The sequence below is a fragment of the Nicotiana tabacum genome, chromosome 13, assembly GCF_000715075.1.
Source record: "Nicotiana tabacum cultivar K326 chromosome 13, ASM71507v2, whole genome shotgun sequence".
NCBI classification, from domain to species: Eukaryota; Viridiplantae; Streptophyta; class Magnoliopsida; order Solanales; family Solanaceae; genus Nicotiana; species Nicotiana tabacum.
This window is the reverse complement of record NC_134092.1, coordinates 117404977-117549155: the sequence shown is the minus strand read 5'-3', so window position 1 is coordinate 117549155 and position 144179 is coordinate 117404977. Positions and strand designations below refer to the sequence as shown.

General features: G+C 37.0%; 8 protein-coding genes across 10 annotated transcripts; 5 read left to right on the top strand and 3 right to left on the bottom strand.

The window, feature by feature from the left end:
* Positions 1-1860: 1860 nt before the first annotated feature.
* LOC107799864 (protein SMAX1-LIKE 3-like) lies at positions 1861-5506 on the bottom strand. The gene is made up of 3 exons (XM_016623003.2): positions 3986-5506; positions 3466-3709; positions 1861-3199 (listed from the first exon to the last, which is right to left on the bottom strand). Exons 1-3 carry the CDS (start codon positions 5167-5169, stop codon positions 2114-2116), a joined length of 2514 nt encoding a protein of 837 aa, XP_016478489.1. The 5' UTR covers positions 5170-5506; the 3' UTR covers positions 1861-2113.
* Positions 5507-54594: 49088 nt separating this feature from the next.
* On the top strand, positions 54595-77856 carry LOC107806949 (nudix hydrolase 26, chloroplastic). The gene is made up of 7 exons (XM_075228388.1): positions 54595-54972; positions 55085-55135; positions 66716-66808; positions 66946-67040; positions 68099-68213; positions 68308-68409; positions 77645-77856. The coding sequence occupies exons 1-6, from the start codon at positions 54721-54723 to the stop codon at positions 68371-68373; spliced, it is 672 nt and encodes a 223-aa protein (XP_075084489.1). The 5' UTR covers positions 54595-54720; the 3' UTR covers positions 68374-68409; positions 77645-77856.
* Positions 77857-80287: 2431 nt separating this feature from the next.
* Positions 80288-84137, top strand: LOC107813777 (inositol oxygenase 2-like). The gene is made up of 11 exons (XM_016639081.2): positions 80288-80408; positions 80823-80958; positions 81057-81138; positions 81239-81443; positions 81881-81940; positions 82040-82092; positions 82208-82330; positions 82422-82491; positions 83542-83620; positions 83743-83824; positions 83924-84137. Exons 1-11 carry the CDS (start codon positions 80378-80380, stop codon positions 83948-83950), a joined length of 948 nt encoding a protein of 315 aa, XP_016494567.1. The 5' UTR covers positions 80288-80377; the 3' UTR covers positions 83951-84137.
* Positions 84138-86052: 1915 nt separating this feature from the next.
* On the bottom strand, positions 86053-88436 carry LOC107813778 (uncharacterized). The gene has a single exon (XM_016639082.2). The coding sequence runs from the start codon at positions 88344-88346 to the stop codon at positions 86835-86837; it is 1512 nt and encodes a 503-aa protein (XP_016494568.2). The 5' UTR covers positions 88347-88436; the 3' UTR covers positions 86053-86834.
* Positions 88437-90742: 2306 nt separating this feature from the next.
* Positions 90743-96682, top strand: LOC107813779 (uricase-2 isozyme 1-like). Of its 2 annotated transcripts, NM_001325912.1 has the most exon segments (8): positions 90772-91030; positions 91664-91756; positions 92118-92193; positions 93644-93753; positions 94443-94534; positions 94692-94865; positions 95015-95108; positions 96339-96482. In NM_001325912.1, coding segments are annotated over 8 exon segments (924 nt in total). In that variant the 5' UTR covers positions 90772-90829; the 3' UTR covers positions 96423-96482.
* An 8218-nt stretch (positions 96683-104900) lies between these two features.
* LOC107813780 (uncharacterized) lies at positions 104901-108441 on the top strand. Its single transcript, XM_016639085.2, has 4 exons — positions 104901-105543; positions 105921-106177; positions 106894-107339; positions 108053-108441. The coding sequence occupies exons 1-4, from the start codon at positions 105428-105430 to the stop codon at positions 108320-108322; spliced, it is 1089 nt and encodes a 362-aa protein (XP_016494571.1). The 5' UTR covers positions 104901-105427; the 3' UTR covers positions 108323-108441.
* Positions 108442-110495: 2054 nt separating this feature from the next.
* LOC107813782 (vacuolar protein sorting-associated protein 60.1-like) lies at positions 110496-114999 on the top strand. The gene is made up of 7 exons (XM_016639088.2): positions 110496-110791; positions 112158-112309; positions 113007-113100; positions 113891-113962; positions 114074-114185; positions 114270-114418; positions 114735-114999. The coding sequence occupies exons 1-7, from the start codon at positions 110723-110725 to the stop codon at positions 114786-114788; spliced, it is 702 nt and encodes a 233-aa protein (XP_016494574.1). The 5' UTR covers positions 110496-110722; the 3' UTR covers positions 114789-114999.
* A 503-nt stretch (positions 115000-115502) lies between these two features.
* On the bottom strand, positions 115503-121052 carry LOC107813781 (basic leucine zipper 2). Of its 2 annotated transcripts, none has more exons than XM_016639087.2 (5): positions 120916-121052; positions 119507-120184; positions 117624-117699; positions 116491-116617; positions 115503-115934 (listed from the first exon to the last, which is right to left on the bottom strand). In XM_016639087.2, exons 2-5 carry the CDS (start codon positions 120058-120060, stop codon positions 115774-115776), a joined length of 918 nt encoding a protein of 305 aa, XP_016494573.2. In that variant the 5' UTR covers positions 120061-120184; positions 120916-121052; the 3' UTR covers positions 115503-115773. The 2 variants fall into 2 exon arrangements, with proteins under 2 accessions (XP_016494573.2, XP_016494572.2); XM_016639086.2 differs by having other exon boundaries at positions 115567-115934; positions 120875-121013.
* Positions 121053-144179: the final 23127 nt, after the last annotated feature.

The window sequence follows — 144179 nt, the reverse complement described above, 5'->3', positions numbered from 1 at the left end:
CTTTCTGCTTTATTTCTCTGTTGGACACTTCAACTTGTCCACTTGTTTGCGGATGGTATGTCGTGGCAACTCTGTGGTGGCCCCATATTTGACTAGAAGGTTATTCAACAACCAGGGGCGGCTCTAAAGGCTAGGTCACTTAGGCCATTGCCTTAGGCCCCCAAAATTTGAAGGCCCCAATTTACCTTAAACTTTTATTATTATATATTATATAATTTATATAAATAATTATTATAAAGAAAAGTGTTACGGTATATATTTTTGCTATTTGATTGAAGTTATTTTATACCAATAAGTTCATAAACTATGATAATTTTCTTACTCATTAATTAGTATATTTGTTTCACTATTCAATTTTAATTTAATCTTTTTTTTATATAGGAATTAAGTTATACATTCCGACAACATACTAAATTTCTTTTACAATCTTCTCTAAAACTGCATGAATACAAAAGCGTTCGTGCACCGATTTTCTTTTAGTGTAATTCAATATATTATATTAGGTTATTTATAATTTATTTTAGATATTCACCAATAAGTACTACTAATTAATAGAATGAACTACAATTATTATTTAAATTGATTAGGAATAAATATTTTTGACACCGTCAATACTCAAAATTTAAGCTATTACGTTATGTACGTTTATTTCTTTTTCTTGATTGTGATGATAGCCAAATCAAAATTTTTACTTTGAGTTCTAGACCTCAACAACCAATAATCCACTTTATTCTTTGTGTTCTTTTTCCAATTTTTTTTTGTTGTTTGAAATTCGCTATTTTTTTAATCTTAAATGATTAATTTGTTATTTCGAAAGAAAATTTTGTTGTTAGTGTAAATTTTTAATAAAATAAATTTAAGGGTCTCTCAATAAGGTTTCGCCTTAGACCACAAGATCCGTTGAGCCGTCCCGTATATGTTATCCCAAAAGAACAAATATTGCATGAAAATTTTATATATACGACCTTACCAAATATTCAAAAGTAATATTATGCCCTCCTTTCCTCAGTATTTTGAAGTTCTTTCCTCTATATGAGAAAGTCACTTTAATTTGGCATAGCCGCGCCCTTACGTTATGAATCACATACTTCAATTTTAAGCTTAGGTGCTTTCTATCATATAATCTGCCTATAGATAAAGAAAGATAAGAGATGTCCGATTAAAAAATAAATTAAATAAATAAATAAATATACCAAGGTTTTGGAATGAAAAGGAAAGTTAAATCATATGCTTAAAGATTGGGTAGATAACTCCTTTCCAAAGAAAATAGTTTAAATGAAAGTCGTAAACAGAAGTATTCTATCGACGTGCATGGAATTGCTGATCCTTTGGTTTTCATTTTTGTCTCTTTTGCATGGCATTCTTATCCTCTAACACTTGCTTCTATTTTTACTTAAACCCAGCTACTCTCCCAGATAAAAGTATCAAATTATTCTTGGTTTGTCCATTGAAAAAATATCTACAAACATTTCTTCCTTATTTTATGTTTTCATCGAGTTATGATAAGATTTCTATGACAATATTCTTGAAGCCATGCAAGAAGAGATATGCGTAATATGAAAAAAAAAATCTCTTGCATTTTAATTGGCTTTAACTTATATATTCTGATAAAATAATTTTAACACAATTAGTGTAATATGATAACCTATTGTAGTTGCTAAGTTCTGTGGCTTATTTTCTAGATAACTAGTTCCATTATGTTGAACAACTACCTACAATTATCTTTTAGGTAATATGATACTGCAAAAACTCGCAACTGTAATGCAGGAAGAGGAAATATGGTTACTAAGCGTAATTGAATTAAAATATATGGTGGCAAAATATGATGAAGACAGAGATAATTAATATGATCGAAGTATATGGAAGCAAATTAAAGTTCAGCATTAATATTATATAGTATTACAAAGATCAAAGAGGTGTTAATGTACAAGAAATCCTACATCAAACTCTCCATATCTAATCTAAGGGACCTATTTCTTCATCAGTTAATCTCAGTTTAATTATACCCTCCCCGTATTTGTAGATCACTGAAATAAAAGCTATTACTAAAACATAAAAAAAAACTAAGAAAAGAAAAATTACAACAGCTGAGTTTCTAACTTCACTGATCCTTTCACAAGACTTGAATCTTGAAAATGACTTGTTTGTCCACTGCTTCCCAAATGCCAATATCACGAGACACCAAATTATTTTCATCTCCATTTTCCTCAGTTGCAATATTCAAATCTAATACTGAAGGAACAATTTCATCTCCATTTTCTTGACCTTTGATCTCCTTAAGTTGATCATCATCACATTTCCTTAGAGGAGAACAAGCTCTAGAAACTGAACTAAAACTCTCAGAACTGAAAATGACAATAGCATCCTTAAATGACACTAAATCACCATCAGCAAGTGTAAAACTTCCAGTTTCTATAGCTTTCTTGATACCCTTTTGACAAAAAGAACCAACTTGCTCAATATCTTCCATTAAAAAAACTCTACTTGGATTTTCTTGAATTGATTCTACAAATCTCTCAAGATAACTCTTCCCATGTTCATTTCTTGATCTTTTGTTACTCACTTCTTCAGTTGAATCTGATCTTGTTGATGATGAAAAACTGCTAATTCCAATGGAAATAAAGCTATCTTCTGAACCAAAAACAAGTTTTGCTAACTCCCTTGAAATTTTCTCTTTGCCTTCAGAATCAGCACCTAAAAAGAATAGCCAAGATTCTTCCTTTTTGGACCTACAATCAAGAATTGTAGTAACTATCTCAGGAATTATGTCTTTTTGCCATGGGACTTTCTTCTCCAATGCCTTGCAAAGGATTTTCATGTTGTCTGAATTAAGCTCAATGAATCTATCAATATTCTCCATGTATCCACTTGCTTCACTAGAGGAAGCTGAGTTAGGACTTGAATTGGGATTAGATAAAAGCTCTGGCTTGGTTTCAGCCTCATTTTCAGATGTGAAGAATTGGTGTTCTTTTGGTGATTGATTTGATTCAAATATCACAGGCCAATTCAAAAGGCTCTTATGCAACTTGCTGGAGCTTTTCATGTGATGGTCATTTGAAGAGGATATTGAATTAGATGAACAGGGAGATGGTGAAGATAGTGGACTAAAGCCTTTCTCAAGGAAATGAGGTTGTCGTTTATGAACTGAATTGCAAATAGAGTTCCACTTCTTGCAGAGATTTACCATCATCTCATATTCCTGTTAAACAAGCAGAACCAAGAAAAAAAAATTAGTCTTTTTTCTTAAAAAGTTTAACTTTTATCCACTTACAGTATAAAGACCATACCATTAAAAGATAACTACAAGTAAGCATCGATAAAAAGTAAGATTGGTAAGTGGGAAAATAAGATATATTACCTACTACAACATATTAAAATACATAGTAAAAACACAATGTATATAAGTTAAATCTGTATATTATCCATGCTTAATTAATATTAGGATGATGGGCTATGAATAAGGACCTGATCATTGTTAACTTGTCTGTGTTCATCCTTGTACTTTTGGAGCCAAGAAGGCAAACTTGAGCTGAAGTAAGTAGTTGTTGACTCAGTTTTAACTTGTATACTTGTGATTGTCTTAGCTTCTCTGTTAAAATTGGCTAAACAATCAGCACAGCAATTCAGTTGCTTCTCAACTCCAACTTTACCAAGTGACCAGCTTGAACCATCCATTGCTGCCTTGCTTCTCAAGTGACCATGCAAATCACTGGGGGTAAAAAAGCAAGAAAGTGTAAAGAGAGAAAATAAATATCCTTTTTTGCTATCTTTATTTTTTTCGGGTGTAGACTTGGCGTAACTGATAAAGTTCAAGCCGTGAAAACAGTTTCTTGCATAAATGCAGAGTAAGACTGCGTATAATAGACCTTGTGGTCCGGCCCTTTCACGAACTTCGCATATAATGGAAGCTTAGTGCACCGGGCTGTCTTTTTTTAAAATTCTTTTGGAAGAAATAATGCAAAAATGGTAAGTTTTGAGAAAGTACCTCTCAAGGTTGAGACTAAGAGCCAAACTTCCAGCAGGAATAGTAAGAGGATAAAGATCCCAAAGTGTCTGCAATGAAGGATGACCACTTTTACATTTTATGTAAGTTTGAAAACTGGCAATTCCAATAATCCACAGCCTTCCATTTTCCCCTATTGCACCACTCAACAATCTACTAAGTTCCATTATCATATGCTCCACAGGAGAATAGTAGCTCATATTCCTTTGTTGTTCACCATATTTTGTCCAAAACTCAGACACCCACCTAAGATCACCTAAATACAAAACAACCCCTCTATTCATATAGTTTTTCACTAAAGTCCTTAGCTCTCTAAGTTTGATCTCAAACTCTTCTCTTGAAATATTTCTTAAAGTAAAAAGTGGGACACTTATAAACTGCACATGTTTCATATCTCCTGAAACTTCTCCTTTATCAAACTTATCTATAACTCCTTTAACAACTCCCTCAGCTGTTGCTAAACACTCTCCAATAATAACTGTATTTTTCCTTTTCATCATTGTTTCCACAACACTCATCACATCATCATTCTTTACTTGATATCCTGTTTTACTAAGTGACAAATTTAGAACACTAGCTGATGATGCTATTTGTGACATGTTGGTATTTCCTAGGACTAGTACTGGCTTTGTGGTAATTTCCTTAGAGCAAATCTCCAAACTAGAAACAACTTGCTCTACATTATTTTTCACTTGAGGACTAGAAAAACCAGCTTCCCGCATAACTCTACTAATACTTGGATCATCAAGAATTGAAATAACAAGCTGTTCTATTTCTACTTTAAGGGCTAAAATAGGCTGTTGTTGATTCTCTATCGATCCGCGACGTTGATGAGCTTGAGCCCTTTTGAAAGCAGCAACTAAGGCATTAGAAAGAGAAGGGAGATGAGAATGAGGACCTAAAATGGGAGATGAAACTGAGGTAGGAAGTCTATTGAGTGCAACATTGAAGCAAAGTTCAAGTGCTTTGCATTGGAGTGGATGAGAATGGGATTGAAGACAAGCTCTTTTGAGAAGTCCAGAGGAAGATGAAAGCATAGCACTTGCTACATGAAGAGGAGTAACTTGTGCATGTCCTCTTCTTCTAGCTAAGTTTACAGCTTGTTTTACTATACTTGCTGATTCAGGAGTTAATGACTGTTGAAAAGTATAACCACCTGTCCTCATGCCGTTAAACTGTCAATTTATGATGAATCCTTACGGTACAGAAAACTGTAATCTTGAAACTAGTAGGATATTTTTGAAGAAAAAATCAAAGATGGAGAAGTGGAGATTTTGGATTCTTGGATTTCATTAGGGTGGCAAGAAGTTATTTTTGGTTATGCCTCGTACCGCTAAACTGTCAATTTATAATAAATCCTTACAGTATAGAAAACTGTAATCTTGAAAACTAGTAGGGTATTTTGAAGAAGAAATCAAAGATAGAGTAGTGGAGATTTTGGATTCTTGGATTTAGAGTGATAAGAAGAACGAGTTTTGTTTTTGGTTGTGTGTGTGTTATGTAGTAAGGGAAGAAGTGAAGGGAATTAATAGGAGTTAAAAAGGAAGAGGCGTTGTTCTTTTCTTGTAGTTGTTGGTTTAGTATTGAGAAAGTGGAAAGCATGTGAGGCAAAGCTAAATTGTCTCTCTCTTCTTTTCGGCTATCATATAAAGGGATAAAGGCATCAGATGGGATAATTGGAAGTTGGACTGGTTATCTTTTCTAGAAAAGAATTAACTAGATACTGCAATCAAAACAATAAGAATGATAAAGATTGATTCAAATTAATCTTTATCATGTGGGCTAAAACATGTGGGCTTTATCTTTCATAGATTTGTATTAAGGCAACTTACACTAGAAGTGTTACTTTGTCACAAAATACTGGTAACGTATTTAAAGGTGTGACCTAGTTGTTACTGAAGTAGGTTAAAATTAAAATAAATAAGGATTCAAATTCTGATACATGTACTTATAGAAAGTAATAGTATCTAATACTCCTTCCGGTCGATATTATTGTCGTGGTTACTAGATATATCTGGTCCAAAATAATTAGTACTATTATTTTAGAAAATCAAGGTGTACTTTATTTTATTTTTTTCATTTTGCCCTTAAACATCATTGAATAATAGAGAGAATATTTATTAAAGAAAGATTAATTTACTGAAAGATAAATAAGGGTATTGGAGTAACAAAATTCTTCTTATTAATTAATTTTTAAAATATGTGTAAAAGAGAAATACGACAAATAAAATAGATAGTACAATTACCATTATCATAAAAGCATACAGTACAATTAGGAACACCATCATAGTATAATTTAGTGAGTATGATATGAGTAATAGGTTTCTGAATCAGAACTTTGGTAAAAAGAGAAAAGGTAGGAAAAGAGAAAGGGAGAGAGGGAGAGAGAGAGAGAGCTGAAAAGAGAAATGAGGACTGCCTGTCGGTTTGAAGGAATTGGGAACTGTGTTTTTTGAGCTTCAAGCTTCCTACTTACTATGTAGTATTCATCTCTTTCTCTTAAAGACTCTCAAAGTGTAAGGAATAAAGCTTTCTTTGGATGATTAGTTGCAAAAAGTATTCTTTAAAAAGATGATGATTGGGATTTTGTGTGATGTAAAATTAATTTTTTTTATTTACATGGAATTTGTGAAAAGAAGATCATTATTTGCTTGGCAGAAAACTTAACGAACTTCGATGAAAATCTCTTCACATCTCTCATATAATTAGTGTAACTTTTCTTCTTCCCTAGTATATTTTTCTATTCTTTTTGGTGTATATCTTCATTAGATTTTCTAATTATGTATTTAATTGTTCTTATTTTCGAGAATAAAGTTATCATAACGGCCCACACAAAGCCCTTTAAACCCCCCCCCCCCCCTCCCCCCTCTCCCAAAACCAAAAAAATCCGTCAAACAGACTATATTTTGTGCATTATCAGTGTAAATATATTATCGTTAAGTTAATTTGACATACAACAACATTGAGTTGAGGAGTTTTGATAAAACACTACAATTCAGAACCTAAATATCATATATAAATATAGTTTGTATAATTACCTTTTATAGCTATTGTTCAATTGTTAGTAACTTGTATAATTTGTATTCATTCGCTCTAAATCGTTGTATTAATGTATGGCAATACACTATACATTGTATAGACTATATTTACCGCTAGAATTTTGTACAAAATACAAATAGTAGCTACGAGTTATAATTATTTTAAAGTATATTTATGTATGATAAATACAGTATATAAGTTAGTTACACCATGTAATTTGATATGGAAATTTGAAATATAAAGTGATAACCCAGTAATGTAAAATCTGAACATTATACATAACCAAACCATAAATAAGAGAGGGTTCTCAGCCCATCACACCTCTGGACGGATACAATAGTAGTCCATTCCGTACTTCCCATTATGGGCTTGTTATTGGGCTACTAAGTCAAGATAACTGAAATTGTCATGGACAAAACATACAGTTTCGCTATGAAATTGGGTTTGGGTCCTTTGGGGGAAAGGGATTTTTACCTAAGAATCTTACATAAATGTCCCAAATAAGTCATAACTTACCATCATCTAACCATTAATCATAGACTTACCAAAACTAGGCAAGCACATATAAAAATTGAAAATCCAAATAAACAAGGTTCTTTCTCTCCAAGAATCACACGCAAAGATCTCATTTCATATTTTTAAGCATGATCAGCAACATTAGATGCAAAACGGAAAGAAAATTTTATGGATGACGTAACAAACAAGGTGATGAAATACAAAAAAAAAATATATATATATATATATATATATACAAGATTCTAAAAATCTAAGCAAAAAAGGGACCTTTTTCAATAGGTATAGTTGAAATTCATTAAAAACATATAGATAAGTCAATAAACAAAATTTGAGGAAGATTGGAGGTGATTTGGACTGATTTTGTATCAGTTAAGTATAGTTGAAATTCATTAAAAACATATAGATAAGTCAATATATAAAATTTGAGGAAGATTGGAGGTGATTTGGATTGGTTTTGTATCAAAATTCGCAGTTAAAATCGAATTCAAAAAAATCTTCTAGGTCACATGTATCAAACATGTATCATGCATATATCACACACACATGTATACTTGAATATACATGTGATACACATTTGATACAAATATGATACATATGTGATATACACTGTGATACATATATCATTTTTTTCATGTTCATCTTCTACTTCGAATTTTCAATTCAAACATCAAAACTTCACCAAATCATCCCAAAAATGAGATTCAAACATCTTAAGATGTACCCAATTTATTCTAATAGCATCCACTCAAAAGAAAATAAAAATTTGACCTTTTTTTTTTGCTACAAAAAGCTAATTGGTAACACTTGGCTAATATTAGTAATATTTTATGAATTGACCAATTTTTGTAGTAAGCTACTTATAAATGAACATAGCTGGTAGTTTTCCTTTTACCTATAGATACTACATATGAAACTTATTTACCCTCTCTAATCAAGTTAACTTAATTACATGATCATATGTAATTTACCAATTATATACAAAATAGTTTTACATGAGTCTCCCTTGATTGTAGCCCATTAATTTAGTAAATTCCTCAATCACAATACTTTTTTCCTCTTTCTCTCTTTGAAATCAACCCTTTTTCTACACTGATTCTACAAGGTTTTTTCTTCAAAAACTTATAATTTTCTCTAATAATGGTGAAGAAAAGGTTATTGATCTGAACTTTGCCATGACTGGAGTTTCGATCTTTTCTGGGCTTCCCCTTTTTTTGTTGGCGTTCTAATGGCGGGCTAGCATCAGACTCTGTTTTAAAAGGCATTTCTGGGGTAAGCTCCGGGGTGAGGCGTATCAAAAACGCCCTGGAGCGATGGTGTGGGGCGATAGTCTCAAGAGGCGTACGCCCCGCAATTTGGGACGTACGCCCGGGCGTTCGGGGCGCATTTTTTTAGTAAAAAGTAAGCCCCGGAGACTTTTTCAAATTAAAACAAAATTTGTTGAATTAGTCCTTCATATAATACCCAAATTCTCAAAAGTCAGTTTGATAAGTACTCAAAAGGTTTAAAAAGGAACTCAAAAGTATTAAATTTAAAAGTAAAGATCTTTTTTATTGATTTAAGCCCTAATTCATGGGTTTTCCAATTTTTTATCTTGTCCGCTAGTCTGCTAATATCTCCCAAAAGCAATGAATATTTAATTTTTTTTACAAATACAAATAGAACTACATTCTTCTTCATAGCAGCAAATTCAAAGTTCAAATTGCAGGTTAATCATCCTTTTTGTTCCTCCATATAGAAAACTTTATTCTTTGACTCAAATTACTTGTGCTTGTAAGTAACATATAATAGACTATTTTAATTAGTTTTTTGTGGAGATGGAGCACACATATATATAGTTTTCTTCAATATTTATGTAATTTTACCTGTTTATAAATATTTACTGTCATTATATTATTTTATAAAATATTAAAAACTAAATACCTATGGGGCTTATGCCCCGCTGAGGCATATGTAAAACGCCTCGCCTTACGCCCACGCCTTTTAAAACACTGGCAGCAGATTGATATTAATTATTTGGCTCGATTGTTCGAATTGAGATTGTCAATCAATAAATTTTGAACGTGTTTGACTCTCGACCATTGACATCCATTAAAAAAGCTTCGAAGCTTTGTATTCGAATTCGAATTTTTTTAGAAAATATTATTTGTTTGGATTGGGTGTTATTGTAAATGATTGAATATTCTATGGAATTTATATCTCGATTTTGAGGGTATTTGGTGAAGATTAGATTTGATTTTGGCTGGATTTTCAGATTGAAATTCAAAGAATAAGAATGCATGACATACAATATACATATAAAATCATATTAAAGTTGTATAATAGTTGTATAAAATTTGTATGAAAACTGTATTTGGTTGTATTTTATTTGTAGTTATATATATTTTTTTGACTGATGTATGAACATTGAAAATTTATTGTATATTTGTCACGATCCAAAATCCCACCACAGGCGTCGTGATGGCACTTAGTCTCTAAGACTAGGTAAGCCGATTAATCATTTTCTTTTTTGAAATATATAATTTAATACAAGTGTCGAAACCAATAGCGAAAATAATTGTAACAACCTACCAAGAATGGTAATACAGAGTCACGAACTCTAACTGAATACATGAGATGATCTCAAAGATCGAATATACAATACTGTTCGAATAAGAGTTGGCGGTACAATATAATAGAAAGACTCCAAGGGACTGCGGTCTTACCTTGAAGCCTTGCGATCACACTATAATCTATGTCCGAATCTGATGTCTCCAATACCTGGCTCTGCACAAAAATGTGCAGAAGTGTAGTATGAGTATACCACAATCGGTACCCAATAAGTATCAAGACTAACCTCGGTGGAGTAGTGACGAGGTACAACAAGACACTCACTAGTCAAATAACTTGTGCAATATAGCATACAAAAAATAATAGAAAATAAATAGCAATGATGACAATAATAATCAACTTGTGACATAAACAGCAAGGCAACAAGAACGCCATAAATATTTCTCAAATGAATAATAAACACAAGTAAAGCCAATTAATCAAGTCCTTCAAAATATACATCTTTTATCTATAAGTTTTTCAAATAAAAATCTTTAGAATGTAATCCGTACAATTAAATATATACCGAATATACTTCCTTCAAATAAATGTCTTACGAATATAATTCTTTCAAATATATATCTTTCAAATATAATTCTTTCAAGTAAATATCTTTCGAATATAATTCTTTTAAGTAAATACCTTTCGAATATAATTCTTTCAAGTAAAAGTCACCATGTGACACCTCATTTAACTTTCCTAGTGTGATAAATATATTCAACATATCACATCGAATAGCATGGTAATACCTTTGTGCACTTGTCTCATTTTCAGCATATCACATCAAATGGCACAGAAATATCTTCGTGCACTCGTCTCATTCTCACCCAATGTATATATGTAGATCAAATCAATTGGCACGGCAACACCCTTCGTGCATTTATCTCTTTCTCACCGAGCATACATATAACATTACTAACTAGGTGGGAGAAATACCAATAACAATAAAAGAAATAAAGTGGGAGGCACACAGGAAGCAACAACGACTACAAGTCATATAGAAAACATAGGTGCACAATAACAGCTCAAGATAATGGCATGAATGTATACACAACGAAAAAATATCACAATATAATGTATGTCTCTTGTCCTTGCCTGCACGGAAACACCCTTCGTGCCATGAACATATGATAATATAAAAATAATGGCACGACATCACCCTTTATGCTTTTACTCTCATCCTCACATGGTAATGTATATGAAATGGCACGGCATTATCCTTCGTGCATATTAATGTATATGAATGGCACGGCATCACCCTTCGTGCTTTATACCTTTTCTCACATGATAATATAACTGAAATGGAATAGCATCACCCTTCGTGCTTTATACTCTTCCTCACATGATAATGTCTATGAAATGGCACGACATCACCCTTCGTGCTTTACACTCTTCCTTACCAAGCACATGTATATCATTAACAAGCAAGGCAGGAAGCATAAAGAACATCAAGGAGAGTGTTTGAACGACAGCATAATAAAACAATTCATTTCACAATTTTTCCAAAAGCCACAACCAACTCCAAAGATATAACAAAATCAATTAATTTCACAGCAAATAGCCCAAGGCTCCACACAACATATATAAAACCTCAAAAACAACAACACAGATGGAAAAGTAACTCAGCATAGGACAACGCCTTCTTTAATCTAAATTTTTGATAAATATATATTAACGTCTCATTTTAAACTTATTTAATAATTATTTACAGATAAGGAATCCATAATGAAATTATTTCCAAGAAATGTCAACCCAACTAACCACGGTATTTCACATAAAAATCAAAGTGGCAATTATACCAAATTATCATATAAAAACAACCTCGGCAAACAAAGAATGAGGGATGACAAATAAAGGATTTAATAAGTGCCAATAATTTTTAATTTAATACATAAAGGCGTCTACGAATTTTAACCAATATAATTTGCACATATAAACCAAGTACGTACTCGTTACCTTGCGTACATGGTTTTCAATTACACAATTTTCACATATGACTCAATGCCTAAGAGGTAATTTTTTCCACTCAAGGTTAGGCAAGATACTTACCTTTTTGAAGTTAGGCCGATATTCCAAAATAGCCTTCTTTCTTGAATTGACCTCTGGACAACTCAAATCTATCCAAATTAATTGTATAACTTTATTAAAATTCATCGAAAATAATTCCAGATAATAAAACGTCGACTTAAAATTTTATTCTAAAAGGTTAATGCGGGGCCCGCCTCTCAGAACACGACAGAATTTTTATGAAATCCGAACACCCATTCCGATACGAGTTCAACCATATCAATTTTATCAAATTCCGATAACGAATCGACCTCCATATCCTCAATTTAAGGTATAGCAAATTTCTACCATTTTCAACCCAATTCACTAATTTTATGATATAAACAACAATAGATTCATGTACTTTATCCAAAATCGAGTTAGGAATTCTTACCCCAATATTTTCCTTGAAAAACTCTCGAACAATCGCCTCACCCGAGCTTTCTTCATCCAAAAATGGAAGAATGAGACGAAGTCTTATTTTTTGACTTTATTCTGCTGCTGGGGGTTTGTTCTTTGCATTCATGACCCTCCTCTCGCGTTCGCGATGAACAAATTCCTCAACAGCCATTTCCAAACTCTTCCCAAATAGCCTCTAAAATCAGCCCTGTGCAGCGGAAATTTCTTCTTCGCGATTTTCAAACTCTTCCCAAATAGTCTTTAGTGTATCAACTACAACTTTTTGTACACAACTACAAATGCCAAATAGTTTACTTTTCTGAAAACTATACACAAAGGGCTACAACTTTCATTTTTGGGTTATCTCCAAATTCCTTATAGATTGCAAGATATAAGCTTCCAAAGTTGGGTGACGGACAACAAGAATTCCTTCTTCGCGAACGCGAAGAACAAAATCCCAGAAGCCAAATCCTTCTTCGCAAACACGAGAGGCTCCTCGCGAACGCGAAGAACGAAATCAGATATCAGAAAATCAGCATCCAAAGTAGCTCAAAATGATCCGATAACACCCGAAACACACCCGAAGCCCCCTGTCATGACCCCAATTTCGCTCCGTAGGACGTCGTGATGGCACCTAGTCTGTAAGACTAGGTAAGCCTAACAATTTGCAGAATAACTAAATAATAAACTGAACTCCAATCTCAACGCATGATATATAAATGGAATTTATGATTTAAATTATTACAACTCTCAAAACCCGGTAGAAATAAGTCACAAGCTTCTAAGAGAAAATACTAATTATCTTTATACATAAAAGTCTAAAGAGAATAAGGGGAAACAACATAATAAGGATAGAGGGGGACTCTGAGGTCTGCGGATGCTGGCAAATATACCTATAAGTCTCCATGCACGGTCCAACTCACTGATATCTGGGCTAGTAGGAAGAACCCGAATCTGCACAAAAAGATCTGTAGAAGTATAGTATGAGTACACCACAACGGTACCCAGTAAGTGCCAAGCCTAATCTCGGTAGAGTAGTGACGAGGTCAAGTCAGGGCCCTACTGGTTTAAAAGGAAAGTAAGGCAGAAGATATAATAATATTTTGAAATGACTGAGAATTTAAGCAATAAGAAGTTTCAGAAAATATTAGCACAGTAAATAGAGGTAAACAACTGGGGCACTCCCGAGGTACCACCTAATAATCCCAAATATAAATATGCACGACAGGAGAGGGGGATCTCCCGAGTAAACACCTCGTAGTCCCAAAGTAAATATGTAGTACATGGGGATCACCCGAGGAACCTCTTCGTAGTCCCAAAGTAAATATGTAGTACAGGGGGATATCCCGAGTAAATGCCTCGTAGTCCAAAAGTAAATATGCAGTACAAGGGGATCTCCTGAGGAACCACCTCGTAGTCCCAAAGTATATATGCACTACCGGGGATCTCCCGAGGAACCGCCTCATAGTCCCAAAGTAAATATGCAGCCGATAATCGAAGGAAACACAAATTTACAACAAGAAATCTTACAGTTAAAGATTTAATTCAAATAAAGGGAAGGAGGTAATTCAACTAAGCATGTTGCAAAAATTACAAATATCAGTTAAGGCACGTAGGCATGCGATACTAGGCTAAACATGATCACTACATATGCTAAGGCAACTCAGTTAAGGAATTTAAAAGAAGACAACTTGACAAGAACCAAAACTTTCCACAATTAGCCAGTGTACGCACTCGTCACCTCGTATACACAGTGCTCACATATCACATATTATTACAACAGTACCAAATCCTAAAGGGATTTCCCCCGCACAAGGTTAAATAAGTCACTTACCTCAAATCTCGCTCAATCAATCGGTAAGAATATCTTTCCCTCGACTTTCCGACTCCGAATGGCCCAAATCTAGCCAAAAACAATTACATAACATGAATACAACTACAAGAAACTAATTTAAATCATAAATCTATGACTTTAGCAAAGAATCAAAAAATCGCCCCAAAAAGTTAACCCGGGCCCACATCTCGAAATTGGGTAAAAGTCACAAAATATGAACACCCATTCGATATCGATTTCACCCATACCAAAATTACCAAAATACGACACCAAGTTGCCACTCAAATCCCCAAATTTAACTCTCCAAATCCCTAGCCACAAACTCCCAAATTACACCTTAAACACACACAATCTAGGTGGAAAAATCAATGGGAAACAAAGTTATTGATCAAAAATAAGTACAAGAGACTTACCTCAAGAAATCCCTTGAAAATGCTCTAAGAAATCGTCAAGACCCGAGCTCAAAATGTTAAAAATGAGAAAAAATCGTGAATCATTGCATTTAAATGCTATGTCCAACATTTCCGCTTCTGCGGACACTTAGCCGCATCTGCGGCGTCGCAAAAATGACAACTTATCCGCTTCTGCGGTTCCCTCGCTCCTGCGGTCGCTCTTTCACACCTACAGAACTTATGCTTCTGCGGTCCTAAATCCGCTTCTGCGGGTGCACATCTGCGCAAACTCGACCGCTTCTGCGGACAAGCTTCCCAAGCACTCGTCTGCTTCTGCGATCCCTCTTCCGCAGAAGCGAGTCCGCTTCTGTGGACTTTACATCGCATCTGCGACCACTTGCCACTTCCCCCCAGCTTCGCATCTGCGCCCACTTGCTCGCTTCTGCGGGCTCGCACCTGCAGTCAATCTTGCGCAGGTGCGATTACACCAGAGCTGGTGCCTTCGGCCATTCCCACAAGTCCAAATTTGATCCGTTAACCATCCGGAATCCATCTGAGCCTATCAAATAAAGTTCGGTTGACTTTAGTTCACATAAAACAACGCTAAAAATACGAATTACACATCGATTCAAGCCTAACAAACTTTAAAACTTCAAACTTCTACATCTGATACCGAAACCTATCAAATGAAGTCCGGTTGACCTCAAATTTTGCACACAAGTCACAATTGACATTACAGAACTACTCCAGTTTCCGGAATCAAAATATGACCCTGATATCAAAAAGTCCACTCCCGGTCAAACTTTCCAAAAATCATCAAATTTCCAACTTTCGCCAATTGACGTTAAAATGACCTACGAACACGCTCCTAAGACCAAAATTACCCTACGGAGCTATAGGAACTGACGAAACTCCATTCCGGAGCTGACTTCACACAATTCAAACTACAGTCAATTCCTACGACTTAAACTTCTATTTTAGGGATTATGTTTTCCATTTCACTCCGAAACCAAAAACAAAACTTCTTGGCAAGCCACAAAACCCAAAAATGAAATAGAGGAGCAATAATTAGGGGTTCGGGGCTAATCCTCTCAAAACGATCGGCCAGGTCGTTACATCTTCCCCCTCTTAAAACAAACATTCGTCCTCGAACGAGTATATACACATACCTGGAGTGGTGAAAAGATGAGGATAATGGCTGCGCATATCATGCTCTGTCTCCCAAGTCACCTCCTCAACCGGGTGACCTCTCCACTGAACTTTCACTGAAGCAATGCTCTTTGACCTCAACCTTCGAACTTGCTTGTCTAAAATGGCCACCAGCTCTTCAACATAAGATAGATCCTTGTCCAACTTGACTGTGCTGAAGTCTAACACATGAGACAGATCGCCATGATACTTCCGGAGCATGGATACATGGAATACTGGATGAACTGCAGAAAGACTAGGTGGTAGTGCAAGTCTGTAAGCCACCTCTCCAACACTCTCAAGAATCTCAAAAGGCCCTATATACCTAGGGCTCAACTTGTCCTTTTTTCGTATCTCATAACACCCTTCATGGGCGAAACCCGGAGCAAGACCCGCTCCCAAACCATGAATGAAACGTCGCGAACCTTCCGATTCGCATAACTCTTCTGTCTGGAATGGGTTGTACGAAGTCGATCCTGAATCAATTTAACTTTCTCCAAGGCATCATGAACCAAATATGTACCCAATAGTCTAGCCTCACCCAGCTCGAACCAAACTACTAGAGACCGGCACCGTCAACCATACAAAGCCTCATACGGCTCCATCTGAATGCTCGACTGATAATTGTTATTATAGGCAAACTCCGCAAGTGGCAAGAACTGATCCCAAGCACCCCCCCCCCCAAAATCAATCACACACGCACGAAGCATATCCTCTAATATCTGAATAGTGCGCTCGGACTGCCCATCCGTCTGAGGGTGAAATGTTGTACTCAACCCCACACGAGTACCCAACTCATGTTGTATGGCTCTCCAGAACCGTGATGTAAACTGTGTCCCTCGGTCAGAGATGATAGATACTGGTACGCCATGAAATCTGACAATCTCGCGGATGTAAACCTAAGCCAGCTGCTCCGACGGGTAAGTAGTAACCACATGAATGTAATGAGCTGACTTGGTCAATCTATCAACAATCACCCAAACTACGTCGAACTTCCTCTGAGTCCGTGGGAGCCCAACAACGAAATCCATAGTGATTCGCTCCCATTTCCACTCCGGAATCTCTAACTTCTGAAGCAATCCACCCGGTCGTTGATTCTCATACTTCACCTGCTGACAATTTAGGCAACGAGCTACATATTCCACTATGTCCTTCTTCATCTGCCTCCACTAATAGTGCTGCCTCCAATCCTAATACATCTTCACGGCACTTGGGTGAATGGAATACCGTAAACTGTGATCCTCCTGGAGAATCAACTCACGCAAACCATCTATATTAGGCATACATAGCCTGCCCTGCATCCGTAATACACCGTCATCTCTAATAGTGACTTCCTTGGCATCACCGTGCTGAACTGTGTCCTTAAAGACAAGCAGATGGGGTTATCATACTGACGCTCCCTGATACGATCATAAAGAGAAGGCTGAGAAACCACACAAGCCAAAACTCTGCTCGGCTCAGAAACATCTAATCAGACAAACTGGTTGGCCAAGGCCTAAACATCCGAGGCTAAAGGCCTCTCTACTACTGGTAGATATGCTAAACTACCCAACCTCTCCGCCTTGCGACTCAAGGCATCGACCGCCACATTGGCCTTCCCGGGATGATAAAGAATGGTGATATCATAATCTTTAAGCAACTACAACCATATTTATTGCCGCAAGTTAAGATCCTTCTGTTTAAACAGATGATGCAGACTCCGGTGATCGGTGAAAATCTCACAAGGAACAGCACACAAATAGTGCCGCCAGATCTTCAATGCATGAACAATAGCTACTAACTCAAGGTCGTGGACAGAATAATTCTTCTCATGCACCTTGATTTGTCTAGACGCGTAGGCAATCACCCTACCATCCTACATCAACACCGCACCGAGACCAATGCGTGATGCATCACAATACACCGTATAGGATCCCAATCCGGTAGGCAACACTAATATCAGGGCTGTAGTCAAAACGGTCTTGAGCTTTTGGAAGCTCTCCTTACAATCCTCGGTCCATCTGAACGGAGCACCCTTCTGGTCAATCTAGTCATAGGTGATGCAATAGATGAGAAACCCTATACAAATCGACGGTAATACCCCGCCAAGCCAAGAAAACTCCGGATCTCTGTAGCTGAGGACGGTCTAGGCCAACTCTGCACTACTTCAATCTTCTTTGGATCAACCTTGATCCCCTCACTCGATACTACATGACCCAAAAATGCCACTGAATCTAGCCAGAATTCACATTTCAAAATTTTTGCATATAACTTCTTCTCCCTCAAGTTTTGAAGCACAGTTCTCAGGTGCTGCTCATGATCCTCCCGACTCCGGAAGTACACCAGAATGTCACCAATAAACACAATGATGAAGGACTCAAGATAGGGATGAAATACATTGTTCATCAAGTGCATGAATGATGTTGGGGCTTTGGTCAGCCCAAAAGACATCACAAGGAACTCGTAGTGACCATGCCGAGTCCTGAAAGCAGTCTTTGGGATATATGGCTCCCGAATCTTCAACTGATGATAGCCTGAACGCAAGTCGATCTTAGAGAACACTCTGGCACCCTGAATCTGATCGAATAGGTCATCAATACGTGGCAATGGATACCTGTTCTTCACTGTAACCTTGTTCAACTAGTGATAAACGATACACATTCGCATAGAACCATGCTTCTTCTTCACAAACAAGACAGGAGCACCCCAAGGCGACACACTGGGTCGAATGAAGCCCTAATCGAGCAACTCTTGAAACTGTTCCTTTAACTCCTTCAACTCTGCTGGGGCCATACAATAAGGTGGGATAGAAATGGGCTGAGTGCCCGGTAACAAATCAATGCCAAAGTTAATATCTCTGTCGGGCGGCATTCCCGGAAGATCTGTTGGAAATACGTCTACAAAGTCCCTCACTATCGGAACTAACTCAACTGTAGGATTATCAATACTAACATCTCTCACATAGGACAGATATGCATCACACCCCTTCTTAACCATTCAATGAGCCTTAAGAAATGAGACAACCCTGCTAGGAACATGATCCAAGGTACCTCTTCACTCTAGCCGCGGTAGACCTGGCATATACAACGTCACTGTCTTGGAATGACAATCAAGGATAGCGTGATAGGGCGACAACCAATCCATGCCCAAAATAACATCGAAATCCACCATACTGAGCAATAATAAATCGACCCTGGTCTCAAAACCACTAATAACAATCAAACACGACCGATACAGACGGTCAACAACAATAGAATCACCCACGGGTGTTGATACATAAATAGGTGAAATAAGAGAATCACGGGATATACCCAAATACGAAGCAAAATAAGATGACATATAGGAATAAGTGGAGCCTGGATCAAATAAGACTGCTGCATCTCTATGATAGACTGGAATGGTACCTGTGATGATATCATCAGATGTAACTGCCTCCATCCTAGTAGGAAGGGCATAATATCTGGCCTGCCCCCCTCTAGGGCGACCTATACCTGTCTGACCTCCACCTTTAACTGGTTGTACAGGTGGGGTAGTAGCTGGTGCTGTAACCATAGCTTGAGGACCTGGTGGAGCACGCAGTGCAAATGACGATTGTCGCCACACTCAAAACAAGCTCTCGGAGGATGTGGCTGCTGCGACTGGCTCGGTCCTGATCGACTGGAATAACTACTAAAAGCACCCCGTACAAGAGGCACACTAGCTACTAGCAGTGCATAATAAGGATCCTGGGGCCTAGTAGTAGCCGGAGCACCGTTGGCAAATGGAAGTGCTGAATGAACATGGCGACCCATATAACCCCTGCCCTGACGAGCTGTCGCTGGGGCACGTGTACCACTGTAAGTGCCAGACTCTTGAGATATCTTGGCCTCTCTCTCCTCTCTATCCCGAGTCAACAAACCCTTTAACCTCCTAGCAATTCCTATTACCTACTTGTATGCAATATCCATCTCCAACTCTCGGGCCATGCTCAATCTGATGCTGGGGTTGAGCCCCTCAATAAACCGACGAACCCGCTCTCGAACTGTAGCAACCAAGGCTGGTACATGCCTGGCTAGATCACTAAATCGGATCGCATACTCTGACACGGTCATAGCACCCTGGCGCAAATGCTCAAACTTTGCATGCCAAGCATCCCTGAGACTCTGGGGAACATACTCCCTCAAAAACATATCTGAGAACTGAGTCCAAGTGAATGAAGTTGCCTTAGCCAGACTATCCAACTCGTATGCCCGCTGCTCTGGGGTACCGGCGATGGGAATCTATGCTCCTACCCTGGCCTGAGATATGGCAGGAGCAAGGGGTATCAATCATGTCTGAGCCAAGGTGCTGAACATGCTCAGAAACTGGGCTAGAGTCTTTTGGAGGGCTGGTCCAATAACAGGCTATCACGACCCAAAATCCCACCTCAGGCGTCGTGATGACACTTAGTCTCTAAGACTAAGTAAGCCGATTTTAATTACAATTCAAGCCTTTTTTTAAAATAGAAACTAACAGCGGAACAAATATGAATATAACAACCTCCCAAGACTAGTAGTACTGAGTCACGAACTCTAACTGAATACATGAAGTTATCTCGAGGATCGAATATACAGTACTGATCAAATAAGAAATCAACAGTATAATAAAATGGAAAGACTCCAAGGGACTGCGATGACTAAGCAGCTCTACCTTGAATCAAGGTCGTGGACAGAATAATTCTTCTCATGCACCTTGAGTTGTCTAGACGCGTAGGCAATCACCCTACCATCCTACATCAACACCGCACCGAGACCAATGCGTGATGCATCACAATACACCGTATAGGATCCCAATCCGGTAGGCAACACTAATATCAGGGCTGTAGTCAAAACGGTCTTGAGCTTTTGGAAGCTCTCCTTACAATCCTCGGTCCATCTGAACGGAGCACCCTTCTGGTCAATCTAGTCATAGGTGATGCAATAGATGAGAAACCCTATACAAATCGACGGTAATACCCCGCCAAGCCAAGAAAACTCCGGATCTCTGTAGCTGAGGACGGTCTAGGCCAACTCTGCACTACTTCAATCTTCTTTGGATCAACCTTGATCCCCTCACTCGATACTACATGACCCAAAAATGCCACTGAATCTAGCCAGAATTCACATTTCAAAATTTTTGCATATAACTTCTTCTCCCTCAAGTTTTGAAGCACAGTTCTCAGGTGCTGCTCATGATCCTCCCGACTCCGGAAGTACACCAGAATGTCACCAATAAACACAATGATGAAGGACTCAAGATAGGGATGAAATACATTGTTCATCAAGTGCATGAATGATGTTGGGGCTTTGGTCAGCCCAAAAGACATCACAAGGAACTCGTAGTGACCATGCCGAGTCCTGAAAGCAGTCTTTGGGATATATGGCTCCCGAATCTTCAACTGATGATAGCCTGAACGCAAGTCGATCTTAGAGAACACTCTGGCACCCTGACTCTGATCGAATAGGTCATCAATACGTGGCAATGGATACCTGTTCTTCACTGTAACCTTGTTCAACTAGTGATAAACGATACACATTCGCATAGAACCATGCTTCTTCTTCACAAACAAGACAGGAGCACCCCAAGGCGACACACTGGGTCGAATGAAGCCCTAATCGAGCAACTCTTGCAACTGTTCCTTTAACTCCTTCAACTCTGCTGGGGCCATACAATAAGGTGGGATAGAAATGGGCTGAGTGCCCGGTAACAAATCAATGCCAAAGTTAATATCTCTATCGGGCGACATTCCCGGAAGATCTGTTGGAAATACGTCTACAAAGTCCCTCACTATCGGAACTAACTCAAATGTAGGAGTATCAATACTAACATCTCTCACATAGGACAGATATGCATCACACCCCTTCTTAACCATTCGATGAGCCTTAAGAAATGAGACAACCCTGCTAGGAACATGATCCAAGGTACCTCTTCACTCTAGCCGCGGTAGACCTGGCATATACAATGTCACTGTCTTGGAATGACAATCAAGGATAGCGTGATAGGGCGACAACCAATCCATGCCCAAAATAACATCGAAATCCACCATACTGAGCAATAATAAATCGACCCTGGTCTCAAAACCACTAATAACAATCAAACACGACCGATACAGACGGTCAACAACAATAGAATCACCCATGGGTGTTGATACATAAATAGGTGAAATAAGAGAATCACGGGATATACCCAAATACGAAGCAAAATAAGATGACATATAGGAATAAGTGGAGCCTGGATCAAATAAGACCGATGCATCTCTATGATAGATTGGAACGGTACCTGTGATGATAGCATCAGATGTAACTGCCTCCGTCCTGGTAGGATGGGCATAATATCTGGCCTGCCCCCCTAGGGTGACCTATACCTATCTGACCTCCACCTTTAACTGGTTGTACAGGTGGGGTGGTAGCTGGTGCTGTAACCATAGCTTAAGGACCTGGTGGAGCACGTAGTGCAAATGACGATTGTCGCCACACTCAAAACAAGCTCTCGGAGGATGTGGCTGCTGCGACTGGCTCGGTCCTGATCGACTAGAATAAACACTAAAAGCACCCCGTACAAGAGGCACACTAGCTACTAGCAGTGCATAATAAGGATCCTGGGGCCTAGTAGTAGCCGGAGCACCGTTGGCAAATGGAAGTGCTGAATGAACATGGCGACCCATATAACCCCTGCCCTGACGAGCTGTCGCTGGGGCACGTGTACCACTGTAAGTGCCAGACTCTTGAGATATCTTGGCCTCTCTCTCCTCTCTATCCCGAGTCAACAAACCCTTTAACCTCCTAGCAATTCCTATTACCTACTTGTATGCAATATCTATCTCCAACTCTCGGGCCATGCTCAATCTGATGCTGGGGTTGAGCCCCTCAATAAACCGACGAACCCGCTCTCGAACTGTAGCAACCAAGGCTGGTGCATGCCTGGCTAGATCACTAAATCGGATCGCATACTCTGACACGGTCATAGCACCCTGGCGCAAATGCTCAAACTTTGCATGCCAAGCATCCCTGAGACTCTGGGGAACATACTCCCTCAAAAACATATCTGAGAACTGAGTCCAAGTGAATGAAGTTGCCTTAGCCAGACTATCCAACTCGTATGCCCGCTGCTCTGGGGTACCGGCGACGGGAATCTATGCTCCTACCCCGGCCTGAGATATGGCAGGAGCAAGGGGTATCGATCATGTCTGAGCCAAGAAAAACAGACTTATTTAAAAGTCCATATTGGAGGATCGGGTTGCACGCCGCAACATACTTATTAAAAGTCCATATTGGAGGATCGGGTTGCACGCCGCAGTAGACTTATTAAAAGTTCATATAGGAGGATCGGGTTGCACGCCGCAACAGACTTATTAAAAGTCCATATTGGAGGATCGGGTTACACGCCGCAACAGACTTATTAAAAGTCCATATTGGAGTATCGGGTTGCACACCGCAACAGACTTGATTAAAATGAATATATTGGAGGAGCGGGTTGCACGCCGCAATAGAATTGAATGTGAATATATTGTGATAGTGGGTTGCACGCTGCAACGAAAATTGATGGAAATGATAATTGGTTATGACTGCTGAGTTGGCTTCAATTATTATAAATGAGTTACCTGATTATTTCTATTATTTGTTGTTGTTACTAATATTGCGTACAAGTTAATGTAAGTGACCCGCCTTAGCCTCGTCACTGCTTCGTCGAGGTTAGGCTCAGCACTTACCAGTACATGGGGTCGGTTGTACTGATACTACACTCTGGACTTCTTGTGCAGATTTCGGAGTTGGTCCGAGCGGTGTACCATAGGCTTGCTAGGATTTCAGCTACTTAGAGGAGACTTGAGGTATAACTGCACGGCGTTTGCAGTTATGAAGTCCCCGTCTACTTTACTTTAGCTGTATGTTTGTTTCCAGACAGCTTTATTTTATTCAGACCTTTATTTGTATTATTTTAGAAGCTCGTACACTTATGATACCAATTATGGGATGGTATTTAGACACCGTTTTTATGGATTATTCACTACATTTCAGACTTTACTTTCACATTTGTTTCTTTGTTATTAATAAATTTAAAAATTATTTTAAAATAGATAATATTATTCTAACATTAACTTGTCTAACAAGTGAAATGTTAGGCGCCATCACAGTCCAAAGGTGGAAATTTCGGGTCGTGACAGTTGGTATCAGAGCACTAGGTTACATAGGTCACACGAGTCACGAGCAAGCTTAGTAGAGTCTAAAGGATCGGTACAGAGATGTATGTACTTATCTTTCAGAGGCTACATAGTTTAGGAATAATTCCACTTCTTTCATTCCTTATCGTGTGACATTGATTTAGCTTGAAAAATATATCTCATATTCCTTTGTATCCATTAATGTATGACATTGCGCACTCGGTATCAGTTGTGCGTCGACGGTTTGTGATGCCGTAGATGGACTACGAGGGAGCCACAGATGCTCAAACATTGCCTCAACGTGTGGTTCCGACTTAAGATGCGGGCGTATTGAGAGATCACCCAGTGAATCACGTGGGAAGTGCAACCGACCTTAGCATCTAATTGATTTATACAAGCTGTGAAGGTTATTATTGTGGATCATCGGACGTGGTGAACTATGACTTCGTGTCGAGTGGGGGGAGTCCACTAACAATGGATGGATTGCGGGGTCATATGTTATATCAGTTTTGGCCTGAAATGTATATATGTGGTACTGAAAGGTTCCCAAAATATTTACACATGTTTAAGGCCAGAAATTTTGTAGAGGATAAGGTTGGGACTTGCGGTATATCTGCCTACTTAATAATCCTATACTTCAGTATCAAAGGAGTTAGAGAAACAACTTTAATTTACATAATGTCTACTCAGTGTGGACGTCATGGTTGCAGATTTTGGGGTGCTTCGGAGGAAGTACAATGGTTGATGAGATTCTGGACTATGTGGTTCGTTCCAAGATTTGCATGTATGGAGCTCTACTTTTATGATCGTTGTTTATAAATTGGGGTAAGGGTTGACTCAAAGAAGATTCGAAGAGTATGTTAAGAAATTGGTCAACTCAACAGTGCTGTCAGCATAACAAAAGAAGAAATTATCCTTGGGAGAGATAATTCTCCACAGGTGTCCGTGGCAAGCCTATGAAGAGGGTAGACCAGCCAATGCAACATCGCCTACTTGGCTTAGTTCTCATAACGCGTTTGAAAGATTTTTTTTCCCGAACTCTCCGTAATGCGTGGCGCATAGGTTTTGAATGGTTGTGTCAAGTCACCATGACGGTGTCATAATATGCCATCTGATTTAATAAGTTTGCCCGTCATATTCCTACTTTGCTTCCTACATCTAGAGAGCGAGTTCACTAACTCATTGAAGGACTCAATTATGATCGTAAAATTTTGTATGACTCGGGAGCTACAGGCCGATACTTCATTTCCACTAGTGGTAGAAATTGCCAAGATATTAGAACGTGTTCGGGGTGAGGAAAAAAGGAAACTAAGGAGACCAAGACATCTCGAGGTTCTAGGGGATTCAGTGGATTCTACTCTGCGAGTATAAATCATTATGAAGGGGGCTCGGGCAGTCGGCAAACCCAGTTCGCACATCAAATTAATCGAGGTGCTCCAGTAAGTTTTAATGCACCACTAACATAAGTGTCCTACAATGGTTATTTCAGTTATCTGGCACAGACTCAGTATGAGCAGCCAAACCCGCAAATGGGTTATTATGTATGCGGTGATACTAGGCACATCATGAGGAAATTGTCCCAGACTTGGGAGAGACATATTTCATCAAAGCACTCAGGTTACGTGCCCCATTGCAGTTACTAGACCACCTACACGACCAGTTAGGGGTGGAGGACAGGCGGGTAGAAGGCGTCCTAGAGGTGGAGGCCCAGCTGTTGATATATTTATTTTATGATATGGCGTAGGTCGCTACATCAGATGGTGTTGTTACAGGTACGATCTCGATTTAATATAAAGGAATAATTTCCCTAACTTGATTCGGTTCTGAGTATCGAGACGAGTCCTCCTATTGTGCTCCACTTACGAGTGAGCTTGGTAATTCTATAATCTACTTATGTGTTTACTCATGTTGGGAGATTCTATAGAGATAACTACGCCTATCATTCTATGTTGGTCACTAATAAGAGTTGTGAGGCTAAAGGTGGCTTTCTATTATTCATATCGAAAAGTTTTGATGTAATTTCCGGGAATTAATTACAAATTGTGAATTATATGCCCTACCGGTGTGGGGTTCATTATGTGTTGTGATTTTGTGTAACCAAAATTATTTAAAAGGAGAAATGGAAATTTTCGATTGGCACGATGTGCATATTACTTGTGATTCAAAACTGAGGACGAGATCCTCGCATTTTGATATAAAATGATATGTTTAAACTGGGCTACGAGCTGCGGTGGAAGCTATATAAGGACGAGATCATTGTGAGGAAAATTCTTGTGTTTAAGTTCTCCCTTGTGAAATTAAATTTTTACTATAGCAATAATAGGGAGTCATGCCTGTTAGGCTTATTTGAAAATTCTTGTATGAAATTCTCTGTGCATACTTACCAAATTCGTGTTGTAATTATTGAGTTTTAACCTACGAGGTAGGTGCCCACCCAGGTGGCGTTAAATGCGACTCTTTAATTCGGGTAAATAATTATGAGGTCTGGTTACCATCAATCGAAGATTAGGGCATCTGATGTCCTTAAGATAGCTTTTCGGACTCGGTATGGGCATTACGAATTCCTAGTAAAATCATTTGGGCTTACCACACCCCAGCAACACTTATGGATTTGATGAATCGCGAGATCAAGCCCTATTGAGATTCTTTTGGTGTCTGTATTCATTGATGATATCTTGATTTACTCCAGCAGTCGAGAGGAGCATGAGACATAAAAGTGGATCCTAAGAAGACATAAAAATGGATCCTAAGAAGATTGAGGCTATTCGGAATTGTCCTAGACCTACTTCAATTACGTAGATCCAGAGTTTTCTGGGTTTGGCAGGTTATTATCACCGGTTCATAAAAGGGTTTTCATCTATAGCAAACTCATTGACCATATTGACCCAGAAGGATGCCCCATCTAGATGGTCATACGAGTGTGAGTTGAGCTTTCAGAAGCTCAAGACTGCTTTGACTACGACGCCAGTGTTGGTATTACCCACAGGTTCAGGATCTTATACGGTGTATTTTGATGCATCTCGCGTTGGGCTTGGTGCAGTATTGATGTAGGATGGTAAGGTGATTGCATATACGTCGCGGCAGTTGAACGTTCACGAGAAGAATTATCAAGTTCATGAATTAGAATTAGCAGACATTGTTCATGCGATAAAGATTTGGAGGAATTACCTTTACGGTATCTCGTGTGATGTATTTACTGATCAGCGTAATCTACAGTATCTATTCAAACAAAAAGATCTCAATTTAAGGCAGAGAAGATGGTTGGAGCTGTTGAAGGACTATGATATCACCATTTTGTATCACCCGGAAAGGCCAATGTGGTGGCCGATGCTTTGAGTAGAAAGGTTGTGAGTATGGGCAGCCTTGCGTATATTCCGGTTGGTGAGAGGTCCTTAGTTGCGGATGTTCAGACTTTGGCCAATCAGTTAGTGAGGTTAGATGTTTTAGAATCCAGTTGGGTTCTAGCCTGCACAGTCGCTTGGTCTTCTTTATATGAGCGCATCAGAGGGCGACAACATGATGATCCTCATTTGCTTGTCCTTAAGGACACGATGTGGCACGGTGGTGCCAAGTAGGTTGATTGTTACACCCCATATTTTCATACGTGGAAGTACGCCTTAAGTAAATCGATATAAGATCGAAAATGAGATGTTACGTCCCGCATTTTCGTACATTGAAGTTTTGTCGTAAGTTAATCAACGGAAGCTCGGGAATGAGATTATTTTGAGGTTATAAGCATTATGCTATTTCAAACAAGGGATAAGTAAATTCGTGAAGGTGAGAGGGTAAGCAAATCAAAGGAAATGAATTTCGTCAAAGTTTGACATTTTAGGATAAAATACGGTCCGAGCTAAAAATACCCGATATTTATGGACTAGTGCCATACAAGGTACCACATGACCATGATAGTAGGGTACATAGAGTGTATTAAAAGTGAGTAGTATTTTAAGTAATTTAAGGTAATTGATTAATTATTAGGTAATGAAAGATTGTTTAGTTAATTAAAATTAGTGGGTAATTAATTAATAAGTTTGGGATAAGACTTACCCCTCCCCAACGTGGCAAGCATTCTTTATCTACCTAATGACTAATTAAATAAGGTGGAAAGGTGGAAAAGTGTCACACTTTGACCAAGAAAAGTGACACCAAGCTTGGAATGTGGGCCCCACCCAAATATTAAAGATAATATTCATAATTAAACAATATTTTTCTAGTCTCTTAAGCACAATTTCAGCCAAGCTTTTCATTTCTTATAACGTCAATTTCAATCTCTTAAGAAGAGTTTTTGGTAAGCTTTCCATTCCATAACGTAAATTCTAAATCCCTTGAGAAAGAGTTTCAACAAAGAAGGAATTACATAAGTTTGCTAAGAGAGCTTACGGAGGAAGCTCTAAAATTCCAAGAAAATCTCTAAGACTTCTAATTCACAAAGTAACGTGAATTAGAATTAGGCAAGGTAACGGATTTTGGGCAAAATTCTCATACAAAGTTACGCTGCGTAATAACAACGGGATTTGCAATTCTAAGAGAGTACGGTACAATCTTTCTCAAGAATATCATACGAATTTTTGCCTACTCCAGGTATGTTAAGGCTATCCCTTCTTTCTTTTTGGCATGACCCAAATGATACTGAAAATAACGAGCAAACGCACAGTTTCCATAAACGACTCTATTCATAGAAATATTAGGGGTGTCTATATTCTTGATTCCCCATGTGAATTATTATTATATCTTATGTTCATGGGTCTCAAAAAAATACGTATTTGATAAAATTTATCCGACATGCATATTATTTTTATGACATTCCAAGAAAATCTTATTAACGTATTTCTTAAGGCATATTATTTTTATGACCTTCCGAGAAAATATTATTAATGTATTTCTTATGCATTTCATGCATTTATACATATACATTGACCCATTACCAGATGGCGTTATATACGTGTATATATGTATATTATATGTTTATGGGATATGGAAAAAGGTTATGGCATTATATACGCACCACCACCTGATCAGCTGGTATACGTTGATGAATTTCCCACAGTAGCTGAAATGATATGATGGGATGCCCTCAGAGGCTTGATGATGTTATGAACACATATACCTATGCATTGTATGACATTTATACGCATATGCATGACATTATAAAGATGAAATGATTCACAGAGCTATGCAGACGTACATGTCGAGTCTTTTACTCCATGTTTCTCTCATGTCTATTATTTACTGATTTTCATTCCTTACATACTCGGTACATTATTTGTACTGACGTCCCTTTTTCCTGGGGACGCTGCGTTTCATGCCCGCAGGTCTCGATAGACAGGTCGAGAGTCCTCCAAGTAAGCGATCAGCTCAGCAGAAGATATTGGTGCACTCCATTTGCTCCGGAGTTGCTTGTTTGGTCAGTATGATTTAGATGTGTATTGTTTGGTATGGCGAGGATCTGTCCCAACCTTTATAACATTTATGTACTCTTAGGGGCTTGTAGATATATGCCGTGTACGTGAAAGATTGTACGACCTTGTCGGCCTATGTTTTGAGTTTATAAATGATCGTGTTGGCCTATTAGGCCCGTATATCACATGTATATGATGATGTAATAAGAAAGATACGTTACGTTGGTACTCGGTTGAGTAAGGTATCGGGTGCCCGTCACGGCCCATCGGTTTGGGTCGTGACAAAAGTGGTATCATAGCAGTTCTGTCCTAGGGAGTCTACAAGTCGTGTCTAGTAGAGTCTTATTTATGAGTGTGTCGTACACCACACTTATAAGCAGGAGGCTACAGGGCATTTAGGATTGTCACTCTTTCTTCTTACTCTAGATCGTGTGGTAGAGCCCAGTTGTAAGAACTCAATTTTCTAAACTCTATCTTATTCATAATACGACGATGCCTACATCTAGAAAGACGATTGGTAAGGGATATAGCTGTGGAAGAGTTGAGTCAGAGGAACTCAATTTTTGCATCATACTTATGATGGATAAAGATGAGGTATTCAGCATATCATGTGTATACTAAGATGTGTAAGCTTCTTGATAAGGATCCCTAAGGCAAGAATGCCTATCCACTCTTATGGTAAAAAGCAATGAAAGAATCAGAAGGTATAAGTTTCAAGAAGTAAAAGAAGCAAGATGAAAAAGGGTACGAGGTATCCAGTTAATAAAGATTATCATTATTTACCATTCAGGAAGGGAGATATAAGCATTTTGATTTACTTTCAACAGTGACAGATGTATGTACAATCGGCCACACCGATCTCAGTTATGTCCTATGGGAGCTAACAAACATAGTTTCAGAGAAGGACGAGTTATCAGGATCTGGCTGGGGATAGAGTAACCCAAAATAGTGGATGAATTGGTAGAGTTAGTTGACGTTTCCGAAGGATAGAGCAAACGTGGTAATGGATCTCCTTGTGAGACACCTCGATGGTGCACCCTAAAATAGTATAGCTAGATATGAGTACTACAAAGATAAGCACCAGAAGCCCGGAAGGGATAAATATTATCTTAGTGTGGCTCCCGTCCCTAGTAGAGAGAGAATGTCAGGCAACCCGAAGGGCCGGTGGATGGAGCAAGGGGAGCTAAAAGTAAAAGAATGTCTTGTTGGAGTTTTCACAATAAAGTGATAGACATAAATATTAGCAGGGGAATAAGAAGAGAATTAATGAAGCATTATGAGTAAGATGTGATACATGGATGATAACGGTAGATAAAAAAGATGACAGTATTACAGAGTCTATTGTCAAGTGAAGGAAAAGACGAGAGGTGACAGGCTTTGAGACAACAAAAGAGTATAGGCCATAAAGCCATATCCTCATTCGAGAATTAAGTTCATGACTCTAACGCGACTACCAGAAGAAAAAGTTAGGCCCCAGAATAACAGAAATCAGTATGGGTTGATGAACAAGGTAAACTAAATATGAATTAGGGACTGAGTGATTGGATAATAGTCAGTATCATGAGAATTTCAGATTTTGTTTCGGCGATAATAAAGTGGAGAACAGAAGAAGATTCATGAAAAATTCAGAGAATGGTCATTCAGGAAGACGCTTCCCTAAAGCAAGCGAGGTGAGTAAAGTTAAGCCTAAGGGACTGTATGTGCCAGTTACACTAAGTGTCACCCTCGCGAATGAGGAATTTTGTTATCCTTGGTACTGAAGGATTACCGCGAAGCAAGTAAGGATCATCGATGATATGAAAAGATGCCAAAGATGAGAGGGTAAAATATCTATATGTAGATCATCGTAGCACTAAATCTTAGTGCTCCTCTAAAGGAGGAAATATGGTGTGATGTGGCATTAAATTGGAATTAAGTGGTTCTAGTGACTATGGAATGGTAAAGGAAGAATGCGATAAAAATAAAAGAGGAATGAGATGGCGCTTATCCAAATCCTACAGATATGCTACGATTCCAGAATATTGTGCAAGCACGATGTCAAGGAGAAGAAGTAAGGGTTCCTGCCCGAGCTGTTATTAATAAATAAGGAGCCAGTACGAGACGTAAGTTAAGGCAAGGAAATAACCCAAGAAAGATTACACGGAATATTGAGATGAGAATGGGCCAACAAGTAGTTAGTAATTGATCAGGAAAAGCCTAGTTATGGCTAGACAGGAGGTTAAAGATGAATCACCAGATCGTGCAAGATAAGCATAGTAAAACCCAATACAGTGAATTCAGCCTCGCAGTAATGTCATTGTAATACTTGAGATATATTCAGATAGGAGTCGGGGTAGTTAAAGGTACCGTATGAATGTTACGGGAATAAAAGAGAGTGCCCCTGGGAAGACAGTCAAAATATTAGTTCAGAGGCAACCCTGCAAGTACAAGGGCGTGGAGATAAGTAACTACGAATAATTATAGGCAAGGAAGGACATCAAAAGGTCTGTAATAAGCCCACAGCTTTACAAGAGTGAGAAGGTCCTCCCTAAATACTACAATGAAAGACTAGCTGAGAAAGTAAGGAAGAAGGCTTCAACCTAAGCTCAGTGACCTAAGGAGGGAATGGTCTTATAACAAAATCTCACAACAACATTGTATGCACTCCATAAGAAAGTGGCACCTACCATGGCTAATGAGCGGGGAGTAAAACCAAAATTAATATTCGAGACCATATGAGTTGCACAAAAATCTCAGCATATGTGAGAACTCAGATAAGCTAAGTATGCACGCAACAAGAGGCAAAGACCGAGAAAAGCAATTGCTTACGTTTGAAGGAAACTGAGATGGAATGAAAGGAATTATTCGATTAATGATCAGCCGTAGAAGACTCCGGTATAAGTTAAAAGAAGGAATTGGGTCCAGGTCATAGACAAAGGATCGAATCATTACAAGATTGTATCATGGTTTTCCATAGCATCCATGAAAGGCTAAAGTAATAACTAAATTCCATGAGCCGTAGATCGGAAGATAGCTTAATCCTACATAAAGGCTGATAAGAAGGAAGAGGAAATCAAAGAGTTACGTCAACCAAGTAAATAAGAAGTCTGATTATTGGGCTCAGAACATTATAGAAATCATGATTGAGAACCTTGCAGAATCACTCTTAATATAAGAGGTATAAAAGAGATAGTACAAGAGCCATATTCTATAATGACTCTATGATAAAGCCAGTTAGAAGAGTACCAACCTCATAAGAAGTCAGTATGAAGCTTCCATTGGATTGTGTATGCACCATAGGTGCAAGTATTATAATAGAGCTTCAAGTTGTGGATGTGAATTGTACCTATGTGGAAGGTAGGTCATTAAAGATATAGAAGATATGATGCGAGATTTTAAGGCAAAGGTAAACAACATACGAGATACTCAAATACAGAAGGTTGTGAACAGTTCTTACTTCGGATAAAAGGCTAGAAGCGCGGGGATTCAAAGTGAGTAGTATTTTAAGTAATTTGAGGTAATTGATTAATTATTGGGTAATGAAAGATTGTTTAGTTAATTAAAATTAGTGGGTAATTAATTAATAAATTTGGGATAAGACTTACCCCTCCCCAACGTGGCAAGCATTCTTTATCTACCTAATGACTAATTAAATAAGGTGGAAAGGTGAAAAAGTGTCACACTTTGACCAAGAAAAGTGACACCAAGCTTGGAATGTGGGCCCCACCCTAATATTAAAGATAATATTCATAATTAAACAATATTTTTCTAGTCTCTTAAGCACAATTTCAGCCAAGCTTTTCATTTCTTGTAACGTCAATTTCAATCTCTTAAGAAGAGTTTTCAGTAAGCTTTCCATTCCATAACGTAAATTCTAAATCCCTTGAGAAAGAGTTTCAACAAAGAAGGAATTACATAAGTTTGCTAAGAGAGCTTACAGAGGAAGCTCTAAAATTCCAAGAAAATCTCTAAGACTTCTAATTCACAAAGTAACGTGAATTAGAATTAGGCAAGGTAACGGATTTTGGGCAAAATTCTCATACAAAGTTACGCTGCATAATAACAACGGGATTTGCAATTCTAAGAGAGCACGGTACAATCTTTCTCAAAAATATCATACGAATTTTTGCCTACTCCAGGTATATTAAGGCTATCCCTTCTTTCTTTTTGGCATGACCCAAATGATACTGAAAGAAACGAGCAAACGTACAGTTTCCATAAATGACTCTATTCATAGAAATATTAGGGGTGTCTATATTCTTGATTCCCCATGTGAATTATTATTATATCTTATGTTCATGGGTCTCAGAAAAATACGTATTTGATAAAATTTATCCGACATGCATATTATTTTTATGACATTCCAAGAAAATCTTATTAACGTATTTCTTAAGGCATATTAGTTTTATGACATTCCGAGAAAATATTATTAATGTATTTCTTATGCATTTCATGCATTTATACATATACATTGACCCATGACCAGATAGCATTATATACGCGTATATATGTATATTATATGTATATGGGATATGGGAAAAGGTTATGGCGTTATATACGCACCACCACTTGATCAGCTGGTATACGTTGATGAATTTCCCACAGTAGCCGAAATGATATGATGGGATGCCCTCAGAGGCTTGATGATGTTATGAACACATATACCTATGCATGGTATGACATTTATACGCATATGTATGACATTATAAAGATGAAATGATTCACAGAGCTATGCAGACGTACATGTCGAGTCTTTTACTCCATGTTTCTCCCATGTCTATTATTTACTGATTTTCATTCCTTACATACTCGGTACATTATTTGTATTGACGTCCCTTTTTCCTGGGGACGCTGCGTTTCATGCCCGCAGGTCTCGATAGACAGGTCGAGAGTCCTCCAAGTAAGCGATCAGCTCAGCAGAAGATATTGGTGCACTCCATTTGCTCCGGAGTTGCTTGTTTGGTCAGTATGATTTAGATGTGTATTGTTTGGTATGGAGAGGCTTTGTCCCAACCTTTATAACATTTATGTACTTTTAGAGGCTTGTAGACATATGCCGTGTACGTGAAAGATTGTACGACCTTGTCGGCCTATGTTTTGAGTTTATAAATGATTATGTTGGCCTATTAGGCTCGTATATCACGTGTATATGATGATGTAATAAGAAAGATACGTTACGTTGGTACTCGATTGAGTAAGGTATCGGGTACCCATCGCGGTCCATCGATTTGGGTCGTGACATTGATGTGGGAGATGATGGAATTCTACGGATGCAGGGTCGTATTTGTGTTCCCAAGGTGGATGGGCTTCATGAATTAATTCTTGAAGAGGCCCACAGTTCCCGGTATTCTATTCATCCGGGTGACGCCAAAATGTATCAAGATTTGCGACAACATTATTGGTGGAGGAGAATGAAAAAGGTTATAGTTGCATATGTAGCTTAGTGTCTGAATTGTCAGCAAGTTAAGTACGAGCATCAGATACCTGGTGGTTTGCTTCAGAAGTTAGAAATTCCTGAGTGGAAGCGGAAGCGTATCACTATGGATTTTGTTGTTGGGCTTGCACGGACTCAGAGAAAGTTCGACGCAGTATGGGTCATTGTGGACAGGATGACCAAGTCGGCACATTTCATTCCGGTAGCAGTTACCTATTCTTCAGAGCGGTTAGCAGAGATTTACATCTGCGAGATTGTCCGCCTTCACAGTGTGCCCGTGTCTATCATTTCTGATCGAGGTACACAGTTCACCTCGCACTTCTAGAGGGCTGCACAGCATGAGTTAGGCACGCAGGTTGAGTTGAGTACAACATTTCATCCACAGACAGACGGACAGTCAGAACGCACTATTCAGATATTGGAAGATATGCTTCACGCTTGTGTTATAGACTTTGGAGGTTCTTGGGATCATTTCTTGCCACTTGCGGAGTTTGCCTATAATAATAAGAGCTACTAGTCGAGCATTCAGATGGCTCCATATGAAGCATTATATGGGAGACGGTGTCGTACTCCAGTTGGCTGTTTTGAACCAGGAGAGGCTCGGTTGTTAAGTACTGATTTGGTACAGGATGTCTTGGACAAGGTCAAGATTATTCAGGGTCGACTTCACACAACTCAGTCTAGGCAAAAGAGTTATACTGACCGTAAGGTTCATGGTATTGCGTTCATGGTTGGAGAAAGAATATTGCTCTGGGTTTCACCTATGAAAGGTGTAATGAGGTTCGGAAAGAAGGGCAAGTTGAGCCCTAGGTATATCGGACCCTTTGAAATTCTTGAAAGTGTGGGTGAAGTAGCCTGCATGCTGGCATTACCACCTAGTTTATCAGCGGTTCATCCGATGTTCCATGTGTCTATGCTCCAGAAATATCATGGTGATCCGTCCCATGTGTTAGACTTCAGCTCAGTTCAATTGGACAAAGATTTGACTTACGAGGAGGAGCCGGTGGCTATTCTAGCCCGGCAGGTCCGTCAGTTGAGGTCTAAGAGTTATCTTTCAGTTCGGGTACAATGGAGAGGTCAGCCAATTGAGGCAGCTATCTGGGAGTCTAAGTCGTACATGCGGAGTAAATATCCACACTTATTCACCAGCTCAGGTACTTTTTCTAACTTCGTTCGAGGACGAACGTTTGTTTTAGAGGTGGAGAATGTGATGACCCAAAATATCATCTTTAAATATAAAAATTAATTCTATGTTATAAGACCTCAAAAATTACTATTTGTCACTCCTCGACTTTCGTGCAAAGTCTGTAAAATTTTTCAGAATGTTTTTATGTGAAAAATGGATTAAAATATGAACTAAAGCCTTAAAACTCAACTGAGTTGACTTTGGTCAACATTTTGAGCAAACGGACCCAGATTAGTGTTTTGAAAGTTTTGGTAGGTCCGTATGGTGATTTGGGACTTGTTCGTGTGCCCGGAATTTAATTTGAAGGTCCCTAGCTCAAGTTATGACCATTTAACGGAAACTAGTAATTTAAAGGCTAAAGATTTCCAAGTTTGATCACGGGGTTGACTTTTTGATATCGGAGTCAAAATCCAGTTCCGAAAATTTTTATAGCTCTGTTATATCATTTATGACTTGTGTGCAAAATTGGAGGTCAATCAGACTTGATTCGATAGGTTTCGGCATCGAATGTAGAAGTTGGAAATTTCATAATAGACTAAGGTTTCAAGTGAGTTCGCACAAGACCTAATTTCAAATGAGTATACCTATCTTGATATGAAGATTTATATGGTGTATTAAATATCAAAATAAAGTTCTATGTTTCTAGTTTCCAACACTTCAAACCGTTCATCATTTGGACATTCCTACAAGAAGTTGTGATCAAATTACCAAAGGCTGTTAGAATGCGATTCTGCGACCAATTATGCGACCACTATGCGATCGCAAAATGGTTATGCGACCGCAAACTGGTCGCAAAATGGTCCATAACAGCCCAGTTCTGGGCACCGATTTGTGCGATCATTGTGCGACCCACACACCAATTGTGCGGTCCATTGTGCGACCGCATAACTGAGTTCGGAGGGTTAATTTTTCTATTTTTATAACTCGACCCCATTTTGATAAATAGGCTTTGGGATTTATTTTGGAGCAATTATCTAAGGTTTTTTAGAGAGAATTAAGAGTATTCTAGAGAGAGGATGTGGATGAAGTATTTTGTTCATCGAATTCTTATTCAAGTCTTGAAATCCAACAAGAAATCCCTCATGTTCTTCATCAAAGAGGTAAGGTTCTAACCCCTAATCTTCAATTTCGTGTTTGGGTAATGATGGGTGATTAAGAGTATGATTCTTGGGGTAAGTGTTCTTTATCCTATATTGATTATATTTCATGATTCCATACTCATTTACATCATGAATCCGTGAATTTAGGGAAGAAAAATCAGATTTTTATAAAATCTTTCAAAAACGAAAATTTAAGATTTGAAGGTCCATTTGATATCGGAATTGGATAATTTTTATATGGTTAAACTCGTAGCGGAACGGGTGTTCGGATTTTGTGAGTTTTTTCAGGATTTGAGACGTGGGTCCCACTATCGAATATTTAAATAAATTTCAAATTTTAATCCGAAAAAATTAGTAAATTCATATGGAATTAATTCCTATGATTCGTATTGAGTATATCAAATTGTTTGTGAATAGATTTGAAGTTTTTGGAGACAAATTTAAAAGGAAAGGTTGTGGTCTAGTAATTGACTGGAATTTGCAAAGCGAGGTAAGTGTCGTGGTTAACCTTGACTTGAGGGAATAGAACCCTTAAACTATTTGTTATGTGAAATGCATGTAAACGACGTATAGGCGAGGTGACGAGTATTTATACGTCGTCAAATTAATTATTTGCATAATTACTTGAAAAATCATAAATTATTTTAAATCATTAATTAATTATTATAATAATTATTTCTCTCATATTCTTTGTCAAATATTAATTCTTGAATTCCTGCATTAATTGTTACATGATATTTCACTTACGTGTCTTAATTGTTATTTTACATTTAGCATATTAAATATTAAATTGCCTATTTTCTCCCTGATTTCCATAATAATTTGCTATTTATCATTGTTTGTTTCATAATTAAATCATAATTATTGTATGCTTGTTATCTTATAATTTTATATTAATTGTTGCATTTATTGGGGAAATTTCTTCTATAAGAATTGGTAAATGAAAACGTTGGAGGAGCGGGTTGCACGCTGCAACAGACTTATTCAAAAGTTCATATTGGAGAATCGGGTTACATGCAACAACATACTTATTAAAAGTCCATATTGGAGGATCAGGTTGCACGCCGCAACAGACTTATTAAAAGTCCATATTGGAGGATCAGGTTGCACGCCGCAACAGACTTATTAAAAGTCCATATAGGAGGATCAGGTTCCACGCCGTAACAGACTTATTAAAAGTCCATATTGGAGGATCGGGTTGCACGCCGCAATAGACTTGATTAAAATGAATATATTGGAGGATCGGGTTGCATGCCATAATAGAATTGAATGTGAATATATTATGAGAGCGGTTTGCACACTACAACGGAAATTGATGGAAATGATAATTGGTTATGACTGCTGAGTTGGCTTCAATTATTATAAATGAGTTACCTGATTATTTCTATTATTTGTTGTTGTTACTAATATTGCGTACAGGTTAATATAAGTGACCCGCCTTAGCCTCGTCACTACTTCATCGAGGTTAAGCTCAGCACTTACCAGTACATGGGGTCGGTTGTACTAATACTACACTCTATATTTTTTGTGCAGATTTCGGAGTTGGTCCCAGCAGCGTACCATAGACTTGCTCGGATTTTAGCTACTCAGAGGAGACTTGAGGTATAATTGCACGACATTTGCAGTTCTGAAGTTTCCGTCTAATTTACTTTAGCTGTGTGTTTGTTTCCAGAGAGCTTTATTTTATTCAGACCTTTATTAGTATTATTCTAGAAGCTCGTGCACTTGTGAAACCAATTCTGGGATGGTATTTAGACACCATTTTTTTATGGATTATTCACTACATTTCAAACTTTACTTCCGTATTTATTTCTTTGTTATTAATAAATTTAAAAAATATTTTAAAATGGGTAACGTTGGCTTGCCTAGCAAGTGAAATGTTAGGCGTCATCACGGTCCGAAGTTGAAAATCTCGGGTCGTGACACATTTACTACTTGACAGTAAGACACATTTTCCTGATTCCCTCTTTACATATTTGACAATCCTTAGAGCAGTCTCCATGTGTGATTTCTTTGGCTGGTGTAAGTACTGACTTAGTGTTTGAACATTGTATGAAATGTCAAGTCTGGACATAGTTAAATATAGCAGTTTTTCAATCAATCTCTGGTAGGCATTTTGATCAGTAGGAGGATAAGTAGTTGTGTTAGTTCATGTTCTTGCTAGATGATCATCATATTCTTTGGTGGTCAATTTGATATTGATGTCCACAGGTGAAGATACTGGTTTAGCATCACTTAATCCTAACTCGAAAATAAGCTCCAAAGTATAATTTCTTTGATGCATCAACATACATTGAGTTGTTCTTGCAAACTCAATACCTGGGAAGAGCTTCAATTCACCAAGATCCTTCATTTTAAAGGCTTGTGCAAGTTTGTCCTTTGTGTCTTGAATCAGAGTTAGAGCATCTCCAGTGATGAGCATATCATCAACATATACTAATACTAGTACTACACCTTGCTGACTATGTTTCAAGTAGAGACTGTGATCATACTGGCTTTGTTTGAACTGCATTTTCAGCAGTGTTTCAGACAGTTTTGCATTCCACTATATGGGAGCTTGCTTTAATCCATAAAGGGATTTAAGGAGTCTACATACTGATTTATTCTCCCTCTGAGTCCTAAAACCTTTTCCCATATTCCATATATATATATATATATATATATATATATATATCATCATTAAGATCACCTTGTAGAAATGCATTATATACATCTATTTGGTAAATGAACTATTTCTTCTGTGCAGCAAGAGTTAAGATTATTCTAACCGTCTTCATCTTTACAACTGGGAAAAATATTTCATGATAATATATCCCCTCTTGTTGACTATATCCTTTGGCAACTAGTCGTGCCTTGAATCTTTCAATTTCTCTTGTACACTTGTATTTTACTTTATAGATCCACTTACACCCTATAGGTGTTTTGCCATTTTGCCAGTTGGTAGTGAAGTAATCTCCCATGTATGATTTTTCCGTAAGCTTCAATCTCATCTTTCATAGCATCCACTCATCTTGGATCGTTTAAGGATTTTGAGTAGTTCTTTGGTTCTGTAACAGTTGAAATTTTGGCAATGTAAGCTTGATTATATGAATTTAGTTTGTCATAGGTTATGTAGCTGGATATGGCACATGGAGTGTCTTTGTGAATGTTAAGTGATACAAAGTTTTTCATACATATAGGTGGTTGTCTTTCTCTTTCTGATCTTCTTTGATTGACCTGTGATTCTATAGGATTTTGAGGGAGTTGCTCTATTTGATCATCTTGAGTGTGGATCTGTTTGGGATCTTCATGAGGTGCAAGAATTGGTGAGGGAGGTGTATCAACTATATCAGCTTCTGGCTCTGTATTTTGCTCAACGTTTTGTGTAGTGATTTCCTGTTCTTCAGTTTGATGACTGTTAGGAACAACATTATTTAAGTGTTGTCTAACTTTTGTAGTATGGAGCTCTGTATAAATATATGGTTGATTTTGTGTAGTATCCATGAAAATGGACGGATTTTGTTGTTTGTTTGTGCTGATAAGAAATGGGAAGACAGTCTCTTTGAATATTACATCTCTATTGACAAAGAACTCATTTTTCTCATTATCATATAATATATATCCTTTTTGATTTTCTGCATATCCCATATGCACTGCAACTCTTGTTCTAGACAATATTTTGTCAGTTTATTGCACATGCTTAGCATAACATATGCATCATATGACCCTCAGGTGTTGAATGGATGGTTTTCTTCTATACAATTTTTCAAATGGATACATGTGCTATAATATTGAGCTAGGCATTCTATTTATGATATGAAGAGTTGCACAAACATTCTCCATAATCTAATTGGTATGGAGCCTTGGAATCTGACGACTCTAGTGATTTCCAAAATATGTATATGCTTTCTTTCTGCAACCCTATTATGTTGTGGGGGTATAAACACATGTTTTTTGATGAATGATTCCAAGTTTGCTGAAAAATTCACTACATACAGTTGACAAAATCTGAACCATTATCTGTTGTGATGACTTTAATAGTTCTATCAAATTGTGTTTTAATAAGCTGAACAAACTGTTGGATGAGAACACACACATCAAACTTTAAGGCAAACATATAAAGCCAAGTCATTCTTGAATAATCATCTACTATAGTCAAGAAGTATCTATATCCATCAAAGGTAAGAAACTTGTAGGGTGCCATACATCCATATGAACTAATTCAAAACAGTTGGTAGTTTTAATACTGTTGGTAGGAAATGGAAGTCTAGTCTATTTTGCACATGGACAGCCTTTGCAGTTAGCTAACCTATCAGCTATAACTTCTTGAGAAACATGTAGGATTTTCTTCATTATAGAAATAGAAGCATGTCCTAGTCGACTATGCCATAGTTGTATATCAGCTTCCTTATTGTTGATTATGCAGTCTAGATCTTGAACTGTTAAAACTGTAATTTTATTGTCTTCCATTGCATCAATCACAAACAGATGTAGTCCATCATTTTCTCTACCAACTCCTTTCACCATCCCACTCAAGAGATCCTGAAAAACACAAAATTCAGGGAAGAAAACAACCATCCATTTTAGCTATTTAGTCAGTTTTGACACAGATAAAAGATTATACTTAAACTATGGTAGATGAAATACATTTGTGATAGTATCATTGTTAAATAGTTTACTTGTTCCCGCATGTGTGACTAGAGACACATCACCATTAGATAGAAACACCTTTTTAGGTATTTCAGACCTGATCACAGTATCATTATTTAAATAGCTCAAACTTGACACCATATGGTTGGTTGCACCTGTGTCAATGATCCATTCCTGAAGGCTCTTGTTAGCAATACAATCATTATGCTTACCTGTTGTATTAGCTGAGTAGGTTGAAGCTTCTTTTTCTTTGTTAATCATTTGAAGGAGTTGATTGTATTGTTCTTTAGGGAACAAAGTAGGAACAATGTTGGCATTCTGTCCATTGAAAGAGTCTGACTTCTGCTGCACATCAAAGTAGTCCACTGTTGGCTTGGCTGGTTGAAAGCTGGCTTATGTAAACTCACCGTAGCCACCACTATGATTGGTCTGAGAAGTGCAACTATCCATCTGCACATTATAAGCAGTTGGTTGCCCAAACTTCCTTTTCTTAAATTTAGGAGGGTATCCTACCACCCTATAGCATGTTTCTTTAGTATCTCCCTTGAGTTTGCACACTTCACATTCTAAATTGTAGTTCTTCTTGAACTTGTAATTTTGATTACCATGACCATTTCTGGTGAACATAGCAACCTCATAGTTTCCTGGCATAACTGCAGGATTAGCACCTAAGAATACAGTCATATTCTTGACTGATTTTTGGCTTTCATCACTTATAACCATAGAGTAGGCTTGGTTTACAGAAGGCATAGGGCTCGTGACTAGGATTTGACTTCTAGCCTGGGCATATGAATCATTAAGCCCCATTAAAAACTTAAGCAACTTTAGCTTCTGTAGATGCAATCTAAAATCTTTGGATTTTTCACACTTACAACTAGGGGCAGGAACTAATGCCTCAAATTATTCCCATAGATCTTTCAATTTTTGAAAAATAACTAGACACAAAAGCAGTTCCTTGAGTTAAAGTAGCAATTTCTTTATGAACATTGAAGGTTCTTGAACCATCAATTTTGTTAAATCGTTCATGTAACTCTTCCCAAAGTGTTTATGCATTAGTAGCATACATAATGCCTCCTAAAAGTCCTTTTGCTACTGAGCTCATTATCCAAGAAAGGACTATAACATAAACCCTTTTCCCAGTGGTTCCCCATAGCTTCAGGAAAATCCTCTTTTTTACAAGAACCATCAACAAGTCCTAGCTTGTTTCTTCCTAACAAAGAAAGCCTAATTGATAGAAACCAGATAGAGCAGTTGTCGATACCTGTAAGTTGAATTATGATAATCTGAATACCACTAACATCTAATGGATGAAGAAATAGAGGATGACTATATTCGATTCCAAGAGAATCTTGACTACTTCCTCCACCAGACACATGACGAGCGCAAAACACAACACAAAATTAATGCTCGCTAGCCAATGATAATATAGTTTAATGATCGTCTCCACATGGATTGGATTTAAATAATGCTCAAGTAATTTATAGCTCAACACTATTTAGGATGATCAAAACTTGATTTGTAATGGTTATAAACTACGATTAACTACTAAAGTAAAGCAATTGACGATTGACTTCAACAAACCAGAGATTAGCAAGGTCGGTTTCTTATCAATATGAAGAACACGATTTTTGACGTGATAGGTACAAGGTTTTGATTCTGGATATGATACTGTTATATTTCACTCTTGGGTTCTATCGATTCTCACGAATTCAATAGGTGATTAGCTTATGCTTCCGATTCACACTCCTCTCTCGATTAAATCTAAATCTTACAAATAAACTAATGTGATGTGCGGTGAAACTTGCAAGAAATCTATTGGTAAGAATGGTCTAAGAGAAACTTCTCTCGGATATTTCTCAATCTTAATTTAATAGGTATATCACAAAGCTCTTTCGATTACTTTAAAAAGTACCAAAATAAATTAAGGCATGTGTTGCAACAATATTCAATATTATGCTACTCTTCCGATTAAAAAAGATAATGAATAAAATCACAACAGGAGTTAAAGCTCTTTCAATAAATTCAAGCAATTAAGCAGTAATCAAATCCATAAACAAACCACGTCACCAAATCACGTCAAAACCCTAAGGTAAACTACTCCATAATTATGGAGGAAGTCATCACAAAAAGAGTTAAAGAATAAGAAAGCATCAATCTAACGTTACAATCTAAACTCCCATATTGAATTGATGGAAAGATTATGAAGTCTCGTGTCTTGTAGCCTCCAATGCTCTCCCAAAGCTTCCAAGGTCAAAAGTCCCTTCAAAAATGACTTTTTGGTGTATTTATACCATGTAGGAGTGGTTCCGGACGAAACTATCATTTTTCAAGCCGAAGTAGGAGAAATACTCTGTAAAAATTATACAGGTCTTGCGCTTCCCCATGCGGGGCATTAGTGGGAAAGTTCAAAGAGCAAGTTCTGACGAGCAGCAGAAAAATTACACTACTGCTGCCACACAAGGCAACGTACCATGCGTCACATTAATAGATATTTTCAGAATCCCTAAACATTTCTCAGTTGTCGTTTCCTCTTGTTGTGTCACACCATGCGACGCGCAATGCGTCGCAATAACATTGCATCTACTGTCTTGCTTCTTCCTCGCTAGAATTCCACTCTAATCTAAGAAAAAAGGTGATGTATATTAATAATTATTTCTTTTGGTGGATCATTGCTGAACATCCAAATATTTTCACAATTTAATGTATTGGTGGCCTTTCTTTGATGTCAGATTATGAAGTTTGCTTGTCACAAAGTTAGGGCAGGCACTATGTGATATGGTAATTTCATGCCTCAAATATTTTTCTTCTATTTTTCACACGCGTACTCGGTCCTTGATCCCTGAATTCGAACTCAGTTTAATTTCTTGGGCTTTTACTCAGACTTCAAAGCTCCAACTTATTTAATTTAGCTCCCAATTATACTCTTAACTCGAAATCATTTCCTGCAATGCATAAAACACGTAATACGTGTAAATCACTATCTTTTAAGCTCAAACACAAGTAAAATACAGTAATTAGAGTGTAAACTATGACTAAAATACGTGATTCTAGCCTACCATCAACACCCCACATTTAAACCATTGCTCGTCCTCAAGCAATCAAACTGCACTTCACATAGAGACGACCTTCTTAGCAGACAACTTCCCTAACGCATCATGCCAAGAATATTTTAAACAAACTAAGCACCCTATCACAACATCCTAGCATCAAGACTCGACTCACGAGCACCACACATTTTTCATAACATGTTCACTTACTCTAACACAGAGGTTAAAGACTTACCTTTCCTTCGCAAATCATGTGCCCTCACACAAACAATAGAGAGTAGTTCCACACACGATAATTTTTACGAACAATTAGAAACTCAAAATAGAAAGAATTCACTCACTCTCATAATTAAGATTCATATGCCACAGAAGACGTACCATAGGCTTGTCCGTAGTGTAATACTCTACTGATTGAGCTTATTCAGTCAAGGATAAAATATGACTTAATTTGGTTGTAATGTAGGCTGTGCGATGGGTAGGATAGATTTGGATATAATGACTACACCCCCCTAAGCACTTTAATACATATACATTAATAATTCAAACCCCACACTTATGTTGAATCAAACCCCAACCTCCACAACATTAAGCTCCCCATATCTTTAAGCACAAAAAATACGAGAACTACCACTAGCAAGGGATCATTTTTTCTCTTTTCTACCATATACACACTCTCTTTTTCCTTCCAATTCCTTATATGTGGCTCTCAAAATTTTTCAAACAATGCATCTTTATCCTTTTCAATAGTTCCACTCAAAATCCGACCATACCTCACTTAGCTTTTACAAACTCATAACAAACTCAAGTGCTCACAAGAGGTAAAAGGTTCAAACAGATAGATAATTCAAACAAAGGGGTCAAGTTTGTAGTGTGGTTTCCAAAGAAATAGGATTACATGCTCAAATGGGCTAACTAAGATACACATTTATTAGGTGGGTAAAACATATATCCGGCTCAATAAAGAAATGCATATATCACTTCTTAGACTGAACAAGACTACTATTTCGCTTTGCAAACACACATGTCAAATTTTAGATATCAACCGACATGCACAGAATATCATAAAACCTAACACACATTGGCATATAACTCACTTAGGATCGGATCTATCCCGTCTCTCTAGTCAAAGCAGTCAAGCAGAGTTACAATAAAATAATTTAAGGTACCTATCCATGAGTCAAGAACTGAGCCTAGGCGTCACAACTAAGGCATTCATTACTCTCAAGGCACAACAATGTCAAGAAAAGTTATCTCCATTTATTATCATAGCACAAGACTTCAAATTTTCTAATAAAAGAAAAACTAACTACACCCGGTTCAAGTAAAATCCTTGGAAAAGAACCGCGGCACAAAGAAAAATCAAGGGAAAATATTACACTACCTAGAAAGAAAAAAATTTCTTCTTTGATCCCTCAAGAAGACAGTCGAGGAAATCCATCGCCGGAAAAGGTCAAAAAAAAATTCAATCAAAAGAAACAATTACAAACACATATATACATATTTACATTCCCCGCCCCATACTTTAAATTGTGGCATGTCCCCGTGACACGTAAATAAAAAGCAAGAGGTAAAAGAAACTTCCCTAATTGTTTTCCGCTTTCGAGAATTTATGAACTCCATCCCTAATTCTGAATTTATTCCTCGTTTTTACTCCTTGGGATTCTTTATGTAGCTCATCATGCCAGAGTCCTCTAAGGATATCTGCAAGTCCCGCTCTTTTTTTTCTTTCTTGGCCTTATTTTGAGTGGTGAATTGTTCTTGTAGGATCATCCTCAACTTGTTTCTGCATTCTTGCACAAGATCAATCCATACATATTCTTGTAAATCCCCAAAAATAAAATCCACATGATCAATGTTAGAATAAGAAAACCAAGAAGAAAGGTCATGTGAATATTCATGTGGTATGTCCAAGAGTATTTGTTTCTCATTCTCTTCTACTAAAGATTGTAAACTCGGGAAGGTGGATGGGGGTTTGAACTCTTCTTTTATTGCTTCCCAATCAACCAAAGCCTCATTTCAATCATCTCAGTTGAATCAGATTCCTCTTGCAGAGTGGTCAGTTCTCTCTATGGATGCTCATCCTCTTGAGTAGGCTCATTCTCACAGGGTATCTCCTCCATATATTCACCATTACAATGCACTGAGCTTTCTGAAAGTATATTTACTAGTTTACTCCTTTGCGTGTTAGGTTCTTAATGGCTTCATCATTTTGTATAAATCTTTCTTCAACACTATTCAAGAACTTATACATAAGCTCTTCTAAACTACCATTCTCCTTTTGAGGTGGTTATTTCACTTTGCTTTCATTCCAGTCATAATAAGGGTATTCGTTCCATCCATAGTTAAAATTGTGCCCATATGAAACCTCATACATGTACGATCTAGAAATAGAGTGAGACTCTTCAAAAGATGAATCATAAGAGGAATACTTACCTGCTTGACAATCAACCTATAGATGATTTCCATTACATTTAGACCAAATAATAGACTTGTGATAATGTTCAACTGCTAACTCTTCAACCGTTTTCTTAGGCTGGTTGTGCTCCATCTTTAACAGCAGCAATTAGAGTTCAATACTAGGAATAATTCTTCAAGTTTTTTTTCCTAGCACTTGTCATGTACTGCAAAAGAAATCTCGAAGACAAGTTAGCTAAAAAAAAGGTTAATTCCTAAATTAGCACCAAAAATTATTTTGAACACTATTGATTGCCAATCCCCGACAACTACACCAAAATTTGACGAGCACAAAACACAATACAAAATTAATGTTCGCTAGCCAAAGATAGTATAGTTTAATGATCGTCTCCACAACAATTGGATTTAAAAAATTCTCAAGTAATTTCTAGCTTAACGCTATCCAAGATGATCAAAACTTGATTTGTAATAGTTAAACTGTGATTAACTACTAAAGTAAAGCAATTGACAATTGACTTCAACAAACCAGAGATTAGCAAGCGTTGTTTCTTATCAATGTGGGGAACAAGGGTTTTGACGTGATAGGTGCAAGGTTTTGATTCTGGATATGATACTGTTATATTTCACTCTTGGGGTTCTATCGATTCTCACGAATTCAATAGGTGATTAGCTTATGCTTCCGATTCAGAAACATCTCTCGATTAAATCTAAATCTTTCAAATAAACTAATGTGAAGTGCGGTGAAACTTGAAAGAATCTATTGGTAAGAATGGTATAAGAGAAACTTCTCTCGAATATTTCTCAATCTTAATTTAAGAGGTAGATCACAAAACTCTTTCGATTACTTTAAAAAAGTACCAAAATAAATGAAGGCATGCGTTGCAAGAATATTCAATATTATGCTACTCTTCCGATTAAAAAAGATAATGGATAAAATCACAACTAGAGTTAAAGCTCTTCCAATAAATTCAAATAATTAAGCAGTAATCAAATCCATAAACAATAACCAAGTCACCAAATCACATCAAATCCTAAGGCAAACTACTCCATAATTACGGAGGAAGTCATCACAAAAAGAGTTAAAGAATAAGAAAGCATCAATCTAACGTTACAATCTAAACTCCCATATTGAATTGATGGAAAGATGATAAAATCCCGTGTCTTGTAGCCTCCAATGCTCTCCCAAAGCCTCCAAGGTCAAAAGTCCCTTAAAAATGCCTTTTTGGTGTATTTATACCATGTAGGAGTGGGCCCGGACGAAACTATCCCTTCCAAGCCAAAGTAGGAGAAATACTCTGTAAAAATTACACAGGCGCACCGCGCCTTGCGCTGCCTCATGCGGGGCAGTAGTGGGGAAGTTCAAAGAGCAAGTTCTGACGGGCAGCAGAAAAGTTACACTGCTACGCCGCACTGGGCGACGCACCATGCGTCGCTTTAATGGATATTTTCAGAATCCTTGAAAGCTTCTCATGTGCCGTTTTCTCTTGCTGCATCGCACGATGCGACGCGCAATGCGTCGCAATATCATTGCATCTACTGTCTTGCTTCTGTCTCGCTAGAATTCCTCTCTAAACTAAGAATAAGGTGAGGTATATTAATTATCATTTCTTTTGGTGGACCATTATTGAACATCCAAATATTTTCACAATTTAATGTATTGGTGGCCTTTCTTTGATGTCAGATTATGAAGTTTGCTAGTCACAACATTAGGGCAGACACTATGTGATATTGTAATTCCATGCCTCAAATATTTTTCTTCTATTTTTCACACGCGTACTCGGTCCTTGATCCCTGAATTCGAACTCAGTTTAATTTCTTGGGCTTTTACTCAGACTTCAAAGCTCCAACTTATTTAATTTAGCTCCCAATTATACTCTTAACTCGAAATCATTTCCTGCAATGCATAAAACACGTAATACATGTAAATCACTATCTTTTAAGCTCAAACACAAGTAAAATACAGTAATTAGAGTGTAAACTATGACTAAAATACGTGATTCTAGCCTACCATCAACACCCCACATTTAAACCATTGCTCGTCCTCAAGCAATCAAACTGCACTTCACATAGAGACGACCTTCTTAGCAGACAACTTCCCTAACGCATCATGCCAAGAATATTTTAAACAAACTAAGCACCCTATCACAACATCCTAGCATCAAGACTCGACTCACGAGCACCACACATTTTTCATAACATGTTCACTTACTCTAACACAGAGGTTAAAGACTTACCTTTCCTTCGCAAATCATGTGCCCTCACATAAACAATAGAGAGTAGTTCCACACACGATAATTTTTACGAACAATTAGAAACTCAAAATAGAAAGAATTCACTCACTCTCATAATTAAGATTCATATGCCACAGAAGACGTACCATAGGCTTGTCCGTAGTGTAATACTCTACTGATTGAGCTTATTCAGTCAAGGATAAAATATGACTTAATTTGGTTGTAATGTAGGCTGTGCGATGGGTAGGATAGATTTGGATATAATGACTACACCCCCCTAAGCACTTTAATACATATACATTAATAATTCAAACCCCACACTTATGTTGAATCAAACCCCAACCTCCACAACATTAAGCTCCCCATATCTTTAAGCACAAAAAATACGAGAACTACCACTAGCAAGGGATCATTTTTTCTCTTTTCTACCATATACACACTCTCTTTTTTTCCTTCCAATTCCTTATATGTGGCTCTCAAAATTTTTCAAACAATGCATCTTTATCCTTTTCAATAGTTCCACTCAAAACCCGACCATACCTCACTTAGCTTTTACAAACTCATAACAAACTCAAGTGCTCACAAGAGGTAAAAGGTTCAAACAGATAGATAATTCAAACAAAGGGGTCAAGTTTGTAGTGTGGTTTCCAAAGAAATAGGATTACATGCTCAAATGGGCTAACTAAGATACACATTTATTAGGTGGGTAAAACATATATCCGGCTCAATAAAGAAATGCATATATCACTTCTTAGACTGAACAAGACTACTATTTCGCTTTGCAAACACACATGTCAAATTTTAGATATCAACCGACATGCACAGAATATCATAAAACCTAACACACATTGGCATATAACTCACTTAGGATCGGATCTATCCCGTCTCTCTAGTCAAAGCAGTCAAGCAGAGTTACAATAAAATAATTTAAGGTACCTATCCATGAGTCGAGAACTGAGCCTAGGCGTCACAACTAAGGCATTCATTACTCTCAAGGTACAACAATGTCAAGAAAAGTTATCTCCATTTATTATCATAGCACAAGACTTCAAATTTTCTAATAAAAGAAAAACTAACTACACCCGGTTCAAGTAAAATCCTTGGAAAAGAACCGCGGCACAAAGAAAAATCAAGGAAAAATATTACACTACCTAGAAAAAAAAAAATTTCTTCTTTGATCCCTCAAGAAGACAGTCGAGGAAATCCATCGCCGGAAAAGGTCAAAAAAAAAATTCAATCAAAAGAAACAATTACAAACACATATATACATATTTACATTCCCCGCCCCATACTTTAAATTGTGGCATGTCCCCGTGACACGTAAATAAAAAGCAAGAGGTAAAAGAAACTTCCCTAATTGTTTTCCGCTTTCGAGAATTTATGAACTCCATCCCTAATTCTGAATTTATTCCTCGTTTTTACTCCTTGGGATTCTTTATGTAGCTCATCATGCCAGAGTCCTCTAAGGATATCTGCAAGTCCCGCTCTTTTTTTTCTTTCTTGGCCTTATTTTGAGTGGTGAATTGTTCTTGTAGGATCATCCTCAACTTGTTTCTGCATTCTTGCACAAGATCAATCCATACATATTCTTGTAAATCCCCAAAAATAAAATCCACATGATCAATGTTAGAATAAGAAAACCAAGAAGAAAGGTCATGTGAATATTCATGTGGTATGTCCAAGAGTATTTGTTTCTCATTCTCTTCTACTAAAGATTGTAAACTCGGGAAGGTGGATGGGGGTTTGAACTCTTCTTTTATTGCTTCCCAATCAACCAAAGCCTCATTTCAATCATCTCAGTTGAATCAGATTCCTCTTGCAGAGTGGTCAGTTCTCTCTATGGATGCTCATCCTCTTGAGTAGGCTCATTCTCACAGGGTATCTCCTCCATATATTCACCATTACAATGCACTGAGCTTTCTGAAAGTATATTTACTAGTTTACTCCTTTGCGTGTTAGGTTCTTAATGGCTTCATCATTTTGTATAAATCTTTCTTCAACACTATTCAAGAACTTATACATAAGCTCTTCTAAACTACCATTCTCCTTTTGAGGTGGTTATTTCACTTTGCTTTCATTCCAGTCATAATAAGGGTATTCGTTCCATCCATAGTTAAAATTGTGCCCATATGAAACCTCATACATGTACGATCTAGAAATAGAGTGAGACTCTTCAAAAGATGAATCATAAGAGGAATACTTACCTGCTTGACAATCAACCTATAGATGATTTCCATTACATTTAGACCAAATAATAGACTTGTGATAATGTTCAACTGCTAACTCTTCAACCGTTTTCTTAGGCTGGTTGTGCTCCATCTTTAACAGCAGCAATTAGAGTTCAATACTAGGAATAATTCTTCAAGTTTTTTTTCCTAGCACTTGTCATGTACTGCAAAAGAAATCTCGAAGACAAGTTAGCTAAAAAAAAGGTTAATTCCTAAATTAGCACCAAAAATTATTTTGAACACTATTGATTGCCAATCCCCGACAACTACACCAAAATTTGACAAGCACAAAACACAATACAAAATTAATGTTCGCTAGCCAAAGATAGTATAGTTTAATGATCGTCTCCACAACAATTGGATTTAAAAAATTCTCAAGTAATTTCTAGCTTAACGCTATCCAAGATGATCAAAACTTGATTTGTAATAGTTAAACTGTGATTAACTACTAAAGTAAAGCAATTGACAATTGACTTCAACAAACCAGAGATTAGCAAGCGTTGTTTCTTATCAATGTGGGGAACAAGGGTTTTGACGTGATAGGTGCAAGGTTTTGATTCTGGATATGATACTGTTATATTTCACTCTTGGGGTTCTATCGATTCTCACGAATTCAATAGGTGATTAGCTTATGCTTCCGATTCAGAAACATCTCTCGATTAAATCTAAATCTTTCAAATAAACTAATGTGAAGTGCGGTGAAACTTGAAAGAATCTATTGGTAAGAATGGTATAAGAGAAACTTCTCTCGAATATTTCTCAATCTTAATTTAAGAGGTAGATCACAAAACTCTTTCGATTACTTTAAAAAAGTACCAAAATAAATGAAGGCATGCGTTGCAAGAATATTCAATATTATGCTACTCTTCCGATTAAAAAAGATAATGGATAAAATCACAACTAGAGTTAAAGCTCTTCCAATAAATTCAAATAATTAAGCAGTAATCAAATCCATAAACAATAACCAAGTCACCAAATCACATCAAATCCTAAGGCAAACTACTCCATAATTACGGAGGAAGTCATCACAAAAAGAGTTAAAGAATAAGAAAGCATCAATCTAACGTTACAATCTAAACTCCCATATTGAATTGATGGAAAGATGATAAAATCCCGTGTCTTGTAGCCTCCAATGCTCTCCCAAAGCCTCCAAGGTCAAAAGTCCCTTAAAAATGCCTTTTTGGTGTATTTATACCATGTAGGAGTGGGCCCGGACGAAACTATCCCTTCCAAGCCAAAGTAGGAGAAATACTCTGTAAAAATTACACAGGCGCACCGCGCCTTGCGCTGCCTCATGCGGGGCAGTAGTGGGGAAGTTCAAAGAGCAAGTTCTGACGGGCAGCAGAAAAGTTACACTGCTACGCCGCACTGGGCGACGCACCATGCATCGCTTTAATGGATATTTTTAGAATCCTTGAAAGCTTCTCATGTGCCGTTTTCTCTTGCTGCATCGCACGATGCGACGCGCAATGCGTCGCAATATCATTGCATCTACTGTCTTGCTTATGTCTCGCTAGAATTCCTCTCTAAACTAAGAATAAGGTGAGGTATATTAATTATCATTTCTTTTGGTGGACCATTATTGAACATCCAAATATTTTCACAATTTAATGTATTGGTGGCCTTTCTTTGATGTCAGATTATGAAGTTTGCTAGTCACAACATTAGGGCAGACACTATGTGATATTGTAATTCCATGCCTCAAATATTTTTCTTCTATTTTTCACATGCGTACTCGGTCTTTGGTCCCTGAATTCGAACTCGATTTAATTTTTTGGGCTTTTACTCAGATTTCAAAGCTCCAACTTATTTAATTTAGCTCCCAATTATACTCTTAACTCAAAATCATTTCCTACAAGGTATAAAACACATAATAAGTGCAAATTACCATCTTTTAAGCTCAAACACAAGTAAAATACAATAATTAGAGTGTAAACTATGACTAAAACACGTGATTCTAGCCTACCATTAACATAGCAACATTTATAGTGCCTTCTTGGTCTCCATTGATACTCATCCTTGTTTCTTTGATTTGAACAAACTTTCTTTTCGAGAAATTTTGGGCGGAATTGAATCAATCTTCAAGCTGTATGGCTTGACTGCTCTGATACCATGAACTGATTTAGGTTCACAATGTGAACTTTAGAAAAACAGAGATACAAAAAGAAGGCCGAGATAGAATGCAAGGATGAAAGAAGAAAAGAAGAGAGAATTAGATCATCTTGAGAGGAGAGATAGTGTGTATTATTCTCATACTTACAAAATGTGGTGATCATCAACATATATACACGAGCAATTACCCTGTAGAGTGACCTTTTTCTAACTGACTTAGGGTAGGTAAATAACTAACTTCCTAATTTCTGTTACAAGTTCTTTTATATATAATTCAGTCCCTAACTTCCATATAGTGCAACTTCAGTCTTCAACACTTCTAGACATACTTATAAAAAAAATATATTTCATTTAGTTTTGGTATTTCATTTCCAAATCAAGGGATAAATTATAATATCATTTCTCAAAATAAGGAGTAACATGAGAAAATATTCAAATGTACTCCTAACATGTACTGCATTTACCTTTGTCTTATATGAGCTCGTATCATTATCTTTCGTCTCAAATATACCCCTCCCATTGTTTGGTACGGTGAAAGCCATAGAGGGGTACATTTGAACCTATTTTAATTGTTCAGTCATATAATTGGACTTTTTCAATTGTTTAACGACAATTTCAAATAATTATAGAATATATATACACTAATTTAATAGTTAGAGATAAATTTAGTCATTTGTTTATCTATATGGCTCCACAACACCAAGTGTAAGAGTAAAGATGGACAAATGATAGAGACATATATAGATGAAATTAACTCTGCCAAGCTCTCATGGATAAAACGGTAAATGGAAGGCAAATATAAGACAAATCAAATACTTTTTCAATGGCTTTATGTCGATCCTTCGTCTGTAATCTTCCACTTTCTCGTCTTCCACTGCAGCTCAATACCTCAATTCCTTCCCCATACTGCCCTCCAAAATCCCATCAAATTACCACTTTGCCACTCCTTCGCTTTAGACGCAAAACAGCTTCTTTTGCTTCGGTACCATTACAGCCACAATCATCAATGGAGAACCCACCTGAAGGTTACAGAAGAAACGTGGGCATTTGTCTAATGAACCCTTCTAATAGAAAGGTCTTTCTTTTCTGTTTACATTTATTCTATAGAGTAATCGATATATGTTTTTTTATTTGTTTTCTCTTTGATTTAACTATTTTTTTTTTATGTTTTAATCTAAACGTTGCAGATTTTTGCTGCTTCGAGGCTAGATATACCTAGTGCTTGGCAAATGCCGCAGGTATATTGTGTAGTTCTCATTTGGGTTTGCTTCATTTTTTCGTTTTAATCTCCCCACAGAATTTAAGAAAAAAAAAAGATTTTTAAAACTTGTAGTCTTAAAAGCTTAAAGACAGAAGCAAACCTGCGATAAAAGTTTCTCGTGGAATGAGTAGAATAAAAAGTTTAAATTTAAATTGTTTCCAAATATAGAAATGTGTTATTCTTTTTGAAGTAGACTAATAATGAAAATGTATCATATAAACTAAAAAGTGTTATGGAATAAAAGCAATTTAGTAAAATATGAACAAGAAATAGAGATAGAGAGAAGAAAGATATTTTCTTCTTTCAATTGTGTGTATTTTCCTATCTATTACAAGGCTTTTATATAGGCATGAAAAGTGAAGAAAAATATGTCATTGAATATGTCATTAAGCATTTGAGATGAAGATCATGGAGGAAGAGTAGACATCCACCATAATTTAATTTTTCTTATAACACTCCCCCTTGGATGTCCATAGATAATGTGCCTCGTTAAAACCTTATTAGGAAAAATCCTCTAAAAAAAATCCCAGTGAAGGAAAAAGAGTACACATGTTTATAAATACGCCTTTTGGTTGCCTCGTTAAAAACCTTCAAGGAAAATCCAGTGGGACAAAACCTTGTAAGAGAAAAAGAGTACAACACGTATTAACTCCCCCTGATGAGAGCATCAATTCACATCCTTGAACCTTCGCATCCCAATCTTGTACACTAGTTTCTTGAAGGTTGACGTCGGTAGAGATTTGGTGAACAAATTAGCCATATTATCACTTGAACGAATCTGTTGCACATTGATATCACCATTCTTTTGAAGATCATGTGTGAAAAATAACTTTGGTGAAATGTGTTTTGTCCTATCTCCTTTTATGAATCCTCCCTTCATTTGGGTTATGCATGCTGCATTGTCTTCATACAAAATTATGGGTAGTTTGTCACACTTCAAACCACATTTGTCTCTAATAAAATATATTATAGACCTCAACCATACACATTCTCGACTTGATTCATGAATAGCAATTATCTTAGCATGATTAGATGAAGGAGCCACGATTGATTACTTAGTCGATCGCCAAGATATGGCAATGCCTCCACATGTAAACACATAGCCTGTTTGAGATCGAGCCTTGTGTGTGTCAGATAAATACCCAGCATCGGCATAACCAACAAGATCCTCATCTTGTTGCATTATTTCAACAGCGACATTATAAGCAAAAACGTTATCAATAACAATATTATTTCGGTTCCATCTTTTTCCCTTTGAGACATAACTATTGAGATCTCTCCATTCTCATCATTTTCACGTACCTGGACCTCCCTCGAGGTCTTATCATTTGTTATGTCTCTGTGCTGTTCTTGGGCCACTACCTCCGTATTATGATCACTTTGATCATTTGCTCCTTTTCTTTTTCGAGGATTTTTATCCTTAGAACCGATTGGTCTACCACGTTTCAAGCGTGGTTTAAACTCATTTGCTTTAATTGATTGTCTTATCGGGATATCAACTCGAATTGGAGCATTAACAGCTGGAATATGTGACTTAGTCACCCTTAGTAGGTCAGTGAATGCATCTGGCAGTTGATTTGCAAATGAATTATCTTTTGAACCTCTTGTTCACATTGATTTGTTCGAGGATCTAAATGAGATAGTGATAATACATTCCAATCTATCTCTTTTCTCAGTTGCTTATTTTCTCCCTCTAATGTAAGATATACTGATTCATCAAAATGACAATCAGAAAATCTTGCCGTAAATAAATCTCCAGATATTTCATAATAGAAGGAGATTCATACCCAACATATATCCCCAACCTTCTTTGGGGGCTCATCTTTGTGCGTTGTGGTGGAGCAATTGGAACATATACTGCACAACCAAAGATTTTAAGATAGAAAATATTTGGCTCCTGACAAAAAGCCAATTGCAATGGGGAGACTTTATGATAACTTGTGGGCCTTATCCGCACAAGTATTGCTGCATGCAAAATAGCATGACCCCATACTGAAATGGAGAGTTTTGTTCTCATAAACATTGGTCTAGCAATTAATTGGAGGCGTTTGATCAATGATTCCGCTAGACCATTTTGTGTATGAACATGAGCAACCGGATGCTCAATTGTTATCCCAGTTGATATACAATAATCAGTAAATGCCTGAGATGTAAACTAATCAGCATTATCAAGACGAATTGTCTTAATTGTATAATATGGAAGTTGTGCTCTTAGTTTTATTATTTGAGCCAACAATCTCGCAAATGCCATATTGCGAGTTGATGATAAGCACACATGTGGACCATCTTGTAGATGCATCTACCAAAACCATATAATATCTTAATGGTCCACATGGAGGGTGAATGGGCCCACATATATCACCTTGTATACGTTCCAGAAATGTAGGGGATTCCATCCTAACTTTAATAATTGATGGTTTAATAATTAATTTGCCTTGAGAACATGCAACACAAGAGAATTCCTTAAATTGAAGAATCTTTTGGTTATTCATTGAATGTCCATGTGAATTCTCAATTATTTTACGCATCATAGTAGAACCGGGATGACCCAACCGGTCATGCCAAATAATAAAATTATCTTGATTAGTAAATTTCTCATTTACCAGGGCATGTGTTTCAATCCTGCTAATACTTGTGTAATATAAATCGGAGGAAAGAGCGGATAACATTTCAAGCACATATTTCTTACCCGACTTTATTGTAGTAGTATAAAGATATTCAATCTTTTCATTATTTGTAGTCTCAATGTGATATCCATTTTGGCGAATATCTTTGAAACTTAGTAAGTTTCTTTGAGACTTACTAAAATATAATGCTTCATTAATAGCCAAATTTGTTCCTCCGGGTAGTAATAAATTTGCTCTTCCTGAGCCTTCAATTAATTTTGTACTGCCAGATATTGTATTAACATTGGCTTCTTTCATCACCAAATAAGAGAAATATCTCGTATCTCTTAAAATAGTACTCCCTCCGTTTCAATTTATGTGAACCCATTTGACTGGGCACGGAGTTTAAGAAAAGAGAGAAAACTTTTGAACTTGTGGTGTAAAATGAGACACATATATTTTGTGTGGCTATAAATCATTGCATAAAGGTAAATTGTTTCCAAATAGGGAAAGAGGTCATTCTTTTTGGCACGGACTAAAAAGGAAATGGGTTCATATAAATTGAAACAGAGGGAGTATGTGTTGTAGCACTATCCAAAAGACATGTATCATCTTTATTGATCTTGGATCTAACTGAAGACTGAGGAATTTCCATATTCTTCATAAATAAACAAAAAGTACATTATAAGAAATACGAAAGACTATAAATAAAAGAAACATTAGAAATTATACGAGGAATGTAGAAACTAGCATATATGATGTTTTAGGAAAGTACACTAAGAAGAACAAACTACATAAATAAAGACATAATATAAAATAACAACTTTTCTTAAAGCTTTATTCCCGAGTAAGATAATCACTTCTTCAGTCAATATCCTCAAAGAAGTCTCCAGCTTCTAAATGAGTAATATTTGTAAGGCCTCCAAAATCATCATCTTTATATGCAAGATTTGCCTTAGCATCATCATATTTGTTTGATGGACCTGCTTTATCATCATTATTTTGAAAAGTCAAGTATGCCTCCACATTGTTATCTTTTCTTTTATTGGATGCTTGATAAAGTTTGACAAAATGGCCAGGTGTACGACAAACACGTGCCCAATGACCTTTCATACCACACCTGTGGCAAATATTAACTCTGCCTTTTAAAGGATTATTTTGAGGATCCTTATTGTTCTCTTGTTTATTTCCACTATGATGACGATAATTATTTCGTCCCTTTCCATGTCCACGACCATGATAATGATTTTGTCTTCTTTCAGACTTTTGAGTAGCTGCTACCATATTCACTTCAGAAAATGGTGTAGATCCAGTGGGACGTGCTTCATGATTTTTCATTAAAAGGGTATTATGTTGCTCAGCCACCAGGATGCATGAGATTAATTAAGAATATTTCTTTAAACCTTTTTCACGGTATTGTTGCTGCAATACCATATTTGAGGCATGAAAAGCAGAAAGAGTCTTTTCCAGTAAATCCTCATCATTCACAATTTCCCCACATAATTTAAGTTGGGAAGTTATCTTGAATACAACAGAATTATATTCACTTACAATTTTAAAATCTTGTAACCGTAAGTGAATCCATTCATATCGAGCTCTTGGCAATATCGTTTCCTTAAGATGGTCATATCGTTCCTTCAAACTGCTACATAATTCAAATGGATCTTTTAGGGTTAAGTATTCAGTCTTTAACCCTTCATCGAGATGATGACGAAGGAAAATCATAGCCTTTGCTTTTATCTTGGCTTGATGTTTCATTCCCTTGTATAATAGTATTTTCAAGAGCTTTTGCAGCAAGGTGAATTTCAGCATCAAGGACCCATGATAAATAATTCTTTCCGGAGATGTCAAGTGCCACAAATTCAAGCTTTGATAAATTCGACATAATGAAAACTATTCTATCATGGCACTTGACGAATAGTTCTTTAACATCGGGCGAAAGACGACCCTTTCCGATGCTATGTTTGATAACTTTATTTCCCCCTTGGCCTTAGATGAGGCAAAAGTGGGTTTTGCTATTTTTGATGTTATCGTCTGTATTTGTTATGTAGTTGGATCAACCGTTTTCCTTAGTATGTCGAGGGACGCAAGGACGGGACCGGGCTAGAGGACTCTCTATCGTCCCCATTGTCCTAACAGCCGAAACTCCCTTAGCTGCATTAGCGGTCTTTGCACTTTCCCTTTTTTTTCGGACGATTCAAGCAAGTCCACGAAGAGTGAATCGTCGAATAGGGGGAAGTAATATCACGGCAAAAGCCTTTTGGGTCCGACCACTACATAAGCCACTAGTGGCTGAGAGAAAGCGAGCAACACCTTGTATAGGTTGGGCGGAGCTTAAAGAAGCAAGCCCCTATCAGAGAAAGCCATTGCCAGAAGTCGTTTGGATATAAGATTTTATCTTTTCATTTGTCAAGTGCCATGATAGAATAGTTTTCATTATGTCGAATTTATCAAAGCTTGAATTTGTGGCACTTGACATCTCCGGAAAGAATTATTTATCATGGGTCCTTGATGCTGAAATTCACCTTGCTGCAAAAGCTCTTGAAAATACTATTATACAAGGGAATGAAACATCAAGCCAAGATAAAGCAAAGGCTATTTTCCTTCGTCATCATCTCGATGAAGGGTTAAAGACTGAGTACTTAACCCTAAAAGATCCATTTGAATTATGGAGCAGTTTGAAGGAACGATATGACCATCTTAAGGCAACGATATTGCCAAGAGCTCGATATGAATGGATTCACTTACGGTTACAAGATTTTAAAATTGTAAGTGAATATAATTCTGTTGTATTCAAGATAACTTCCCAACTTAAATTATGTGGGGAAATTGTGAATGATGAGGATTTACTGGAAAAGACTCTTTCTACTTTTCATGCCTCAAATATGGTATTGCAGCAACAATACCGTGAAAAAGGTTTAAAGAAATATTCTTAATTAATCTCATGCCTCCTGGTGGCTGAGCAACATAATACCCTTTTAATGAAAAATCATGAAGCACGTCCCACTGGATCTGCACCATTTTCCGAAGTGAATATGGTAGCAGTTACTCAAAAGTCTGAAAGAAGACAAAATCATTATCATGGTCGTGGACATGGAGAAGGACGAAATAATTATCGTCATCATGGTGGAAATAAATAAGAGAACAATAAGGATCCTCAAAATAATACTTTAAAAGCAGAGTTAATATTTGCCACATGTGTGGTATGAAAGGTCATTGGGCACGTGTTTGTCGTACACCTGACCATTTTGTCAAACTTTATCAAGCATCCAATAAAAGAAAAGATAACAATGTGGAGTCACACTTGACTTTTCAAAATAATGATGATAAAGCAGGTCCCTCAAACAAATATCATGATGCTGAGGCAAATCTTGCATATAAAGATGACGATTTTGGAGGCCTTACAAATATTATTCATTTAGAAGTTGGAGACTTCTTTGAGGATATTGAATGAAGAAGTGATTATCTTACTGGGGAATAAAGCTTTAAGAAAAGTTGTTATTTTATATTATGTCTTTATTTATATAGTTTGTTCTTCTTAGTGTACTTTCCTAAAGCATCATATATGCTAGTTTCTACATTCCTCGTGTAATTTTTAATGTTTCTTTTATTTATAGTCTTTCGTATTTCTTATGATGTACTTTTTGTTTATTTATGAAGAATATGAAAATTCCCCAGTCTTCAGTTAGATCCAAGATCAATAAAGATGATATATGTCTTTTGGATAGTGCTACAACACATACTATTTTAAGAGATACGAGATATTTCTCTTATTTGGTGATGAAAGAAGCCAATGTTAATACAATATCTGGCAGTACAAAATTAATTTAAGGCTCAGGAAGAGCAAATTTATTACTACCCGGAGGAACAAATTTGGCTATTAATGAAGCATTATATTGTAGTAAGTCTCAAAGAAACTTACTAAGTTTCAAAAATATTCGCCAAAATGGATATCACATTGAGATTACAAATAATGAAAAGATTGAATATCTTTATACTACTACAATAAAGTCGGGTAAGAAATATGTGCTTGAAATGTTACCCGCTCTTTCCTCCGGCTTATATTACACAAGTATTAGCAGGATTGAAACACATGCCCTAGTAAATGAAAAATTTACTAATCAAGATAGTTTTATTATTTGGCATGACCGGTTGGGTCATCCCGGTTCTACTATGATGCGTAAAATAACTGAGAATTCACATGGACATTCAATGAAGAACCAAAAGATTCTTTAATTTAAGGAATTCTCTTGTGTTGCATGTTTTCAAGGCAAATTAATTATTAGACCATCAATTATTAAAGTTAGGATGGAATCCCCTACATTTCTGGAACGTATACAGGGTGATATATGTGGGCCCATTCACCCTCCATGTGGACCATTAAGATATTATATGGTTTTGGTAGATGCATCTACAAGATGGTCCACATGTGTGCTTATCATCAACTCGCAATATGGTATTTGCGAGATTGTTGGCTCAAATAATAAAACTAAGAGCACAATTTCCATATTATACAATTAAGACAATTCGTCTTGATAATGCTGATGAGTTTACATCTCAGGCCTTTACTGATTATTGTATATCAACTGGGATAACAATTGAGCGTCCGGTTGCTCATGTTCATACACAAAATGGTCTAGCGGAATCATTGATTAAACGCCTCCAATTAATTGCTAGACCAATGCTTATGAGAACAAAACTCCCCATTTCAGTATAGGGTCATGCTATTTTGCATGCAGCAACACTTGTGCGGATAAGGCCCACAAGTTATCATAAAGTCTCCCCATTACAATTGGCTTTTGGTCAGGAGCCAAATATTTTCTATCTTAGAATCTTTGGTTGTGCGGTATATGTTCCAATTGCTCCACCACAACGCACAAAGATGAGTCCCCAAAGAAGGTTGGGGATATATGTTGGGTATGAATCTCTTTCTATTATGAAATATCTGGAGATTTATTTACGGCAAGATTTTCTGATTGTCATTTTGATGAATCAGTATACCTTACATTAGAGGGAGAAAATAAGCAACTGAGAAAAGAAATAGATTGGAATGTATTATCACTATCTCATTTAGATCCTCGAACAAATCAACTGCCAGATGCATTCACTGACCTACCAAGGGTGACTAAGTCACATATTCCAGCTGCTAATGCTCCAATTCAAGTTGATATCCCGGTAGGACAATCAATTAAAGCAAATGAGTTTAAACCACGCTTGAAACGTGGTAGACCAATCGGTTCTAAGGATAAAAATCCTCGAATATCTCAACGGGAAAAAAGATGGAACCGAAATAATATTGTTATTGATAACGCTTTTGCTTATAATGTCGCTGTTGAAATAATGCAACAAGATGTGGATCTTGAACCAAAATCTGTCGATGAATGTAGACAGAGAAATGATTGGCCAAAATGGAAAGACGCTATCCAGGCAGAATTAACTTCACTTGCGAAACGTGAAGTTTTTGGGTCTGTAGTCCAAACACCTAATGGTGTTAAGTCTGTTGGCTATAAATGAGTCTTTGTACGTAAAAGGAATGAGAAAAAATAAGGTACAAAGGCCTGATATCGATTATGAAGAGACGTATTCTCCTGTTATGTTTTATTAGTTTTGCTGTCCATGAAAAGCTTGACATGCATTTAATGGATGTGGTTACAGCCTACCTTTACGGCTCACTTGATAATGAGATATACATGAAAATTCTCGAGGGATTTAAAATGCCCGACACACATAATTCAAAGTCCCGGAAAATATTTTCAATCAAATTGCAAAGATCTTTGTATGGTCTAAAGCGAAATATGGTATAATCGCCTTAATGCGTATTTATTAAAGGAAGGTTATATAAATGATGCCATTTGTCCATGTGTTTTTATAAAGAAAACAACATCAGAGTTTGTTGTACTTGCTGTATATGTTGATGACATAAACCTTATTGGAACTCCTACAGAACTCCAAAAGGCAATTGATTATTTAAAGAAAGAATTCGAGACGAAAGATCTCGGAAAGACAAAATTATGTCTTGGTTTGCAATTTGAACATTTGGCAAACAGGACTTTTGTTCATCAATCTACCTACATAGAAAAGGTATTGAAACGATTTTACATGGATGGAGCACATCCATTAAGTACTCCGATGATTGTTCGATCACTTGATGTGAATAAGAACCCGTTCCGACCTCAAGAAAGGAATGAAGAGATTCTTGGTCCTGAAGTACCATATCTTAGTGCAATTGGTGCACTAATGTATCTTTCTAACATTACAAGGCCTGACATAACTTTTTCAGTTAATGTCTTAGCAAGATATAGCTCTGTTCCTACAAGGAGACATTGGAATGGAATCAAACACATTTTGCGGTATCTAAAAGGAACTACCGATATGAGATTATTTTATGGCAATGATTGCAGTCCCGATCTTGTTGGTTATGCCGATGTTGGGTATTTATCTGACCCACACAAGGATCGATCTCAAACATGCCATGTGTTTACATGTGGAGGCACTGCCATATCTTGGCAATCGACTAAGCAATCAATCTTGGCTACTTCATCTAATCATGCTGAGATAATTGCTATTCATGAAGCAAGTCGAGAATGTGTATGGTTGAGGTCTATAATACATTTTATTAGAGACAGATGTGGTTTGAAGTGTGACAAACTATCCAAAATTTTGTATGAAGACAATGCAGCATGCATAGCCCAATTGAAGGGAGGATTCATAAAAGGAGATAGGACAAAGCACATTTCACCAAAGTTATTTTTCACACATGATCTTCAAAAGAATGGTGATATCAATGTGCAACAGATTCGTTCAAGTGATAATATGTCTGATTTGTTCACCAAATCTCTACCGACGTCAATCTTCAAGAAACTAGTGTACAAGATTGGGATGCGAAGGCTCAAAGATGTGAATTGATGCTCTCATCAGGGGGAGTTAATACGCGTTGTGCTCTTTTTCCCTTACAAGGTTTTGTCCCACTGGGTTTTCCTTCACTAGGATTTTTTTCAGAGGGTTTTTCCTAATAAGGTTTTAACGAGGCACATTATCTATGGACATCCAAGGGGGAGTGTTATAAGAAAAATCAAATTATGGTAGATGTCTACTCTTCCTCCATGATCTTATCTCAAATGCTTAATGACATATTTTTCTTCAATTTTCATGCCTATATAAAGGCTTGTAATAGATAGGAAAATACACACATTTGAAGAAGAAAATCTCTTCCTTCTCTCTATCGAAATGTGTTATTCTTTTTGAAGCAGACTAATAATGAAAATGTATCATATAAACTGAAAAGGAGTTAGTATCATATTCTTTTTCTTTTGAGGATGGATGGGCGGTGGGGGCTGGCAAGATTAGACATTTATAGTACTAAAATTTAGGGTAATGCATCAAACTTATTTTCATGATGAAATGATTTTAAGTATTCATCTAACTGGCTAGGAACATGTTTCTATGAGTGATATTTTATTAGCTTAAGTGGATTTGGGTATCTGGGAGGGAAAAAAATGAATTTCAAGTATCCTCGCAAAACCTTTGCTATTGCTTAACCGTTAAGCAGAGGCGTAGCCAGGATTTAAAGTTTATGAGTTCTGAATTTACTATCGAACCCATAGCTCGTTAGTTAGTGGGTTCACTATTAAGTATTTATATATATTAATAGATTTTCTAGTACAAATACAGGGTCTAAGCAAAAAGTTACTGGATTCGTCCGAACCCGTAGATAACACCCTCCCTCCGCCCCTGCTGTTAAGTGTTAGTACTTATATCAGACTTCGTACCATAATCTAATATCTGGTTTCTGGCATATGGATAGGAAGCATTTCTTGAGTGGAAGTATTAATAGGTATCCCCAAAGTCCAAGTAGAGCCAAGAATCGTTCTTTCTCTTCCCTTATTGATTAGGTTACAGTGTTCAATACAACAGTGAGCTACAATAGTTTTGGCTATAAATACTGACTACGCTCTTGTTGTCTCGTAATTATTTTACCTAAAGTTTGGATATCATAATGATCTATGCGGATAATGAAATTGATAAGGCCTGTTGTGAGTTTGATAGGTTATATCTCCCATATGGTTCCAGCTTGTGGCTAAAATAAATGAACAATTGTGAAGTTAATAGAAGAGATTATGAATACGAGGTTCCAATAAACATGAATCCTTTAGACTTGGCAATAAAAGTGCAAATGCGATCTAAAATATCTAGTGTCATATATATCTATCCGTAGAATAACTAAATTAGTTCCACAACTAAAAGTCATGTTTGGCCAAATGCTACTTGTTTGCAGTTTTTTGCGTTTTCACATTCTAAATGTGATTGTAGTTTTGCACACATGTTCCCAAATGGATCATGATAGAAAATAGTGTGGTCACTTGAATCAAAATAAATCCGTTGAGGCACAAGAGAAGAGATCATACTAATCGGGCTTGATGCCTTTGTCACAAATGGCCTTTTGTTAGGTCCCTTTTCTTCATTCGAATGAAGTTTGTTCAAAATGAAGTGATCTTAAACTACCCAATTAGAGTTTCAGAATTATTAACAATTCAGCTATAAAGACTAGAGAAGATTATTAACCCTCTTTCTAATCAAAAACTACAAATTTGTATTGCAATGTCCAATTCTGTAATGAAATGCCATTGACGTGTATTCAGAATATGGTTTTGTTCCGTATGAGTGTGAAATGTATGTCTGTGCTCGTAATATCTCAACATCCAATTATCTGGAGCCTTTCAAATTTGCATTCCTACAAAACTTCGTATGTATTTTCCTTTCTCTTTTGACAATATTTGCAAATTCTTTTAAGATGTTAGTCTTTTAGGATTTCAAAACTTTGTGTTTACTTTACTGCAAAATAATTAGAATGAAAGAAATCTTCAAAAGTTAGGAAATCATGTGTTTTTGTCGAAATCTTGGTCTTTTGTAATAAATAGGAAAAATGACACATATATGGTTGTTTGAATCAGGGTGGAGTTGATGAAAGTGAAGATCCAAGAAATGCTGCCATTAGGGAATTAAGAGAGGAAACTGGGGTTACTTCAGCAGAAATCGTTGCTGAGGTATGAAAAGTAGATTCTACTCTCATCTCTTAATGTTTCATTTATGTTTTATTTCACTGGTCTTTTTCCTTAACTGGATGCAATCTCCTATCTTGAGTATTGTTACGCTGGTTAATGACGTTCTAAATCCTATGTAGGCTCCACACTGGTTAACGTATGATTTCCCACCAGACGTTAGGGAAAAGCTAAGGCATCAATGGGGATCTGATTGGAAAGGTCAAGCACAGAAGTGGTAGGTACATCTAAATCAGCAACTTTATACATAAAAATATACTCTTACTTTAGCAATAACCATACCTATTATTGTTTGTCCTAAACAAATCGCTCCTGTTTGTTTACCCATAGCTAGGGTCATGTACCGGCTCAGTAGTCATCTAAACCTTGTTTAAATTAAAATTAGACTGCCTATTACGTTCCAGGTGGAGCTGCTGTTTATATCTATTATGCTATTTTCCTGTGCATAGACTAAATTTGATTTTTTCCATGGAATTTGCTTATTCAAGCCAAGAATAGACTATGTTAGTTCCTGATCGTCAAGAGCCAGCCTCGAAGTAGCAATTATGTGCCTTTCTCCCTTTCCTTTATAGCGTTTTCCTCTCCAGTTCTATCCTTTCTCCTTTGCAGTGAGGCTCGTCCACTGAACTTCTAAAGCTTTGAGAATTGAATTTTTCTTAAGAAATACAGCAAAACAGCTCAAGAATTGTGGGCACTTCTAAAACCCCTGGATTATCAAAGCTTGGCCTATGCATGCAGGTGTACACCTTAAGATTCAGTTGAACAGAAGCTCCAACTCTTTCTTTTTAAATAATAATGAAGGTCTTCAGACCAGCTTGTGCGCATTTCGACTAGCTCACTGCATACCTGCTACCTCCACTGGCACATGTCCCGGGTAACCCTATCCACTAAGGCTTAAGAAAAAAGCAGAGGCTCCAACTTAACATTCTCTATATTTCCAGAATCAGATCTTTATGGAGTTCATTTTTTCTGTTTGGCCAGATACTGACAGTTATTAGCAAGACCCAAAAATTAAAAAAATCTAAAGTCTTATTGCAGAATATATATGAGACATGGATCAAACTATAAAGTGGCAGTGGGTATGCATGCTGTCATTTAAGGGTGTGTATACATGTTACACATCTGTTGTCTAGATGTTAGTGAGTGCTATTCTGCTTAGACCAGTTTTAGGTTATCATAAAACTCTATTTCTCGTGTTCCTTGATAAACAATCGTATAGATCTCAGTTGTTTCCTGATTATTAACGGCACTGAAATACAATATGGAAAATTCTAGGTTCCTATTTAAGTTCACTGGAAAGGATGAAGAAATCAACCTTCTGGGCGATGGGACAGAGAAGGCTGAGTTTGGAGAATGGTCATGGATGTCACCGGAGCAAGTTGTTGAATTTGTAAGTGGACCTTTTGACCATTGAAGTTTCTCCTAAAACAAATTAAGGCTCTAACTCCTACTATTTTGACTTTTATCCAAAATCTTCTCTACAGGCAGTGGATTTCAAGAAGCCTGTTTACAAGGAAGTTTTATCTGTTTTTTCTCAATATTTCCTGTAGGGAAACTGACCATTTCTGAAGGGTGAAGTTCAAGAGGTCTGTTTATCTAAAACCCATTAGATATGCACTGTTTTGCTACCATTCTCTAATCAAACTTATACATTGTGTGTTCGCTATGAAGGAAAATCTTTTCCACGGAAAATGATTTTCAAGAAAACTGTTTTCCAATGTTTGTTTGGTGACTCGGAAATATTTTTTAGTGTTTGGTTGGTGGCTAGAAAATAATTTTTATTGTTTTGTTGTAAGGAGAAAAAATATTTTTCCTAAGTAGTACAAAAATAGCTCCTCTCACCACCCCTTTCCCCACCAAAACTTGATATAGCAAATGTTCACCAGATGACTTTAGTCATTCGTACCTAGAGATGAAAGATGAAAGATGAAAGAACTGAAACAAAAAAGATCAGCAATGAACTAGCAACCAAAAGAAAAAGCATGAACGAAATAGCCTCACTTACTCAAAACCACAACCAACCCATTACTATTCATCACTCTTAAAACAACAAAATCGAAAGGTAGAAAAATTGATGTACTACAAGATGGAAGTATTATTACAGGTTGTGAATTGAACAAGAACACAAGCAGTGAAAACTAAAATACTATTGTCAACCTCATCAAGCAGTGTTCTTCTAACTGGCACAACCATTTTTACTTGGGCCATGAAAAATTAGTGTAAATACGTAGTCAAAATTTGATGTATCTTAGTGTTGTTGCTTAAATGTTTCTAACCACGACTTGCGGAATTATGTTTCTTTTTCCTTAAGCCCCTTAGACAACTTTTTATCCTACACCAATAATCAGAAGCTATGGCTAGGAACTCTTCCTCGAAACCTTCAATTACCATAATTTTATTGTGCAACCTTGTAACATGTGCTCGACTATCAACTATTTTATTTTATGTGCCGCCACTTCTCGAGCTTTATTTATATGTTACTGACTTCATCATGCACATTAGAAGAACGACTTCCTTTAAGTATTGCCTTAAGGTCCTCTGCACTTGACTGACCTTGGATAGAGGGGAATAAAATGCCTGAACAGTGCCTGAACCCTAGGTCTGCTAATGCATGCCTGAACAGTGCTTTCTATGGCCGAGCCTCTTCCATCTCTTCTTATTCCTAAAATTCCACCACACCCATCAAGAGCCAAGCTCCCCGCGACCAAACCCCAGTAAATTTCCCCGGCAACCGAGCTCTCACGCGCCCTCACGCGCCGCCAACTCGCCTGACTTTCCGGCGAGTTCCTGCCACGCGCCGGCGCGTGTGGCCTTTTCCGGCGACTTTTCAAAAAAACTTTCTTCAGACAGCCTCTTCTCTAGGCATTTCCGAGCCATCCCGTACAAGTTGAACCAAATTCCGACGTCTTTTTCTTTTTCCGGCCTTTAAACCCCAGATTCTGACGTTTGTTTCCTTTGTTCAGTACGAGAAAACCTTACTCCCTTCCTATATACTGTTTTCACCCACTGTGAATACTGTTATTCCAACTATTGAGGTTTTTTCCGGCCAGTTTTTCCGGGACAGCCGCATTTAGAATATGATGGATTGTACAGAGAGAAGCTCCTTTTTCTCTTTAGAATCCAGAAAACTGGAAAACATGTCTTTTATCAAAGCTGTCTCTTGGCCAGCCCTAGAACTTGGGGGAAGATGCCATCGAAAGCTCAACGTAGGACAGGAGCCGCACTTCTCGCTGTCCGAGGAGCACACTCTCAGGCGCAAGGGTTTCTTGGAATCTAGTCTCATTGGGTCTTTCTCCAAATGGGTTGGTTCTTCGGAGGCTGTTAGGAACTGGGCAGCAGAGGCATGGAACGTCAAGGACGGGCTGAAAATATCGCAATTGGGGGACACCCAATATCTCTTTCGTTTTGTTGACAAGTCTCAAGCTTCAGAAATTCTTGTCAGAGGAAACAGGTGGTTCGATGAGAACTTTTTAAATCTAGACAGATGGGTGGAGCATGATGAGTGTCTTGACCCTCGCTTCACTGGCGAAACATTGGTGGTCAACATGGTGGGTCTCCCGGTGCATCTTTGGTGTCTTGACCTATTCAAGAAGATAGGGGAAATTTGTAGGGGTTTTATTGATGTCACTTGCAGTTTACACGATCTCTCGCGAGTGAGGATTGTTGTGAGGAAAGGGGGCAGAATCCCTGTCTCCACTGTGATGGAAGATGGCTACCTGAGTTATAGGGTTTGGTTGAGCCCTGAATTTCGCCCTATCTTTATGCCGGTGATAGCGACGGAAGAATAGGGAAGGTCAAATAGAAGGGAGGGGAGGGGAAAACAGTCTCTGAGGGGAGGGGAGGGCTCACCGGATCACTGGATTAAGCCGGAAGCAGATGTTAGGTCGAGAAGAGATGGGAGGTTTGAAATTGGGGGAGGAAGACAAAATTATAACAGGAGGAGAAGACGTGAATGGGTCAGTGAGGCGGGCTGGAAAAGCAGAATGGGACGATCCTCTTCTACTTATCATAGGGCCGGGAAAGTCTTCAGCAAGTATAGGCCTGGGCCTCCTCACATGGGCCCAGCTACTTTCCCCAACTCCATTAGAATTGATCCTAAAGGGCCCAGTTTATTTCAAGCTGCGCATGGCAAGGCTCCTAAGCATATGGGAACAGTCGTTCCTCCTTCCTCTGGCCATGGTGCTTCACACAGTGGCATTTCTTCACCGAGCTCTAGTGACTTGTGCCCCTCTACGATGGCCGCTGTTGCAGGGGCAGAACCGGCTAACGATGGTGCTGTCAATCCACGGCCCACCGCCTCTGATGGACCCGGTTCCATCAACCCCTCACCTGCTCCTGGGCTTAGTTGTGCTGAGGCCACACTTAAAGTTTCTTCTTCTTCTGGGGTGATTGTTGAGCATGCCCGAATTGATGTTAGTGTCGGACCAGTACTTTCAGTTAATATGACGCCAAGGGTTCCATGCTCTCTTTCACCATGCTACACTATTGATGGTTCTGGACATTCCTATAGCAGCGGGGTGTTAATTTCAGAGGTTGCTAACCCTCAAAGAGATGGTGAGACCCTTTCGGAGGTTAAAACCCCTAGTGCTAGCAATGCTATGGTCTTGTATTCCTCTGATAGTAGCAAGGAAAAGGCACATATAGAAGAAACCTGCCCAAGTTTGTCAAGGATCGGAGGAGGGGATATGTCTTTCTGGATGGAGGATAAACTATTAAACTTTGGGAAGTTTCTAGGTGTTTCTGTTGAAGGGAAGGAAGATAGGGTGTTAGAACTGTTGAGGGAGATTGAGCAACAATCTCTTTACGATGGTGCAGGGAGGGAGTTGGGCAAAGGTGTTAAGCAAAATAACTTAGGGGATGTAGTGGTGTATCAGAGAAGAGGGCGAGTGTGTGACAAAGAGAAAGGGACCTCGGCTAGGGGCGGTGGGGAAATGGGGGCTATTGTCGCTTATGGAAGTTAAGATCCTTTCATGGAATGTGAGGGGGATGAATGACCCAAACAAAAGGGCCATCATCAAAGTGGGAGTTAGGGAGGGAGGTGTCAACCTAGTTTGTTTTCAGGAGACCAAAATGGAAGTTTTGTCAGATGCGATCGTGAGAAGTGTCTGGGGAGGTAGTTGGGTGAAATATGATTGGGTCCCAGCAGCGGGAAGTGCCGGGGGCATTCTACTTATGTGGGATGATAGAAGCTTGGAGGTAAAGGAGATTAGGAAGGGTGTTTTCTCTTTGGCAGCTCTCGTCAAAGATAGAGTGAGTGGGGCAGAGTGGGGATTTGGGGGAGTGTATGGGCCGGTAGGGGAAGGGTCCAAGGTGTCTTTCTGGGAGGAACTGGCCAATATTATGGGGGAATGGGACATTCCATGGGTTCTAGGGGGAGACTTTAACACTATTAGATTCCCGGAGGAGAGATTAGGGTGTAGTGTGTTTTCGAGGGCCATGGAGGAGTTTTCTGACTTCATCAATGATCACTTTCTCATTGACCTTCCTCTGTCAGGGGAAAGGTTTACCTGGGCCAGGGCGGAGGATTCCAACTCAAGGTCTAGACTTGATAGATTCCTGACGTCTCCCTCATGGGATGAGCTGGTGCCGAATGTGCTGTAGATTCCTTTATCCAGGTTGACTTCAGATCATTTGCCTATTTTGCTAGATGGATGCAGAGGGAGGGGGTGCGTGCTCCCTTCCGATTCGAAAACATGTGGTTGAAAGTGCCAGGATTCGGTGACAAGGTGAAAGAATGGTGGACAAGCTACGGGGTATCATGGTCACCTTCATACTGTCTCTCGAAGAAACTCAAATTGCTCAAGGGAGATATTATTAGGTGGAATAAGGAGGTTTTTGGGAGGGTAGAGGTTAAAATGAGGGAGCTTATGCATGAATTGGGGGATTTAGAAAGAGAGGAAGGGGCAGGGGAGCTAGACAAATCTGAGAAAGAGAGATTGAGGGAGGTTAAGAGGGAAATAGTCGAGTTAGCAATAGCTCAGGAGACTAGTTGGCGGCAAAAATCGAGGGTGCTCTGGTTAAAGGAGGGGGATTCGAATACCAAGTTTTTCCATAGGGTGGCGGTCGCAAATCGAAGGAGAAACTTCATAGAGTCCTTAGTTGTGGATGGGGTGAGGATTGAGGGAGAGGAGGAGGTAAAAGGGGTGATAGCGGGGTTTTATGAGAACTTATATAAAGAGGAAGTTAGTTGGAGGCCGACTTTGGGGGGAATAGAGTTCAACCATATAGGGGAGGGAGACAACGAGTGGCTAGAAAGGGCTTTCGAGGAGGAGGAGGTGCACGAGGCTGTGTCGAGTTGTGCTGGTGATAAGTCCCCTGGGCCTGATGGTTTCTCCTTTGCTTTCTTTCAGTTCTTCTGGGACACCATCAAGGGGGAGTTGATGGAAGCCATTGAATACTTCCATGCGAATGGTGTTTTCGAGAGAAGTATCAATGCTTCCTTTATTACTATTGTGCCTAAGAAAGAAGGCGCATCTTGTATCAGAGACTATAGGCCTATTAGTCTCGTGGGGAGCATTTACAAGATTATTTCTAAAGTGCTTTCTAACAAATTTAAGAAGGTACTTGACATGACTGTTTCATCCTCCCAGAATGCGTTTGTGCAAGGTAGGCAGATTTTGGATGCTGCCTTGGTGGCAAATGAACTTGTAGACTCCAGAAGGAAAAATAGAGAACCCGGCTTACTATGCAAGTTGGATCTTGAGAAGGCTTTCAACCATGTCAATTGGGAGTTCATGGACTTTATTATGATGCGGATGGGGTTTGGGGAAAGATGGAGGGGATGGATAAAGTTTTGCATTTCCTCAGTCAGATTCTCTGTCCTGGTTAATGGTAGCCCGTGTGGTTTCTTTGGCAGCTCCAGGGGTCTCAGGCAAGGTGACCCCTATCACCAATGTTATTCATTCTAGTGATGGATGCTCTGAGCAAAATGATGGATCGTGCGGCGGGCGGAGGTTTCTTGAAAGGATTCTCAGCTCCGATTGGGGTGCTCAGTGCTCGAAGAGTCTCACATTTGCTTTTTGCGGATGACACACTGGTTTTCTGTGATGCCGACATGAATCAGTTGACCTACCTGAAGTAGGTTTTGCAGTGGTTTCAGGTAGTATCAGGACTCAAAATCAACATCGGCAAGTGTGAGATTTTCCCAGTAGGCGAGGTTACTAATATTGATGCCTTGTCTGGTGTTCTCAGATGCAAGGTGGGCTCCCTTCCCACTACTTACCTAGGCCTCCCTTTGGGCGCTTCATATAAGGATACTACGGTTTGGATTCCAGTGATCGAACATGTTGAAAAAAGATTAGCAGGGTGGCAGAAAAGGTATTTGTCAAAAGGAGGTAAGGAAGTGCTTATCAAAAGCACTTTATCGAGTATGTCCACCTATTACTTATCACTGTTGCAAGCACCGGTGAGCATCACAGAAAAACTGGAGCGACTTCAAAGGAACTTTCTGTGGGATGCGGCGGATGGAACTAGAAAGTTTCATCTAGTGAATTGGCAGACAGTCACGTCCCCAAAGAAGTGGGGTGGACTTGGAGTGAAAGATCTTAGGGTTTTTAACAGAGCCTTAATAGGAAAGTGGTTGTGGAGATTCGGGGTAGAAGAGTATGCTCTATGGAGGGAGGTCATAGTAGAAAAGTACGACTCAACGGGAGGGGTTGGAGGACCAAGGCGATCACAACACCTTTCGGGTGTGGCATGTGGAGGAGCATCATGAAGAATTGGGAAGCATTCAGTGGCAACATCACTTACAGGGTGGGAGATGGAAGGAGAATCAACTTTTGGAATCATAGGTGGTGTGGAGAGGATACTCTGAGGGTCTCATTCCCCACGTCTTCAGAGTTTCAAACCAGAAAGAACTGATGGTCCAACAGATTCGCAAGGAGCATGAAGGGGGTAGTATGGGACCTCTCATTCAGGAGAAACATGCAAGATTGCGGAGCTACAAGTTTTGTTGGCACTGCTGTATGGGCAAGACAAGCTTCAGCCATCCTGTGACTCTTGGAGATGGGGCTTGCGTGGCAATGGTTTGTTCACCGTAAAGTCCTTTTACCAGAGTATGTTGGTGAGAGAGGAGACCACTTTTCCATACTCCTCGATCTGGATTCCTAGGGCGCCCACGAAGGTGTGTTTTTTTGCATGGCTAGCGGCAAGGGGAGTGAACTTGACTGCTGAAAATTTCCGAAAGATGGGAATTACACTTGTTAGTTGGTGCTACATGTGCAAAAGTTCAGGGGAAGAAGTTGATCACCTTATGTTGCATTGCCCTGTATCCTCTGCTCTGTGTAGGACAATCCTGAATCTTTTTGGTGTTCAATGGGTGATGCCAAGCTCTGTAAAGGAAATGTTACATAGTTGGGGCGGTTTTCGTAGAAGAAGAAAGCAGAAGGCGTGAAAGTTCGCCCCGTTAGCTCTCATGTGGGTAGTATGGGGGGAGAGAAATAGGAGAGCTTTTGAGGAGATTGAGTCTCCTTTTTCACATCTTACGAATGGTCTTTTATCTTTGATCGCTTTTTGGTGCACTCATTTAGCCCCTACTTGTATAGAAGATTGAGCGTTTTTTGTAGAGAATGATGTTCTGATGTAAATTCTCTACGTCTTTGGTATACTTCGTGTATACGGGAGTTCTCTCCCTTTTGATTAATACATTTTACCTTATCAAAAAAAAAGTATTGCCTTAACTTGAGAAATTTCATTTGAATTTGATGACACATCTTTTCCGTTGCATAGTCCTTCAATGGTATTAATGTTTCTCTTCTCCGAACTACAGTTTAAGTCTTTATCATTAAACGACTTAGCACAATCGCCCTGCCCTTCTTTCGATTGTTCCCCCATACAAGAGACATTTCTTCAAACATTTCAATCTTTTTGTTGATGGACTTCTCATGAGTAAGATTGGCCTATAATACAATGACAACAATAATAATAGTATTAATCGAAATTGAATTCAAGTAATTAAGATAAGTCAGAAATGAATAGAACAAAGTCTTTTGTTTTCATTATACCTGAATATGGAGTGCATAGACTCTAGAACTATTAGTAATCATCTTCAAGTTATCTTTCCAATCTAAGATTAACTTTTATTTTTTTGTTTAGCAGAGTTTGCACTGTATTCCATGTGCTTCTAACTGTTTTAAGATATATTATCTTGATGGTTAGGTGAACATTCATTTCCAAGTTGTTGCTTAGGGGCATCTGAAACATGCTTGTTAAAGACATTAGTTGATTTATTCCTTGCTTCACCTCATCAGCTAGGATCTCCAATATCAAATACTGCATTCGTTTTGTTGTCATTTGTTTACGCTTTATCATAAGCGTTTTACATATATGCGATGAGTAGATCGCAAATTCGAACCCAACAGTGGTCGCAAATGCGATGATTGATCTCGCAATTGCGAGATCTGAGGCCTGCAACAAAAACTGAAGCACACCAGCAATGTTCTAAGTCCAAATTCACTCTGTAGCCTATCTGAAACTCACCCGAGCCCTCAGGGCTCCAAACAAAACATGCACACAAGTCCTAAAATATCATACAAACTCGTTCACGCGATCAAATCACCAAAATAACGCCTAGAACTACGAATCGGACACCAAATCAAAGGAAATTTTCAAGAAAACTTTAAAATTTCTATTTTCACAACCGGACGTCCGAATCACGTCAAACCAACTCCATTTCTCACCAGATTTCACAGATAAGTCATAAATATGGTATTGGACCTATACCGGGTTCCGGAATCAAAATACGGACCCGTTATCAAAAAGTCAACTATGGGTCAAACATTTCAAATTCATTAAGCCTTTAGCTTTCAAATTTCAACAAAGTCCGATATTTCGGGCTAGGGACTTCCGAATTCGATTCCGGGCATACACCCAAGTCCCAAATCACGATACGGACCTACCGGGACCGTCAAAACACGAATCCGGGTCCGTTTGCTCAAAGCGTTGACCAAAGTCAACTCAAATGGTTTTCAAAGCAAAATTTCATATTTTTCACAGTTTTTAACATAAAAGCTTTTCGGAAACACACCCGGATTTACAAGATGTTGCGTTTAGGAAGAATAAGTGCAAACATCGTACTTCTTGTGAATGTCCTTAAAGAATTTTACGAACTTGTTTATATTGTGAGAGAGTTCCTACTAGATACTAATTTTACCATGTTAAATGAGACAAGGGAGGTTGTCCTGTTGTTCAGTTCAGAAACACCACCAACAACAACAATAACATACCTAGTAATATCCCACACCGTGGGGTCTGGGGAGGGTAGTGTGTACGCAGACCTTACCCCTACCTTGTGAGGATAGAGAGGTTGTTTCCAATAGACCTTCGGCTCAGGAACAGTTCAGAAACACCAGTGATGTTTTTTATCTTCTTGTAGTTAATTTTTCTTTTTTCACCTTTCAATTTTTTTTGCATTAAGGGCCGGTGAATGGTAATGAGCTGATTTTGGTTCACAGCTGATCCTTTTTGTTTCAATTGCTATTTCATTGCTGTTTTTTCCACTTTATTTGTCTCTCATTTCTTGTCATGAGTGACTTGAGTTATCTGGTGAATATGCAATGCATATTTTAGCTATATATCAGGTTCAGTGAGCAAGTAGGTGCTGCCTGCTGGAGCATTGGAAACTATTTTTTTAATATTATTGGGATATTATTTTTCTCACTAACCACGTTATAAAATATTTTTCACTCATCAACCAAACATAACAATGTGAACGGTCAACCCCCTCCCTCCAAACGTTTCGTAATTCTTTCATATGTTTTCTCTGGAAAGAAAAGACAGTACATTACTTGACCAAGATCATTCTCCTGTGATGCTCATCAACAGGTTTTGTTTGCCTTTGCTGCTACCAAAATAATCGCAGGAGGTTCAACGGGTATGGTTTTGGCTGGAAGCAAGCTGCGCAAATTGGATATTAGCTGGTTTTGTAAACTTGTTATAGTGTGTAAAACGTAAAATCACATAGATAGAATACTTGGGTTTACAGACAACCCAACTTTGTTCTTTTGAATTTGTTGAATGTGATTTAACATTTTTTAGCACCTGAGCATTAGGTTAATCAAATTATCATGTGTGTGCCAGCGAAGAAAAAATGTTGCTTTTTTACTTAAGAAGGAGGGGATCAAATTTACTTGTGGTAATTAGTTTTGCCAAGACAGCACCTTTTTAAAAGATTCATATGGGGCCATGAACAGTTTCTGAACTTGATCTTAGCATCTTGAATTCAAAGTCCGAATGATCCAGATTTAAATTTACTTGTGGCATTAGCTTCTTTTTTTTCCGCTTTTTTAAAATAATGGAATACTAATATACCTGTATATAAAAGTCTGTTACTTTAATTTTGTTTGGCTGAATACAGTAGATGACCTCTTAAACTTGTCCAGAATTTTCATTTAGATATCTCAATTAAGCTTTCACGTATTTATGTTTGATATAAGCTTTCTGTAATATTTGGTAATACACCCTGAAAGCCACATGTCTAGTACGTGCATATATTAACATTTCACTGTAGGCTTAATTCCCACGTTTTTTTTATCATTGGTCAAAGGTTGACCACTTTTTCACAAAAAGTTTTGAGGTTTTTCTCGTAATATTTTTGTTTTAAAAGAAAGACCATCCTGGTGCACAATGCATTCTCATATTCACAAAGAGTCCGGAGAAATGCCGCATTTCTAGGAGTATGATATTGACAGTTTATTCTAATGCAGACGTTAGTGACTGCTTTCACGGCTCAAACCCGTGACTTAGAGGTCACACAAAAATAACTTTAACATTGCTCTAAAGTTCTTTTATTTTTCTCATAATATTAAGGAAATTTTACCTTTACACCCTATTTATTATAAATCAAAATTATTTTAAAATATTATTTTCTATAGCTACCTTTTATATTTTATAGCAAAATAAGTATTTTATGGTATATACTACCATTGAGGCATGAAATACGTTATTTATGTTTTTCCTCTCTCTTAGACAGCTGGACATACCTATTTTTAAGGGATTGTCGTTACCATATTCATGAATACATGGCGCGAATACATGTGAATATATGCGCGTACAACTGTATTCATGAATACAGCAGCACGAATACATGTGAATACATGCGCGTACAGCTGGACTGCCCTGATTTTAGGCGCTTTTTACTGTTGTATTCATGAATACAGCAGCGCGAATACATGCGCGTACAACTGGACTGCCGGACTGCCCTAATTTTAGGCGCTTTTTACTGTTGTATTCATGAATACATGGCGCGAATACATGTGAATACATCGCGTACAACTAGACTGCCCTGATTTTAGGCGCTTTTTGCTGCTGTATTCATGAATACAACAACGCGAATACATGTGAATACACTACCGTAACAACTGAATAGTAGCTATGGAAAGTAATTATGTATATGGTAGCTATAGTAAGTTAATAGCCACTTCTGAAAATTCCTCAAATATTGAACTAGGCAGTAATCACAGAGACTATATATAGCAGTTGGGGCTTAATAGGAGAATTGATGCAAAAGAAAGAGAGATGATCAAGAGGAAGACTTCAGAAAGAACAAACAGAAAATGAAAAAGTTTAATAGACACACTTTTAGCTAACATTAGGTAATAAGTAAGACCATGTCACCTTTCCTTATTTAGAAATAACTTATCTTTAGAATTTTTACTTTACACTTAATGAATTGATTTTACACACACAATTTATTTATAATTTTTTTTAATCATAAATTTCAAAAGTTTTCTTTTATTTCTTAAATTCCATATTGAGTGAAACACCGCCACATAAACTAGAGAGAGTATAATATTTGAGTTCTCATCCAAAAGTTATCTGATGAGTATACGATTCGTTTTAATTTAGTTACATAAATTTTTTATTATATAGGACTAGCATTGAGATAAGACGGCAGTTAAAGATTTGTTAAAACGTATGATCTAACGTGCCCAAACAAATTTGATCATACTTTGATATGATTAAATATTTCTTAATAATATCCGCGCACCACGCGAATATTTATACTAGTGTTCAGTTAATAAGCATTTGTAGGATTAGATAAATAATTTGGAAACAATTTTTTTTTAGATAAGATAGAATCAGCATTAACTTCGGAATGTAATCTAGATAGAATTAACTTACCCATGTTTTCAAACAAAATAGAACAATACATTAAACCTTAGCCAATTTTTTTGGCAACAATCAGGATAAGTAACTAATTTAATTCAGACTCCCACAGTTATTGCACTTCCATTAATTTTAGGAGGTGAAGATTTACTTCTTCTATTTTTGTTTTGAACAGTTGTGAAAATATTTAATGGTAAAGACAGAAACTTACGTTGGCAATGACTCAATAATGTATATCTTTATTTTTTATCCACGCAAAGCTGACTCACTTTTCTTTGTATGTTTTTTAGTTCAGGACTCCAAGTGTCTTTTTATTACTAGAAAAGGGCTTTCTTTTTTCTCTATAAAAAACAACTTTTTCTCAAAGTTTTTAAACAAGCAAAAGTCAATTCACAGCTTATTATTTCTCTTTGTTTATTTGCTTTGTGTTTTCTTTCTCACAAGTCAAACATGACTCTCCTCGTTGCCCAAACTGAGCATGGTATTATATTTTCTTTTTCTTTTCTCGCTCTCTCTATATGTATTAATTTAACTTTTTGAATTGTTTATCGAGTCGTTATCTTTGTGATTTTACCTTCTAAATGTCAGTTACTACTTTATAACTTGTATTGGACTTTTTGATATGGCTTCTTTTTTTTTTCTCATTCGTTGTTCGATACTCGTTTTGAAAAAAATCTCACCTTTTGATAGGTCTTATACCTACTTGTGTTTTCGAAACCGAAATCATAAATTTTCAACATTTTTTTATTATCCATGATATATAAGCACGATTGAACTATTTTTTCGCTAAAAAAACAATTTTATGACTTTTTGATTCAATAAACTGAAAGTTGAATTATCATCCGAGACATTAACTCTCTTCATTTTTTTTTGTTCTTGATCTTGTTCTAATTAGGAGCAGAATTTGAGAACAAGAAGGTAACTACTGATGCTGAGGAATTGTTACTTGATGGTGGATTTGTTGTGCCAAAGAATGTTTCAAACGATGGATTTGTTGTTCCTGGCAACAATGCATTTGGCAACTCATTCAGGTAATAATGTTTTCTCAATCAAAAAATTAAAATTTATGTATACAAATATTAAAATAAATATCTATGTTTATTCTAACATTAAAAAAATATCGATGCAGGGATTACAATGCAGAAACTGAACGGAAAAAGATCGTGGAGGAGCTCTATCGACAGAGCCACATTAACCAAACATATGATTTTGTAAGCATCCAAAAAATACAAAAAAAAAAAAAAAACAACAACTTGGAACAACTTTGGTTTCATGCATATATAATTTTTAATTTTTATTGAATTAAAACAGGTGAAAAAGATGAGAGAAGAGTATGGAAAAGTGAATAGAGTTGAGATGAGCATTTGGGAATGTTGTGAACTTCTGAATGAAGTTGTGGATGACAGTGATCCTGATTTGGATGAACCCCAAATTCAGCATTTGTTGCAAACTGCTGAAGCTATTAGGAAAGATTATCCTAATGAAGATTGGTTGCATTTGACTGCCCTTATTCATGGTTTGTGACTCTTTACTATACCCTAATGAAAAAAAAGGATTTTAATCTTAATAAAAATTGATATACGCTTATATAACGATTATAGTCCAGTGGTATCAGTGGAGAGTAGAGACGATGCGATTAAATTCTCACTACTCCCTTTTGTCTCACCCTTCTGCAATCTTCCCTTTCCGAGGGGAGTTTTGGCGTAACTGGTAAAGTTGTTGCCATGTGATCGGGAGATCACGAGTTCGAATTGTGGAAACATCCTCTTGCAAAATGCAGGGTAAGATTGCGTGCAATAAATCCTTGTGGTCCGACCTTTCCCCGGAACATAGCTAGAGCTTAGTACATCGGGCTGTCCTTTTCCCATTGTTTCCAAAAAAAATTAAAAAATATTTAATTTAAGCAAATTAATGTGCATTTTATGCTGACATCATCTTGCCAAAATATTGTAGATCTTGGCAAAGTTCTTCTGCTTCCAAGCTTTGGGGGGCTTCCTCAGTGGGCTGTTGTTGGTAAGAATATTACTGCACATAATCAAAAATATATTACTATATTTTTTACATTTATTTCTCAGGTATGTATTAAATTTATTAACCAATTTATTATGATAGGTGACACATTCCCCCTTGGCTGTGCTTTTGATGAATCAAATGTGCTTTATGAGGTCTTTTTCTTCTTCCTTTTTCTTTTCTATTTTTTTCCGAGTCTTTATTTATTTATTATTATTATTTTCACCTAGAGCTTCATTTTTTCTTACTGCTCAATTGCCAAATCTACAGCAATTTAAGGGAAATCCTGATTACAACAATCCAGCTTACAACACAAAAAATGGAGTTTATTCTGAAGGATGTGGCCTTGATAATGTGGTTATGTCTTGGGGACATGATGACTACATGTATTTGGTAATGCATTTTTCTTTTCCAGAAAATATTACTTAAACTTAATTAAATTAATGAAGAATTATGTGTGATTTACGTATGTTTAATTATGTAGGTTGCCAAGGAAAACAAAACTACTTTGCCTTCAGCTGCATTGTTTATCATCCGATACCATTCCTTCTATCGTAAGTATTTAAAAACAACTTTTTTACCTATTCGTTCTTGAAAAATGTTTTATGTAACATCCTTCTTATCTTCACAAGGTAAGGGTAAGGTCTGGGGACACACCAGAGGCGGCCCAACCTCATCGGAGGCCTAAAGCAAAATCTTAATAAGAGGCCTTAATATATATATATATATATATCTTAATATATATAAATATATGTATAATGAATATCATTTTTAAAAAAATTAGACAAGTGAGGATATAGAATTAAAAAAAAATGAGAACTTAGTTTTATAAAATAAAGAAAATTAAATGAATTTAACGTTGATTGCATCACAACTAAAATTGGTGAACCTAGAAAACATAAATGATTCCTTTTTTTAGTAAGTCCCTTTCTATATTTGGTAACAATTCAACTTTAGATTTTTCTTTTTACCATTAATGAGATGATTTCTAGCCCAAAAACTTCTATGATTTATTTAAGATTACAAGTTTCAAAAGCCTTCCTTTATTTCATAAAATCCATGTCCAGTCAAATACTTTCATACAAATTGGGACGGAGAGAGTATAATTTATGTAAGAAAAATAAATAATAAGTTAGATTATAAGATATAGTTACGTGACCAACTAATGAATAGAGAAATATAATTAAGTAAAAAAATAAAATAAGATTGACAGAAAACTATTTTAGTTATATTAATTAGAGGAAGAAATCGAGTTATTAAAAATTAATATGACAATAAAGAAATAAATTTATCAATAATAAAAGATAATTATATAAATAATATACTACTATATATAGAAAAATACTAGTAATTTTGGGGCCCTTAAATATTTGGGGATTTTGATAAATATTGGTTCTTGAGCCGAGAGTCTTTCGAAAACAATCTCTCTACCTTCATAAGGTAGGGGTAAGGTTTGGGTACACACTAGCCGAGGATCGAAAACAACATCTCTACCTTTACAAAGTAGGGGTAAGGTCTGCGTATACACTACTCTTCTCAGACCCCACTAGGTCTGTTGTTGTCGTCTTCGTCTTTATTACTAATCATGAATCTTTGTTATGTAGCTCTGCACAGGGCAGGGGCATATAAATACTTGATGAATGAGGAGGATCATGAAAATCTGAAATGGCTTCATATTTTCAAGTAAGCTTTGTTTTTCCAATTGAATATAATATGTAGTTCTACTTGCTTCAGATTTTCTTTTCTTGATTTATGAACTGTTGAGAATGATGTTTGACTGAATATTTGATGTTGGTATTTGACAGCAAATATGATCTTTATAGCAAGAGCAGAGTTTTGATTGATGTGGAGAAAGTGAAACCTTACTACATTTCCCTCGTTGAGAAGGTAAATTTTTTCGACTATATGAATTCTTATTGATCATGTCGTTTCATATAATCTTCTCTTTCTACTTTATTGATACTTGAAAAAACATTTTGATTGCAGTATTTCCCAGCAAAGCTGAAGTGGTGAAATCCTCCAATCTGGGCAGCTATTGAAAAGCTTTTTGTGGATACAACAAACGAGTTCTAGGAATTGGCTTTGGGGTTTTATTTGGTGCATTCTTTTTTCTTTTTTCTTTTACCTTTTTCTTGGGTGGGGGGTGTTCCCTTGTATGAGAGTCATCACAAACTTTGTCATAAATGGAAAGTTTCTTTTGTTGAAAATATGTCTTCTCTTATTTATAGCTTAGTCTTCTAATTATTCTGCTGTGTGACACAAACTAAATCTCCTCTTTGGAAAAATGCTGTGGAAATCTAAATTGCTCGGACTCTTTCGCTTTTTGTGTCGCACTCGTGTCAACAGGACGTGGGTGTGAGATCAGTACCGGATTTTGGTCAACAATATTTGGGTACTTTGACCAAAATCGACGGAGAAATTCGGGACAAATACAATGGTTGTTTGAAATCAAAATAAAAGCTAGGGTGAAATTGAAGAAAATAAAATATCTTGTATATAAAAATTACTATGTCAGTCCTTTTCCTTTTTATCTCTTTCACGGGTTCTCCTCTCGATCAATATTTTCTCCTTCTCGGAATACCTTGTAAGTTTTTCACATAACTTTTCATAATTTAGACATATTTTATAACACTACTTTTAGATATTTAAACTATTTTTAGCCGAATCCTCGCACTCATATCAGTACCCCGACTCTTAAAATTTAAATTATGAAGGATCCGACCTCTAAATTTGCACCTATATCGGATGCCCGCACCCGAATCCGAGTAACTTAGGTGGAAATGAGTACAGAGTGCAAGATCCCCAATATAAAATCATCATAATTTGGTAGACTTTAAAAGAAATAGCTATATACAGTTCCTAAAACACTAAGATAAAAAATGATGTCCCTGAAATAGTAACATTTTGACTACACTGTTCCAAGAATCATAGTACAACTAGGATCCACATTATATAGACATTTTAAAGAGCTGTGTACACTTTAGAATACCTGAGAAGTCAGAAGAGAATAAGGCCAAGATTAAAAGGAGGTAAAAACCAGATGTAGATTTTCTGACATCTTGCAAGAGAATTCCTACTACAAAGTGAATCTTGGTATATACTTTTACAGATTTTTATCTCTCAACTTTTTTATTTGACACAACTTTTGCAATCATTAAGTCCCATAATTATGATTTGGTTTACTTCTTTTTGTGTTTTAATATTTCCTTCTATTTAGAGATTGAATAAAAAAAAAATTTGTTTCCCATCCGGTATGCGGTATCCGCATTGGAGCCCGACTATATCCGGATTCGGACCGCGTAGGGCCCCATTCGGGGAGGAACAAATCCTACCAAAGATTTTTGGGAGAAATTCAAAAATAGCCAGATTTACAAGTGGTAATTGAAAAATAGCCACAGTTTCAAAGTAATCGAAATTTAACCACTTTTTATGTAAAGATAAATCTGAACGAAAACACTGTTCAAAATCTGAAAAATATTCCAGCATAATATACTGGAGTTCCAGTATAATATACTAGTCCAAGATAATATGATGGAAGTTCATACACTGGTGCTGGAGTTCCAACATAATATACTGGAGTTCCAGTATAATATATCGGTCCAGCATAATATGCTGAAAGTTCATACACAGGTGCTCCAATCTCCAGTATATTATGCTGGAACTTTTCCCGTGTTGGAGTTCCAACATAATATGCTGGAAGTTCATACACAAATGCACCAATCTCCAGTATATTATGCTGGACCGGTCCATGTTGCAACAAAATAGTGGCTATATTTCAATGACTTTGCAAACGCTGGCTATTTTGGATTACCGGTCCGAAAACTGGCTAGCCCATGCTATTTTTACAAGATTTTTCCATACCCAGGGCTCGAACTCAAGACCTCTAGTTAAGGGAAGAGCAGTCCCATCCGCTACACCACATCCTTTGGTGGTAGAGATTGAATAATCACCTACAAACGCTCCTTTGGCGTAATAGAAGTAACTCTGAAGCAAAAGAAATAGCAGCTCATTGAATCAGAGCAATGCATTCTTAACTGGCTTGAAAATAAGAAGTAATTTTGTATCGCCAGCTCAAACTAGCTCGAGATTGGTTGCTCATTATCTATTCAAACTCATCGTAAAAACTTTCTTTTTATCAGTAAACTCCTTATAAAGACACATAAACTAAATGAACAAGTTGTTGATGTAGCGAATGAAGCAAACTATAAGCATTAAGCTACATTAGTCTTACTTAGCTGAACTGCTCTTTCAGTTGATACCAGCTTTGGACTAAAGTTAAATTAAAATTTGGACAGTGTTGAGGTTTTTTGCTTACCTCCTTCCACCCTTGATACTCTCGGTCCACCGGTGTTAGAAGTGATTGAGCTTCTCCTTAATGCTGTTTTTTTTGTTTTCTCGTTCCATTTTGATAACTTACAGAAATTAGTTGGTAACATGTGTTTCCTCTCATACTACTTCAAACCAACAACCCACAGCATGATAAGGCCAATATAGCTCTAAGCTTTAAAATAGACATTTGTTGTTGATATTCATCACAAAGAACATAACTTGATTACCAACATAATTCCGGTTTTAGCTAAGAAATGCATACTTATCTAACAGCAACTCCATTTAAGAACATATATGAGTGTCGATTGCGCCATCCAGTTAATTGATTCTCAGGACACCTTCCGATGCATTGTCACCTTGTAGAACCTCTTTTCACTCCAAAATTGGATTCATCAGCTTCCAGATCTATGTCACATCTCCGTCTATCAAGGAAAATTGTTCATCAAATTATGACACTAGATCCGCCAGGACAACAATCCTTGGAGTAGCATTGATTAGAAATGCTGATATTGTTGCAATAAATCGTACAATCTCCTCTTCTCAATCCAAAAAAGGGTCATAACAATTATCATGCACGAACAATAATGCGTTCTATATGGTCACTAACGATCCCTGCAACAACCTCAGGAGAAAACCCACTCATCATATCATCCCTTGCCCGCCTACCTTTGGCCTTAGCTTCCTCATGATTTCTCATTACATGCCTCATTAGCATTTGCAGCTTATCGACACAAGGTTCAGCCCACAAATGCCCTTTAAACGGCCCTTCTCTGACTTCACTCATTCTATCCACAGGCAACGGATAACTATTCTCTTCTGTCATGAATTCCGTTGGCCCTGACCAATTTGTAGCAATCACTGGCAATTCCATTGCCATTGCCTCCACAATAGGCCTACCCCAACCTTCACCTCTAGACGGCAATACAAACGCATCAGCAGCCTTATATAGCCTAGGCATATCAACCTGTGCTATGTGTTCATCGATTACATATACTCGAGCCCAACCATCTTTCGGTTCTTCCAAATGCGAATCCTCCACATATTCAATAATCTTGTTTCCAAAATCTCCATCAGAATGATACGGATTCGTTAACAGATACAAAGCAACATTATCACCTCCAGAAAACTCCGTCAAATAAGACCTCAACAAAACATCCCATCCTTTTCTATACTCCCACTTAAAAATACTCAAGAAAACAAACTGTTTCCCCAAATTTAATCCAGTTAAAGATGACCGCATCACTAAATTCCCTATTGACACAAGTTCTAGTGGCTCATACTTTAATGGATAAAAAAACTCAAGATCAACAGGCTGAACAATCTTGACAATTTTCAATGGATCAACCCCACTTTGAGTAAAAGTTTTCACATGAAAATCAGTAGGAACCCAAACAAAATCCAAGAGATTGCACCTTTTCACATGTTCAGCATTAACTCTATCAGTCTCAAACATAGTCCTACCAATTACAGCCTTAAAATGACCACTATAACCTATTGGTGGGCATGGAATTGTATCAAAAAGTGGAGGATACCAAGCACCAGGTTCGCTATGACAAACCACAACAGTCTCATTTAACCTACATTCTGTTTGGTGAAGCTCAATAGCTAAATTTCTCATTTCTAAAGGTAAACCCTCCCAAAATTCAAGATTTTCAAGATCCCCATGTTGTTCAATTTTCAACTTAAAGATTGAATCTTTTTTCAGTGAGTGTTCATTTAAAGCTAAAATGTAAGACCAAGCTTCTGAACTGTACCCACCCCCTGAAAGAAATGGAGCCATCCACAGGACACAATATGGGGTTGTGTGAATTGGGTTTTTTGAGGTTTGTTTTTGGGTGTTTAAGGTTGTTGGGTGAAGTAAAGTTAGGAGCTTTTTAAGGAAATTGGTATTTGGTGAGAGGGTTAATCTGAGGATGAGTTTTTTGTGGTAATCTGTTTTGCTAATACTGAATGAAATTGCTAAAAGGAGTACCAAGGTTGATAACAGATAAAAGGGTTTGAGTTTTGTGGTGAAGGGAAGAGTCCGGTCAGGTGGCGGTGGCGGGCGGTGGCCGGAATCTGGTGTTTCGGCTGAATCCATAATCAGAATGGAGGCTTTTCTTATTTGGATCTTAATTTAGTTTGAAGATTACAGAGACTTCTCCAACTTGATGGATTTAAAGATATTATTATGCGCGAAATACCAATATAACATCCGTTTTAGGCAACTTAATTAAAGGAATAGTAAATGAAAATATTAAAATAAATCACGTAGATTTAATCTTTGAGCTAAACTTTAATCTTGAATTTGTTATAAGAAAAATCATATTATGATGGATATCCACTCTTATTCAATAATTTTCGTCTTAAATGCTTAATGACATATTTAATAACATATTTTTCTTCGGATAGTAAAATACACACAATTGAGGAAGAAAATCTCTTCCTTCTCTATTTATATTTCTTGTTCATGTTTTACTAAATTATTTTTATTTCATAACAACATTTCTTGATCATATTTTACTAAATTACTTTTATTTCATAACTGAATTCTACCAGGAAATCATTTTCAAACGATTAATAATAAGATAGTGGCGTTATGTGCGGTGGTATATTTTAGGAGTAGTTGATGGCAAAATCACCTTGTCTGTGTTCCTAACTTTGCTTTCATAGTACTTTCAAAAAGGGAGGTCAGTAGAAATTTTACAATTCAGAGGAGATGCAAATATACTTGACTCTAAAGTAGACTAATTTTTTAAATATATATGTTATACATCTATTTATAAATCAACTAGTAACAATATTCTTATCGTGAAAAATTAATCCCAAATTGCTGAAAATGAATCCATCAGCAACGAATATTAGTGGTTTAATTTGTTTCCAATGGCCAAATCTGGAGCTTCCAGAGATACCCATGTCGTTCGAATTGGGTCTGTAATGAAGATTTTAGTGATGAAGTAAAAGCACTAATTCACCAAGCTTGTCAGTGCCGGAACCTACGTGTTTCAGATCCGAAGAAGTTGTTCAAAAAAATTTATGCGGATATTGACCTCGTATTTGAAAGGAGAATAGTTAAAATTGTGTGGAAGTCACGAACCTGCAAATTGAATTTGAGTTGAGAAAAGAGGAACGAAGAAGAAAAAAAGTGAAATTTGTCCGGCAAACTTATTCCGGTAATAAAAAATAAAGCATATCATGGTGTGTGAAAGAATTGAAGGAAAAAGAAAGAGAAAAAAAAATTAAAAAGAAAAATAAATCTTTCACGCTCTGAAAAATAGTGTAATACACACACTATGCCACAACATCAAATTGTGTCTAAATGACCCAGTTAATGTCCGGCTAAAATGTTCAAATGGAACGGACTTAAGATGGAATGTCTAAATAAAAAATGTAGACAACTTTAAGGGGTTGTCGATGTATTGTCTTTTTAGTATTAAGTTGTCCCTAGGAAACGGACAACCAAGAGTGGATCAAGGTGGCAGTGAGTTGTGGCAGTGCGCTTCTAGGTGAGAAAAGGTCCAAAATAGTCCAGTATCTTTGGACTTTAACACAAACTAGTCATATTTTTTTCACATGAGCACTAATAGTTCACATTCTTTAATAAAGTGGTACACTTTTAGTCTCCATGTTTGATATGAAAAAAATATTTTTCGGAAAATATTTTTCAATTTTCTCATGTTTGGTTGGCATAAATATTTTGAAAAATATTTTTTTCATGAACTCATTTTCTTCCAATTGAAGAAAAATATTTTTCATGTCAAGAGAAAGAAAAAATATTTTCCAAAACTTTGCTTCAACCTTTCCACACCCTTTTCTTCAAACTTTAAACCAGGATAATTAATTTGAGATGAAGGGAATATATATTTATTTTATTCACCTAATTTACTACTAGTAAAAATTGAATAATCATACAAATAATATATCAAATTTAAAACCTCAATTTTTTAAGAATTCTATAATTATAAAAATATTATTGTATATTGACAAGAGGGTGTGAATATCGAGGAGTAGGGTCGAAGGTTAGTAGTTAGTTGTATTTTTTTTCATACTAGTTATATATAGCATTATTCTTGTACTTCCTTATTTATAGTTTGCATTTACTTCCTCTTATTTCTTTCGCTTAGGTTATTCTACTGCTTGCTGCAAATGCTTTTTTTCTGTTATTTTTTTAGTTGAAAATTTATTGAAAATAGTGTCTCTATCTTTACAAAATATGAGTAAGGTACATCTCCTTCTCAAATTCTACTTTATAGGATTACATTAAATTTATTGTTATTATTATTAAAATTACAAATTTTGAAATTTTTCTTTTATAATGTCCAGTTAAATTACTGTCATATAAATTGAATCAAAGAGGTATTTATTTCTAAAGTTCTACACTTCTACTACAAAAAAACGCCCACGGTATAGTTAGTGGGGCCGGAAAGCAATGTGGTTTCATGTGCGACGATAGATACGATTGACACGTGTCGATAATACATTAATTAATACGTATATGCATACATACAGCGCACAGAGCCGTGAGTAGGAAGGCTGAGCATTTGTGAAAAGGGACAAAAAGAGAAACAAATCGATCGATTGGAAATGGCGGAAGTGAATGGACTGAAACTGGAGCAGAGGCATGGAAAATCCAGAGTGAGAGTAGCCAGGGTTTGGAAAAGTCATGACGGGAAGTATCACTTTGCTGAATGGAGTGTTAACATTAGCCTCCTCTCCGATTGTTTACCTGCCTATGTCGCCGGTGATAATTCCGATATCGTCGCCACCGATACCATGAAAAATACTGTAATTCCTCCTTTTTTTTCTTTGTGTAACAGCTGATTTATATGCATGTATTTAGAATTTTGTTAGATCATGTATACCTGATGCTCAATTTCATCATCTACGAACTTAAATAGTACTACTGATTATTTTTCGTGTTAATAACTTGATATGAAATTGACGAGTTTTGCTTTTTGTAATAGTTTTCTAAGAGATCTGAGCTATGAACGAGACATTAGGATTGATATAATTATTTAAGCTATTTGTCTGATCACGAGTTTTTGTCACTTTTCTTCTCTGCATTAGGTCTAAATCTGCTTTAGAAGTTCTCAAATTCAGCTTTTACATTTCGGAAACTAAATCTGATTATCAGAGTCGGATCCAGGATTTAAGCTTTATGAGTTCAACCTTTATAATTCCTGGTATTGAACACGTTATTATTTATAAGTTATGGGTTCATATCTACTGTTTGTTGCAATTTTAGTAAATTTTTACTCATAAATTTCTACTCCGTACCAAAAGTACCGGGTGCAGATGAACCCGGTATCCGTGCTCTACGTCCGACCCTGCTGATTATATTGTGTAGTTATATCCTATAATCTGGATTTTCCTTTATGTCATTTGGTTCTAAGTTCCGATTATTGGACCTTGAAACAGGTGTATGCCAAAGCTAAGGAATGTTCAGAGCAACTTTCAGCTGAAGATTTTGCCATTATACTTGCGAAGCACTTCACCTCTTTTTATCAGCAGGTACCATTTGTCTATTATCATGTAATGATGTCAGTTGTCTGCCATGACTACTTGGTTATTCTAGCCACTGAATTTAGTAATAGTCGGAAGGGTACTATGTTTTGTAAACTGTGCTATACGTGTAGAGAATGCTCCAAAAGACTTCTCCTTTTTCTTAAGGATCAACCTTATGTCATGTCCACTCATCTGGCAATTGCTCTGTAGAGAAGAATAAGCAATTGCATATTTGTTGCCTTTTGTTGTATGCAGACTTTGGGATGTTTTGTGCTTTGCAGATGATATTGCTTAATATAATTATAGGACTGAACCACTCACCTTACACAGATCTTCTTAAGTTATTTTTCCTGTTCTGTTCTTGTAGGTCACTGCTGCAATTGTTGATATAGTTGAAAAGCCATGGGAACGCATTAGCATAAAGGGCCAACATCATGAACACGGTAAACCTTTTGATTTACAACGGAAAGTGTTACTTATTTACCCAATGAACTTCCCCCTCCCTTTAGAAGTTAAAATGAAGATCTAAGTTACCCTGTGCTGCTAATTCTCAGAAATTGTAGTGAGTATTCCTCTGGATTCCTTGTCTGCCGTGTGACTGGTTTCATCCTTTTCTTGACTGTGTTTCATCTCCTTAGAGTGCATGCAGAGTCATTAATTTTCTTAAACAGCACATGAGCAATTTGGAATTCCAGTCTGATTTGTGGCTTATGATAAGATATTTTGTTAGGGATGTCCACTATATATTTCATATGTTATCATCTCTATCATAAATTTAGCCAGCATCGAATACATCTGAGCTTCACTGAACAATATGGTATCAAATTTGATAAAACTAGATCAAGTTCATAAGCCACAAATTAGACTGGAATTCCAAATTGCTCATGTGCCTGAGCAATTCAAAGTCAAGTCTGAGACAATCTTGCATCCAAATAACGAGCCTGATCTAACATAGTCTAACATAGTCATCCTTGTTTGGCAGCACATGAATTTTCCTAGATCAATATGATGTTATTTCTTTCTCTTTTGTCAGAAGTAGACTTCTTTCAGTTAATTTCTATCAAAAGACAGCAAGGAAAAAATAACTAATGGACAGAATTGTCCTGAAATGATCAACTAATTATTTTGCGCAACTAATCTGACAAAATTAGCAGGTTCATATTGGACTGAGAAATCGGAAACAGCCTCTCTACTCCCTCGGGGTAGGGGTAAGGTCTGCGTTCACACTACCCTTCTCAGACCCCGCTAGTGGGATTTCATTGGGTCGTTGTTGTTGTTGTTGTTGTATATTGGACTGAGAATGGAGCTCTATCTGACCAATTTTTCTTTCGTGAAATGCTTCCAAGAGCTATTCCATGGTTAAAGCTACTTTCTTGAAAAAACTGTTCAACTTCCTTTAAGCTGATCATATCAATTTTTAGCTATAAAAGGCCTTAAAGTTGGTCCTGTATCATGAATTATGTGGAGCTACAATTTTCCCTGTACATAGTCCAAAAACTTGAGCTGCAATTTGTGGACCCCTCACTTCTTGATTGTATTGACTAGGAAAATGATTTAATCAAGGAGTTGACTTTTCTCTGGATGAGATTCCTTGAAAAGGGATTTGGAACCTCAAAAAGGGGCCTCATTGTATGAAGCAGTCATTGGTGATCCAGTTTTTAATGTGTTTAGAAGATTCTAGTCGATTGCATGGGAAAATGTCTAGGTTAGGATGCCTAAGTGCCTTAAGCCATGATGTCAATTTTGTTTAATATCTCTCGTTGCACCTCCTAGCTTTGTTTTCCATTTATACGATCTGAATTTCTATCTGATGTAGTGATCCACTGAGATTAATCAAAAAAAATTGTTTTCCTTATGATTAATTCTGTTGCTCTATGTTTCTAACTTTCTTAGGTTTTAAGCTTGGCTCTGAAAAACACACTACCGAAGTAATGGTCGATAAATCGGGAACATTGCGCATGACATCTGGTATCGAGGGATTATCAGTTCTAAAGACAACTAAGGTAATCTCAGTTACACATCTGCCTAAATTTCTCCTTTCTTATCTCTTCAAGCTGTTTCAGTTAAAGTTATAGTTCTACATACCTCAAAAAAGAAGAAATAAAAGGATTATGCAGTTAACTGAAAGCTTTTTATAGTAGTCCTACTAAGATGCGCAACCCTCCTCTAAGAAAGAAAGATATATGTTACTCTCCCTTGGAATAGTTTTTTAGTTTGTTTTCTCTTTTTGACTCCCCCCACCTCGGCGGTGGCAGTGAAGTTGAGGGGCTATGGATCAGGGGCAAGGCAGCAAGGGTAGTGCTCTTATAAATGATGATGAAATAGCCAGTTTACATGTGTGTCAGACAAGATCTATTTGGCCCTGCAGAAGTCCTTACTCTTTCTTACTCTAAAATTAGAGCCTCAGTACCTACTATAATTCTGCCTATGGGAATTAGGAACAAATTCTTTTTCTTTACACGAGATTAAGAATTTGAATTACACCTCACTTGATATGCCACCCTAAACAAATGGCTTCCGAAATTTCATTCATGATAAGTGCATTATAACAACCTCTCTACCCTCAAAGGTAGGGGTAAGGTCTGGTACACACTACCCTCCCCAGACCCCACTCGTGGGATTATACTGGGTTTGTTGTTGTTGTTGTATAAGTGCATTATCCATTTTCATAACAAATAGCTCATTGAAACAGTCAGGTTTTGAAGGATTCATTAGGGACAAGTACACTATGTTGCCTGAAACACGGGAAAGAATGATGGCTACAGAGGTCACTGCATCTTGGAGGTAAATTATCCATTTTTTTAAAGAGATGACGTGTTAAAGTTCTCTTTCTGACATGAATGAGATCATAGTCTTGCCCTTGTTAGTTGTTCATCGTTGTACCATGTTTCATTTCTGCCCATTGTTGATCGTGTTGTGAACCTGAAATTGGTTCATATAGGTACTCTTTTGAATCTCTCTCAAGTCTTCCCTTGAAGCCTCTGTATTTCACAGAGAGATACATGGATGTGAAGGAGGTCCTGCTTAACACATTCTTCGGCCCATCTAAGGGAGGAGTATACAGCCCTTCTGTTCAAGCCACACTTTATGAAATGGCAAAGGCTGTTCTTGGAAGGTCTTTCTCTCGAATTCAACTCATAAGATGCTTTCCTAGCAGGCTAGCACACATACAAGAGAAATGAAACCTCTAAGACGCTCTATTTGCATCTTCAGGTTTCATAATTGCTAGGCATCCTTATGCTTTTGTTGGCATTATTCTTTCAGGTTTCCCGACATTTCATTCATTCAGTTGAAGATGCCAAATCTCCATTTTCTGCCAGTCAATTTGTCAAGCAAAGATAATCCAGTAATTGTGAAGGTAAGTTTCTCTCCCCTCATTCGCTGGATTGCTGTGTGCTAAAATGCAGTGAATTTAACAGCCAAGTTATTTTCTAACCATGTAAGGTGAAATTTATCTGGCAAGATCTTGTTCAAAACTGAGCCGATTACCATGAGAAAAGATGGTTCAATTATTTAAACCTCCTCTCTAGCTTAGCAAAACCAAATAAACCTTAGTTTGGGAAAAACTTTAAGCTTCCCCTCTGTAGCAACAGAAGCGGACATTGTCAAGTTTGAGAATAATTCGACCAAAATGGCGTCATTCACGTGTGTTGATTCTTTAAGCAGTTTTGAATGATATATACAGGCTACCTATAAATCTAAAAGGAAAGAAAATTTGCCAAAGGGAAGAAAAGAAAGATAAGAAGACCAATGGAGAAACTGAGCTGTTTTAGGAGAGGGCAAGATGGACTGGGTTGGTGGTGGAGGTGGGGGGACTAAGAGCCAGGGGAAGGCAAAGCTGATGGGGTAAATGAGTAGAGGAGTTATGGCTGGGCTCGGGAAGGGGAGCGATCATGGTAAGAGAATTGGTGGAGCTGGGATAGAAGATTCTTAGTGATAAGGTCCAATTTTTATTCATGTTAAACATAAATTCAAAGTAGATATTTGAACATCATCAGTGATGCTTAATAGATGCACAAAAGCTAGAGTAGCCTATACTGGCTAAGAAGAAATTTCAACAACACGTGGATGTTCTCTTTACCTGCTTTGGATAAATGCTACTGTAATCCGTGAGGGGCGGCCTGCACGGATTTGCCCTGTCAGAAGGAAGAGAGCGGTGGTTTGCCAACATTGTCAAAGGGATGGGTTGGGGTTGGGGGTTGGGAATTAACGGCTATAGGGTAACTTGTGATTCCCACACGTTCCTCATCTGAGTATTACCAATCCACATTCTCAATTTAATAATAACTTACTGCATCATGCAAAATTGCGGTGATACAGTATCAACATGTATTGGAAAAGTTTGAAAGAAGAGAAGCTAAAGCGGTGGGTACAGTTCGATCCCGCGTAAATGATTCTCGAGTTACATATCCTTAATCATGTATTATCCAGTTGATTGAAAATTTCAAGTTTTATTGCTGCACTGCATTCATTCAGTCATAAAGTTATGCCATTATTAAGTTGATCTTCTTGAGAACTATATACCTCTGATCATGTTCTTTTGAGCTTGAATCAGTGGCTAATATTTAATCCGTTGGTGACCTTTCAGTTTGATAATGATGTTTATTTGCCGACGGATGAACCGCATGGAACAATTCAGGCGACTCTTAATCGTATTCGGTCAAAGATGTGAAATACTGCTGATTAAAAGTGCCCATGATGCTCATTTCTTACATTTAAGTTGTTACACCTCAAAGCAACTTAAGGGAACCTGGAAAGAAGCAACAATGTTACATGGTTCTGATTCTTCTAATTTGCTGTACACATGTAAAATATGGGTGTGTAATTTTCTGAATCTTCGTGTAAAATAAATACGTGATAATTGTTTCTCAAGTTGTTGGACTTTATGATTTATCTTTATGTTGTAAATTGTAATTGGTAATTTGGCTAAAAGAGAAGCCTTCCCACCTGGATATAGATAAACTAGTTAATATAATTCGACCTCTTGTTTAAGTTGTGTTGGTCATGCATTTCATTATGATTATGTAACACTACTTTGCTCTAAAAAATTGGTACCAGGGAGAAGTATTTTATACTTAAAACAATTCAGCGTATTAAGGTTATTTACCAAAATGATTCAAATTGTGTCGACGCAATGTTTTATTATGATATTTTAATTCTTTTTTCACAAGAAGTAAGGGAATCAAATCCTCACTAACAAGGTAAAAGTGTAGGTAGTTAACCAATTGAGACATTAAGTTTCTTTTTTTTTTGTTACATATTAACTAATCTACTAAGATTTCTCTTTTTCTAATTTTCTTTTGTTACATCAGGCGTGCAGGAGGGGAAATTAGGAAATTATGAGGTGAGAAATTAGAAAATAATAAATATAAGGTTTAATTTACTAAGTTATTTTTTAAATGTTTTTTGAAAATTAAATAATATTTTAAAAAAACTTACCACTAAATAGTATGGTTGAAAAAAATTAACAATTTTTTTTGAGCTAAAGCGATAGTTAAAATGGGAAGGAGGAAGTATTTTTTTAATCATATAACATGTAAAAAAATTATAACTTGTTATAATACTTTTTGTGTACGGTCAAAACCGATTGAGTCAGTCGTACGGATTGATCGAGACGATAATGTTTCGGTCAAAGGGTATTTGCATGACAAGCTCGGTCGAGGTCCGAAGTAAGGGCGTCGAGCTTCGAGCTCTAAGACCAATCAATGACAAGCTCGGTATCATTATCAAGCTCATATCCAAATCGAACTACGAGGCAAAGCGGAGATTATCGAAGATGCATAGACCGACCAACACTTACCCCGAATATCGAGACCCCAAGTCAGAATCGAGCTCGAACCAAGGCCGAGAGCTCGATCCAATACCGAGCTCAAGCCAGTATCGAGCTTGCAGACAAGAACCGTTGCAACCGCACTATGGGAGAGAATCTTGGCGGAAATCGAGAAAAATACAATTCATCGTAGGTCCTCCACTATATATTTTTATTATTATAGATAAAGTAGGATGCCTCTAATATAAGAGGGGGATGTTAACACATTTAAGGGGGACCATGTTACCTTGTTCATCAACATTTTCCTTTTCTCTCTCTCTCTTATATTTTATTCCATTTGCCAAGAATAGAGATATTTACATTTCACTCTACAATTTGTATCAAGTTATATCACGTGTCCTTAGAACCATACATAAATTTAACTCTATCCGATTTTTCGGGTAAATAGTTTGGCGCCCCACAGTGAGGCTAAGGATAACAATGGTTATTTGATACGAATCTGAAAAATATGCCATTGTGTTCTACGCTTGTTTCCGAAAATATCTTGAATTTCGGATTAGCAACGACTAACTATCAATCAAATGGCTTCACCAATTGACAATTGAGCCGGTCTTCAAGATGAAAACAATAACTTGACACCCAGTATCGAAAGACCACTTGTAAACGCCGTTGGAGCTCGAATCGGAGCGTCGATAGATATCAATTCGCATGTAGCCATTGAGGCGAATCTACATGCTGAACCCGAAAATAGCATTCATGGTGGAACTCGGTCTGCAACTCGAGATACCCATAACGTCGAGGAAAACGGCGTTAGCTTGCGTATGATTTTTTAAATGTTGCAAGCCCAACAGGCAGCAATAGCTCAGTTGCAAAGCCAAACGCAGCTACAAAGCAGGCCGGAGCCCAATCCTCCTCGAGAAATCACCCACAGAACGGAGCCAGCCATAGTGAAGTCAAATGAGCAAGAATCGGGGACTACTCCCGAAATTGCTAAATTGCTCGAGGAACTCACAAAGCGAGTCTAAGCCAACGATAAAAAAGTAGAAACATATAACTCTAGGGTCGATCAGATCCCGGGGGCTCCACCAATGATAAAAGGGTTGGATTCCAAAGAATTCGTGCAAAAACCTTTTTCCTCGAGCGCGGCCCCAAAACCAATCCCTAAAAAATTCCGTATGCCCGAAATCCCCAAATATAACGGAACGACCGACCCCAACGAGCACGTCACTTCTTACACGTGTGCCATCAAGGGCAATGATTTGGAAGATGATGAGATTGCATCTGTATTATTAAAAAAATTCGGTGAAACCCTGTCAAAGGGGGCAATGGTATGGTATAATAATTTACCATCTAACTCTATTGATTCTTTTGCTATGCTTGCAGATTATTTCGTAAAAGCACATGTCGGAGCCATAAAGGTCGAGACCAGAAAGTCGGACATGTTCAAGGTAATACAAAAGGATAACGAGATGCTAAGGGAGTTCGTATCTCATTTTCAAATGGAACGAATGGATCTACCACCAGTCACAGACGATTGGGATGTTCAAGATTTCACTCAAGGTCTAAACGAGCGAAGCTCGATGGCTTCACGGCGGCTGAAGCAAAATCTGATCGAGTACCCAACTATTACTTGGACCGATGTGCACAATCAATATCAATCCAAAATAAGAGTCGAATATGACCAGTTGATTTCTAGGTCCGTTACTAAAAGAACTACTAAGGAAATCCTCCAAACCCGGTCTGATAAAATGGCAATCAACTACCAAGCAATTGGAATGTGTAACGCCTAAAACGATACTACTGCTGAGTATCCGAGGCCTCTTTAAAATCAACCTCGTATACTGGGGGGCTTTATCATTAAACGTATCTGTGATGATTATCAAGTTCGGTGCAAAGGAAGTTACTTCGTTATTTCATGACAAACAGTGTCTCGACAGGAAACGTTGTAAGAGCCAAATGGTCAAAACGAACCATGCTTATGTAGTTGGCCCGAGCCCTGACGCAAGACATGAACACATGTATAATGGCTTGCAAAGAAAGCCCTCTTCTTTACCGATATCCTATATTCAAGATTTATTATGCAAACAGGATCGAGTTCGAGCAAGCACTCACTCGATCACTAAGCTTACTGGCTACTTTTATTTCGAGTTCGAGCAAGCACTCACTCGACCATTATGCCTACGGGCTACATTATATCGAGTTTGAATCATTCACTCGACCGCTAAGCCTACATGCTACTTTTATTTCGAGTTCGAGCAAGCACTCACTCGACCATTATGCCTACGGGCTACATTACATCGAGTTCGAATCATTCACTCAGCCGCTAAGCCTACGGGCTACTTTTATTTCGAGTTAGAGCAAGCACTCACTCGACCATTACGCCTACGGGCTACATTACATCGAGTTCGAATCATTCACTCGACTACTAAGCCTTCGGGCTACTTTTATTTCGAGTTCGAGCAAGCACTCACTCGACCATTACGCCTACGGGCTACATTATATTGAGTTCGAATCATTCACTCGACTACTAAGCCTACGAGCTACATTACATCGAGTTCGAATCATTCACTCGACCGCTAAGCCTACGGGCTACTTTTATTTCGAGTTCGAACAAGCACTCACTCGACCATTACGCCTACGGGTTACTTTTATTTTGAGTTCGAGCAAGCACTCACTCGACCATTACGCCTACAGGCTACATTATATCGAGTTCGAATCATTCACTCGACTACTAAGCCTACATGCTACATTATATCGAGTTCGAATCATTCACTCGACCGCTAAGCCTATGGGCTACTTTTATTTCTAGTTCGAGCAAGCACTTACTCGACCATTACGCCTACAGGCTACATTATATCGAGTTCGAATCATTTACTCGACTAATAAGCCTACATGCTACTTTTATTTCGAGTTCGAGAAAGCACTCACTCGACCATTACGCCTACGGGCTACATTACATCAAGTTCGAATCAATCACTCGACTACTAAGCCTACGGGCTACTTTTATTTCGAGTTCGAGCAAACATTCACTCGACTATTAAGCCTACGGGCTACTTTTATTTCGAGTTCGAGCAAGCACTCACTCGACCATTACGCCTACGGGCTACATTGCATCGAGTTCGAATCATTCACTCGACTGCTAAGCCTACGGGCTACTTTTATTTCGAGTTCGAGCAAGCACTCACTCGACCATTACGCCTACGGGCTACATTACTTCAAGTAAAATTACTCATTTCTTCGAATTCAAACGAACACTTGACTATCTAAGGCTGAAATATGTTCGAGCCTGATAAAGCAAAGGGGACTACCCACAAGGACCGAAGGTAACAAAGATTAAAATTCAAACTATCTATTTAGCTTGAAAGGCTATTTTGCTCCAAAAGAAAGTTCTTTATACAAAAACCAAAAGCGGTATCAAAAGAACGTAGCAAATGACCTAAGGCCCTAAATGACTCAATATTCATTGGAGGCCGTATTCTCCGCATCGTCCTCATCTTCAGACTCCCCCGAGTCATCGGAGTCCTCCTCAGGAAAGGCCAACTTTCGAGCTTTGTTCTCCTCCGCCCTGGCGACTTCAATCTCGACCCCAATATCGAAGCCCTGAGCTCTGACCTCCTCGAGAGCTTCTCTCCGAGCTTGCCATTTTGCATGTTTGACCATGCTCTCGGCCTTGGCTTGGTTAACCTCGACATCGATCCTGAACTGAGCCACTTTGGCATCAGCTCTTTTATTGGCCTCGATCACCTCAGATCTGGCCCCTTCAAGTTCTTTAGCCAAATCTGCTTTATCTAAAGTGGCCAAATTCAACCGATGCTGAAGCTCTTTAATCTTTTCTATCAGCCCCAAAGCATTTTCTTTCGCAGATCGAAGCTGGGCATCAGACAACTCCAACTGAGCTTGAACAACTTCCTTTTTCGAGGCAAGGATATCCATATACTTTTTAAATTCTTCTGCCTCGTCCAGTAGCGCATCTACCTGTTAGTTAAGCCATCCAATCTGCTCGATCCTCTGCCAAACCTGCAGATTCAGATCGTTAGTGGTTATCTCTTTTTCATCTTCACTATCATGGAACATTCAGAATACCTGCTCAACCATCTCCTCATGCTCTTCCCGAGCCGCTGTCAAATCTGCTCGAAGTTTTTCACTAAGGAGCTTGTACGAGTCACTCTTCTCAGTGAGGCTCCGAACCTCGACATCATGCTCCTCCTGGATTCGAAGAAAGGCCTTGTGATGCAACACCGAAGCCTACAAACAAAAGGAGAAATATTAGAATTACCTACAACTCTATGTGTAAAAGAAGCGGCAAAAACGCTATCAGAGTTATTTGATTCAAAGCATGTTGGGCCTCGTTGAAGAGACAGGCAGGCACCACCGCATTCATTACTTATTGATCTTCTTCGGTCATCAAGGACCGAAGGTAACTGGCAATCCTCACAGGAGAATAAAAAATTCGGGTATCCGCAGGTACGAAGAGCACTATCTTTCACCTTCGGTCGGGATCGATACTCGAGGCCGAAAATCGGTCCACCAGTTTATGAATCAATGAAGGCTGGTAGAACCCGACCACTACGCTTTTTGGGGTACCGGCATTCCACCAAAACCGGTAACCTTCTCCGAGGCACCTGACTCGAGCCCCTACAGAAAACCATGGATATCGGCCGACTCTTGAATACCCTCATAGGACCGATCCTCCAACATGACGGCCTCTCAAATCATGGCATCTGAAATCTGAGGGGATCCGCCAATGTCAACTATCCCAAACTCATCCCTTGAAATATCTTCTACTGCCCGAGAAGATCCACCCTCGGTATCCCTTTCAATCATCTTAGCTCGAGAAGGGATGATCTCAGCTTCTTCTTGTTCTGGGATTATGGCCAAGGTTCCCTGATTTGCTTCCACCAAATTGGAAGACTGTTGAATCATAACATTAGCCCGTACACAGGCTAAATTCTCCTCTCCTTCTTTGGGCTCGTCCCTTAAATGGCGGGCCACTTCCGAAGACATAACACCAGAGCCCCCCTTCGGCTTTCGAGATCTCTTAGCCGGTTTCTTCTTTTCCGAGCTCGGGGAGCCCGATACGTCTTTTCTCTTCCTTTCTTTTACCTGCTTCAGGGCAGGAACTTATTCGCCACCAGATAGGGGCCTCATGACTACATCTTTCCCGAGTCCTACAAAAGGGAAAATGGAGATTTACCATATAAACCGATGGAGAGACAAATCGACAAAAAGATTTACCATGGATGCGGGCCTCCCATTGACCCTTTCATAATTCGACCCAAGCACGCTCGGAGTACGGTCTCTGCAACACCAGACTTTCGACCCATTGTTTAAGATCCAGGATCGGTTCCCGCATTCGAGCTATGGCTATGACAAGAAAAGAAAAATAGATCAACAAAATAAAAGGCAATCACAAAATCAAAACGGGCAAAGAGAAACGTTTACTCACGGCTCATATTCCATTTCTCGTGAAATGGCAAGCCATAGGTAGGGATCAGGTCCGAGGTTTTGATTCGAACAAAACGGCCCATCCAACCCCGATCCCGAGTCTCGTCTATGCTTGAGAATGGCGCCTTGGTTGCTCGGCGAGCAAGCTTAATCAACCCTCCTCGATTAAGTCGGGGACTGTAAAAGCGCATAAGATGATCGAGGGTGAAGATACGCCCCTCGACCTTGCTCGAGAAAAATCGAAGAAGAATCACTATCCTCCAAAAGGAAGGGTGGATTTGGCCGAGGGTCACATCGTACCTCTTCCAAAAGGCAACAATGACAGGGTCTAGAGGTCCCAACGTGAAAGGATAAGTATAAACACTTAAGATCCCTTCGACGTGGGTAGTAATTGGTTCATCAGGCGATGGAACTACTACGAGTTTATTATCCCAGTTGCATTCTTGTATGACTTTATCGAGAACATTTTCGGTAATTGAACATTGGTACCTCGACATCGGCTTACACCGACCCGGTATCGGAGAAGGCTTTTCAATTTTAAAATTACCTACAGTCGAACACCCTACCGGAATGAATTCCTCAGAGTGGGGCACTTCCACATCCTCGCCATCAGCAGGTCGAGATGAAGAAGCGGTCTCTTTTTACGGAATAATTTTAGACGTTTTTGCCATTTAAAATTCCGTGAACAAAGAACGGGAGTATTTGGTGTTTTAAGAAAGAGTTTGCAGTAAAACTCACAGATTTGCAGGCAGAAAACTCAGAAAAGACGAAATAGAACTTAGAAAATTTGGAATATTGAAGACGTAAAAGTGATGAATGGTGGAAGGAAAGGCTATTTATAGATTGAAGCAATGACGGTTCAATATCAGCGATGGCCAACCACCGTCTGACACACATCAAATGCCTTGGTAAAATCAAATCGATGGGATAACTATCACATACGTCATGGTCGGGATCGATGTAAACGTCAGCATATATCTGATCAAGCTGTTGGGAAATCATATTGTTTCTCGCCACATCCTTTTTCGAGAAACGAGGGGACTATCTGTGTACGGTCAAAACCGATTGAGTCAGTCGTACGGACTGGTCGAGACCATAATGTTTCGATCAAAGGGTATCTGCATGACAAGCTCGGTCGAGATCCGAAGTAAGGGCGTCGAGCTTCATGCTCTAAGACTGATCAATGATAAGCTCGGTATCATTATCGAGCTCATATCCAAATCGAATTACGAGGCAAAACGGAGATTATCGAAGATGCATAGACCGACCAACACTCACCCTGAATATCGAGACCCCAAGTCAGAATCGAGCTCGAACCAAGGCTGAGGGCTTGATCCAATACCGAGCTCAAGCTAGTATTGAGCTCACAGACAAGAGCCGTTGCAACCGCACTTTGAGAGAATCTTGACGGAAATTGAGGAAAAGACAATTCATCGTGGGTCCTCCACTATATATTTTTATTATTATTTCCACTATATATTTTTATTATTATTGATAAAGTAGGATGCCTCTAATATAAGAGGAGATGCTAACACATTTAAGGGGGACCACGCTACCTTGTTCGTCAACATTTTCTTTTCTCTGTCTTATATTTCATTCCATTTGTCAAGAATAGAGATATTTATATTTCACTCTACAATTTGTATCAAGTTATATCACGTGTCCTTAGAACCATACACAAATTTAACTCTATCCGATTTTTCGGGTAAACACTTTTGTATATTTTTAAATATTACAATTTTAGTTTTAAAATATTAAATTAATCTTATTCAATTAATTTCGAACATTAGTCAATGATTTTGACCAGAAGCGAATATGACAACTAATTTGAGAAAAAGAGCTTAAAAAAAAAAGAGTGGCACTCACATATAATAAAAGGCCAGCATCTTACGTGTCATCTGTGTCAGCGTGATTGAGAAACACATCCAGTCGAAAGTATTTATATTGGTCTGTCTGAATCTAGTCCTGGGACAAAGTAAAGAGAGGAGAGAAACAAAGAACTCTTTAAATTCTTCATCTACCTTGTCGGTTTTATATTTTACAATATAAAAAAGGAACGGAGAATTTAGAACAATTTCTCCTTTTCCTCTTCCTTTCCCTTCCCCCAAGCTAGCATTAAAAAATTAAAAAGAAATCTGTTTGGCGTTAATTCTTCTTCAAATTAACAAGAGGAAAGCCAGGAATCTTCCTCTTCATTTTCTTGTTCTAGAACTCGGGTTTTAGACTTTCTGCATTTCTTGACCTTCTAGATACCTTTTTTTTTTGTTTCCCCATTTTTATTTCACACCCAATTTTTCTTTTATATAAGAGGATATTTGATGTTCTGTTCTCCCTACAAAATTAAATTGCAAATTATTCAGTAATACAATTTGGGTACAGCTTTGTTTTGTATTAAGGGCAACTGGGCCTACTATTTCTTGATTTTATTTCATAAAGTTGTGATTTTTCTTTGGAATTTGGATATGAACATGGCTGAAGGGGGAGAAAAGACAAATGTGGTAGTGATTGGAGGTGGAATTGGTGGTTCCCTTGTTGCTAAAACCCTTCAAAATGAAGCTAATGTTTCATTAATTGATGAGTAAGCATTTCTCTCACTCTTTATTGATTTTTCTTAGCTTGTAAATCAATGTGAATTTGCAAAGGTTTTAGCTTTGTTAGTGGTTTAGTGGTTGATTCTTTCAAAATTCTTGATTTTTATCATGACTGAGGACAGTCCGGTGTACTAAGCTGTCCGGGAAGGGCCGGACCACGAGGGTCTATTTTACGCAGCCTTAGCCTGCATTTTTGCTAGAGGCTGTTTTCACGGTTTAAATCCGTGACCTCCTGGTCATGTGACAACAACTTTATCAGTTACGCCAAGGCTCTACTTCCGATTTTTATCATGACTACTTGTTTGAATTTGTTTCTTGTTGATTTGTTGTGTTTAATTTAACTCAATGCATGAAATGAGTGCAGGAAAGAGTATTTTGAGATCACATGGGCAAGCTTAAGGTCTATGGTTGAACCTTCATTTGCTAAAAGATCAGTGATTTCTCACTCTGAATACCTTCCTCATGCCAAAATCATTACATCAGCTGCAGTTGACATCACAGAAACTGATGTTTTGACAGCCCAAGGCAGCCGGATTCGGTATGACTATGTTGTTGTTGCCACTGGTCATACACAAGGTGGTGCTTCGACGAAAACTGAGAAGATCAGTCAATACCAAGCAGGTATTGGTTCAATCTCATTCAATGTGGTTACTTTTTGTGTTACTAGTTTTATCTTAAGACACTAATCTTAAGGAGATCGAGGGTTTTCTGATAGGTTATTGAAGACTCAAATGGTGATGTATTGCCATCACTTCACTGACAAGTTGTCTTGCTTACCATATCATAGTTTTGAACATACGCAATTCCGTTCTTTTAGATTGACATTTTACCTATATTATAGATGTGCATTTTATCTTCAACAAGTTATTAGCAGATTTGCATAACTTCAAAAACTATATAATAGTAGAGAACTTTGAGAAGGGGGCTAAGGCATATGGGAAAAAAAAAAGAACAAAGAGAAAAGTGAATCACAATTTTCGTTTTTCTGTTTTGGAGCCTATCAGCCTACAGAGGCTAAAAGAAATTCTTAGCTCCGTTGTGTTAGCACGGCTGGCTGGATGTTATATTGTATACCACTTTTTTTTAAAGTCAAGTATACGACTTGTATACTTGACTTAAATCCACAACACTAAAGTATTACGTTATCAAGAAAAGAAAATAAAGAGAATGATAGTGCTCCGGAAAGGAGGATCAATACTTACCTATGAACGACTGAATTGTCACGGAAGAGTTGAGTAATACAAATCAAGCTTTCCATTGTTCAGTAGACCAGGCTAAAACTGCACATGTTTCATGGTATATATAACTTGTCTTAACTCTTATTTCTTGGTTTACAGAGTATGAAAAGATAAAGGCTGCTGACTCCATATTAATAGTTGGAGGGGGGCCAACAGGTGTGGAGCTGGCTGCTGAAATTGCTGCTGATTTTCCTGCTAAGAAGGTGACGCTGGTGCACAGGGGATCAAGATTGTTAGAATTTGTTGGAGAAAGCGCCAGCAAAAAGGCACTGAATTGGCTTACTTCAAAGAAAGTTGAAGTCATCTTGGGACAATCTGTCGATGTAAACTCTGCATCAGATGGTGTTTACAAAACATCGGGTGGAGAAACCATAGTTGCTGATTGCCATTTTATTTGCATCGGTACACCATTTGGTTCAGCATGGCTAAAAGAAACTTTCTTGAAGGATAGTTTGGACAGTCGTGGAAGGCTAATGGTTGATTCAAATTTGAGGATCAAGGGTCACAACAATATCTTTGCTATTGGGGACATCACTGATATTCCGGTAAGTCGATCAAACCTTCTATAATCTTTGTAAACCTTGGTGTCATCCCAGTAAAGCTTTAGATGTTAGTGCCCCTCTCCATGACAAATATGAAAAAGTATACTTCAACAACTATTCAAGAACTTCTGTCTATGCATCCTCTGTTCCCGATTCCCCTTCTTCATAGTCATAGCCAAGGCCTGGCACTAGAACTTCAACGATTTACTTTTTCTGAGATTGTAGCAGTAATAAATGATGAATTACTAGTAAGCTCTTTCTATTCTGAATCTCCATTTTCCCTTATTTTAGGAAAAAAAGAGAAAGAAAAAGAGTGTTGTATGTCCACTTTTGTCATCATAACACGACTTGCCTATATTTGTATATGGTGTTTATAGAGCTAACAAGATGTCAAATCTATTGTGGTATCTGCTAATGCTACTTATGTACTTGAATCGCAACTTTAGGAAACATGATGGAAGTATCGCCATCTCCGATGCATTTCAGTATTAACTTTAACTGCTTGCTAATATAGCTGCAGCTATTTGTTCATTGTTACTTTTCCTTCTTCTCCTCGTATAGAAAAGCCCATGCTAGTAACTAGACGTGGCTAATATTATATATGCAACTGGATAACTATTAGACCAATAAAAGCTCCAACAGATCGTATTAGCTCTTATGCCATAAGATGCATTTTTATCTGCAAGACATCCTTACATTGTGATGGTGAAATTCAGGAACTTAAACAAGGATATTTGGCTCAAGAACATGCAAAGGTAGTTGCCAAGAACATCACCTTGTCAATAAAGGGAGTAGAAGATGATCACAAATTGGCTGTGTATAAGCCAGCCACTAAGGCATTAGCTATAGTTTCTCTAGGGAGAAAAGAAGCAGTGGCCCAATTTCCTTGTTTGTCAATTGCTGGACGCGTTCCAGGCATGATAAAATCTGGGGATCTCTTTGTTGGAAAGACGCGGAAGGGACTTGGTCTACAGCCTGATGTTTAGTTGTCTCCTATATCTGGAAATATGTGTGCTGTAAAAGTTAAATGGTTTGATATTTGTTTGTTAAGTTAGATGGTTCTTCTAATTGTTCTTATCTCGTTTGATTTTGGTTTTCAACCTTATACAAGAGTGTTCTTCTCTTTCAATCGTGGTTCTGCAACATAGTTTCCTTAGCAGTAGCTTCAAAAATTGACATGCTACACAAAAACTCAGGAGTATTTTTACATTTTCCAGGTTGGCACACGGGCGTATCTAGTATAGAAGCTATGGGTTCATAACTTCCGCTCAAACCCTATATATTTATTTAAAAATTTATTAAATATGTATAAATAATATATTTTGAACCATTAAATTAGATGCGATGCGATAGAATTCCATATCTGAACCTAAAAAGTTCAAATCCTGGATCCACCTCTGTTGGCACATAATCTTTTGAACTTCGAGGTTCTAACACAGCCAGGGGGATGCAGCATTTTTTACAATGAGTTCAACTTAATTTAGTATTTTCGGCACGAGACAAAAATATGAAAAATCACTAAAATTTATCAAACATAATTTTTGAACGCATGATTCCATAAAATGAATTTAGTCCAAGAACCTTTTAAGGTTGAACTGTTTAAATCTTGGATCCTCTGAACACAAGACAAAGAAACCTTTTGCTTCTTCTTTTAAGCATTTAATGTTGTTTTGAGCTTGATAATTGTTCTTTTTAAGTGTTTTTGTATTCAGTTAGATGGTTCTTCTAACCGATCTGTCTCCTCTTGTGATTTTTGTGTTGGATGTTAATTTAGTGTTTTAAAAGGCGTTTTTGGGGCGAGTCCTGGGGCGAGGCGTACCAAAAACGCCCCGGGGCGATGGTGTGGGGCGAAAGTCTCAAGAGGCGTACGCCCCGTGCCTCGGGGCTTACGCCTCGCTGAGGCATATGTAAAATGCCTCGCCTTACGCCCACGCCTTTTAAAACACTGGATGTTATTAGGGGTGGCAAACGGGCTGGTCGGGTAAGATATACGGATAATGCAAAAACGAATAAATTATCTGACCTGACCCATATTTAATACGGATAAAAAATTAGTTAATCGGCAGATAATATGGATGTTCATTTTATCCATGACTTCTTGAGAGAATTCTTAGTCTACCAAACTTGAGAAATCCTCAATTTGAGGCTTTACAAATGTAAAAATTTAACTCATTAGTTATCCATTGCTTATAAATTTTTTAAGTGGATAATATGGTTCTTATCCATATTTAATGCGTTTTTAAAAAAGTTCATTATCCAACTCATTTTATAGTGGATAATATGGGTGAATAACTGTTTTCTTTTATCCATTTTGTCACTACTATATATTATAAAAGAGTGTTTGGCTGTGTAGCCAAATGTTCCTACTTCTTCCCTTCCCTTAGGCCTTAACCTGCTGCTGCAACATAATTCCCTTCCCTTCCAAACGAATTTTATGGATTTTGAGTTCTAAAGCATCATAAAAGAGAATCATTTTTTTTTTTGGAAGAATAGGCTACCCCTTTAATTTATCAGAAATTATTTGTATAGTATAAACAACTTTTTTCAAAAAACAAAAATAGTCGACAAGTTTTTTCTTTTCTTCTTTTAGAGAACTTTTAATGAAAAAAGAATATCCAGGTATTGAATATCAAAATGAAATAGATTCAAATGGAGCTAAACTATAGTAAAAAGGGCATTTGGGTTAAAAATCTTTTAATTGAATGGAAACAATTAAATCATAATCTAATCTTATAAGAAATAATTTGAAGTTGCATTTAAGAACATGGTTTGGTAATTAATGAAATGAGTGAAAATCATGAATGGTGAATGTTCAAATTCAATATTATGGTGAACAAAGTTATCCAAAAAGAATGAGGCAAGAAGTTGGAAATTATTCCCTTCGATCCTTTTAAATTGTCACTTTAGCAAATAAATTAGGTTCAATTATGCCTTCAAGAAAAAAGACGTTAATTATTTTTTCCAATTTCACTATCTTATTCTTGAAGTCATAGAGTGATCATTAACTACTTCGTCAGAGATAAGATCTTAAACGACAAATAGAAAGTACAACAGGAGTATTAGAATTGGGACCCACGGGACCCAGCCCTAATTACACGTGATAAACACGTGCAATAGCTACGAACAAGATTCCCCCAAATCAACGACTCAAACTGATTTTCTCTGAAACTTCGTCCCAGAAACTTCTTCAGCTAAATCATCTAATCCGCGCAAAGTACAAATTCAACATCTCCTCCCAAATCCCAATCCAGCAATTTCTCTCTCCCATTCTTACATACGCGTTTCTCTACTCGATCTCCCGTTTTCCCAATTCAATCGAAAACCTCGAAAACCCTAAATCTCATCACAGCAGAGCCGCCGACGAAGGAGAAGAAGGTTGTAGAAAGATGAGGAGAGTTTTCGGTGTTAAGAAACAAACAGAACCTCCTCCCTCCATTCAAGACGCTTCCGATCGGGTATCGTACCTAAACTCCTTAACTACTCCAATGCAGTCGTTAATTGTTATAATATAGTATCTGTTTTACGATAAGGATATGGAAAACTTGTTTTGCAAGTTTTGATAATTGGATTGACCTAATTAGACCGATTCACAATCATATATATATAGGTGATATAATACAAAAACTTAGCCAGGCATATACATATACACCAAGTTTAACTAATTCTAAACAAGCTTGGTATACTTTTGCTTAACATCATGTGCAAAACAAAATTTAATTTAATTTAACCCACGATTTAAGTGATAACATCTTGAGCAAAAAAGAATAACACGTATCATGCATTTAATGGTATTTGCACAAAATTGGTTTATTCAATTTAATTTGCTTGTTGGTGCTTCAATGTATTGCGGTTGTTTTTAGTTTTGCAAATTTTTTGTCAGACACTTGCCCAAGTATTGCTCAAAGGTATATGTATATGTTCACAGAGGTATATGAATGCTATACTCCTTTAACTGGGTGCACAAGAAGGTTTCTTCACATTCATATAATCTAATCACGGTACAGGCAGATAGCATGTTTGGCCAAGCTTCTAGGAAGCTAAAAGTGCTTATTTTGGAGAGTTAGGGTGTTTGACCAAGCTTTTAGGAAAAATATAAGTGCTTTTAACAAGTAGCAGAAGCTATTTTTCAGAAGCTAAAAAGGTAGTTTTTCCCTAGAAGCACTTTTGAAAACTTGGCCGAGCACAAATTGCTGCTTTAATATTTGAGAAACTGCTTTTCAAATTGATTAGTCAAAAAATAAACTGTTGTTCTCCAAAAGTACTTTTTCAAAAAACAATTATTGGAAAAAGCACTTTTCAAAGGAAGCAGATTTTGGATGCTTGGTCAAACAGGCTAAGAGTATTGTGCTTTTCAATGGTTATCTATTTGGTGTTGGGTAAGCATTGTGCTTGTTTCTTCTTCAACTTGTGGGCCGTTGTATTTCGTGAGCTAGCATGCGCGACGTTTCATACCAAAGTCATTTCTAAACTGGTTGTACTGTCAAACTTATTGCTTTCATGCAGATATGGTTGTTTTTTCATTTTCGGTTAAAGTTAGACTAACAATTTTTTCCTATTTCCTTCGAACAAGCCCTTTGATCTCTCATGCATGCGTATTTGTCCATCGAATTCGTTATGTCTTGGATGAGATGAATGATGTGTATCTTTCTGAGAGCTAGTGGCCTTCTCTGTTCTGTATTTTCTATTTTCCTTTTGAACGCATTTTACCAGGGGAATGCTTATAGTGTATTCATTACCTGATAAAACAATCTTTTCCGGTAATAATAAGTTGTGCTCGTGCTTTGCATCAGATTTCTGATTTATCAGTTCTTATATGTCCAGATCAATAAAAGAGGTGACACCGTTGAGGAGAAAATCAAGAAGCTTGATGCTGAACTTGCGAGATACAAGGAACAGCTGAAGAAGACCCGGCCAGGTCCAGCTCAGGAAGCTGTAAAAGCTCGAGCAATGAGGGTATTGAAGCAGAAAAGAATGTGAGTCTATCCTCTATTTTATTTAAGAGTACGGTGAGGTTTAAAGCGGCTGTTGAGCTTCAAATTGACTGCTTTGTGGGCAGGTGTATAGTTGCATTAGAGGTCAAGTAACATTTAGGTTCTGGGATAAGTGAGCTGTATAAACACAGAGAATAAAGTGCTGAAAGAACTGAGAAAATACATTTGTGTGGGTACATTGATGTAACCATATTACGAGGAAGAAAAACATTGTGTTAGTCACTTTTGACAGCTTTTCTCACAAGGGCTAGTTCTTGAAAGGGTTTGTTGTTACTTCGTCCAAAAAAAGAAAATTAAATGAAACAAGAACTGGTCCTTGTAACAGTTCCGACTTTGGAAACTCACCAATTTGCAATCCACTAAAAGAATTTTAAAATTTAAAAAAAGGAGAAGGAAAAAAGTCTGACTTCTTAAGCTAAAGGTGATTACTCTATTAACTCCACCTGGATTTCATATGAAGCAAAAGTAGATGGCCCACTAATGATGGTGAATGTTCTGTTTACCTTAATACATTTCTCTACGTTTTGCTTTCTTGTTTAGGGTAGATATTTTCTTTTTTTCAGGTTGGATAGTTCTTCCAATTTGGGAGAAAATATTTTTTGCTTGTTTGACAAGCTTATAGTTTTTATTTTTATCTATTGTTTAGAATGCATGATATATTTTGTTGAATATTCAACAGGTATGAAGGTCAACGTGACATGCTCTACAATCAGACGTACAACCTAGATCAAGTTTCATTTGCTGCTGAAGGAATCAAAGATGCTCAGCAAACAGTATGTTAAATGGAGTTTATGCTCTTTTTCTTTACTATTACTTTTTTCAGATACCTAGTTTTCTCCCATTTTGTTTATGAATTGCGTAACTCAAAATGGGCAGCTACCTGTAATTATCTTTTTTGGTGTATAAAGGTTAAACTCTTAAAAAAACTATTATATGATTACACCTGTGGGATACTTGTCTATTGTTAGTTCTGATAATCCAAGTCTCTGCAAGCCTCATTTAGCCCTTTTTTTGTTTGAAATTTGAGTACTTAATTGATATTCAAATCTTAACATTCATTTCAAAAGGAACATACATGTTGATGGGAGAATCATTTTCTTTACCCCAATCCATTTGATTGAAAAATCTTGGTTTCTTGAGTTAGCGCGTTACTCACAACTCTGATTCAGTGATGAGTATATCAAGTGAATGTTATTTGTGTAAATGAAGGAATACGATTTTAGTCTATTTAACTCATGGTCATCCTGGGTCAATAATTATTAGGTTTTTCAAGTCACTAAGGTTAATAATGTCGAACTTTTGGGCTATATCAATTCATGGTAAAGTGTATTTTTTCTTGATGGCGGCCCACTGGTCACAGCTCAAGGCTTATCAGGTGAACAGTGCCTACCTCTAGAGGTAGACTTATTTATCACGATGAACAGATTTCATTATGTGACCTAGAGTTTCTATATCCTACGCGATCCCATGTTGGAGATTTGATGTTTGAAGGAACAATTGAACAATTGGATTCATTTATATACAGTAGAATTTGCAAGTACTAACTTGATTATGTTCCAACAGATGTCAGCTTTGAAGTCGGCAAACAAGGAATTGAAAGGAATGATGAAGACAGTGAAGATTAATGATATAGATGTATGTATTCTTCGTGGTGGTTGTATGTTTTAGTATCCTTGTGCATTTATCCTCAGTCCTTTCCGAATTTGTCGTGGTTGTTAATTGTGATATTATTATGCGTAAATTTAGAACCTGCAAGATGAAATGATGGACCTGATGGATGTGAGCAATGAAATTCAAGAGACTCTTGGTAGAAGCTACAGCGTGCCAGATGACATTGATGAAGAAGAACTCATGGGTGGTAAGCTTAAGTAGCAATATATTTATGTAGAGAAGTAAAAAATATGTCAGGATGAGCATTTAAAAGTTGTCAATTTTTATGCAGAGCTTGATGCTCTGGAAGCCGACATGGACACTGAAGGCGAAGGTGTCCCTTCATATCTTCAACCTGAGCCCGCTTTGGATGCAGAGCTTAGCCTACCATCAGCACCAACAGGGCATGCACCCATGCCAGCTGGGAGAGCTAACCCGCAGGTAAAGACAAATGTTGTATGGCATAGTAATTAGTCTACCTGTACGTAGATAGTCAGTTATATGCATGTATACATTTGCGTGCATATTAGAGCCTGCATCTTTTCGTATGAAAATGAAGTTATATTTATCTACTTGGAAAGCCTGCATTTTCGTATGAAAATGACGTCTTCCCAGTCTGAGAAGGAAGGTTATGCCTCCTCTCCCTGCCCTCTCCATTGCTTATCTTTTTCCTGTTTTCTTTTTGTTTTGTTGGGTTCTTTCTTATTTCATGTGAAATGGATGTGTTGATGATTTTTCTTTGACTTCTGATGCACAGGCTGATGATGAACTAGGATTACCTGCTGTCCCTCGTGCATCAATTCGTGGTTAAATAAAGGAGTGGGATACTGTTGATAACTTCTTTGGGATCACTCTTTGTTTGTTGGGGAAATCCTGGTGTAAACATAGTGTGCAGAATATATTTCATTGCCATTTCCAAATGACTAGTGGTGATTCATTGTAATAATGGACAAAATACTTGATTGTATTATGCAATTCGGTATCTTATCCTACATCAACAAAGAAAAGAAATCACATTGCAACATTTAGGACTTCGGATTACTTTCTGTGTCTGGTTTTCTCCTATAAAATAGGTTGTGGAATTGCTTCCAAGATGCTCTATTTTGGTGCCGGTGCCATGTTCGGCTATCTTAATAGGTATTTAACGTCCTTGCCGAAACCTGGTAAAATGGCGATGTGATTTTGTGCGTGTAAATTTGCTACCGGGTAAATCATTGTTCTTAATCCTGCAGTCCTGCTAATGAATTTTGACGAATTGTTTGTGCTCAAGTTCATGCAACTGGATTTATCTCCCATAATGGCCCTCGAGATGCAGCAATCCAATTGCCAAGCATGAGACGTATAAGGTTGAGACGTATAAGGTTCTTAACGTTGAATCCACTACATAGTTATTTGCACGTACAGTCAATACTTGCACAGATGTCTTGCATTCAATACAAAAATCAGGACACAAATTGTTCTTTCCTATTTCAGTACTGACAATTCTGATGTACTCATAATTTGCACCTTAAAAACACGGGTGTGGTACTGACAAATTTAAGATCCACTTAGAGATTTTCTTTTTCTTTTTTCATATTTATAGATAGGGATGTGGGGCACATAGAGTGGATTAAAAAAGAAGTCAATTAGGCAGTACATTCACAGTTATCGTCCTAATCCCTAAAAGTGTCATTCCCATTTGGAACATACTACATCCTAAAGAGGATTTACAGGCTTAAGTCTAAAGGAGTTCCATCATAAGCATTTTGGGAGGATGTTGTAATGAAGAAAAATATGCCAAAAGAGATCAACTTCCTTTAGTTGAGATACAGTTTTCCAAAGTCCAGCATCTGCCAAGCAGTTTCCGAACCGATCTCAGCAGCAGAACTTAGCCTGAATTTGGTGTTCATCTTACTGTTGGGAGAATGTGCTAAGTATCTCAATCTTTCCAATTCTTTTCTCAGGGACCTGTACTGGGCTGCATAGAGTTTTAATATAAAATCAGATCAGTCGCCCCTTCTTTTAAACTATCATGTCTGCTTTGAGAGGCAGGAACCAAGAAAAAGTTTGAGTGCACAAGTGACACCAAATAAAGGAATAGCATTGGTACATCAACCAATATTAAGTGAAAGAAAGACAAAAACAATGATACAAACTAAGAATTGCAATTGACTACAAATGGAAATTTTGAATCTCGGCAGCTATAATATATATCCATTCATAGTCTTTCAATGAAATGTTTTTGTAATCCAATGTCAGAGAAGGCAGATAAAGGGAGAACGTTTGAAACTTTTGGTGTTTTACTACCTCATGAACAATTGAGGCAAATAAGAAACAAACTAAGACGAACACAAAGCAGTTAATTGATTGACTTTAACAATTATAGAGTTCAACTAAATTCCAGCACTTAAGTCGTCCAGGAAAGACAAAAAAGAAAGCAAAAGAAAATCATTAGCAGTTAAGTAGCTGGTAAAATAAACTATATCAAATAAATATTATGGACTGCTTGATTGATCCAACGATAAATAACTGACCATCAACAATGACTTTTTCCTGCTGAAGTCTGAGCATCTGTTGCTTTAGCTCTCTATTCTCCATTGATAAAGCAACACGCTGCTGAAGCAGAGAAGCAACCTTGGCAGCTAACTCTGACTCTAGAGCCTGCATTCAAAAATGGTACTTTCGCCACTCAGTTACACAACACAACAGTGTGAAAAATTAAGCACCATATCGCTAAGTATGTAACACCAGATATTGTTTTGCTTGCAAAAACATGACCGATAACTAGAAACTAATGCATACAGAATTCAGATCACCAATGATTTTTTATTTTTTATTTTTTTGACTGGTAATTTCAGATTATTAAAGATTGTTGTGTCAGAACCATATCTAGCACACAGGGGCGGAGCCACAACGTCGGATGCGGGTTCGGCCGAACCCAGTAACTTTGTTCATACTTTGTATTTATCTTAAAAAATCTATTGAATATGTATAGATATATAATTTTGAACCCAGTAACTTAAAAGGATTGCAACGCCGAACCCATAAGCTTCAAATCCTAGCTCCGCCTCTGCTAGCACACACAGTTATGTTGTCATGATTTAAAACATTCTCAATAATGTTGTCAACTATGATTTAAAACACTCTCAATTATTATGAAACTACTTAATATAACATTGGGATCTCAACTATGATTTCAAATCATGGTCTTCTCTCAAGTCAATCTGAAAGTGATTAATCAACAATTGATGTGTAGCCATGAAAACTTTAGTTTTACAAGAAAAGTCGGATTAGTCTTTGCAGTTCCTTAATCTGTGCTGTTATCACGTTATGAACTATTCATTAAAGGAAGGCTTTGGGAAAAAGTCATATTGTAGAAATGGTAACAGTGCAGTATTTCCTACTCCCTCCGTTCTAATTTATGTGAAACTATTTGACTGGGCACGGAGTTTAAGAAAAAATGAAGACTTTTGGAATTTGTGGTCCTAAACAATTCAAAAAGGGGCCAGAGTACTTGTGTGGTTATAAAAGTTTCTCATTAAGCGTAGAATTGTAAGTTTAAGCAAAATTATTTCCAAATTTAGAAAGGGGTCATTCTTTTTTAAACGGACCAAAAAGGAAATAGGTTCACATAAACTGGAACGGAGGTAGTACATGATAGCAATACCTCATATGTGTTGACAGTTCTCTCTAGTTCAGCGATATATTGGAGTTTACGAACCCTTGACCGTTGTCCAGGATGCCTGTATACAAATTGCCCAAATAAGTGTCATGTATTATACACTCCTCTAGAAACAAAAACCATCTTAGAAAGACATAAATCCTCCAGATAGGCTGACTTGAAAACAAATATGAAACTAGAGCACTCTTAGGTTGTGCACAATTTTATCACTTCCTCCGGTCCAAAATAAGTGTTGTTTAAGGTTTTAGCGTACCCATTAAGAAAACCATTTAATGGCATTAATTGTAAGGGTTATTAGACTAAATTACCCTTTTCTCTCCTCATACTTTTTAGATAATATATTGGAGCAAGGGTGGATCTGGAAAATACATAATTAGTAACTTCTTGGTATCCTAAAACCACACTTATTTTGGACCAAATTTTGCTTGGCTAAAATGGCATTTAAATGGACCGAGGGTAGTAATAAAAGTTGGGAAAGTTTTAAAAATAAAAATTGTTGGGACAACTTCCAGAAAAGTTTGGCAAAAATAATAATGGGGAATAATAGATCACAGCAGTCTCCTCTATTACCTACTGGTATGTCCGGATCCAATTGGTCATGAACATAATAAGGTGTTTTTGTTCACGAATCCCAGCATACCCGAAGAAAATTGAGTGTTGATGCTATCTTTAGTACCAGTAGTAATTAGGGACATGGGCAACTTTTGGCTTAAAGAATGATTACTCAGTGGGTTGGTATTTTATTTGTGGCCTAGATGATTTAACTATGCCAGTAAGCTTTGCAAATGAAATCCATCGATTTAATCAACCAGTGAACGAAAATTGGGAAAAAAGTGTAAGGAGCAAGGAGAGGTTAGCCGCATGGTAAAAGGGATTGGAGAGACATAGGTGCACACTTTCAGCATTATGATCCCGTGGAGAAGAGTTTGTCAAGGCCGTTTTTATTGAATAATTGAGCATGATAAACCTTCTTTTCAACACCTTAAATGCCTCCTGACAAGATTTGGTGTAGAAGACCTAACAGGCACACCAAATTTACAATAATGCAAGAGTTTGGCTATATGCCTACACTGAGTAAGAAGCATTTCAACAATTTGAGTACCAAAGTGGAAAGATGTTTTCATAGGATAGAAGGGACCAAAATGGCATCATTTTTGGAGAGGTTGGTAATATCCAGGATCACTTGTCTCACAAAGCTGACATCTGCAAAGCGAGATTTTATGCCTAATTTCGTGAGACTTGAAATAGACATTCTTTATTAAACGGACAGTATTTCATGAAGGAACTCGCTTTGAGTTTTCTGGATTTTCCTTTTCATATGGAAACCTTGCTGATCTTTTTAAAGTCAGATGAGCCCTTTAAGTGCATCATTACAAGTCATAAGTCCTTTAGGGAGAATGTCAGTTTACCATGAATATCAAGCTACACAAGGGAAGATTACTAACACTCAAAATATGTGTATCCTTTATCAGTTACCACAATTATTACGTCTTTTGAAGATATTGCAAACTGCTCCCTCTATGCAGCTAAGTCAATGAGATTATTAGTGTCTATGGTAGCCATTTAACCAAACTGAAATAATATTTTTTAAGTTCCTAAATCATGCTAATGGCAGTTGCTTTTTCCTATAAAATAAGCAATATAAAGTTTGTATTTATACAAGAGGATGCTGACCCTGTGCAAAACACAGACTAGAAATATTAGCAATTATATAAGGTGCATGCCTCGTATTTTCAGGAAACGTTTGGAATGATGTTGCTTTACCAAAAAATATAGACAGATTTAACAAGAGAAAAGCAGATATAGATAATACATTATCAACTAATAATGAAAAGTCTTGGAATAAGCATAAGAGTCCGGAATCTAACCGTTTCATTGCCTTTGCCTCAGCATTAACATCATTAGCTGCACCAGACACATTGCTTGCTAACTCCGATTGTGCAGCTCCAGACACAGAAATACACCTATCTAAATACTGTAAAGGGTTTGGGGACACATATTCCGACAACGCTGAAACTATAGCATTCTCAGCAAAGGTTATATTGCTCTTTCCACGCGGCGAATTAGGACCATAGATACAATTAGTCTTTGAGCTACTATCCGATTCACAAGATGCGTTTGATTCAGTTTCGTCAAATTTATCAAAACCTTCAAATGAAACAAGACCATCCAAAAGTGTCAAAGAATCACTAGCTGATCTCCTATGCATCATGCCACCGGAATTTGAGTCCGATTCATTCAGCAGCTCATCAAGCCATGCAGGCTGCTCCTCTAAGATGGAACTCTGCGAAATGGATTTATGATGTCGAGGAGGTAACGGGTTATGTTGGTGTAGTGTTGTGGTAAAATGGTCTTGAACTGGACTAGTTAATGGTTTCTTCTGAAACGGGCAGCGAGGCGGAAGATGAGCTTGTCTTGACATGGTGAGCTTAACTACTAAGTGACCCTATCAAAGCTTAATGATTTTGTTTTTCACTCCTTCACAACAGAATCTAATACAAGAGGTCTTTCTCCCATGTTTCTTTCACCATCTTATTACCTAAATTCTACAAAAAGTTTTACAAAACATGAAAATTAGAAATTATATTTTATTAAAAAAAAAGTATTAAAAATCAACCAAAAATTCCATGAGAACAGAAAATCCAAGAATTTTATATTGGAGAGTAAAATAAGCAAAAGTGTAACATTTTACAGTTGGGAGTTAAGTCTTCGCAAGAAAATCTATAGCTGGAAACACATAAGAGCTTATGACATTTTATAATCTGAATTTGTTTCCCTGCTTATCATTACAAAAAAAAAAAACTGCTCAAAAGACTAAAGCTCATTGCTACAATTAAATTACAATAATCAGCCTATTTTATTTTTTTGATGAGCCTGGGGAGCAAAAGAGAAAAATAAAACAGAAAGACTTTTGAGTTCACTCTGAAAACATCCATTAAACCCTCTATGAAACAGCAAACCAAGAAACCAAAAATACCCAAATTGCAGAAAAGGAGTAATGCATGTATACAAAATATAGAGAAGGAAAAAAAAAATAGGAAGCAAGATAAGGCATACTAAACAATCTACATTCCCCATTGATTAAGCACTAAACCCTCAAGATTTTCCTTCACTTTGACCACTATTTTTAGCAACAAAAAACACATTGCAAAAGGAAGAATATCAAGAAAATTGTTACAAAAACCAAAAAAAGAAATGAACCCCACAAACAAAAAAAAGTTGTATAAAAAATGTACCTTTTTTTTTCTAAATTCTTGAAAAAGTACTCTGGGCATACCTTATTTCTTCTCTTTCTTGGTGGTGTTTTTTTTTTTTTGGAAGGAGAGTGAGAAAAAGAGAAGCAGTAGCTTTGAGTGTTTATGTTTTTTTTTGACAAAATGCAAATGCCAATGTTGTTTAAGTAGTAGCAAGTTGATAGATTAGATACGGAGGATTCAATAACACAGTCACTCTCTCACAGCCCCATAACTCACTCTATTCCTAATTTACCAATGGACAATGTTGTTTAAGAGAGAATTTGGTATGTACTATTTGGCAGCTTTGAGTTGTTCACAGCTCATCTTCACTTTTCTTATGTTGCGTATAAAATTTTAACTTTCCCTCCTTTTCCCCTTTTTCCTTTGTTTCCTTCCAAATAAATTTCGTTTTCTTTAGAGATTAATTTAAGACTCGTTAATATAATAGTAGTATTTACTTTGATTGTTATTTTAATTTTATTACATGAAAAGATCTATTTTACGTAGCTATTTGTGTGATCACATGGTTATCTACTTTTTTCTCATCTTGGCTCTTGCCCTTATTATAATTTTATTTTACTTTTTACTTTACTTTTTTAATAACTTTATCGTACATTTTTCTTCTCTGTAATATTATATGTGTATTCTTTAAATTATTGGTATATAATTTATAAAACGACGGAAAATAATAGTATAATATATTTAAATATTATATATATTAAAATAATATAGTATAATATAATACAATATATTGATAAACGATAATTAACAACAATCCAGGGGAACAATATTCTTTAGCAGAACTTTTTACGTTCTCAAACTCGAATACACGAACTCTAACGAATGGGTGGATATCACCAGAATCTTTGGTGGTCATTTTCTTGGAGATAACTTAGTAAGTTAGTTGCACTTTTTCACTTTAATGCATTGGTAATATCGAAAGTTTTGAAAAGCCAAAATTTGCAAAATTCTTTTTAGTTTATTGGCATTTTTTGTAGCGATCAATCCGTGCCGAAGCTAGAAAATATTTTAATGATGTTAAAACTTGTACAAGAAAAATAAAAATTATGGAGAGTGAAGCTCGAACCCGCGCCCATGAGGCCCTCTTGACTATCCTTTGTCACTGAGCTATGAATCTTCATTGTTGCAAGGGTGTTCAATATGTATTACATGCATGTAAATCCAAAATTTTACCTATATACACGGTGTTCATTTTCCGACATTTTCCAACTACCTTGCTACACTGTAGCTTCGGCCATGTGATCAATACATTTGTTTTATTCTTAGATATCTTTTGTAATCTTTAAATGACTTTTGCTAAAATAAAATTTTCAAATTCTCTTCATTCCAATTTCGTGTTCATTTTCATCTTTAATAATTTTTTATTCATATTTTCTATAATTAGGTTTAATGATATTTTAGTTATTTTAATTTAACTTCTATTCAAACACTAACTGAATATTTGTAAAATTAGTTTCAACTATTTTAAGTATTTTTAAGCACTTAATACTTATGAAGTTATTCTTAGGTACTCTTTCCGTCTCAGCTTACGTGGTACTACTTGAGACAAAATTTAAGAAAAAAAAAGACTTTTAAAATTTGGTCTAAACTAAGTTTTGAATATTTATATGGCTATAAATTATCCTTTAAAGGTACAATGAGAACTTCTAAGTTAAATTGTCTCTAAATGTGGAAAACTTAATAGTCGTCTTGTCTGTTGGTCCAAAACAAATATAAAAACAAAAGAAAAATAACAAGAAAAAAAAAGAATACAACTTTGTACAAATGCAGATTCAAAATTTTAAGTCTAGGAATTCCTACAACGATATCAAGTTAATGTACATTAATAACTGAATTAACGAACTGGATTCCGAATTAAATATTTTTATACATTTAATAAATTTTCAATACAAATACAAGATCTAGCCATAAGTTGACTTTGTAAGTCATACCATTCAATTTTGCAAGGAAAAAAAGAATGCTTTTGAGAATCTACATTTTGTTGCAACTATAATCGATTGTCTAATTTTAAGATGTAAATTAAAAAAATCCTTTGTACTTTGTGATTGATTACTTAGAAGCAATTAACTAAGTGGGGACTTTATAAAAAGTGGTAATAAGCATTCAATAAATCATATAAAAGCAATTAAAAACATTATTGAGATAAAATCCACAATTTATCCCACTTAACATAGTGATAAACTTGAAGTCATTATCTTACACTTAGGAGAAGTATTAAACAATCTTCTTCATTAAAAAAAAAACAATTCAGCAATCCTCTCTCAGATTTATTTATTTGGCTGGAAAAATTGATATTGTTTGGGAAGGTAAATTACTTTTACTTGATTTAAACTTTTTTTGAATATTTTGAAAAATATGGTACTTTTACTGCAATTTTTGAATCGTAATTTATTGAAAACATTATATGTATTTCTATCAAATTAAGAATTAAAGTTCAAAATTCGTATAGTATGAATAAAATGCAGTGACATTTATACTCTGAATTACAATATCTTTTGGGTTATGGATTAATACACAAAAGTGATCGTAAAAAAGAGTATTTCAAGAACTTTCTCCTCAATAATTGCCACATCGTAAGAATTTGAGAATATATTCTCCAAGACACATAGGATTCAAAATAAAGAAAACACACAACCAATTTTAAGAATTTTTGGAAAGAAAAAAAAGAAGCTAAATCTAAGACTTTTTGTTTTCACCAACTGATTCTAAGACCATTATCATCAATATATTGCAATTACCATAGTCATCATCAATGAACCAAAGCCACACTTAGACAATTCTAAAATCATTATTTTCGACATTATTGCTATTAACAATAACCCTTATCAGCAGAGGCTGTTGCAATATGGGTTCTATGAGTTTAACTGAACTCAGTATTTTTTACACAAAATTTAAATAAGTATATAAAAAATTACTAAATTTTAGTGCATATTAAATTCTAATCTCATATTTTATTAGTGCAATACATTCAGTGAAAAGAACATAAAAATTAAATCATCGAATTTAAATTCTGAATTTGATTATGATCATATAATAAACCAAAAACCATCATCACAAAAGTGAAACTTTCTTCAATGTGATTCATGCCTCAAAAAACAGTCTTTTCTTTTACAAAGATAGCCAAAATCATTGTCTATGAGGTACTATTATATGTTTCAGGGAGGAACCAAATACATAAATATCAATTTGTTCCCTTTTTATCCTTTGTAGAATCTTCTTAATATGCTTAGATATTTTCCAAAGAAAGATTGAACTTTGGCTAAAATATTGCATTTATTAGTAGTGTGAGACTTGGGATGATGAAAGGGACCACAACTCCAATAATAATTTATTGAAAGCTTGCTCACTAATTCCAAGTGCAGTAATTTTCACTTTAGTTAACTAAGTTGATTTAATTAGTAAAAAGCACTTGTACGTTAAACATATTTTCATTTGTTGTTTTACGAGATAGCGATGTTAATTAACACTTATTGGTTACTAAATATCTTCATTAGTCTTTGTCTGTCGAATGAGAAAAATAAAGCACATCAAGTTGAAGCCAAAAGAAAGTATCAAGAAGTGAAAAGAAGTATAGTAGTGTATCTACATATACTTTTTAGACATAGTTTAATTTTAGAGATTGAGTAGGACGGTTTCCTTTCTTATTTATTTATACAAATTATAAAAGGGAGATTAATCTAGGATATTGTTTTGCTTCATTACATGGTAGTCAACTTGATGTGCTTCATTACAAGGTAGTCAATTTTAACAAATTAAGAGAAGAATAATTTTTTTTTTCATGTGTTATCATTATCATTAATTACTCATTTCTCAAATTATTTTTCAAAATTTCTCAAAATACTATAATTATTATGGACACTATGGTAAAATATGCACTTCATCTATTATTTCTTAAGAGACGTACAAAGTTCATTGTGGACAAGTAAAGGTGAACAGATAGAGTACATTATATCTTTGTCGAGCTGAAAATTAAATAAGCATAGTACAGTCAAATCTCTGTATAACAATTTCGTTTGTTCCGAAATTTTTTGGCTGCTATAGTGAATTGTTGTTATATAGGGCATATATTATAACATAATATAATAATCGGTTCCGAGAAAAGCTCGATTTTATAGTAAATGACTATTATATAGAAATGTTAGAGAAAAACTTTTGTAATAGATTTTATATTTTTGTTACCCTCTATTTTTGTGGAGCTTCCACATGATACATACTAATCAATCTTTAATAAAGACAGCAAATAAAATATATATTTTTTCCACTTTATCATAAACACAACTTGAAGTAAAAAATGTGGGGCTTCGAGAGGTGGGGTTGAGGTTATTTATTTATTATATTATTTGGAAGATAATGATATAATATGTTGCACATTTTGAAATAGCTTGATGTACTCCATAGATTATTTTAATGCAGTGGTGAGTTATTTGCACCAAATATTTATGTCCTGTTCCTTATAAGGCTGCTCAAAGTTTGTCACATTCATTTAAATAAAATATATTTGTGATTTTGTTGGTTGGTGAGTGTGCTAACTCAAGTTGCTTCATTTTCTATTACAACTTGCCAACTTCTTTTACTATATATCTTAATCGAAATTGTTAGCTCTTCAAGTTGTTTATATACTTTATTACTTAAGCAGATTGTTTGGAGATTTTTATTGAAGTGGATTTACTTTTTGTAAATAACAAAGCATGTCACTTTTCGTTAATCTGAATTTAGACCTTGCTTGTTAGTTGTTACGCTTCATGATTATCACGTATATGAATCACCTTTTGTAGTTAATGTCTAAATATTTTTTTTTTTTTTTTTGTAGAACTAAAATAATGATTTAAACCAAAAAGGCCAGTAGAAAAGCACATTGTCGAGACTAGAAAATGAAACGAAAAGATTATCACCGTTATAGCATTTTCCCCCTTTCTCTTTCAATTACGAAGCTTTGAAATGTTTATACAAATTAATTTTAAAAAAAATAGATGGTTCAACTACATGAATTTTCTTATTTTTCATTACTTCACCCGTTGTTCCTAGTGTCCTGTGGGACAACATTTGTACTATTGAAATGATTCGTGAGTTGAGATGTTTCGTTGTAGTATTACCAGCCAAGATAATGAATTAAACAATTTTATTAAGTAAAGAAAATGTTAGAAAAAATAGAGAGAAGATAAAGATTATTGGCAATGATCTTAAACATTAAAAAAATATCTTTAATTTTATTATATTCTTATTGATTTTTACAAATGTAGCAACTTCACTATATTTTTTATCCAATTCCTCTCTAGGTTGCATGCTTTGGATACTTAGGATATGGTATATGAGACATGTTCGCAAGAAGCAATTGTTGTAAAGAATGTGGTGGATGATGTAATATTATCAAGCCTTCTTTCTGCAGTCTTCCTAACTTTGCCTAGTAATCTACACAGTTGTTTCTTTGTCTCAAAATATGAATTAGAGTAATCCCAAGTTTGGATATGAGACTCTTGCATTCTTCCATCACAACATGATCAGGGTAGATTTCAAAGATGTTATCGATCTCAGTTAACAACATTAGAGCGTCGATCGAGTCAGTTTTAATAACAACCTTCTTCAACTTGTAGTTTTTTGTTAGAGTCAAACAACTAACTCGTAAGACTTGATGTCGCTTTCATGCTGAGCCGTCCATAGAATTCGCCTATCCATCTCCCTTTATCATCTCGTGCAACACCTCCAAATCCTTCTAATCTTGAATTATCCAACAAAACGCCACGAAGGCTTAACTCTCCAAAACGGGAGTACACAAACCACAAAGGTTTTAGTTTGCAGAATAATAAGAATAACACAAGTACAGAAATAAATATTAAATTCCTTAAGATTGTTATTCCCGGTCAATATTGTTGTATTTGTAAATATTAATTCTGCAAAATATAAGTTAACGTAATGAAACAATAATAATAAATTCGAGCCCACTGAATTCACAGTGTTTCCTTAAGGAATTTAATCCCCTCCTAGTACCCAAGGTAATGGATTATTTCCTCCCAGGATAGAACGAATAACACACTGGTGTAGCGGTACTTCAAACCCCAGTGTTTCGGCGAACACAAAGTTCGGTAGCAAATCACACTTACAGTTGCTTTGTTTGAAGTTAAAAAACAATGCAGAACGAAGGAGTATATACTCAGAAAAACGTATGGAAGTTCTGAGAGGAAGGAATGCAATGTATAGCCAATTTGTTGAGCGAATTGTATGTTGAGTTGAGTATCTTTCTTCAACATTTGCTGCTCATATATATAGCAGCCAAGAAAGAGTGCAAGACCAAACGTCCACCCTTCATGGTGGATCAAGCATTACATATTTGTGGAGCAAGCACTTCATATTTGTGGAGCAAGCACTTCATGGTGGGAAGACCATTATCCGGCTGCCAAATTATCAATACACGGATTGGAAAATATCCGTTTACAAATACGGATAATCTTACGTTAATATTTACTATTAACAAATAAATTTGGTCCAAAAAATTAATCAATCAATCGATCATTTGACCAAATCCAAATCCAAATCCAAATCCGAAGCCGAAGCCGAAGCCAAAGCCGAAGCCGAAGCCGTAGCCGTAGCCGAAGCCGAGCCGAGCGAGCGACGACGACGACGGCGCGAGGCTTGCTTTCTTCTTAACTCTTTAAGAGCTACAAGAAGAGCAATTATATATATACCCACCAAAAATGTCTTCCACTTCCAATATGGGACAATGTCTCATTGTTAAGAGGGAAACTTAAAATTTTACTCAAAATTTTATTTTCCCTCCATTTCCCATTCACCCTCATTTTAAGAATATTACATCTTAAAAATAAAACCTCAACAATCCCCCACATGAATGGGGAATGGCTATATCACGGAAGTATGCATGAAAAACTATGTGATTTACAAGCAAGGATTAATTGCATCTGGATAAGTTGGTTTCCCTTTGAACTTTCCGTAGTAAACTTATGTCGGATATACTCGGTCAATCGGTAGATTTGATATCTTTGAACCGTCGATCTTTGGTGTATACCTAGACAACCATAAGTCACACAATCAACCCTTAACCGTCTTTGGTTCTCATTGTTGTGTTCGTTTCAGCCATGAACACCGCCTGATTTCATAAGTGCGTAGAGAACTGGCCTTACAAAGTTCTCCTTGAAGCGGCTCACACTTCACACTTAAATAGGTGATTCCTAAACGTGTCATCCTGTAGATACACTATTTGATATACCCCGTATCAAATTTAGAAATCATTAAAAAGCCTTAATGCTTTATCCTTGGTACTGAACATTGTCTCATCACGAGAATGGACTAAAATTTTATTTGACAATGTTGAACCGTCATTAATGACTTTGTTTGATCTCTTTGAACCTAGATCTTGGGATCTCCAGACTTCTAGGTAGAGTTACCGCCACAATGACTTGTTCTCGGCCATAGCCCCATTCCCCTTGATGATTTCTCAACTACCTCTCTAGTTAGGCCTTTTGTAAGTGGATCCGACACATTATCACTTGACTTTACATAGTCAATTGTGATAATTCCTCTAGAGAGTAATTGCCTAACGGTTTTATGTCTTCGTCGTATATGACGAGATTTACCGTTATACATGACGCTCCCAGCCCTTCCAATTGCCGCTTGACTATCACAATGTATGCATATTGGTGCCAACGGTTTTGGGCCAAAATGGAATGTCTTCCAAGAAATTCCGGAGCCATTCAGCTTCTTCACCGGCTTTATCTAAGGCTATGAATTCAGCCTCCATTGTAGAGCGGGCAATACATGTTTGTTTGGACGACTTCCAAGATACCGTTCCTCCACCAATAGTGAATACATATCCACTCGTGGACTTAGAATCAGTTGAACCGGTGATCCAATTTGCATCACAGTATCCCTCAATCACCGCAGGGAAATTACTGTAGTGCAATTTAAAGTTCTGGGTATGTTCTAAATATCCCAAAACTCGTTTCATTGCCATCCAATGAGATTGGCCTGGATTGATCGTATATCGACTCAGTTTACTTATAGCACAAGCTATGTCTGGTCGTGTACAATTCATGATATACATTAAGCATCCCAATACACGAGCATAATCCAATTGTGATATGCTTTGGCCTTTATTCTTTGCTAATGCAAGATTCACGTCAATTGGAGTCTTTGCAACTTTAAAGCCCAAGTGCTTGAATTTTTCAAGTACTGTCTTAATATAATGAGATTGTGACAATGCCAGACCTTGAGGAGTCTTATTGATCTTAATTCCCAGAATTAAATCAGCAACTCCCAAGTCTTTCATATCAAACTTGCTATTGAGCATACGCTTAGTAGCATTTATGTTGGCAATGTCATTACTCATTATCAACATATCATCCACATATAGGCAAACAATGACTATGTGATTTGGAACATTTTTAATGTACACGCATTTATCACATTCATTTATCTTAAAACCATTTGACAACATTGTTTGGTCAAATTTCGCATGCCATTGTTTGGGTGCTTGTTTTAGTCCGTAAAGAGACTTAACAAGTCTACATACCTTCTTTTCTTTACATGGAACCACAAACCCTTCAGGTTGTTCCATGTAAATTTCTTCCTCCAACTCTCCATTTAAGAAGGCCGTCTTAACATCCATTTGATGAATTTCAAGACCATACACTGCAGCTAATGCTACTAACATCCGTATGGACGTAATTCTTGTAACTGGAGAGTATGTATCAAAGTAGTCTAGACCTTCTCGTTGTCTATACCCTTTGACTACGAGCCTTGCCTTGAATTTATCAATAGTGCCATCATCTTTGATTTTTCTCTTAAAAATCTATTTAGAACCCAAAGGTTTATTTCCAGGAGGAAGATCAACCAATTCCCATGTATGGTTGTTCAATATATATTATATTTCACTATTGACTGCCTCTTTCCAAAACAATGATTCCGAAGAAGTCATAGCTTCTTTAAATGTTTGAGGCTCATTCTCCAATAAGAAAGTCACAAAATTTGGTCCAAATGAAGTAGACGTTCTTTGACGTTTACTACGTCTTGGATTCTCCTGATTACATGTACTTTCTTTTGTTTCTTCCCGAGGTCGTTTAGATCCTTCACCAAACGACTCACATTCCTTTTTATACGGATATATATTTTCAAAAAACTCAGCATTATCTGATTCTATAACCGTATTATTATGAATGTCGGGATTTTCTGATTTATGAACCAGAAATCGATATGCTTTACTATTTGTCGCATATCCTATGAAAACACAATCAACGGTTTTCGGTTTTACCCTTTTGGGTTTAGGAACTTGCACTTTTGCCAAACACCCCCACACTTTAAAATAATTCAAGTTGGGCTTCCTTCCTTTCCATTGTTCATAAGGAATGGATTGTGTTTTGCTATGGGGCACTCGATTTAATATTCGATTAGCCGTAAGAATGGCTTCCCCCACAAGTTCTGTGGCAAACCAGAACTTATCAACAACGCATTCATCATCTCCTTTAATGTGCGATTCTTTCTTTCCGCAATCCCATTAGATTGGGGCGTGTAAGGGGCTGTTGTTTGATGAATAATTCCATATTCTAAACATATTTCTTCAAAAGGAGATTCATATTCACCACCCCTATCACTTCTTATCATTTTTACTTTCTTGTTAAGTTGCGTTTCAACTTCATTTTTGTATTGCCTGAATGCGTCTATTGCTTCATCTTTACTATTCAGTAAGTAAACATAGCAATATCGAGTACCATCGTCAATAAAAGTTATGAAATACTTCTTTCCACCGCGAGATGGTATTGACTTCATGTCACAAATATCTGTGTGAATTAAGTCTAAAGGATTTGAATTCCTTTCAACTGACTTATAAGGATGTTTAACATACTTACATTCCACACATATTTGACATTTTGATTTTTCGCATTCAAACTTGGGCAGTACTTCCAAGTTAATCATTTTCCGCAAGGTTTTATAATTGACATGACCCAAACGTACATGCCATAAATCATTTGACTCAAGTAAGTAAGAAGAAGCTGAAATATTATTATTATTTTCAACAACCATTACATTTAGATTGAAAAGGCCCTCGGTGAGGTAACCTTTTCCCACAAATATTCCATTCTTACTAATTACAACCTTGTTGGATACAAAAACGCACTTAAAACCGTGCTTAACAAGAAGTCCAGTAGAGACTAAATTCTTTCTCATTTCGGGAACATGAAGGACATTGTTCAAAGTCATGACCTTGCCAGAAGTCATTTTTAGAAATACCTTCCCATATCCTTCAACTTTTGCTGTTGAAGCATTTCCCATATAAACTGTCTCTCCGGGTTCAGCAAGAGCATAGGTAGCAAAAGCCTCTCTAACTGCACAAACATGGCGAGTGGCTCCTGAATCAAACCACCACAGTTTAGGATTTCCCACCAAGTTACATTCAGAGAGCATGGCACACAAGTTATCAACATCATCATGGTTTACTACCATGTTTGCTTGACCCCTTTTCTTGTCTTTCTTCGGAGCACGACACTCCGTAGATTTGTGTCCGGTTTTCCCACAGTTGTAGCAGTTTCCACTGAACCGCTTCTTGCTTGGGTTGTATTTCGGACCAGAAGCCTTCTTCCTCTTTTTTGTTAGCTTCAACAATATTTGCTCCCATTATTGTTGAATTTCCACGGCCTCTCCTTTCAGCAGCTTTATTGTCCTCTTCGATTCTCAACCGAACAATGAGATCTTCAAGGGACATTTCCTTTCGTTTGTGTTTCAAATAATTTTTGAAGTCCTTCCACAACGGAGGCAACTTCTCAATCATTGCTGCTACTTGGAATGCTTCGTTGATTACAAGACCTTCAGCAAGTAGATCATGAATAATCACTTGCAATTCCTGGACTTGAGTAATAACAGACTTGCTATCTATCATTTTGTAGTCCAGAAATTTTGCGGCAACGAATTTCTTCATCCCGGCATCTTCAGTCTTATATTTCTTTTCAAGCGCATTCCACAATTCTTTGGATGTCTCCATGCTACTGTATACATTATACAGATTATCATCCAATCCGCTAAGAATATAATTCTTGCATAAAAAATCAGAATGCTTCCACGCTTCAATCACGAGAAAGCGTTCATTATCTGGAGTTTTATCCGGCAGATCAGGAACATCTTCCTTGATGAACTTCTGTAGACATAACGTAGTTAAGTAGAAGAACATCTTCTGCTGCCAGCGTTTGAAATCAATCCCGAAAAATTTTTCGGGTTTTTCTGCCGGTGCCAACGCCGGTGTTCGGCTTGTCGTTGCGTTGGCAGTCGCCATCGGAACAGCTTGGTTTTCGTTTTCAGTCATCATCTTTTTCAGAAAAGAATGACACAAACAAACGTTTAATACACGTTTTCAAACTGGAGTAAAAATCACGTAGATTTTAATATCCAACAAAACGCCACGAAGGCTTAACTCTCCAAAACGGGAGTACACAAACCACAAAGGTTTTAGTTTGCAGAATAATAAGAATAACACAAGTACAGAAATAAATATTAAATTCCTTAAGATTGTTAAGATTGTTATTCCCGGTCAATATTGCTGTATTTGTAAATATTAATTCTGCAAAATATAAGTTAACGTAATGAAACAATAATAATAAATTCGAGCCCACTGAATTCACAGTGTTTCCTTAAGGAATTTAATCCCCTCCTAGTACCCAAGGTAATGGATTATTTCCTCCCAGGATAGAACGAATAACACACTGGTGTAGCGGTACTTCAAACCCCAGTGTTTCGGCGAACACAAAGTTCGGTAGCAAATCACACTTACAGTTACTTTGTTTGAAGTTAAAAAACAATGCAGAACGAAGGAGTATATACTCAGAAAAACGTATGGAAGTTCTGAGAGGAAGGAATGCAATGTATAGCCAATTTGTTGAGCGAATTGTATGTTGAGTTGAGTATCTTTCTTCAACATTTGCTGCTCATATATATAGCAGCCAAGAAAGAGTGCAAGACCAAACGTCCACCCTTCATGGTGGATCAAGCATTACATATTTGTGGAGCAAGCACTTCATGGTGGGAAGACCATTATCCGACTGCCAAATTATCAATTCCGAATCCGAAGCCGAAGCCGAAGCCGAAGCCGAAGCCGAAGCCGAAGCCGAGGCCGAGCCGAGCGAGCGACGACGACGACGGCGCGAGGCTTGCTTTCTTCTTAACTCTTTAAGAGCTACAAGAAGAGCAATTATATATATACCCACCAAAAATGTCTTCCACTTCCAATATGGGACAATGTCTCATTGTTAAGAGGGAAACTTAAAATTTTACTCAAAATTTCATTTTCCCTCCATTTCCCATTCACCCTCATTTTAAGAATATAACATCTTAAAAATAAAACCTCAACAGTGACTTCTTTAATCCTAATTCATGTAGCCACTTAGGCAAGTGAGACCGATGACTATAATCCTAATTCATGTGTGATTCTATTTAGCATTTAGGAAAAGTGAAAAAGGAACAAAATTAAAAGAAGGCTTAATCCGAATTCATGTGGGATTTTATTTAGTCATTTAGGAAAAGCGAAAAAAAAAACTCAAATAAAACTTAATCTGAATTCATATGAAGATCTATTTAGCCATTTAGGAAAGTGCAAAAATGGAAATTAAAACAAGTATTTCAGCTAATATTAGGGTTTAGGATTGTTAATAATTGGAAGAAGGAGAGTTCTTTGTTAGAACTGAAACGTTAAATATATAGATAGTGCTGGATGCAAGCATTAAAATGCAACCCAATGCTAAAAGAAACGAACTTCAACTATGAGCAGAAAAAGGTGTAGAAAATTGAGTTTTAGTGGCCTTAGATCAAATTTTAATACGTGTTTTTTAAATAGAATTAATATATTTAAATATATAGAGTCACGCACATGTTTAAAAAAATAGTCTTTTCTTTCCCTCTTTTTTTTTCTCTTTACTTGTATATATAATAATATTCTTACAAGACATAAAATCTTTAATTTCACATAATAAATTGTTATTTATATTAGTAAATGTTAATTCACATTAATAAGATGTTTACCATATATTTGCAATATATTACCTTAGATTTTATTGTTAAAAAATTTGTTTAATAATATAAAGATATGATTAATTTATTTAAGGGGTCGTTTGGTACAATGGTGGGATATCCCGGAATATGGGGTGAGATATTTCACGGAATTAGTTATCCCATCATATATATGGGATAGCTAATCCCATCATTTTAATATAAAAGTTATCCTGGTTTTAGCTAATACCTCAAACCAAATATGAGATAAAGTTAATCCCAAACTTTATCACAAGATTATTAGTCTTTCCCGTGTACCAAACGACCCCTTACATTTTAGGGGTATTATCACTTTTAACTCATAGCAGAAACTATTTACATGCCGAAAAAGTGTATAATTTTTGTATATAACATACCGAATGTATATATATACAAAAAATATACAAAATTTATATTTTTTTTTTACTATTATTTTTACGACGGCTATACAATGTCATTTTTCCTACTACATTTTATTCAGATAAAAGGCCAGGAAACTTGTCCAGTGGTTTTGCTGGTCCAGTTGTTTTCTTGCTTGCAAAAGTTTAGAAATATGATCCTTTTTGGTCTCTCTATCAGTTATGAGCCCATTTTAGAAACACCTGCACAGAAACCCAAACGTAGGGCCTGTTTGGTTTGGACTTTGGAGTATAGGGTAGTACAATCAGAAATTTTCCGGAAGAAATTCAAAAATAGCTAGATTTACAAATGGTAATTGAAAAATAGCTACAGTTTCAAAAGTAATCGAAATTTAGCCACTTTTTATGTAAAGATAAATCTGAATAAAAATATTGTTCAAAATTCGAAAAATATTCCAGCATAATATACTGGAGTTCCAATATAATATACCGGTCCAGCATAATAGGCTGGAAGTTCATACACAAGTGCTCCAATCTCCAGTATATTATGCTGGAACTTTCCGCGTGTTGAAGTTCCAACATAATATGTTGGAAGTTCATACACATGTGCACCAATCTCCAGTATATTATGTTGGACCGGTCCGTATTGCAGCAAAATAGTGGCTATTTTTCAACGACTTTGCAAACGGTGACTATTTTTAAATTACCAGTCCGAAAAATAGCTAGCCCGTGCAATTTTTATGAAAAATTTCCCATTGGGACAATTGTTTAATAAATAGTCCTCTTTTTATTTCTCTTGCAATTTATGAACCTTCTAGACCAAGGTCTAAAGATCTTTGTAAATCTCAGAGAAATGTCCCAAATAAGTTCTAACTTACCAATATTTAGCCATTAATCATAGATTTAAACAGAACTAGCCAAGCACAGATAAAAATTAAAAACTTAAATAAATAGGGATCCTTTTTCTCCAAGAATCATTCGCAAAGATCTTCTTCCATATTTTTAAGCGTGATTAGCAATATTAAATGCAAACGAGAAGAAAATTTCATAGATGAGGTAGCAAACAAGGTGATGAAATACCATATATATATATATATATATATATATATATATATATATATATATATATATATATATATATATATATATACACACATTCCAAAAATCTAAGTAATAATGCACCTTTTTTAATGGTATGGTTGAAATTCTTAAAAATATATATAAACAAAGTCAATGTGTAAAATTTGAGGAAGATTGGAGGCGATTTAGACTAATTTGGTATCAAAATTCATTGTTAACATCGAGTTCAAGAAAATTCTTCTGCGACACATGTATCTCGCATGTATCTCACACAGGTATACATAAATATGTGATATACATTTGATACATATGCGATACACATATCATCTTCTACTTCAAATTTTCAATCCAAATCATCTCAAAACTCTATCAAATCATTCCAAAATTGAGATTTAAACTTCTAAAGATATATCCAATATATTCCGACAACACCCACTCAAAAAAAAATAAAAATTTATTTTTTTCTAATTACAACTAACTAATTGGCTAATATTAGTAATATTTTATGAATTGATTAATTTTTGTACTAATTTACTTATGGGGTGACATAACTGATAATTTTCCAAGATCCTTTATGAGTAAACTGAAAGTCTTATAAGAAACGTTAGACAACGGTCTAAAATTTTATAAGTTATTACAAGCATTTGGCAACAATCTAATATTTACCTGGAAATTTGAGTAATATATGAGTAAACGTTAGACCCGAGTCTAATTTGTCGGGAACAGTAATTCTTCAAGGTCTGGATTTGCACAACTTTTAGAAATGGAGGCAAAATGTAAATAGTGACCTAAAAAGGAGGACATTTGCATAATTCAACCTAGTACAATACTTGTTTTAAATTCAACATTAGCTATACCTTGTTTGGTTACTTTTTGAGCATCCCCGAAAATATTAGTCTATATCTATATTATATTAAAAGTACGAAGGTCTTTAGCGAAATGTCGTTCGTCTTTTTTACCTTTTAAAATAGATTTTAGATTGGACAAAATCGTAATTTAAATTATTTTCCTAATATTTAGGATTTAAATACACTAAATTTTTGGTTAATAGATATTTTCTTATTTGAACTGATATAACTTTCCTAATCTGAATTAAGTAAATGGCCGTGACATGTAAAACTTTACGATCAAATAAGATTTACCTTATATATAAATTATATACTACAATATTTAGACACTAGCTTATAATAAACTTTAGCTTCAACTAAAATTATGTCCACTTCGAATTTATGTAAATTAGCTAGCGATGGACTAAATTCGATTCATGTTCAAATCCACAATGGTAAAATCGAAAGAATATCACGTATGTATTACGTGTTCTAATTACTATATATGAGATGGTTTCTAGAAGTCCTCTAATAAAGAAGTTATTTTTCCAAGTTGATTCTTATTAGAGTTCTGCAACTTTTTACGGTTAATTGGACGAATATTTAGTATAGTTAAAATAAGATATTTTATGAAATAAAATAATTTGACCTATGGAAAAGTATCAATATCTAGGAATCTAAAATCAAATTAAGATTTTAATTATTTTATACAAATCATTTTCTTATATTTGAATAATATAATATTAGTGTAATTCCTTTCGTATTACCTTTGAATTATATATATGAACTATAATATATTTTTATATAATATTTGAACTACTTTTCTATTCAAACATCATTTTTTATTCATCATTTTTTAAAATACTACACTCGATAATTTCAACAAGTAACAAAAAAATATTTGAGAATATAAAAGAGAAAGAAAGAATTTGACGGTCAGAATAACATTTAAAACATTGAATGAGCTAATATTAACAATTTGAATCAATAAAAGTAAACTACTTCATCTAATGTTGAAACAAATAACTAAATCTTGCATTTATTCCAAAAGGCAATAGCTCTCTTTACCGAATTAACCATATGGGATTATCATCCATCATTTTTAAGAACTTTTTTTTTTTAATTTTTAGTTTATACATATACGTTTAATAATATTTATATAATTTTTAAAAATTAAATACTCATTAATATAGGGTACACGCGTAAAACGCGTACCCTAAAACTAGTTGCACAAGTTATATAGGATTCTATGTATTATTTTATGTGGGATAGAATATGTGTAACGACCCGACCGCTCGTTTTGCTTTCGAGAACCCCGTTCCCCTAAAAAAGGCTCCTCGTACGTGCTTTTATTATTTTATGACTTGCGGGGATGGTTAGTTCGGGAATTGGAAGGATTCGGGTTGAAATCGGAATACTTGGTTCCTTAAGGTTGGCTAAAAAGGCTAAGTTTGACTTCGGTCAATGTTTTGAATAAACGACCTCGGAATCGGAATTTGACGGTTTCAATATTTATATAATTTTTAAAAATTAAATACTCATTAATACAGGGTACAAGCATAAAACGCGTACCCTAAAACTAGTTGCACAAGTTATGTAGAATTCTATGTATTATTTTATGTATGATAGAATATGTGTAACGACCCGACCGGTCGTTTTGCTTTATAGAATCCCATTTCCCTAAAAAAGACTCCTCGTACGTGCTTTTATTATTTTATGACTTGCGGGGATAGTTAGTTCGGGATTTGAAGGATTCGGGTTGAAATCGGAACACTTGATTCCTTAAGGTTGGCTAAAAAGGCTAAGTTTGACTTCGGTCAATATTTTGAATAAACAACCTCGGAATCGGGATTTGACGGTTCCAATAGGTTCGTATGATGATTTCGGACTTGGGCGTATGTTCGGACTTGGACTTGGGCGTATGTTCGGACTTGGACTTGGGCGTATGTTCGGATCCATCAACCCTAGTAAATTGAACAACTTGAAGTTCATATTTTGATTCGATTTAGTTTTGGATGTGATTCTTGGTTTTGTTGTTGTTTTACGCGTTTCGATATCTCGAGCAAGTCCGTATTATGTTTATAAACTTGCTGGTATGTTTGGACGGGGCCTCGGGGACCCCAGATGCCATTCGGACGATGCGCGGATTGAGTCAAGACTCAAAAAGGGCTGCTGGTGCACCAGTTCTAGTATGCCCCCACTTGCGAACTTTTGGCGGCAGGTGCGAGGGTTTCACTGCAGAAGCATTTCTGGAGCATTTGGCCATGGACCACAGATGCTAATTTTCGTGCGCACCCGCGAACGCGCAGGTGCGATGAGGAAGGGCGCAGAAGCGGATCTAACCGCAGAAGCGACACACTTGTCGCAGAAGCGGGATCCTGTCCGCAGAAGCGGCCCTCGCTGGGCTTAAAGACTTCCGTCAAAGCGGACCACGCACTGCAGGTGCGGTACCGAAAATGCGGCCAAGGCACCACAGGTGCGATAATCGCTGGAGGCAGAATCCTCATTTAATGACGGAACTTAGGCATTTTAGCTCACTTATTTCATTTGTTTGGGCAATTCTTGGAGCTCTTAGAGAGGGGATTTTACCTAGCACTTTGAGGTAAGTAATTTATACATAACGTGAGTTAAATACATAGTTTATGGGTAGATTATAATATGTAAATTAGTAAAAATTATGGGTTTAGGTAAAAACCTAGATTTTTGATAAAAATGAGATTTAACCACGAAATCTGTTATGGAATTTAGTGAAAATAATATATTTGGGTTCATGAGGTTATGTGTAACAACTTTCTTCAAATATTTTCGGAAATTCGAGTACGTGGGCCCGGGGGTGAATTTTAGGAATCTTACATTTGGGGTTGGGGTAATCACTTTAATAGTTATAATATGAACTTTTGAACATGTATTGATCATTTTATATAATATTTGACTAGTTTCGTGTCGTTTGTCACCGAATTGAAGGTTTGAGCACAATCTTGGACTGGAAAGTAGGCTTTGAGACGAGGTAAGTCTCTTTTCTAACCTTGTAAGAGTGAATTAACCCTATATGTGAATTGATTAATATGTGCTTCTATTTGTGGGGACTACGTACGCACGAGGTGACGAGAGTCCGTACGTAATTACTGATTTTGCTATTGTTCGGGTAGTCTAGGACCCATACCATGCTATATTTACGATGTTTGCACCCTACTTGTTTACTTAATTGCTTAAATTATGTTGGAACTTGATAAGGGAATGGTAAGAGGCTAAATTTCACTTACTTAAATTCTTGAACAGGCTACTCGACTGTTATTGAGGATTGGTGTTTCTTTAAATAATTGCCTCTTAATTAATAGTGAATTGACTGTTATAAAGTATTTTCTCTTTCTTGGAGCGGGCTGAACGTCTCGGTAGCAGATAGATGCATCTATGATAAATCTTTAGAATCAATTATAATTGACATTGTTATGTTGACTTGAGATATAAATTGTTAAATGATGGAAATTGAACTTGGGACATATTATTAGCGAAGGGATTATTTACTATTCCTGTTATTGAGTTTTAAATAAATATATATTTCCGTAATCCATGCTTAGTTATTGCCTTGACATTTTATTGTTAGCCTATAGTAAGTGTCAAAGTCGACCCCTCGTCACTACTTCTTCGAGGTTAGACTGGATACTTACTGGGTACATATTGTTTATGCACTCACGCTATACTTCTGTACTTAATGTGCAAGACCTGAGGCGGGTGCATCTGGATATCAGTCCGGTGCGCACACTTGATCGCTTCTACGAGACTACATAGTGAGCTGCCTTCCGAGCCGTTCCGCAGCAGCCGAAGTCTTTTCTTTTGCTTGTATTTTCTGTCTACTTCAATTTTAGACGGTAGCATAGAACTCTTTTGTATACCCTACTAGTTGCTCGTACACTTGTGATACCAGGTCTTGATAGTTTAAGCTAGTAGACACGTGATGATTTTTGGGTTATCTTATTTATCTCATTGCTTTAAAAATCTTGACATCTCATTTTTATTAAATGCTTACTTCTTAACTATGCACAAAACTAAAAATCAACTATTTCATATCTTTAAAAGAATGGATCACATAGTTAGTTCACTGTCGGCTTGCCTAGCAATAACGTTGGGCGCCATCACAGCCCATAGGAGAAATTGGGTCGTGACAACATGGTATCAGAGCTCTAGGTTCACGTAGGTCTCACAAGTTATGAGCAGGCCTAATAGAGCCTTGTGGATCGGTGCGGAGACATCCCTACTTATCTTCGAGGGGCTATAGGGCGTTAGGAAACTGCTCTTTCTTCATCTCCTATCATGCAATTGATGTTATACTAAGTGTCTTTCTCTTATTCTCTCACAGATGGTGAGAACGCACACGATGGATGTCCAGACCCGGGAGGAGCTGCTCCCCCTATTGCCAGAGGCTGAGGCTGAGGCCGGGAAAGGGCTCCAGCCCGAGGTAGGGGACGAGGACGTCCCTGAGTTGCCCCAGCTATACCATCGGCGGATCTAGTAGAGGATCCCTCTACTGAGGAGCAGGGTAAGGTGCCTGCAACAGAGCCAACCCCGGTAGATTTCATGTCAGCACCGGGCTTTTAGGAGGTTATGGGTCATATGTTGCGATTCATGGATACTATGACCCATGCTAGTTTATTTCCAGCGGACCCGGCGAGAGGGGGAGCAAAGACCCCTACTTCTCAGGCTGCGGGACATGCATTTGCTATATATCAGACCCCGGGTGCACTACCCGTGGGCTGAGCCCAGCCAGTTGCAACAGCTGTACCCGAGCTTGGACCAGCTGCGGTCTGCGAGCCGCAGAAGTTATTGGATAAATGGACCAGGCTTCACCCTCTTGTGTTCGGAGGTGAGCGCCATGAGGACCCCCAGGAATTCATTGATAGGTGTAGGGACAGACTACACAACATAAGTATATCAGAGTCCCACGTGGTGGATTTCACTACTTTCCAGTTGGAGGGCAGGGCCCGTAGGTGGTGGCAGTCTCATCTTCTCGGTAGACTAGTAGGTTCTCCTCCCATGACTTGGGATCAGCTTACACGCCTTTTCTTAGAAAAGTATATTCCACCCTCCCAGAGGGAAGAGTTGCGGTTTCAGTTTGAGCAACTCCAACAGGGTCATAAGTCAATGACCGATTATGAGGTGAGGTTCTTTGAGTTGTCTCACCATGCCCTTACGATACTTCCCACTTACACGGAGAGAGTGCGGAGGTTTGTTCCGGGGCTGCACTCAGGTATTTAGGCCACTATGGCTCGGGAGGTCGAGATAGGGACTTCTTATCAGTTTGTAGTAGAGAGGTAGAGAGCAGATGCAATGGGACAAGCGGGTCTGTTATTCTAGAGAGTTCAAAGGTGCCCCAGATGGGGGCAGAGGTCAGTTCATGAGGGGTCAGCCCAGCATGCCCACATATCCAGCACCGCCGCCTCCTCGGGGTGCTCCAGTGTGACTCTATTTCAGTGCCATGCCAGAGAGTTGTTACCGCCCACCAGCTAGGGTCCTTCCAGTGGGTATTTAGGCTATCAGGGTTAGACTTCATGTTAGCAGCCCTTCATACCGAGAGGTTATTTCGATTGCGGGGATTTCAGCCACGTGCGGAGGTTTTGCCTCAAGCTTCAGGGCAAGGCAGTGCAATAAGGTTCTTAGCCTATGATTACGGCACCAACCGTCCGACCGCCCATAGGCGGAGGGCAGACAGACAGGGGCCATCCAAGAGGTGGAGGCCAAGCAGGGGAAGGTCAGCCAGCTATTATTCAGTCAGGCGGAGGCCAACAGTCAGTGCTCCGGCTAGATTCTATGCTTTCCCGTCCAGACCATATACAGTGGCCTCATATGCCGTGATCACACGTACTAATTCTGTCTGCAGTAGGGACGCTTCGGTATTATTCGATCCAGGGTCTACCTATTCATATGTGTCATCTATGTTTGCTCATTTCCTGGATATTCCTCGTGAGTCTTTGGGCACTCCTGTTTATGTGTCCACTCGTGTAGGCGATTCTGTTGTTGTGGATCGGATCTATTGGTCTTATGTGGTCACATTCTATGGTTATGAGACTAGAGCGGATCTCTTGTTGCTCGATATGACCGACTTTGAGGTTATCCTGGGCATGGACTGGCTATCCTCATATCACGCCATCCTTGATTGCCATGCCAAGACTGTTACCTTGGCGATGCCTGAGTTACCTAGATTGGAGTGGAAGAGTTCGTGTGTCAGCACACCTAGTCAGATCATCTCTTTTATGAAGGCTCAACACATGGTCAAGAAGGGTTATTTGGCTTATTTAGCTTATGTTCGGGATACTACCGCAAAGTCTCCAGCAATTGACTTAGTACCAATAGTCTGGGAGTTCTTCGGTGTGTTTCCTTCTGATCTTCCAGGCATGCCACCAGATCGTGATATCGATTTCTACATTGATTTGGCTCTAGGTACCCAGCCTATATCTATCCCATCGTACTGTATGGCTCCAAAAGAGTTGAAGGAGTTGAAGGAGCAGCTTGAGGAGTTTCTAGAAAAGGGGTTTGTCAGGCTGAGTGTATCGCCTTGGGGTGCACTAGTGTTGTTTGTGAAGAAGAAAGATGGGACTATGCGGATGTGCATTGATTACCGCCATTTGTATAAAGTCACCATTAAGAACAAGTACCAGTTTCCGTGTATTGATGATTTTTTGACCAGTTGCAGGGTGTTAGGGTGTTTTCTAAGATCGACTTGATATCGGGGTACCATCACTTAAAGATTCGGGACTCGGATGTTCCGAAGACTGCTTTTCGTACTAGATATGGATATTATGAGTTTCTAGTGATGTCATTCGGTTTGACTAACGCCCCAGCGTTATTTATGGATTTGATGAACAGGGTGTTCCGGCCATATATTGATTCATTCGTCATTGTCTTTATTGATGACATTTTGATCTACTCGCGCAACATGGAGGAGCACGAGCAACATTTGAGGGTGGTGCTTGAGACCTTGCGGGAACAGAAGCTATATGCTAAGTTCTTCAATTGTGAGTTTTGGTTAGATTCTGTAGCATTCTTGGGGCATGTTGTATCAGGCGAGGGTATTAAGGTAGATCCCAAGAAGATTGAGGCAATTCAGAGTTGGCCTCGTCCTACTACGACAACTGAGATCAGGAGCTTCTTGGGGTTAGCAGGTTTTTATCGCCTGTTTGTGGAGGGCTTCTCATCTGTTGCAATATCTTTGACTAGATTAGCCCAGAAGGGTGCTCCGTTCCATTGGTCCGATGATTGCGAAGCGAGCTTCTAGAAGCTCAAGACAACTTTGACCACAGCACCAGTTCTAGTATTGCCTTCTGGTTCGGGGATGTTGATCGCGCCCAACTATGCCTTGTAAAAAGGACTAATCGGTCGCTTCAAATATAATTCGATTCAAGTCCGGAGTCGAATCCCACAAGGAACTAACCTATTTACTACAACTTTTAACAATGCTAATGATAAGCTCAAATAATTTCTGGATGCAAGATTTTTAATAGAGTATAAGTGGAATTTTTTTATCTAATGAAAAATGACAACAAAATTAGCAATAATCAAGAATAAGGTTGAATTCAAAGGTAAAAGGATCTAGGGCTATTGATTTCCTCAATTGCCGGACTAATTCCTGACACGTTAGCTATAATCTCGCCGTAATACTCTATGAGGATTATGAGTTCCGGGCTACCGTAATTATCTCTCGATCAATTATGATAATTTACTAGAAGCATTCTCTCGAACTACTCTAGTTAACAATTTATGCAACTCAGAATTATCCCACCAAAGCTTCGTTATCTCTAACCCCGCTTTTAAATTCAAGTAATTAATCTCTTAACTTACCCGAAAGTGGTGTTGTTCAACAACCATCTAACCAATTGTTCTTTCTCAAGCAACACAAGGTAACTAGACACGATTAATCAATGGCCCTTTCAATTAATCACAACACAACACATAGTTGAACAATCATAGAATAAGAACGGCTCAATTATATCTAAACATAGTCAAAAT

Bases quoted from the DNA above. Each gene is read 5' to 3' on its own strand.
- LOC107799864 (XM_016623003.2), bottom strand. From the start codon at position 5,169: ATGAGGACAGGTGGTTATACTTTTCAACAGTCATTAACTCCTGAATCA. The intron at 3,710-3,985 runs GTACTTTCTCAA...TTTTACCCCCAG, and splicing joins CTTAGTCTCAACCTTGAGAG to TGATTTGCATGGTCACTTGA. The intron at 3,200-3,465 runs GTCCTTATTCAT...CTTGTTTAACAG, and splicing joins GACAAGTTAACAATGATCAG to GAATATGAGATGATGGTAAA.
- LOC107806949 (XM_075228388.1), top strand. From the start codon at position 54,721: ATGGCTTTATGTCGATCCTTCGTCTGTAATCTTCCACTTTCTCGTCTT. The intron at 55,136-66,715 runs GTATATTGTGTA...TGTTTGAATCAG, and splicing joins GTGCTTGGCAAATGCCGCAG to GGTGGAGTTGATGAAAGTGA. The intron at 66,809-66,945 runs GTATGAAAAGTA...AATCCTATGTAG, and splicing joins CAGCAGAAATCGTTGCTGAG to GCTCCACACTGGTTAACGTA.
- LOC107813777 (XM_016639081.2), top strand. From the start codon at position 80,378: ATGACTCTCCTCGTTGCCCAAACTGAGCATG. The intron at 80,959-81,056 runs GTAATAATGTTT...ATATCGATGCAG, and splicing joins GCATTTGGCAACTCATTCAG to GGATTACAATGCAGAAACTG. The intron at 81,444-81,880 runs GTTTGTGACTCT...AAAATATTGTAG, and splicing joins TTTGACTGCCCTTATTCATG to ATCTTGGCAAAGTTCTTCTG.
- LOC107813778 (XM_016639082.2), bottom strand. From the start codon at position 88,346: ATGGATTCAGCCGAAACACCAGATTCCGGCCACCGCCCGCCACCGCCA.
- LOC107813779 (XM_075227634.1), top strand. From the start codon at position 90,830: ATGGCGGAAGTGAATGGACTGAAACTGGAGCAGAGGCATGGAAAATCC. The intron at 91,757-92,117 runs GTACCATTTGTC...CTGTTCTTGTAG, and splicing joins TCACCTCTTTTTATCAGCAG to GTCACTGCTGCAATTGTTGA. The intron at 95,109-96,338 runs GTAAGTTTCTCT...GTGACCTTTCAG, and splicing joins ATAATCCAGTAATTGTGAAG to TTTGATAATGATGTTTATTT.
- LOC107813780 (XM_016639085.2), top strand. From the start codon at position 105,428: ATGAACATGGCTGAAGGGGGAGAAAAGACAAATGTGGTAGTGATTGGA. The intron at 105,544-105,920 runs GTAAGCATTTCT...AAATGAGTGCAG, and splicing joins AATGTTTCATTAATTGATGA to GAAAGAGTATTTTGAGATCA. The intron at 107,340-108,052 runs GTAAGTCGATCA...GGTGAAATTCAG, and splicing joins GGGACATCACTGATATTCCG to GAACTTAAACAAGGATATTT.
- LOC107813782 (XM_016639088.2), top strand. From the start codon at position 110,723: ATGAGGAGAGTTTTCGGTGTTAAGAAACAAACAGAACCTCCTCCCTCC. The intron at 113,101-113,890 runs GTATGTTAAATG...ATGTTCCAACAG, and splicing joins TCAAAGATGCTCAGCAAACA to ATGTCAGCTTTGAAGTCGGC. The intron at 114,419-114,734 runs GTAAAGACAAAT...TCTGATGCACAG, and splicing joins CTGGGAGAGCTAACCCGCAG to GCTGATGATGAACTAGGATT.
- LOC107813781 (XM_016639087.2), bottom strand. From the start codon at position 120,060: ATGTCAAGACAAGCTCATCTTCCGCCTCGCTGCCCGTTTCAGAAGAAA. The intron at 117,700-119,506 runs GTTAGATTCCGG...ATTTGTATACAG, and splicing joins GAGGCAAAGGCAATGAAACG to GCATCCTGGACAACGGTCAA. The intron at 116,618-117,623 runs GTATTGCTATCA...TTTTGAATGCAG, and splicing joins GAACTGTCAACACATATGAG to GCTCTAGAGTCAGAGTTAGC.